General features: G+C 42.1%; 2 protein-coding genes across 2 annotated transcripts; both read right to left on the bottom strand.

The window, feature by feature from the left end:
- Positions 1-26,008: 26,008 nt before the first annotated feature.
- On the bottom strand, positions 26,009-66,749 carry LYPD6B (LY6/PLAUR domain containing 6B). Its single transcript, XM_058809742.1, is given in 8 exon segments — positions 26,009-26,185; positions 28,211-28,341; positions 30,587-30,685; positions 31,713-31,867; positions 32,905-32,999; positions 33,121-33,237; positions 33,239-33,280; positions 66,690-66,749. Coding segments are annotated over 8 exon segments (876 nt in total).
- A 3,804-nt stretch (positions 66,750-70,553) lies between these two features.
- On the bottom strand, positions 70,554-143,648 carry KIF5C (kinesin family member 5C). Its single transcript, XM_058809537.1, has 26 exons — positions 143,444-143,648; positions 122,114-122,204; positions 117,185-117,258; positions 114,539-114,643; positions 111,668-111,716; positions 110,803-110,858; positions 109,833-109,920; positions 107,615-107,739; positions 105,799-105,903; positions 104,539-104,687; positions 100,964-101,112; positions 98,110-98,285; positions 96,200-96,268; positions 92,564-92,770; positions 91,608-91,754; positions 87,927-88,115; positions 86,615-86,732; positions 85,914-85,990; positions 84,787-84,896; positions 83,901-84,002; positions 83,265-83,325; positions 82,850-82,921; positions 82,239-82,343; positions 78,643-78,859; positions 77,594-77,707; positions 70,554-74,423 (listed from the first exon to the last, which is right to left on the bottom strand). The coding sequence occupies exons 1-25, from the start codon at positions 143,567-143,569 to the stop codon at positions 77,601-77,603; spliced, it is 2,874 nt and encodes a 957-aa protein (XP_058665520.1). The 5' UTR covers positions 143,570-143,648; the 3' UTR covers positions 70,554-74,423; positions 77,594-77,600.
- Positions 143,649-144,179: the final 531 nt, after the last annotated feature.

Raw genomic sequence — 144,179 nt, 5'->3', positions numbered from 1 at the left:
GAGATGTTCCTCTCTCCTCTCCTCTCCTCTCCTCTCCTCTCCTCTCCTCTCCTCTCCTCTCCTCTCCTCTCCTCTCCTCTCCTCTCCTCTCCTCTTTTTAATTTCTCTCCACATAATCCCCAAATATCCTGAGCTGGCAGGGATCCACAAGGGTCATCCTGGCCCTGCACAGGATTCCCCAAAAATGTTGTCCAATCGTTCCTGGAGCTCTGGCAGCCCTGGGGCTTTGCTCATTCCATGAGGAGCAGTTCCAGTGCCCCACAACCCTCTGGAGGAAAATCCTTTTCCTAAAATTTGCTCTGTTGACATAAACATTGATCACTCCCTGAAAAAGCTGCAAAGTCTGACTCAAACCTGTGAGCCAGAAAATTAATTAATTAATCACAATTAAGTGCTTAATTAAGCACATTAATCACTTAATCATAAAATTAATGAATTAATCACTTCTTATTTACCTACACAGCATCTCACAGATGCCCGTGTTTTCCCCTTAGGGTTACTAAAGCATAAATATTAATTTTAAAAATTTCTTAGGGTTTTGCATGAAAATTGCTGTGGAACTGAGCAGTGAGTCAGGGTCAAGCACAGTCCTCCTCAGGCCACCATGTCCCAAAATTCAGATAGAGGCTGGAGGATAGAAAAAAATTACAGGAATGAAGAACAGGCAATGAATCAAGAGGTCTGGGAAAAGCTTTAAGGGAGTGAGGAACCAATCTCTGTGAGGGCAGGGAAGGATCCCTGTCCCTGCCCTGCTGCAGGAGCGGGGCTGGGCTGTTTTGGAGCAGGAACTGCTGGGGCAGGAGGTTTAAATGCAGATCTGGGTGTCAGGACTGAGTCAGGGCTGGGCGTGGGGGCCAGAGCTCAGTGCTGAGCAGGCGCTGGGATGGAGAGGGCAGAGCTGGGAATTCCCTCTGGGAAAGAAGGAACAGCAGCCCCAGAGACAGGGCAGTGCTTGGGCCAGGAATTCCAGAATCCACACTGGGCTGGGCTGCAAGAGACCCTAAATCCCATCCCATTCCAGCCCTGCCATGCAGGGACATTTCCACTGTCCCAGGTTATTCCAGCCTGGCCTTGGGCACTGCCAGGGATCCAGGGGCAGCCACAGCTTCTCACCTCCCTCACAGGGAAGAAATCCTTCCTAAAACCCAATTTAATCTCCCCTCTCTTAGTCAGAGGAAGCATCTCCCTGGATGTTATCAGGTGGCAGCTGTGGAAGCGGCTGAGGCACAGCAAATATCCAGCGGTTCCCTACAGAGGGAGGTGGCAGCCAAGCCATCCCAAAAATAGATGGGCAGGGAAAGGAACCTCCTTTCAGAGATCAGAAGAGTGGGACAGAGCCTGAGCATTGCTAGCAGAGGGTGGAGACCCTCCTGACTCAGCTCAAATCACCCATCAGACCAAAACCCTCACCTGACGCATGGGATTTATTAACACACCCTAATTATCTCCGTATTTATCCCCACAGATTCCATGAATAGAGCAGGACAATCTGTCTGCTGCTCTCAAAACCTGTGAATCATCTCCACAAATCAGGCAGAACAAAACAAGGAGATTTAGTGAAAAGGAGCAGTGAGACAGCATCAGGAAGATGAAAAGTTGGACAGAAATCACAAAATCCCAACCCAGAATCAGGATTAGAAGGGCTGTAAATTTTGGGAAGGGCTACAAAAGCCATGTGGTCCTGCAGGGAGATGAGGAGGTTAAAATGTCTCACTGAGAAGGTTCAGACCCAAAACCCTCACCTGATGCTCAGGATTTAATAACACACCCCAATTATCTCCATATTTGTCCCCATGAATAGAAACAGAACAACCTGCTGCTCTCAAAACCTGTGAATCATCTCCACGAATCAGGCAGAACAAAACAAGGAGATTCAGTGAAAAGGAGCAGTGAGACAGCATCAGGAAGATGAAAAGTTGGACAGAAATCACAAAATCCCAACCCAGAATCAGGATTAGAAGGGCTGTAAATTTTGGGAAGGGCTACAAAAGCCATGTGGTCCTGCAGGGAGATGAGGAGATTAAAATGTCTCACTGAGAAGGTTCAGACCCAAAACCCTCACCTGATGCTCAGGATTTAATAACACACCCTAATTATCTCCATATTTATCCCCATGAATAGAAACAGAACAACCTGTCTGCTGCTCTCACAACCTGTGAATCATCTCCACGAATCAGGCAGAACAAAACAAGGAGATTTAGTGAAAAAGAGCAGTGAGACAGCATCAGGAAGATGAAAACTTTGACAGAAATTACAAAACCCCAACCCAGAATCAGGATTAGAAGGGCTGCAAGTTTTGGGGAAGCCTTGTTGTCCTGCAGGGAGATGAGGAGGTCAGAATGTCTCATTGAGAAGGGGTTTAGGTGGATCAATTTATCCCACCAGGATCCACAGGAGTGAGCCCCTCCCTGCCCGGGTGTGCATGCACAGAGGGATTTCAAACCTTTGTGGGAAACCCCATTGTGAAAAGAACTCATAAAGTCACGTCAGTCACAGAATAAATTGTGAATCCTTTTAAGACTCCCATACAGAGGGGAGGATTAAAGGAGTAATTGATGTCAGGCAGTAGAAAAACAAAAAGCTGGGTGATTCTTTGGGAAAGAGATTTCTCTCTTCTCCTGAGGAGCAGCCAGGCCCCACGGGCTGAGTCTGAGCCCTGATTTGGGGTGTTTGGGGTGACATTTACAGAACAGCCCAGGAAGGGCTGGAACCCTGGCTCCTGCTGGGAATTTCACATTTCTGTGCTGGGAATTTCACATTTCTGTGCTGGGAATTCCAGACTTTCTGTGCTGGGAATTTCAGATTTCTGTGCTGGGAAATCCAGACTTTCTGTGCTGGCAAGCACTGACCCCCAGCAGAACACTGCACTGACCTGAGGCCGTGGAGAAGCTTCCAGAATGGAATGATGGAACTGGGATTGTGGGTGTGGGGTTTGGATAGAAGTGTGTGATAGCACAGGGTGGGAAACTCAGAGTTTAAGGGTTTAGAACAGAGTAATGTATAGAGAGCAAGGTGGAGGGTTGAGGGCAGAGGCTGGTTCTTTCTTCTTCTTCTTCTTCATCTTCATCCGCTTCTTCGTCTTCTTCTTCGTCTTCTTCGTCTCCTTCTGCTTCTTCGTCTCCTTCTTCTTCTTCGTCTCCTTCTCTCTCTTCTCCTTCTTCTTCTCCTTCTCCTTCTTCTTCCTTCTTTCTTCTTCTCCTTCTTCACCTTCTCCTTCTCGTTCTTCTCCTTCCTGTTCTCCTCCTCCTCCTTGGGTTTGGGTGGTTTTGTGTAATTGGATAAAAAGTCCCCATTGCAGGACATGAGTGATTGGTTATTGGGTTTAATTGAAAATAATTGAGGTGTCATTTCTTAATTGGACAGTTTATCCTTAAAAGGCCTTGTAGAGAGAGAGACACAGCTCCATTTTTAGTGTGTCAGAGTGAAGTGCTGCAGAACTCAGGGTTTGTGAGACTGTGACAGAGATAAGAACTGATAAACACCTGAGTCCCGACAAGAAATCCCATCTCACACATTTAATCCTGACCTTGGCAGAAAAGAAGCAGCAAAGATTCCACAAGTAAGTGCTGGGGTGAAACTGGGAAATCCCGCAGCATCAAAATCCAGTTATTAACAGCAATTATGAAACTCATTAATTTAAAAATACCACACGAAGGCATGAGTGCTCAGAGAGGGCAACCCCAGCTGTGCCGATGACAAACCCTGGCGTTGTCCTGCTGCTGAGGGACATCTGCTCCTCCAGGAACGGCTCTGGGGGCTGTGGCCCTGCCTGTGGGCACTCAGCAAAAATAGATTTTCATTTCACACCTCTGCAGACGCTCCCTAACTGGCCAGGAATGAACTTCCCCAGTGTCCCCCAGGATGTGCAGCTCAGCCCTTGGCTGCTGGGCCAGCCTTCAATGGTTTGCATTCATTTACTCATTTCTGGCTCGGGGTGGTTCATGAATGCTCAGCTCATGGCTCAGCGAGATCAAAGCTGATTATTTTAGCACAATCAGCTGCTGGAAATGATGCCTCAGATTCCCCATAAACACTGGGGAAAGAGCTAAACTGGGACTGTAATAATTTCATTCTGTGTTCGCCAGATTTAGTCTAGTCTAGCACAAAGCTGGGCTTTATCTGTGCCTCAGATTTATCTGTGTCTCAGATCAGTAATTCTGCTGCTAAGTAGAACTTTTTATTACTATTTACAGCTCTCCACTATCAGCATCAAACAGAACATCAGACTAGGTGAAATTTTGCTGCATCCCCATTTTTAAAAGCTTTCTGTCCCTTTTAATCCCATTTAAACCTCTGCTGAAGCACAGAGCACCCAGCATTTGGTGTTTCTGGAAAAACAGTTTGGTTATTTCAGGTAGTCCCTGAAGGGGGAAGATTTTCCATAAACTTTTGGATTTAGACCAAGATTTTGGAGCACAAAGCACCTTTGGGCTGGGAGAACTGGGGCTGGGTGTTGGAGCAGCCCTGAGGAGGAGGATTTGGTGGATAAGAGGATGGATATGACCCAGCCCTATGTGCTAATGGCATCCCAGAAATCCCAGAGCTGCATCCCGAGATTTTCCAAATTATGGCCCTCCAGGCTTCCCCTAATTCCTGCAAACCTCAGGAATTGAGGTGGTTTTGCGCTGACCCCAGGGAGCATCACCAAGACCCAGCAAGAAAGAGCCCAAAACCAACATCAAAATATTAAAATTTACACCCAAGAAACGCCATCAAAATACTGAGTTCGGACACTTGGAGCTCAAAATTCCCCACCAAAACTCCACCAAAGGATGTCCTTTGGGAGAAGGTCCCACCACAACGTGGAATGGAGGTGAATCCCAAGTTTCTGGTGCTTTACAGGGAAATTGCAAACGTGGGGTTGAGGCTCCTGCATGCCCGAACAGCCCTGGGTTCCACCTGGAATTAGTGACATAATTAACAACATTTCATAACTTTCCACAGATACTCACAGCCAGAAGGAGCGGTTTAAAGACTGCATTTTCCAGTCCTGCAGAAGGAATAAAAATAAAAATCCGTGGTGTTGCTGGTCTCCAGCATTTCAATGATTTCCCAGTGGTAAAACTGGGAATGTGTTATTAAATCCCAGCATTTTAGGACGAACGGGATAAACTGGGAATTCCTGTCTCCCTCATTCCACTTCCTGCTTTAAGAATCATTTGAGCAGAGGAAAAAATCTGATAATTATGGATTCTAATTCCATCCAGTTTAATACCCCAGCAAAGCACCTCAAAAATAAAAGGAATTCAGCATATCCCTTAAATTTCCATGATAATTCCCAAAACCAATTCCTCTTGGACATCCCTGTGAGAGAAGCTGGGTGATAGAACAAAACTTTAAACATCTCTAGTTCAATTAAAAAAAAAAACCCCAAAAAAACCCTCAAATAAACAAGGAAATACTCCATGGAAGAGTGAGGTAAGAAAGACGGGCAGGTGAAGGAAAGTTGGAGGGGAAAAATAGGAATATTTCAAGGGCACAGGGGCAACAAAACATGGAGAAACAATTCCAGGCTGCCCAAAGAAGGTGTGGGAATGTGGAAACGTTCAAGGATGGGAGCTGGAGGTTTTGAGGTGTGTGGTCTGTTTGAACAACACCCCACAATTTCTAAACTCCTCTCTTAACGCGCCCAAGGACAACGAGATTCCAGCCAACAACTCCCAGGGTGTTTTTCCTGCTCTGCCAGGCTTTGCTGGGCCAGGAAGAAAATTCCAGAGGCAGGGACTGAGCGGAGAAATCCAGCTGTGAGAGCTTTTCCTGGATGGAAAATGCTCCACAGAGGGAGCACTCCTGGAGCAGCAGCAGCTGGAAAAAGCATGGAATGAAGAATTTGAAAAAAAAGATAATCAATTGTGTAAAAGGGGTTAATTTTTTTCCCCACAATCTTTTTTTTTTTTTTTTTTTTTTGCCAAAAAGGAAGACAAATGACAGGAATGCAAGAGACCCTGCTTGCCTCTGATTGTCTGCCAGGAGCACCAGGGCTTCAATTCCTGGAGTGGAAACCAAGAAGGAGCCTAAGGAGAGGTGGGGGTGGAGGCTTTGTGGAATTTCTGGTGGAAAATTTTGGAATACAATGGAAATGTATTCCAGCCACTCTTCCTCTCAGATTGACAGAAAAATCCAAACACCAGAAAGTTCCTAAGTTTTGGACAACTTTTGAGGATTTTTCCTGGTTTTCCTCTTTCCATCTGGAATTGAAGTACTCCAGCAATAAAATTCAATCAGCATCACCCACAGCTGTGGATGTTCCAGCCTTGGAAGTGTCTCCAAGGCCAGGCTGGACAGGGCTTGGAGCAACCTAGGACAGTGGGAGGTGTCCCTGCTCATGCCAGGGGTAAAATGGGATCAGCTTTAACTTCCACCCCAAGCCATCCTGTGATTCTGTGGAAATAAAATAAATATATCTATTTTTCCCCTATAATTAAATTCCATCCACAATTTTTTTGAGATTAATTAAAAAAAAAGAAAATAAACAAAAGAAAGAGGAAAATCCATTGGGAAATCCTTTGCACCTCTTTAGAGTTAAGATGTTAATGGTCCAAACTGACATCCATCCATCCATCCATCCATCCATCCATCCATCCATCCATCCATCCATCCATCCTTTCCTTTCCTTTCCTTTCCTTTCCTTTCCTTTCCTTTCCTTTCCTTTCCTTTCCTTTCCTTTCCTTTCCTTTCCTTTCCTTTCCTTTCCTTTCCTTTCCTTTCCTTTCCTTTCCTTTCCTTTCCTTTCCTTTCCTTTCCTTTCCCCACGGCCAGCCAGGGAAAGCACTGGGGACACCCAGGGGAAAGGAATGGGAAATATTGGGGGAAAAATCAGAAAAAAATGGGGGAAAATTGGGAGAGACACCTGTGCTCTTCCTACATTCTCAAAAGACATAAAAAGCTTCCCTTGCTGATGATATCAGCTGGCTTTGAAAGCCCACAGCAGATTTATTATTTCCTTTGGAAAAAAAAAACCACTTTGTTCTTCCTACGAGCTCATTCCCAGCAGCTCCAGCGTGCCAAAAGGAGCTGCTTTGGGAAGGTGCCAAGAAGATGGAGATGAAGTGGGGGACCCCAAGCACAGACTATTTATGGGCTGGGGAGAAAATCTTGGTGTAATTTTGGACGTCTGCATTTGCTGTGGGTTGATGAGAAAGCTCCAGAGGTCTCATTAACAGATGCCACCCCAAGATCCCATCTTTGTTTCCTTCATTTTCCTCTAAGCTGCTCCCAAGCTGCCCGAAAAGGAATCTTTGTGAGAGAGGATGAGAGAAACTTGGGGAATTTGAAGGCAGAGATGGCCTGGGCAGATTTGATGCAGTCATTTCACCCTTGTGGTGGGAACTGACTGTGGCAGAGCTCTGAGAGCCCAGCCGTGCTTCCTTCCTGCTGTTCCAGCATCTCTTTGGGATGAGCAGAGAGATCCTGGGATACAAATTCAGTGATCCAGGAGTGCTGGAGTCCCCATCCCTGCAGGGATCTCAAAGCCACGAGCATGTGGCCCTTGGGGACACGAGTGGTGGCCTTGGCAGTGCTGGCTCAGTGACCTCAGAGGGCTTTTCCAGCCTGGGAGATTCTGTGACTGGAGTGATGCAATCCAGGCTGAGCTCCTGCCAGCAGGGTTTGATCCCAGATTCCGTGGCCATTCCCTTTTCCTCACTCACTCACTTCTGGGATCCAGGACGTGTCCAACTGCGCCTTGTTCCCAATCCCAAACACAGAGCTGTCCCCGTGGTTTAGGGATCTTTAGCAGCTCACAGTGACCCCAGATGTGTCAGAAATTCTCTTTTCCCAGCCCTGCGCTCAAAGAAGGAGTCAGAGCTCTTCAGCTCTCGCTCTCAAGGTTGTTCATTGTTCCTTAGCTATAAAATTCTTTCTCCTGTCCAGCCCAGCTCTGCTCAGCAGCACAGACAGAGGCACTCTGCCTGCCCCAGGGCGGTGTTATCTTTTTATACTAAAAACTACGTGTGCAATATTTACAATTACTGCCCAATACCCATCACCTGTGTGAGACAGCGAGCTTCTACTCCAAACCAATACAAAACTGCCACCATCACAGCAGAAGACTGTCCCAGACATGTTTTTTGGAAAATCCTTTCCTTAGGATTGTTCCTCCTGAGAAGCTGGGAGGCCTCAGGAACAAAATGCAAGCAATGGTTATCTGCTGCTGTGGGATGCAACAGGTGCATCTGGGATTGGGCTCATGGGGTTGTTTCTAATTAATGGCCAATCACAGTCAGCTGGCTCAGACTCTCTGTCCAAGACACAAGCTTTTGATTTTCATTCTTTTTCTATTCTTAGCCAGCCTTCTGATGAAATCCTTTCTTCTATTCTTTCAGTACAGTTTTAATGTAATATATATCATAAAATAATCAATCAGCCTTCTGAAACATGGAGTCAGATCCTCATCTCTTCCCTCTTCCTGGGACCCCTGTGAGCACCATCACAGAAAATGGAGGCCAAGAAGAAGAAGGAGAAAGGCTGGACATGCCCAGATTCCTCCATCTTGCCCCCTGAACCCCCATTCTAAAAACCCCAAAAATCTATTTTTTCACCCCATGATAAATTCACTATCATTCTACTTAAACTCTCGTGGCTTGCAGATCTTTATGTAAGGTTGGTAATTGTTTTTTGCAAGGGCTGAATCGAAGGCACAGGGGTCTTAAAGCCCATTCCATTCCATCCCCAGGGACACCTTCCCCATCCCAGGCTGCTCCAGCCTGGCCTTGGGCACTGCCAGGGATCCAGGGGCAGCCCCAGCTGCTCTGGCAATCCCAGCCCAGCCAGGAATTCCCAGTTCCCAGTGTCCCATCCATCCCTGCCCTTGGCACTGGGAGCCATTCCCTGGCTCCTGTCCCTCCCTCTCTTTTATATTTACAATATTATATAACACATAAACTATATTTATAACAACAAATTCACTTTTTCTTCCTCTAAATGAATAGCAACTTCCAGGGAATTTCAAATGCGAGCTGTGGCATGGCAGCTGTCCCAAGGAATCCTCTCATCTACCAGGTGAGCAGGCAATACCTGGGAGGATTTCTGACCAGGGATAAACACAATTTCTGCTCTATAAACAGAATTTCTGCTCGCTGCTCCCTCCCCAGGCCGCTCTCGTGTCCCAGGCACGGAGCCGAGCTGTCTGCTCCTCGCAGAAACCAGAGGAGCTGGAAAATTGCACCAGGGCAGAGATAAATCCTCAGCTGGGAGCAGCAGGGATCCCCGGGAGCAGGAGGAATGCGAGATGAGATCTCCCACAAACGCTCCCCGATAGTAACTGGGCAACACACGGCCTGCGCCACCCGCTGAAATCCAGCCCCTGCCCTGCAGAGCATTTGCACAAGTGCTGCTTTCCCCGTTTTTTTTTTTTTTTTTCCCCTCTGGGAATGCACAGATATCTTAAAAGAATCCTAAATGTGCTTTTGTGGTTCTTCCTGCAAAATGAAAAAAAAATTCAGATTTAATTATTTTTTTTCAAATCTTCACTACGAATCTCAAACGGTGAATATGATTTATTGCTTCCTTGGAAGTAGAAACCTGTGGGAGCCAACCCCCTTTTCTCACTTTTTCCTGCTGATAATTTTTTTTTGGCTCGTTTTCAAGCTCATTAGCTGCCACTTGAATGATCCTGTTCCTAAAATAGCACAGTGAGGAAACTCATTTTGCCCGGACTATTTTCATCCCAGAAAAACTTTCATCGCCAGGATGACTTCACTGCATGAAAAACAGAAAGGCTGAAAAAATAATTCCCTGTTCAGGGATCGTGAATGCTCAGGAAAACAGCAGGAATTGTGGCTCAGCAATGGGAGAGGCAAGGGTTTTAATCAGGATTGGGAATGAGATGAAGCTCCTCAGGTCTCATGGAAATGTCCCAGGACAGGTTGGACAGGGCTTGGAGCAACCTGGGACAATGGAAATGTCCCTGCCATGGCAAGGGTGGGATGGGATCAGCTTCCAACCCATTCCATGTTCCCAGCATGGTTTTGGACTGGGATTCAATCCAGTTCAACAGGAATGGATTCACTGGAAAGGAAGAAAAGCTCTGGTGATCCCGATCTTCCTGAATTCCTTCAGCCTCACATTCCTCCTCTGCTTTTCCCTGTTTCTCCTCACTGTCCTGCTCCCCAGAGCCTTCTGCCCTGCAGACACCCCCATCCTCCCACTCCATGGATTATTTAGGGCAGGAAAGAGGGAGAGGCAAAGCCAGCAGAGAAGGGAGAACACCAGAGGGAGGGAGGAGAAGGAGCAGAGCTCGAACCTCACAACAGCAGAGAGAGGTCCAAGGGTGGGAGCTGCTCATGGACATGGACATTTCCTGCCAGAATCAAAGCTCCCTCAAGGCTGGAAGGGTCGTCAAAGGTTGTCCCCCTTAAAGGGACAATCAACTCCACCTGGGCAGAACAGATTTCATTCTGGAAATTGCCCATTCATGGAATGGGTTGGGTTGGAAAGGACCTTGAAGCTCATCCCATTTTCTCACCTTCCACCATTCCACCTCCGAACTCCATCCAGCCCAGCCCTGGACACCCCAAAAACTCCCCAAACCAGACTTTGGGATCAACCTGACAAGGATCAGCAGTCCCAGCCCTTTTTTAGGGGTGCAGGACACCCCAAGCAGTGTTTGGGAGTTCTGACTTGTTTTTCCAACACATTAGTGAATAATTTATCTTGTTAATCTGAAAGGCTGGAAAGAGATCACTGTCTTAAAGATTGATGGCAGAAACTGGAGAGGGGGGAAGGGGAACATGAAACAAAATACCTTCAAGAGCAATTTGCTCATGCAATATGATTTATGGCTGATATTATATCAGGGGGGGAATTTATGGAGCTGTTCTTGCAAGATTTAGGAGTCAATCCTATTTTCCTGGACCACGAAGGGAGGGGTATTTTAAGAGAGGGAGAGGCTGTCCCGTAATCAAACACTGCTCACGTTTGCAGCACCTGCAAATCAAAAAATCCTTCCCTCAGCCCAAGCTGATTTATAGGTGAAGGTTTTGGTGAGTGTTGAAAACCCTTCACTCCAAAAATCCCCTGGAAACTGTCACAGAGGGGGTTTTATTCCTCCCTTTAGATTGTAAATTAGGCTCTGGCCAAACCGCATCTCTGCAAAGCCAGAGCCCGTGCTTAGCAAAGCTGGTTTTAACTGAACACAAACTTCCTGTGGGAAGGAATTCCATGGGGAAAATTCCTCCCCTTCCTGCAGGTGTGCGAGCCCCAAACCTGCAAACAGAAAGGAAATCCTCGTTCCCACGGGGTTTTGGAGCTCGTACCTTCAGGGTGCAGCGTGGATCTCGCAGGGAGAGGGAAGGCAGAGGTGGTGCCACCATCCAGAGGGAAATCAGGAGCTTGGCCTCAGTGACATCCCCAAAATCAGATCCCAAACAGGACGGGGCGCAGGGAAAATTGGCCTGGAAGCACAAAGGGTTAACACCTGTGGGAATCTGCAGGCAGCCCTGGCATGGGAAGAGATGAGAACGTTGACTCCGTGTTTCAGAAGGCTGATTCATTATTTTATCATATATATCATATTAAAAGAAAATGCTATATTAAAACTAAAATAATAGAAGAAAGGATTTCATCAGAAAGTTTGCAAGCAAAGGAAAAGAAAATGGAATGACAATAAAATCTTGTGACTGATTCTGAGTCTGAGCCAGCTGGCTGTGATTGGCCATTAATTAAAAACATCCACATGAGCCAATCCCAGACGCACCCGTTGCATTCACAGATAATCAGTGTTTTTATTTTCCTCTGAGACCTCTCAGCTTCTCAGGAGAAAAATCCTAAAAAAGGGATTTTTCAGAAAATATCATGGCTGCAAACACCAACATCTATTGGTCCAGCATATTATTAAATACTTTAAATATATTCAATACAACACATTTACATTATATGTAATATATTTATGTACCCGATTCTATAAAATATATTTAATGTGTCTGATTTTCACTTAGGAAACGGCGTAAACAGCCAGCAGTGGATCTTGCTTCCCTGCAATGAAAAATGCAATTATTTATCTTATTATATAATAATATATAAATAAAATAATATATATAATATAAAGAAAAATTATTGAACCTCTAATTAGAACTAAAAATGCAGATTACGAGTGGCTGGGCAGGAGGAATAACACAATATATAAATTATATATAAATTATATCAAGATATAAATTCAAATTAAATATTATGCGTTGCTTATATTTATATTTTTGTTTATATTTATTTATATATAATGTATATATTATTATTCAATTTATTTATTATTTATTATAATTATTTCTACTATTAGATAATAATATATATAAATAATAAATATAAATAAAATATATATAAAATAATATATAATATAAAGAAAAATTATTTAACCTCTAATTTAGAACTAAAAATATGGATTTGGAGTGGCTGGACAGGAGGAAAAATACAATATATAAGCTATATATAAATTATATCGATATTGAAAATAAAAATATTATGTATCGTTTGTATTTATATTTATTTATAATATTTATTTATTTTAATAAAATTATATAATTTATATTATAATATTTATTTATAATTATTTGTATTAGTATATAATAATATATAAATAAAATAATATATAATATGAAAAAAATTATTTAACCTCTAATTTAGAACTAAAAATGCAGATTTGGAGTGGCCAGGCAGGAAGAAAAACACAATATATAAATTATAAATATATTTATAATTATATACATTATATAAATAAAATTATAAATATATAAATAAAAGTAGAATGTGTGGTGCCCCTGGCGGCTTCCTGGAGCCCAGGCCTGCTGTCGTGCGGTTTTAAGTTTCTCAGTTTGCTCCCCCATTTTATGGATGTCCCCCCTATTGTTCTCTGTAAATGGTTCCTCCCTCCCCAGTTTTCCCGCCCCTGCTGTTACGTTACTATGGTTACCCCGGCCCCCTTCAGTTGCCAATCTCCCGGGTTATGTAACCTCCCCTCCCCTATTCCACCATCTAAGTAACGTTTTCTCCTCCCTGGGCCCAGTCAATCACCCCCCACTCCTCCCAGCCTTCCAGAACCTTCTTCTCTCTGGGGGTTGTGCTTGGCTGTGGTCCCGGGGCCCCTCCTTTACCTTGTATTCACTGGTTAGTTCTGTATGTCAGTTATGTTTAGTACCTCCTTTGTGTTCTCCTATTGGATAGCTGGGCTTCCTTCCCTTCTCCACCCCTTTCCTTTAAAGCCTTGCCTCTTCCCTCATTCCGGGACGTTTGCTGGTTGGTGCCCTCCCTGCTGTTGGTCACCACCACCTTCAATAAACCGACGTTCACCCCCAGCAAGCGGTCGCCTCTTCTCTCTCGTCTCGTCCCGCGCTAAATCCAGGTCCGCAATCCAGCCCAGCCCGAGGCCAGGACGCCAAGGGGCGCTGGCCTCTGATGCGACGGAGGCGTCGGCCTTCTCCCCTCTAAGCTAGCCGGACCTTAGGCCTTCTCCCCTCTAAGCTAGCCGGACCTTAGGCCCACTCTCCTCTAAGCTAGCGGGACCTTAGGCCTTCTCCTCTCTAAGCTAGCCGGACCTTAGGCCTACTCCCCTCTAAGTTAGCTGGACCTTAGGCCCTCTCCCCTCTAAGCTAGCCAGACCTTAGGCCTTCTCCCCTCTAAGCTAGCCGGACCTCAGGCCTTCTCCCCTCTAAGCTAGCCGGACCTTAGGCCTACTCCCCTCTAAGCTAGCCGGACCTCAGGCCTTCTCCCCTCTAAGCTAGCCAGACCTTAGGCCTTCTCCCCTCTAAGCTAGCCGGACCTCAGGCCTTCTCCCCTCTAAGCTAGCCGGACCTTAGGCCTACTCCCCTCTAAGCTAGCCGGACCTTAGGCCTACTCCCCTCTAAGCTAGCCGGACCTTAGGCCCACTCTCCTCTAAGCTAGCCAGACTTTAGGCCTACTCCCCTCTAAGCTAGCGGGACCTTAGGCCACTTACGCCCTCGCGCACAGGCAGCCATGGGGACCCTGAGGGACCAGGCAGGAACACGGAGCCATTGAGGTCCCTCCTCCCCGAGCCCGTTCCTGCTTTTCCATTTCAGCAGATACGGGAAAAGCTGAGGAAATCTGGTGTAATTGCCGCGCACTTTGCAGCTCCTGTTCCAGGCAGGTGCCTGTCCCCGGGAGCAGGGTGACATCCACCCCCTGTGCTGGAGATTTTGGCTCAGACGCGGCTTGAAGGAAAAAGGCCATGAAAATATACGGCCGATGGAAAAGTAAAAGGCTGCTGTTAGCAGCTAATTCTCACAGCCTGTTTCTGTAAACAACAAGAGTTCTCAGGCGTGTTTATGTAAACAGCAGAAGTTCTCAGGTTGTTTTTAATAACAAGTAAATATCTTGTCCTTGGATAAGGTATGGGAAAGCAAAAGTGACAAACATGAAGGCCTTGAGAACCTTTCCTACCAGGGTTCTCAGGCAGTTTTCTCATAACAGGTGAACATTCTATCTTTGGCTGTTTTGGGAAAGTAAAAGTAAGTTTTCAGAACACAAATCTTGGTATTGAAAACAAAAGGAGGGCTTGATGTGTAATCTCTGACCTATGGTGAGCTCGAATTTTGCAATATGCATGAAGTTAATTAACACTGTTATAAAAGGTGGCCGATTTGATCAATAAATGGGAGTCGATGCTGGTCAACAAAGATGGGTCGTCTCCCTTCACTTCAATACCCCTGACCTTGGATTGCAACTGAAAATATCAAAATAAAATAAAAATAATTCAAATTCACCCTCTTCTTGGTATTTTATGGGATTTTGGGTGAAGCTGGTGTTGTTGCATGGGGGCTGGGACGGTCAGGGCCGGGAGGACGGAGCCAGCCAAGCTTTTCACACGAGACAAATCGCTCTGGGTTTGCCTGGCAGGAATTCCGTGCCCCTGCCCGCTGTCCCCTTTGAACCCAGGCAGGATCAGTCATCAGCTCCAACCCCTCCAAAATCTGCTCCCAACGCACCTCTGACCGCTCCAGCAACAAAACCATTCGGATTAACAGAAATCACGATGGCTTTTATTCTCTCTGGGCAACATTTCTGATTTTCCTCCTGATTTACAGCCCATGGGCCAGCCTGGAAACGTGGATTTGGTATTTTTGGGGGGTTTTTAAGGTTGCTGTAAAATGTAAACTGCAGCAACTTCAAAATTCAACCCTGTTTGGTGTTGAAAGTGAGGAGAATTTCAGTCACCCCCTCCCTTCTCTAGTTCATAAATGGCATTTTGGTCCTTTAATGTCCCAAAATTAAAATTTTTAATGCCAGGGGTTACACAAAACTGGCTGGGATGACAAACATGTCCAGCTTAGCCCCTGGTTTAATTATCTTAATATTTGAAACATTATTTTTTCTTTTATATTTATTCATAGATTATTTCTATACTGTATTTATATATTATATGTTTTATACCTATTTTATATTATTCTCTATTTTATACCTATACTATATTATTATCTATTTTATACCTATTACAGTTATTTATGTTCTTAGATCTAAAAAATATCTTATATTTATCTGTTTAATTATGATCTATATTATTAACATTTTTACGTTATTCTTTATGAACATTTTTAAACACATATATATATGTATAAGTGTTAAAAATTTTTAACACATATATACACATGAACATTTTTTAACATTCATAACATAAAATGAGATTTGTTAATTGTTAATTAAAGCAGGCTCATTGCCTTTGAATATATCCCTTCTGACACACGAATATTACTTTAGAGAGAGCAAATATAAAGATAATTACGGCAGGAGAAAAATTAGAATTACCCAAGCATTCAAACAACTCATTTTAGGGTTTTTTCCACAAAATCTTTATGAGGACAAGCTTTTCCAGAGGTTCAATTACTGCTTAATCCTTGGGGGTATCAGGGATTTAAAAAGCTGGATCTGGACACCAGGGCAAGATAAGGTTTGATGTTTTTAGTTCTGGTGAAATCTGGTTAAATGGGCCAAAAATCCCCCAAAAAAATCCCATAAAAGAGGCACAAAATAACACCAGGACTTGTAGCAGAGAAACAAATATTTTTAAAAATATTCTATTTAATGTATCATTTTTACCTGCAGAGGCATTTCCTGGTGAAAAACCAAAGCAAACCATAAAGAGAATAAAACAAAAATAGAATTTTTCCCCCCTCCAAAGTGGTTTTCATTACAACCCTCCCAGTTTATGTTGTGAAGTTTGGGGTTTTTTTTGGCAGATGGATCCTTTTGCTTCACTTAGCGAGGGAGAAGGAAACCTGAGAGTTTTTAGCCTGAGGCCCCACATTAATTCTTCCCTTTCTGAGAGGTGTTGGCCTCCAGCTCTTGGCCAGGGAAAAAAGCAGGATAAAGGCCACGTGTCCTTGATGCATGTATGGTTTGGGATTTGGGAAACAGAGCCCAAAAAGAGCCTAAAAAGGGCCTTAAAAGGGTCTAAAAACAGCCAAAAAAGAGCCTGGAAAGAGCCTGAAAAGAGCTTGAAAAGGGCCTAAAAAGAAACTGAAAAGGGCCTGGAAAGAGCCTGAAATGAGCCCAAAAAGAGCCTGGAAAGAACCTAAAAGGAGCCTAAAAAGAGCCTGGAAAGAACCTAAAAAGACCCTAAAAGAAAAGAGCCTAAAAAGAGTCCAAAAAGAGCCTGGAAACAGCCTAAAAAGAGCCTGAAAAGGGCCCAAAAACAGCTCTAAAAGGGCCTTAAAAATGGCCTAAAAAGAGCCTAAAGACAGCCCAAAGAGAACCCAAAAAGAGCCCAAAAAGAGCCTAAAAAGGGTCTAAAAATGGTCTGAAAGAAGTCCAAAAAGAGCCTAAAAAAAGCCTGAAAAGGACCTGAAAATAACCAGAAATTAGTCTAGAAAGAGGGTGAAAAAAGCCTAAAAAAGGCATAAAAAGAGCCTGAAAAGAGCCTAAAAAGAGCTTGGAAAGAGCCTAAATTGGGCTTTAAAAACGGCCTAAAAAGGCCTGGAAAGGGCATAAAATGACCCTGAAAATACCTTGAAAAGGGCCTGAAAAGAGCTTAAAAAGAACTTGGAAGAGGTCTAAAAAGGGACTGAAAAGAGCCTAGAAATAGCCTAAAAAGTGCCTGAGAAGGTCATAAAAACAACTTGGAAAAGATCTAAAAAGGGAGTGAAAAGGGCCTGAGTAGGGCCCGAAAAGAGCTCGAAAACAGCCCCAAAAGAACCCAAAAAGAGCCAGCAAGGATTTCTGTTGGGTTTCAAAGGTGCCTTCAGCCCTACCACCACCACCACCACAACAACAACAAGATAAAAAATTGGAATAATCAATCATCACATGGGAATGAGGCGCAGAAACGAAGGGAAAGGAGACAAGGAAAGTTCTGGAGCCTCCATCACGAGGAGGATGCAGCTGCTCTGGGATGAGGCACCCACATGGACCCAGAGATGCCTGAAATGGTGATTAGGCTCCATTTCAGCAGCACTCTGCATATTTGTGGAAGCTTTTTCCTTTTTTTTAATCCATCAGATTATCCTTTTATCCTCACCACTGATACCCTTCTCCAAACAGTTACTCTTCACCTATTTTATTTTTTTTTCAACAGTAAAATAACAAAAAAGCCCCAAACCCACTGAAATCCAGGCACTTTTACTATCTCCCAATTCATCTGGACTGAGGGCAGAGAGATTTACAGGACTGATGGCAGCCAGGGCCGGGGGTCACACGGGGAACTCTGAAATTCCTCGCCCCAGGACAGCACATTCCAGAGCAGCTGCAGGAGCTGGGGGCAATGACAGCTCTGGAAGGGCTGCTGACAGATGGGGACTGTCCTGCTGCCTGTGCCAGCACCCTGCTGCCAGCAGGAATTCCCCTGCACCAGCAATTTTGGGAATTAGGGTGTCTCTGGAAGCGGCAGCAGCCGCACTCGGCTCCTCTGGGATCCCATACTGGGAGGAGCAAACACAGATCCCAAACTGGGATGTGCAAACCCAGATCCCAGTAACAGCTGGGACCTACAAACTCAGATCAGTTACAGCTGGGCCCTACAAACTCAGATCCCAAACTGGGATGTGCAAACCCAGATCCCAGTAACAGCTGGGACCTACAAACTCAGATCAGTCACAGCAGGGCCCCACAAACTCAGATCCCAAACTGGGATGTGCAAACCCAGATCCCAGTCACAACTGGGACCTACAAACTCAGATCAGTCACAGCAGGGCCCCACAAACTCAGATCCCAAACTGGGATAGGCAAGCCCAGATCCCAGACTGGGATGTCCATACTCAGATCCTAAACTGAGATGTCCAAATTAATATCCCAGTCACAACTGGGACCTACAAACCCAGACCCCAAACTGGGAGGTGCAAATCCAGATCCAAGACAGCCGGGATGTCCAAACTCAGATCCCAGCCATAACTGGGACCTATAAACCCAGATCCTAAAATGGGATGTGCAAAGCCAGATTCCAATCACAGCTGGGACCTACACCCTCAGATCCTAAACTGGGATGTGCAAACCCAGATCCTAAACTGGGATGTGCAGACTCAGATCCCAGTCACAACTGGGACCTACAAACTCAGATCAGTCACAGCTGGGACCTACAAACCTACATCCCAAACTGGGATGCCCGAATTCAGATCCCATTCACAACTTGGACCTATAAACCCAGATCCCAAACTGGGATGAGCAAACTCAGATCCCAGTCACAGCTGGGATGTGCAAATTCAGATCCCAAACTGGGATGGTGCAAACCCAGACCAGTCATATCTTGGATGTGCAAACCCAGATCCCAGTAACAGCTGGGACCTACAAACCCAGATCCCAAAGTGGGATGTGCAAACCCAGACCCCACTCAGAATTGGGATGTGCAAACCCAGATCCCAAACTGGGATGTCCAAACTCAGATCCCAGTCACAACTGGGACCATAAACTCGGATCAGTCACAGCTGGGATGTGCAAAATCAAATCCCAAACTGGGATGTGCAAAGCCAGATCCCAAACTGGGATGTGCAAACCCAGATTGCAGTTACAGCTGGGCCCTACAAACTCAGATCCCAAACTGGGATGAGCAAACTCAGATCCCAAACTGGGATGTGCAAAGCCAGATCCCAGTCACAGCTTGGATGTGCAAATTCAGATCCCAAACTGGGATGTCCAAACTCAGATCAGTCACAACTGGGATGTGCAAACCCAGATCCCAGTCACAAATGGGACCTACAAACTCAGATCCCAAACTGGGATGTGCAAACCCAAACCCCAAACTGGGATGTGCAAACCCAGATCAGTCATAACTGGGATGTACAAACCCAGATCCTGAACTGGGGTGTGCAAATCCAGATCCCAAACTGGGATGTGCAAACCCAGACCCCAGTCACAATTGGGATGTGTAAACTCAGATCCCAAACTCAGATCAGTCACAACTTGGATGTGTAAACTCAGATCCCAATCACAACTGGGATGGGCAAACTGAGATCACAAACTGGGATGTGCAAACTGAGATCCCAAACTGGGATATCCAAATTCATATCCCAGTCACAACTGGGACCTACAAAAAACCCAGATCCCAAACTGGGATGGGCAAACCCAGATTGCAGTTACAGCTGGGCCCTACAAACTCAGATCCCAAACTGGGATGGGCAAACCCAGATCCCAAACTGGGATGTGCAAACCCAGCTCCCAAACTGGGATGGGCAAACCCAGCTCCCAAACTGGGATGGGCAAACCCAGATCCCAAACTGGGATGGGCAAACCCGGATCCCAAACTGGGATGGGCAAACCCGGATCCCAAACTGGGATGGGCAAACCCGGATCCCAAACTGGGATGGGCAAACCCGGATCCCAAACTGGGATGGGCAAACCCAGATTGCAGTTACAGCTGGGCCCTACAAACTCAGATCCCAAACTGGGATGGGCAAACCCAGATCCCAAACTGGGATGGGCAAACCCAGCTCCCAGTCACAGCTGGGCCCTGCAACCTCTCCCCTTCCCAAAGCTCTTCCCTCCCTGTCCCAGCCACAGTTTCAGGTCCCACTTGAATTCGTTAAACTTTTAAACCTGGATTAACCAAACTTTTAGGCTTGGATGTGTCAAATTTTTAAACCTGGAGTAAGCCCTGATACCCTGGTGGGGTTGTGGGAATTCACAATTTCAAAAAAAAAAAAAAAAAAAAAAATTCAGTTTATTCTTTCCCTTGACTCCAGTGGAAAGCAGCAGAGCATTTCCTCAGAGATAATGAGAAAATCAAATTAAAGCTGCTCAGCCATGGTCACCAAAACTCATTAACAAAATGTGCTTTTCACCAAGATTTTGTATTTTTTAACCAAATTTGAGGAAGTGCCAAGGCAAAGACAGGAGCCAACCTTGATTCTCAAATGATCCCAAAAATCAGGCTGGGATTTGCATTATCCCAACCCAGGCAGAGATTAATTAAGGATAAATTAATTAAGGCAATGATTAATCCTGCCCCCCCAACTTTGAGAGGTGAGAAGTGACCCACAACCCTAAAGCTGGCTTTCCTGCTGTAAAACAAAACATTAATTATATCACATCTTTCATTTCTGACTTTGGAATCTTATCTAAAAATCTAAAAATCTAAAAATCCCAATTTTTTCCATATATAATTTGCTTTTTCAGAAATTATCCCCTCTTCTTCGTGTCCCAAATATATCCCAACACCATTAATAAGAAGGAAGTGAACCATGAACAGGATTTAATTGAATTTCTTTCATCTCTTTCCATTCATGTCCCACTTTCTCCATCAGTGTCAAAAATTCCTTCCATAGAAAAAACCACAGACACAAAACCCCACAAAAGGCTAAAAAAATCTTGCCAGGAACTCTCCCAAAAAACCAAACAATTAAAAAAATAAAAATAAAAATAAAAATAAAAATAAAAATAAAAATAAAAATCCATAGGTTAATACTATAATAATAACAATAAATTAGAATTAATTTAATAATCATCTGTAATTATTAATAATATTTTATATTATTAATATATTCAGATAGTAATAGTAATTATAGGAAACAAAGTATTATTATTATTATCATTATTGTTATTATTATCCTCTTTCCTCCAGAGGTTTTGTGTTTTCCATGTTATTTTTTATTTCCAAAATATTTATGGATATTGGACGTCCCCACTGCTCCTCACTGTGCTGTTAAATCAGAAAATGAGATTAAAACCAACACAAAAAGGGGGGAAAATGGGAAAGAAAAAAAGAAAAAAGAAGCAATAACTAAAATTTTAAAAGAGATAAAAAAAGGAGAAGAAAGAAAAAGAAAAAAGATTAAAAAAAGTTCAAAAGCCACCAAAAAATAACAGTAAAAAACCTGAGGTACAAAAAAATAAAGAACTTGAAAATCACCCCCAAAAAATGAAGAACTACAAAAAGTAAAAAAAAGCAACTTTAAAATTCTCCAAGATAAATATAAATTATAAAACCCCAAAATTATTACACAGTCGATAAAAAATTAAATATATATTAAAAAAAAAAAAAAAAAAAGAAAAAGATTGCAACTCCCCTCACAAAATTCAAAAATTAAAATCCCCAACAACCCACAATGAAATTGGGACAAATTACCCCAAATGAACATTCTGAGGTGACCTTTAAACCCTTAAATAATTTCCCTGCTAAAAATTCAAAAATAATTATGAATATTCAATATATTTCTTCTTTTCTGTCTTCCCCCTCTCTCCCCCCAACCTGCCGCAGCTTTTTCTGCCTCTCCTTGATGCCAACAGCAAAATAAATGAGATTTCTTTTTATTTTCATTAAAACAATAAAAAACTACAATTAAAATTATTTTAGCCATGATTCCAGCAATCAGAGTTTTAAAACAATGCAAATAAAATTAAGTTTTCTTCAAGCTTTCTAGGCTCTAAGAGGATAAATTACCCTAAAAAGGGAGGGTAAATATTCCTAAAAATAATCCTGGAATCAAAGAAAATCATCATCAAAGAAAACAATATTCAAATTATGCTGAATTAGGGCAGAATTCAATTTAAATTAAGATTTTACTGAGCAATATTTGTCACCAGAAAATTTCTCCACCAGAAAATATTTGAATATTTTTTATTAAAAGTGCCATTTCTGGAGAGGATTTAAAGCAGTTACACAGCAATAAGAAAACATCCAAACACTGAATAATGAAGAATTTATCAGGATTTAAGTTTTAAAAATAAACCTTCTATAGGCTGTCCAGTGCAAAGTAAATAAAAACCATATTTTACACACACACATATATATATATATCATAAAAAAATCATTTAACTGCACAAATGGATGGATTTGCCATTACTTCTGAATTCTTTGCAGGTTCAAAAATTTATGGATTTACAGAAATACCATTCCCAAAGTTTAGGGGTGGATTTAGGCAATGAAAAATTGAATATATTTAAATTACTACATCTGTGAACCCAAACTGAGACAAAGACATGACTGAAAATTGATTTTATCAAAAGAAAATTGGAACATATTTAAATTACAACATCTGTGAACCTAAAGTGAGATAAAGACATCACTGAAAATTGGTTTTATCAAATGAAAAGTTGAATATATTTAAATTTTAACATCTGTAATTTAAATTACAACATCTGAACCCAAACTGAGACAAAGACATCACTGAAAATTGGTTTTATCAAATCCAATAATACTTTTTAAAGTTCTTCAGACAGAGATCTGAAAATTCTGATATCTGAAAATATTTATATAAAAATTCTGCCATAAATTAAGGTCGGATTTCTGTACAGTCATTAATCCTGCTAAAAATATTGTGAATTTTAATACTCTTTTCTCAGCACATTTTCCTACAAAATCAGCATTTAGCATCAAATCCAAGCAGAGTTTTCCATAAAAAAAGATGAAGCAAAGGGAAAAACTGAAATTCCCTCTTAAATTCCATATTTCTTCTACCACGTGCCTCTTTGCATTGCATTAAGAGCATTTGCACATTCAATTCCTCATTACAAATAATCCCAAGATTTGCAGTAACGAAGGCGTTGGTGCATCCAAACAATTACAACTCATCATTAATATCCTCCACTCTTGGAATTCTAAAATTCCGATTTTAAAACGTAAAACCCGAGGTCAAATCCCCTCACATGTCCAAGCTGCATCCTTGAACCTTCAGCTGATTTACTGGGGTTTATCCCAAAAAATTTTTCCCAAAAGCAGAGGCATTTTATGAGGTTTAAAATCTCCATTTCAGAATTTCTTCACTTTCCAGAGAGGGGAAAAAAAAAATCATTCATCCAAGCAAAAAACCCCAAAGATTTTCCCTCCTGAAATGTCATTTTTTTGCTGTTGCAGCAAATTTTAGGGTCTCCCTGCCATTCCCAAAAGCTCTGGAATGGCACTTCCACTATAGAAAACCCCTCAGTGCTGAGATTATTGTAAATTATTGGCAGCGACTCCTACAAGACCACAGAGCTCTGGGAGGACTCGTTGGGATTGCAAGAGTTAATCCCAAAAATTGAATTTAGGAGCAACCTGTGCAGGAAAAATGCAATGACCCAAAATGTGGGAGCCAACTTCCACTTGGAGGAATTCCCCGTGGAGCAGAGAGAAACCTGGAATGGTTTGTCCACCAGAAAAAAAATTCTTTTCATCTGGAAAAATCCTTCATGGAGCAGAAGGAGGAAGGTAATTATGGGACCATCACGGAATCCTGGAATGGTTTGGGTTGGGAAGGACCTTAAAGCCCACCCGGATCACCCAGGGACACCTTCCCTGTGTGAAAGGGAAAATCTTTAAGGGATGCTGAGCTCTGTGCACAGAGCAGGGAGACAAAACAATTCCTGCTCCAGCTGGGCACCAAGGACAAATGACCAAATCTCAGCCCAAGAGCACAAACAGCTGTGGAAGAGGTTTTCCAGCAGCTTCTGTGAGCCACAGAGAAGTTTGACAAGAGGATCCATTTTTAGCCCTGAAAGAATTTTCTACCAAGGTCTTTGACATAGAAACCAAGAAAGAAAGAAGGATCAATAAGAGAAACCTGCAGCTGCCTATTCCAATGAGCACTTTGTTTGTTTCTCGTGACCAATGAGTAAAGTGTAAACTTGGGAGTTTTGTAAGAATGTATGAAAAGCATATTTGGAGCCTTCTGAAAATGGAGTGTGTTGCTTTGTGCTGTCTCTGTCTCAACTACAACAAACCCCGTGGGCTGCAGAGAGAAAAACAAGCAGGGTGGGACTGCAGGGGCTAAAGCTGCAATGGGACAATGAACTGCAAGGTGCAAATGGAGCAGAGCTGATCCCAGGGACAGACCCCGGCAGCGCTCGTGCATTTTGGGGCCATTTTGGTTCATCTTGGGTGCAGCCCTGGCTGGGCTCTGGTGCTGCCCAAGGTGGATCCATGGAGGAGATGCTGTGAGTGAATCCCTGCTTTATTCTGGGGCTCTGCCCAGCCTTCTCAAGCCTTGTCTGAGGCTGCATCCAACCTGACATTGAGCACTTCCAGGGATCCAGGGGCAGCCACAGCTGCTCTGGGAATTCCATCCCAGCCCCTCCCCACCTTCCCAGCCAGGAATTCCCTCTCAATATCCCACTCCAATCTCCCCTTTCCCAGTGGGAGCCATTCCCTGGCTCCTGTCCCTCCATCCCTTGTCCCCAGTCCCTCTCCAGCTCTCCTGGAGCCCCTTCAGGCCCTGGAAATTGCTGGGAGCTCTCCCTGGATCCTTCCCTTCTCCAGGAGAACATTCCCAGCTCTCCCAGCCCAGCTCCAGAGCAGAACTCCAGCCCTTCTGAATGGCACAGAATCCAGATATGGAAAGAGAGAATCCAGATCTTGAAAAATGAGAGATCCATGAGAATCCAGTCCCCGGAAAACCTTGACTCAGACATCAAGAACCATTTTCCTTCAGCAAGGAAAAAGCTTTTCCATCCAAATTTTGTAGCTGCACAATCGCCCATCCAGGAGCCACAGACTGAATTCAGACAACTTTCTGCATTCTAAGAACACTATGGAGGAAATCTCAGAATGTCAACAAGGCTGGAAATATTCCAAAATCTTTTTTACAACCAAATATAATTAGTGACACAAAGCAGCAAATAATTAAGGCAATATTGATGTAAAAGAAGCCAAATTTGTAGCTACTCGAATTTTTCAGGGAGCCGCTCCAAATCTCTTTTTTGAGTCAGTTTGAGTGACCCATCCTTCCTGAAAACATCCATCAGGACAATAAAATTCTTGGGAGAAACCTGTGCAAACCAAGAGAGAACACAGCAGAGCTCCTTCCTTATTTATCCAAGTGCTCACTTGGAATTTTTAGGATAATGAAGCAGCTTGACCGTAGCTGTGATTTCGAAATGGTGATATCCCAATATCACAAAAACAATATTTTAAAATAAAAAAAATTTAAATAAAAAATTTAAAATTAAAAAAATAATATTTTTGTGATATTCTGTGGGGACACCCAATTGCAAAGGAATAATCTCTTTGCTTTGCAAGATCAGGAATTCTGCTCTGGCTGCTCCAACAGAATTTGGGATAGGAATTCTACATTTTCCATAGCTTCAAAACACGAGGAGGATGAGGCATTTTATAGAAAGAAAAGATTTAATTTTGTATTACTGCCAGGAGAAATGAGAGCTCTGATCAAGCAGAAAAAAAACCAAGCTCGTATTTGTTCTCTATGAAACCAGAGGTGTTCTCTATGAAATCAAGATAAGCTCAGACACACCCTGATAAGAAACTCTGAGTTGTTTATGCACATTAAAGGTTTAAATCCAATTCCCACCTTTCCATGTCATCCACCCAAAGCTCCTTGCGAGAGTCTGTCCAAATTTTCCATCATCTGCCTCACGATTGTGATTTTTTTTGACTTTTGATTGTGATTGTCACAGTCCTGTCCCAAAAACCAAAAAAATGTGCATTTTCCTCAGAAAATGGGCATTTAAAACTTGAACCCTCCGCACTGGAGGGGTTTTTGTGGGGTTTATTTCCAACGCTGATGGGGAGGGATTCCCACTGAAACGCCCAAGGAGTTCAGGACGCGCCTTTCCGTAAATCTGCTGGGATGGAATCAGCGGCTTCTCCTTGGAGACCCTGCAGGTTCCTGGCCCGGGGGGTGTCCCAGCAGCTCTGTCTGGGGGTGCTGTGTCAGGACAGTGCCATTGTCACCAGCGGTGTCACCAGTGCCAGCAGTGTCCCCAGGCTGGGCAGGGCGCGGCTGCCCGCGGCCGCCCTGCGCGCCTGCAGCACGGCGAACACCGCGTTGGTGGCGTTGGTGGGGATCTCCACGTTGCAGATCATGCCCTCACAGCACGAAACACACTCCTGCCAAAAGGGACAAAAGGGTCATTAACTCGCGGTAATTAGCTCGGGGTGATTAATTCAGGGGGGTTAATTCGAGGTGATTCATTCAGGGCGGTTTTAAGGGAGAAACGCACATTTGGTGTTGCGAAGCTGAGCTGAACAGACCCATCCTGGCCAGAGCAGCAGGTGGAGCAGATATGCCAAAAACCATCTTAAAATCCAATTTATCCATGAATCAATTCTCCAAATCAGGAGTGCAGTTTTTACCTGGAGTCACTGTCCCCAGGCTGAGGTGGGATGTCACAGAGCCACACTAGCACTGCAGAAAACAGAGCTTCCCTTTCTAACACATCCACTCAAAATCTGCTTTGCAACCTTTCCGGTTTCAGCTGTTTTCAAGCTGCAAAATTCTGACTCTAAAAACTTTGTTCCCACTCAGTTTTCCCCTCTAGGCTTTACGGTGCAGAGCATGCAGAAATCCCATTGTTCCCATTGCAGACCATGCAGAAATCCCATTGTTCCCAGTGCAGAACATACAGAAATCCCATTGTTCCCAGTGCAGAACATACAGAAATCCCATTGTTCCCAGTGCAGAACATACAGAAATCCCCCTGTTCCCAGTGCAGACCATACAGAAATCCCATTGTTCCCAGTGCAGAGCATGCAGAAATCCCATTGTTCCCATTGCAGAGCATGCAGAAATCCCATTGTTCCCATTGCAGACCATGCAGAAATCCCATTGTTCCCATTGCAGAGCATGCAGAAATCCCATTGTTCCCAGTGCAGACCATGCAGAAATCCCATTGTTCCCCGTGCAGAACGTGCAGAAATCCCATTGTTCCCCGTGCAGACCATGCAGAAATCCCATTGTTCCCAGTGCAGACCATGCAGAAATCCCATTGTTCCCATTGCAGAGCATGCAGAAATCCCATTGTTCCCAGTGCAGAGCAGCTCCTGGCACATCCTCCTGGAAAAACCAGCCCTGGAATCACCACCTCCACCCCCAGGAGCAGCGAAGGAGTAGGCCAGGAGTAGGGCAGGGCAGACCAGAAGCGGGGAAGGAGCAGGAGTAGAGCGGGAGCAGGGGAGGGTAGAGCAGGAGTAGAGCAGGACAGGAGCAGGGCAGGAATAGGGTAGCGTAGAGCAGGAGCAGGGCAGGAGTGGGGCATGAGTAGAGCAGGAGTAGGGCAGGAGGAGGGTACAGGTAGAGCATGAGCAGGGCAGAGCAGAGCAGGAGCATCCATGAGCAGAACACAAGCAGGGCAGAGCAGGGCAGGGTAGAGCAAGAGCAGGGTATGGGTACAGCAGATGTAGGGTAGGAGTAGGGCAGGAGCATGTCAGGAGCAGAGTACAAGTAGAACACGAGTAGGGCAGGAGCAGAACATGAGCAGGCAGAGCAGAGCAGGAATAGAGCAGGAACAGGGCAGAGCAGAGCAGGAGTAGGGTATGAGAAGAGCAGGAATAGGGCAGGAGCAGGGTACAAGCAGGACATGAGCAGAACACGAGCAGGCAGTGCAGAGCAGGAGCAGGGCACGAGTAGAGCAGGAACAGGGTACGAATAGATCAGGAGCAGACCAGGAGTAGGGCAGGAGCAGGGTATGAAAAGAACATAAGCAGGTCAAGGCAGAGCAGGAGCAGAACACGTGCAGAACATGAGCAGGGCAGAGCAGAGCAGGAGTAGGGTATGAGTAGAATATGAGTAAAGCAGGAGTAGAGCGGGAGCAGGACACGAGCAGAACACAAGCAGGGCAAAGCAGAGCAGGAGCAGATCAGGAGTAGAACACGAGCAGAACATGAGCAGGGCAGAGCAGAGCAGGAGTAGAGTAGGAGCAGGGTACGAGTAGAGCATGAGTAAAGCAGGAGTAGAGCAGGAGTAGAACACGAGCAGGGTACAAGTGAGCATGAGCAGAGCAGGAGCAGGGTACAAATGGAACACGAGCAGGGCAAAGCAGAGCAGGAGTAGAGAAGGAATAGAGCAGGAGCAGGGTATGAGCGGAGCAGGGTACGAGCAGAGCAGGAGCAGAGCAGGAGCAGAGCAGCGCTGACCGTGTGGCCGCTGTCCCCGCGGCGGTGGCAGCCCACCAGGTGACACTCCTCGCCCGTGGCGCATCGCTTGGTGACCGAGGTGCTCTCCCCGTGCGCCGTGAACAGGTGCGCGGTCAGGCAGTACCGCGTGCCTGCAACAGGGTACACAGTCTGATCCGCAGCATTAAACGCAAATCTGGAGTTTCATTCACTCCATTAAAAACATTTCTGGAGTTTGATTGCCATCATTAAAAGGAATCTGGAGTTTGATTGCCATCATTAAAAGCAATTTTGGAGTTTGCCATCATTAAAAGGAATTCCAGAGTTTGACTTCCATCATTAAAAGGAATTCCGGAGTTTGATTCACAGCATTAAAAACAATCTGGAGTTTGACTTCCATCATTAAAAGGAATTCCAGAGTTTGATTCACAGCATTAAAAACAATCTGGAGTTTGATTCCCATCATTAAAAGGAATTCTGGAGTTTGATTGCCATCATTAAAAACATTTCTGGAGTTTGATTGCCATCATTAAAAGGAATCTGGAGTTTGATTCCCATCATTAAAAGGAATCTGGAGTCTAGCTGCCATCATTAAAAGGAATTCTGGAGTTTGATTTCCATCATTAAAAGGAATTCCAGAGTTTGATTCACAGCATTAAAAACAATCTGGAGTTTGATTCCCATCATTAAAAGAAATTCTGGAGTTTGACTGCCATAATTAAAAGGAATTCTGGAGTTTGATTCCATCATTAAAAGGAATTCTGGAGTTTGACTACCATTATTAAAAGGAATCTGAAGTTTGATTCCGATCATTAAAAGGAATTCTGGAGTTTGATTGCCATCATTAAAAACATTTCTGGAGTTTGATTCTCATCATTAAAAGGAATCTGGAGTTTGACTGCCATCATTAAAAGGAATCTGGAGTTTGTTTGCCATAATTAAAAACATTTCTGGAGTTTGATTGCCATCATTAAAAGGAATCTGGAGTTTCATTCCCGTCATTAAAAGGAATTCTGGAGTTTGATTCCCATCAGTGATACCCCAGAACAGCCTCTCACATCGACACACAGCTCAGCAAAACACCCCCAGAAAATGGCTCTGCAGAATCATCTGCAACTTGATGAAAAGAGCATTTAGCAAGAAATTAATTCCAGTGAAATCTCAGCTGACCCTTCCAACCTCCAGCAAGGCAGCTTGGATTGGAGTTGCTAATTAGCACCATCACCCACACATTTATTTTTGTTTCTCTCCCCTTTCTGGCAGCAGGTTCCTGCCAAAGAGGTTTGTCTCAAAACCAAAAGGTTTCGGGTTTGTTTCCTCATTCCTCTGCTCTGCTTCTTCCCCTTTCCCACCGTTCCCTGAACGTCAGCGGGTGAAAAATGAGGAAACATTTCCATTCTGTTGTGAGCTCCATCCTCCCCAGCACAGGTGTGAGCCCCGGTCAGGCAGGTCCTGCTGCTCACCAAGAACAGGAAATTATGGGATGGCATCCAAAGGGAAGGGAATGAAGCTACAGAGGAAATTCTTCAGGTTTTTTAAACAACATCTTTAAATTAACTCTTGGGAAGCACACAATTATGTGTATATACACATAGGTCATTAATACGGATGTATTATTAAAAAGCTGCTTGAGTATTATTTTTTTTGTTATATAAAACTGGGAGATGGAGTTAAGTAATTTTTCACTGTTGCTTTACAACCCTAAAGAAAATGAAGCTACAGAGGAAATTCTTCAGGTGTTCTAAAAAAGATTAAAATTAACTCTTGGGAGGCACATCATTATATATATACACAGGGAAATATACACAGGTAATTAATCTTGATATATTAGTCAGAAATCTGTTTGTAAATTAATATTTTATTGTTATATATTATATAAAACTGAGAGAGACGGAGATAAATAGTTTTTCGCTGTTGCTTTATAAGCCTGAAGAAAATAAAGCTACAGAGGAAATTCTTCAGGTGTTTTAAACAAGATTAAAATTAACTCTTGAGAAGCACATCATTATATATATACACAAAGAAACACATGTAGGTAATTCATATTGATGTAATATTAAAAAATCTGTATATTAATATTTTTGTTATGTATTATATAAAACAGAGAGATGGAGATAAATAATTTTTCACTGTTGCTTTGCACTCTGAAGAGAATAAATCTACACAAGAAATTCTTCAGGTTTTTTTAAAAAACATATTTAAATTAACTCTTGGGAAGCACATAATTATACATACACAGGGAAATATACACATAAGATATGGTATTATATTATATTTAAATAATATATTAATAATAGGTCATTAAAACAGATGTATTATAAAAATATGAAACCCATTTTAATAATGTTATAATAGAATATTGATATTAACTTCAATATTAATATTTTATTTACTCACTTTCAGGACACCACCTGTCCTCAGCCCATCGGTTGCAGTTGTAGTTGTCCACTGCGTTGTCACAGGTGAAGCACTTGAAACTGTTTGGGAACGGAGTGGCTTGGAAAGGGTTAAAAAAGCATTAAAATGCAGCCAGTTGGGAAGCATTGAGAGAAAAAATTAAAATATTCAAAATGATGCTTGTACACGCATGAATTTATGGAAATAAATTAGATATATTTACATCTTTTCACTGTTAGACAAATAAAACAAGTTTGGCAGAAAGATTTTTTTTTCCTCTCTAGGCTTGAGCTCAAAGTATATCCTCATGTTTTCACTCTCATAATCCAAAATTGAGGCAGTGGTGGGAAAAGCAGGCAAGAGGGAAGAGTTTATCTCCCTCCTCGTGGAGGTTTGCACAGCAAACATAAATCTACATTTTCCTTTGATGGAAAAATTGCATTTCCAGAGCTTGAACTCCCACTCGGAAGGAGAAGCTGGATCCTTTTAACAAAAGGTCTTTTAAAATCTCATTTCCATGATTTCAATGAATTATTGGAAGGTGCAGGGTTCATCAGGGGCAGGTATTATTTGCAGCTATTATATCCTGGCTGCTTTAACGATGCAGATAATGCAAATGAAGAGATGGAACACTGGTGATGCCAGATAAGAGGGAAAAAATAAATAAATAAATAAATAAATTATTCCATTAGTGCCAACTGGCCTCACAGGTCCCACGAGGCTTTTAATTACCTTCAGACTGAATTAATTGCATGCAGCAACACCTATTCCTCCCCTGACAAAACCCCCAACAAGATAAAAGACCAAAACCACCTGTTCTGGATTATTTACAAGGAAACCGCCGCACAGTTTCCTCTGCAGGGAGACAGAACAATACAAGAAAAGCCCTTAAAATGCCAAACTCCTCCTGCACTCTTTATTTGGCAAGTATTTGATTTATTTTCATTTAGTCAACTTGTCAAACGTTAAGGACAAAGTGCTGTGGGGTGAGAGGCAGAATGTTTATTTTAAAGTTTCTGTGGAGACGAACAGCTGAAACGCAAAGGGCTAGGAGGCAAATAATGACAATTTTAAGCTAGAATTCCATACAGAAAAGGCCAGAATTCCACAAAAAAAAGCTACTTACGGTCTAGTGGAGGCCTGATGTTGTGGAAGTTGATGTTCTCAGCTGCAGCCCAGTGTCCTGAGAGGATGAGGAAGGGGAGAACGGCCGCGGCCAGCGCGCGCCGCAACGCTCCGGTCTCGAGCATCACTGCACAGGGAAACCCCCAGCCCTCAGGCCTGGAACAGCAAGGAAACGCATTATTATTATTATTGTTGTTTAGTGGGAATTGTGAGGATCTGAGCCGTGGGATGGTGAATTTCCTGTAAACCCTGCTGGGAGCGCGGAGATGCAGCCCTGAATGCCGGCGAGCGGCGCAAAGCTGAGCTGGTGGTGCCTTCTGCTGGCCAGAGCCCCTCACACAGGGCTGGGACTTGCAAAATAAACCCAAATTCACGTCAATCCTTTCATCTATTTGCCCTAAAAATTCCGTAAAAGAATTCCTAAAAATCAGCAGGATTGAGGTCCTTTAGGTCCAGCAAGAAACAGCGTGGAATAAACAGCGCCAAACACAAAGAAATCACAATTTTAACACCAACAACCAATCCCTTGCCTGGGATAAATAAATTTCACTTCAGACAAGCTGCACAATCTGAATTTTAAGTGCACTTCACGCTGCCACACCATTAAAATTTTTAAGTGTGAATTCAATTTATTTCTTTTTAAGTGCATCCCAAGGGAACGCTAAGGAAGATGGCACAGATGTTTTGGACAAGGGGAGGGTGGAAGTTCACTCATCCCAAAAATCCATTTATTTGGGGCCCCCTGGGTGCTCTGCCAAGGCTTTAGAGAGAAGAACTGAGCATTTTGTATTCAGATTTCCACACCTCCAGACAAACCCAGGGAACTGTGGCAAACTCCAGCGACCCTGGAGCCCGGTTCAGATATTACAAATCACAACCTCGCTCCTCCCATGCAAATTCCCAGCAGGACAAACAAGCTGGAGTGGAGGCTCCTGCCAAACCAGAGCCAAAGGCATTCCCTCCAAACTTCCAGGCACACCCTGGCCAGGCTGGAAATGGTGCTCAGCAGAGAATTCCAGGAATTTCCCTTTTTACCCTGTGTTTTTTTTTGGATTGGTTTGGGTTTTTCCAAACAGCAGAATTTCAGGAATTGTGAATTTTATTCTGAATTTAACCACACTGCTTGAGATCTGCTTAATTAAACCTGGGCTTTATGGATATATTTCAGGAGGTATTCCAAAGTCCCAGCCTACCTCTGCTCCCTGTGCACTTCCAACTCTCTTTCCCATAGGATGGTCCAGATTTCCTCTGGCTGCAGCCCAGGATCTGAAGGATTAGGCAGAAGAATCTGTGGAGAACAAACAGCAAGAGATCATCAAAATTCTGTTTTCAAGACACAAATCAGCATTAAATTAAGATAAAAAGCAGGATTTTATACTGAAATATTTGCAGAAGCACTTGAGCTACACAATATGGCTCTCACTGAGCGCTGCAGAAATTGAAATTTCCTCCTTCCTGGGGTAGTCCAGTGCCATAAAAGACAAATAAAAGACAAAAAGTGAGGGAATGGGGCTCAGCCCACCCCTGAAGATGAGTTTCCTCCAGGATAACCACTGCTGAGGGGATGGCCTGGGTGGGACCACACCAGGGAACATTCCCATTCCACAGATTTCCCAACTTTCCCCAGGAATTCTGCCCAGAACAGCAGCAAGGGAACCTGAGGGAATGAAGACAAATGAACAAACGGTTCCCCCCAATGTGTGGAGCTGATCCAACTCCTGGAATTCCAAGTCATTCCAAGGCTGCAATCTCCAGAGCCACATTCCTGATCCCAATCCCCATCACCTCATCCTCGTGCCCCTGCACCATCAGGGATGCAGATTTCCTGACTCCAAGAAGGCTCCAAACATTGAAAATACCTGAGGGATGTTGGTAACTACATGAAAAGCGCCTCAAGTCCTCGCTCTCCTTCCTGGATCCCTTGCAAATGACTGTTTATCCTGGAATTCCAGGATGGAAGGGAATTGAAAGCTCATCCAGTTCCACCTCCCTTCTACTTCCACATCCCCAGCTTGCTCCAAGCCCTTCCAGCCTGGCCTGGGACATTTAAACCCTTGGAATATCCTGATTATACCCTTGGAATAGTTTAAGCAACCCAGTTTTGATCAAGAATTTCACAAAATTACAGCGTACTTCAAGCATTTTAAAATTATTTCTGCAGGAAGGGAGGGAACCGAATCACTCCAACATTTCCAGGGCTTCTCTCCTTGTCCCGCTGGCTTGAGGAAACTCTGCCTTTCTGGGCTGTAACTGGATCTGAAGCACCTGGGCAGAAATAAAAGGCACAATTCCACTTGTGCCAGTTTGCTGCAGACCCCCGCTGCTCCCCTGGCTCTCCCTCGTGCCAAATGGAAATTCTGAGGGAATATAAACACAAAAAAAAGCGACTCTGGCTGGGGGCAAGGCTCAGCAAAGCGACCTCCCAACCTGGTGCAGTCAAAGGTGTCCTTGTTTGCCAATAAATAATGGATGCTGTTTGCCATGGCTTGGTTACACAGCTGCACCACCAGGGCGTTCTCCAGTCAAATAAGAAAATATTGGCCCCAAAAATGGCTTTCGTATCTCACCCAGGATCTCTCAAAAGCTTATTTTCTTCCCAGAGCCTTATCTCTGTGGAGCTGGCAGATAATATTATCTAGCAGGGTGAGTAAATGTTTCATTAAGCCCAATTAGGAGCTCTCATTAACGAGGGGTGGGGGGAAAATGTCACAACATGGAAGATTAATTTATATAAACAGGAGCAAACAGGGAGCTCCAGCTTTCCTGGGGGAGGGAAAACAACCCAAAAGGGAAGGTGCTATAAAAACCCCTGTGACTAAAACCCATTTCAAGGAAACAGCCAGGAACACAATGGCTGAAATAATTAAAATATTCCAGAGGGCTGGGACCTTTTGCAGGGTGCGATGGAAAAGTGGGAAGCAGCACGCCTGCTTTCTGATTTTAATAAAACCCCAGCCTGTTTTTCCTGGCAGGCTCAGTGGAGGATCAGCAGACTGAGCATCAGATATGGAATGCAAATGAAACTTCCTGCTGTCACTCAGTAAGCAATTTTCAGGTGCTGTCAGATAATTGCAAACGCTTCTGTTGAGCTCCTTAAATTGCACTTCAGGACACGGGGAGCTCCACAGGCAGAAAGGAATTTTCTGTTTGGGGCTGGAAAGGTAAAACCCAACAGCTGACGTGGCCCTGCCACAAATCCCAAAGGGCACAGAGGAAATTCAGCTTGGCTGAAAGGGCACAAAGAGCAAGAATATGCCCCAGTCTCACGTTCTCCTCTGGACACCATTTAATTCCTGAAAAACTCAGACAGGGAACAAGTGGCACAACAAATCTTTTAAAAACCCCAAAATTTTCTTTAGGAAACAAGCAGACACGTTTAAAATGAAAAGGTGGGGGAAAGTGAGTATTCTGACTTAATTAAATAAAAATTAATAATTAAATAAAGATTAAAGCACTCCAAAAATTATTGCAGACCTGCAAATTGAAAACTCTTTACTATGGAAGTTTTATCTTTTTTTCCCTGCTGAGTTAAGTCTGTATTTTTTCACTTTTTGCCTCACAGCACGTTATTATTAGCAGAACACACCTCAGAAAAATGGGCTTCACATCACACTGACAGACATCTGCAAGGAGCAGCAGTGACAGAACGCAGGTGAACTCATCCACCGGATCTCTAACAACCACAATTTCCTTTGGCTGCACCCAGAGCCCCTCTTGGAACTGAAATTTGGCCTTAATTACCAGAAATTACCGAGTTCTTTATCTGAGATCTTGTAAAAGTGCAGCACAACACGGTTTTAGCCAGGGGCAGGATGTTGGCATGGGAGGTGTCTGACTGCACCAAACATTGAGATGATTTCAGAAAGAAAATAATCCCTGATGAACACGATAAACCTGGGGAGCATCAATGCAGGGAGGGACTTGTGAGCTGAAAACAGGGAGTGAAAAGTGAATTATTCCTTTCACAGCTCAAAATGACGCTCAGTTTATGTCAGGTAACTTCAGCTTCAAACCCAGAGCCCCCCATGGTGCAGGGATGGATTTTCCCCATGTGGAAAATAATTCATTTTGTCTAAAAATCCATTAATGAGATTAAATTTCTGCCAGTTTTCCATTTCCTCAAAGAACTGAGCTTTGCCAAAGCTCTGGATGGCCAAAAGTTGAGTTTGGAACACAAACTCACTTTCATACATCACCTGCAGCTGGTTTAAATCTCCCCCTCACCCGTGCAAGGCTGGAAATTGGAATTTAATATGGCTCTAGAGAAAAGAGATGACAGGAATAAGCAGCTTTTTTTTTTTTCTTTCCTTGAGACAAAGTTAAATGTACAGGCCACAAATAGGTTTCATCCTATAAATGAAAAGAATATATATATTTTTAAAGAGAATATATTATATTTAAAAATATTCTTTTAAATGAATATGATATGTTCATATATATATATAATATATATATATAATAAATATATTCATTACTTTTTTAAAAATAATATAATTTTGTTTAAAAATATTGTAAAATATTTTTATAAAAATAAAATATAATATAAAATATTTTTATAAAATATAAAATATAATTAAAATAATACAATATTGCTCATCCTGCTGCAGGGTTTTACAGGGAGAACTGAAGGGAGGACGTGGAGTTGGTGGGGCAATAACTGCTGTGTTCTTATGGTTATTCTGTAAATTGAATTTTTCTTCTGCATAAAAAATCCCAGTGCTTTCAGGGTTGAATTTTGTAAATTGAATTTTTTCCTTCTGCATAAAATAGCTGTTTTTTCATGGTTGAGTTTTGTAAATTCAATTTTTTTCCTTCTGCATAAATAAGCTGTGTTCTCATGGTTGAATTTTGTAAATTGAATTTTTCCTTCTGCATAAATAAGCTGTGTTCTCATAGTTGAGTTTTGTAAATTCAATTTCCCTTTTTTAGGGTTTTTCTTAAGCCTGGAGGATTTTACAGAACAGAATTACCCAGCCAGGGGAAATGTGCCCCTTCCACAATGCCAGGGAAAGACAGAGGAAGCAATAAACTTTATGACAGAAGGGAAAAAAGGTTCAACCCTTTTATATATATATATATATAAATATATAAATAAATATATATATATATATATGAATATATTATTTAAAAAAATGGAATGAATATATGTATTTTAGATATATATTAATATATTATATATATATATAATACATATATTCATTCAACCTTTTAAAATATAATAAATGAATAATAATAAAAGAATGAATATATGTATTTATATAAATATATTCATATATTATATATATTATATATATTCCTTCAACCTTTTAAAAGAATATAATAAAAGAATGAATATATGTATTTATATAAATATATTCATATATTATATATATTATATATATTCCTTCAACCTTTTAAAAGAATATAATAAAAGAATGAATATATGTATTTTTATATATATATTCATATATTATATATATAATATATATATTCCTTCAACCTTTTAAAATAATATAATAAATGAATGAATGTATGTATTTATATATATATATATATTCATATATTATATATATAATATATATATTCCTTCAACCTTTTAAAATAATATAATAAAAGAATGAATATATGTATTTATATAAATATATTCATATATTATATATAATATATATTCCTTCAACCTTTTAAAAGAATATAATAAAAGAATGAATATATGTATTTATATAAATATATTCATATGTTATATATATTATATATATTCCTTCAACCTTTTAAAAGAATATAATAAAAGAATGAATATATGTATTTATATAAATATATTCATATGTTATATATATATATATATATTCCTTCAACCTTTTAAAAGAATATAATAAAAGAATGAATATATGTATTTATATAAATATATTCATATATTATATATATAATATATATATTCCTTCAACCTTTTAAAAGAATATAATAAATGAATGAATATATGTATTTATATAAATATATTCATATATTATATATATAATATATATATTCCTTCAACCTTTTAAAAGAATATAATAAAAGAATGAATATATATTTATATCAATATATTCATATATTATATATATAATATATATATTCCTTCAACCTTTTAAAAGAATATAATAAAAGAATGAATATATGCATTTATATCAATATATTCATATATTATATATATAATATATATATTCCTTCAGCCTTTTAAAAGAATACAATAAATTCATACATATATAATTATATATATATTCATTCCATCCTTGAAAAGAATACATTAATAATAATAAATGAGTGAATATATGTGGTTTTATATACATATTCATATATTATATATATAATACATATATTCCTTCAACCTTTTAAAAGAATATAATATATTAATACATCTATAATAACATAAATAGTATATATTAATTCAATTTTTAAAATGTATATATTCATATACATTTAAATATATATAATACAGAGATTCATTACATCTTTTTAAAGAATATAACCTATTAATACATATATAATTATATATAATATTATATATATAAATTCCATCTTTTAAAAGAATATAATATAATCATATATATAAAAAATATAGATATATATTCATATAATTGAAGATATTCATTCACCCTGCCCTGTCTCCCTCATCATCCCAAAATTCTTGGCTGCTTAACGCCATTTAATGGAAGGAATTTCAGACCTGGGGATATTGGGTGTAATTAATGAAAATTAATAGAGTTAATAAAAGGAAATTGAATATATGATTAGTAATAACAAAATTTTAATATTCCCTTCAAAACCACAGCTTTTCTATGCAGAATGAAAAATTGAATTTCCAAAACTCAACCATGAGAACCCAGCAATTATTGCCCCACCAACTCCACATCCACCCTTCAGTTCTACCTGTAAAAACCTACAGCAGGATGAGCAATAAAACCTCTAGGATGAGATTTTATTATAGAAAATATAATATTATATAATTATAATATTATATATTTATACCTATTATAAATATATATTATAATATATATATATATATAATATATTAAATAATTATATTCTATATAATATAAAATCTATATAGATGAGATCTATTTGGGGGCTGGTGCTCCTCTGATGGATTGAGAACAGTCCTGAAAGCAAAAATCCCATTAAAATATTCATCAGCTTCTTCCAAAGAACTCAAATCACAAAAATAATTTATAAACAATTATGGCAGGAAGGATTTTTAAGTCAAAAACCAAACTCATTGGCCAAGAAGAGAATAAAAAATTCTACTTTTCCTCAGGAAATCCTCAGGAATTCCTCAGGAATTCTGCTTTTCCTCAGGACAAAGAATGAATTTAGAATTAAAAATTTCATGTATATTTAGCTTTTTGCAGCCATTTAAGCATAAAAATACCAATTTTTCCTGGACCAGAATGAGGAGATTTTGCTTTTTGCAGCCATTTAAGGATGCAAACACCAATTTTTTCCAGGACCAGAGTGAGGAGATGCTGGAGCAGGGAGGGAATTCCTGCAGCTCTTATCAGACACCGCAGAAACAGAGCAAAGATAAAGTTCTCCAGCTGCTGTTATCAAAAATGGGGTCAGAAAGTTAACCCGGGCAGGGGTTTATGGCTTAAGAACTTTAAATAAAGCCAAATTTGGAGAGGAAAATGGGCACGCGAGAAGTGAGGCAAAGACAAGGGATGAGATAAGGAAAGGGCTGGACCAGGAGCAGATTAATGGAAATAATCTGAATAATCAATAGCCAGGCTCAAGGAAATTAATTAACTGCTGGATGAGCCTCCAGGGAAATGATTCCAAATGAGTAATTAGCATTATTCATAATAAGGTTTAAGTGCTCTCCAAAAAGTCAAGCAAGGGAAAATGTCAATTAATTATGTTAAGACATATAATAAATAAAACCTAATAAATAAGATATATATTAAATAAAACCTAACAAATAAGACATATAATAAACGAAATCTAATAAATAAGACATATAATAAATAAAAGCTAATAAAACCTTATAAATTCACATTAAAGTATCAATTTATTAGGTTAAGACTTGGAAGAGTCAAATTTCCAACCTGCAAACCTCTCCCATGCAAGGAAACTCCCCAGCCTTCCCATTTTCCCAATATTAAGGAACACCTTAAACGTTATTTAATCCTTGACAGACTGGATATTTGCAGGCAGCCAGAAATGTTATGCTTTTACAGACAACATGGAATTTTATGATTCATAACCTCAAAAGAAGCAGATTTGTTGGGAAAAAAGGCAAACTCCAAGTACCAGGCCCCAAAATATATATATATATATATATATATATATATATATATATATAATTATATAAAATTTTATTTAATTTTTATATAAATATATATTTTAGTATAAATATATTATGAACATAATATAGAAATAAAACTATGCAATATATAAATATATAAATGTATATTTCTACATTAATATTCTAAATAGAATATACAACTAATATAGTAGAATAATAGAATATTATAATAATAAAATATAATAGTATAATAGATTATAACAATAATATAATATAGTAGAATAGAATATAGTAAAATATAATATAATATTATATACTATGCTACATACTGCAATGTAATGCAATATAACATAATAAACATATTATACTACATTATATATTATATAATATAATACAATACAATATAATACAATACAATACAATATAATACAATATAATACAATACGATACAATACAATACGATATGATATAATAAATATAATAAATATAATATAATATAATATAATATAATATAATATAAATATAATATAATATAATATAATATAATATAATATAATATAATATAATATAATATAATATAATATAATATAAACCAGCCTCTTTCTCCATCTTTACGACCATTCTGAATGAAAATCTTTAGAAAATAAATGTTATATCCACAAGCTCCCTCCACCCCAAGGAGCAGCAGTTTTGTTGTTGGGATCATCTCCTGCCCTATTTGCTAAATTCCTCTGAACTGAGAGAATTCCCTGAGCCTGGAATGGCCCCAGGACCAGAACTCTGACAGCCTCTGCAGCCTTCTGGCCTCTCTTCAAAGGCTGGGGAGAACAGGGTGGGCTGGAAAATGGAATAAAATAATCCCGATTTAATGATGAGCAGAGCTGCAGGATCCCATCCAGGTGAGATCCTCCTGCTTTGTGCCACAGGTACCCCCGGGCCTGCAAAGCTGGGACAGCAACCCTGGCACCAGGAGCACCTGGGACGCTCCTCCTCACCCTGCTGGGGGAGATTTTGGGTATTTTGCTCCATTTTTGTTATTTTTGGTTGTTTTTTTTTTTGTTGTTGTTGTTGTTATTTTGCTCGAGGTTGGAGCTTCTGGGGCTGGGACAAAACAGGAAAATGGAGGCGTGGCTGTGTTCTCCCAATGCCCCAAAATTTTCCTCATTTTCTTACTTGATTTGTGGGTTTTGGGCTCATCCATTATTTATCTTTATTTTTTATTCCTGTCGTATCTGAATGTTTTACCCCCTCCTTAAGAAACAGTGAGAGGAAGGAGCAGAAATGAGGGGTGGAAGAGAAGGAAAACCCAAGATGAGCCTTGAGAGAGCACAAATCCCAGCAGAAATGTCCTTGCACTGAATGCTTACACTGAATTCTGCTCCATTTTTTGTTATTTTTGTTATTCTGCTCCTTTTTTTTTTTTTTTTTTTTGTTATTTTTTGTTATTTTCCTCAACTTTTTGTTATTTTGCTCCAGGTTGGAGGTTCTGGGGCTGGGAGAAGGCAGGGTGATGGAGGCGTGGCTGTGCCCTCCCAGTGCCCCCCAAATTTTCTCCTTTTCTTACTTGATTTGTGGGGTTTGGGCTCATCCATTATTTCTCTTTATTCTCCTTGCTCTCCTCATTATTCCTGGGAAATCTGAATGTTTTGCCCCCTCCTTTAAGAAACAGGGACAGGAAGGAGCAGAAATGAGAGGTGGAAGAGAAGGAAAACCTAAGATGAGCCTTGAGAGAGCACAAATCCCAGCTGAAATATATTCACTCTGAACTCTTACATTGAATTCTGCTCCATTTTTGTTATTTTTTCTTATTTTGCTCCATTTTTTGTTATTTTTTGTTATTTTGCTCCAGGTTGGAGGTTCTGGGGCTGGGACAAGGCAGGGAGATGGAGGAGTGGCTGTGTTCTCCCAATGCCCAAAAAAAGATTCCTCATTTTCTTACTTGATTTGTGGGTTTTGGGCTCATCCCATTATTTACCTTTATTCTTTATTTCTGTCAGATCTGAATGTTTTACCCCCTCCTTAAGAAACAGTGAGAGGAAGGAGCAGAAATGAGGGGTGGAAGAGAAGGAAAACCCAAGATGAGCCTTGAGAGAGCACAAATCCCAGCAGAAATGTCCTTGCACTGAATGCTTACACTGAATTCTGCTCCATTTTTGTTATTTTTTGTTAGTTGTCAGACTTTCCTGTTTGGGATTTTACTTCTTAGGAATCCACTACAATCCCACAAACATCATCACACTTTTCTGTTTGGGGTTTCATGTTTTCGAAATCCTCTACACTCCCACAAATATAGTCACACTTTTTTGTTGGGGATCTTACTTTTTAGGAATCTTCTACATTCCCACAAACATCATTACACTTTTCTGTTTGGGATTTTACTCTTTAGAAATCCTCTACATGTTGTCACACTTTTCTGTTCGGGATTTTACTTTCTAAAAATCCTCTACACTCCCACAAATATAGTCACACTTTTTTCTTTGAGATTTTACTTCTTAGAAATCCCCTACATTCCCACAAATGTTGTCACACTTATCTATTTGGGATTTTACTACTTAGAAAGCCTCTACACTCCCACAAATATAGTCACACTTTTCTGTTGGGTATGTTTCTTTTCAGAAATCTTCTACAATCCCATAAATGTAGTCACACTTTTTTATTTGGGATTTATTTTAGGATTTTACTTTTAGAAACCCTCTACATGTTGTCACACTTTTCTGTTTGGGGTTTTACGTCTTGGAAATCCTCTACAATCCCACAAATATCATCACAATTCTCCCTTCTCAGAAATCCTCTACATTCCCACAAATGTCACATTTTTCTGTTTGGGATTTTAGTTCTTAGAAATCCTCTACAATCCCACAAACATCATCACAATTTTCTGTTTGGGATTTTACTTTTTGAGAAATCCTCTACATTGCCACAAAAATCATCACACTTTTCCCTTTAGGATTTTACTTTTTAACTAATGTGTCTTAATAAACACCAAATGCTTCTTGTGTTGCATTTCCTAACGAATTCCAATATAAACCCAGGGAATTATTTAATATGAGGGAGCTGCCCAGAGAGGCTGTGGCTGGCCCTGGATCCCTGGAGTGTCCCAGGCCAGGTTGGAGCACCCTGGGATAGGGGCAGGGGGCTCAAATCAGAGAATTCACAAGGTCCCTTTTAACCCAAATTGCTCCATGATTTAGGAAGAAGACAAAGAAAAACCAAATCCAAAATCTCCGTCCTTCCACCACATTTTTAACAACATTTGTACAGTGCAAGGGCAAAACCCCAAGCTTCACCCACAGCATGAATTACACACAAATTCCTAAAGATCTGCACAATGAATTCTTGCCTAAAAAGTGGCAGGATGGGGAATTATTCAGGGCAGAACTGAAGCACTGATCCAGCAACTCAGCATCCCCAAAAGCCCTGGGACAGGGCCAGGAGGAGCTGGGGTTGTGAGGAGTGGGAAGAGGCTTTGGGGAGGAGGCAGCAGCAGGGTGGCAGCCCCAGGTGACACAAATCCCATGAAACCCCACTTTTCCAGCCCCATTCCCTCACAGCTGTAGAAAAGTCCCACAAACAGAGCAGGAACTCAGGAGCAGCTCAGGCTTTGTGCTGTCACAGAGCTGAACTCCAGTTTGCCCCAATCCCAAGGCCGGCCTTTCCCTGCCACTCCCAGCCCTTCCTGGGGAGCTGCCTCGCATTCCTGACATGTTTTGGGGCTGGCTCACCTGAAATCCCAAAACCCAGCCCCTGCTGCAGGCAGAGCCTGAGGGGTTCTGGCAGCAGAGCCAGGGAAGGGCGGGGACTGTCCCAAAAAACCCCACCAGTTTTGGGAGGCACAGGCTGCTGGGTTTGACCTGAGTGTGCTGGTGGCACTCCAGGGACTGGGGACAAGGGATGGAGGGACAGGAGCCAGGGAATGGCTCCCAGTGCCAGAGGGCAGGGATGGATGGGACACTGGGAACTGGGAATTCCTGGCTGGGCTGGGATTGCCAGAGCAGCTGGGGCTGCCCCTGGATCCCTGGCAGTGCCCAAGGGCAGGATGGAGCAGCCTGGGATGAGGAAGGTGTCCCTGGGACAGTGGGAGGTGTCCCTGCCATGGCAGGGGTGGCACTGGATGGGATTTAAGGTCCTTCCCAACCCAAACCTGGCTGGGATTCCGTGATTCTCTTCAGACAAAGAAACAGCAGAAACTGGTGAGGAACAGAGCAATCAAACAGGTCAGGAACTCAGATTTGGAAAAGCAATCCACGTGGAAAGAGAAAATCCAGAGGAGAGGCTGTGCCTCAGGAGAAGGGAATTCGGGAAGAACCAGGCCTGGAGCACTGCGAGGAGTAAGGAATTCTGACAATTCTGACATTCCCACCCTGGGCGCCCACATTTACCATAATTCACTTTTTAATGTGGATTTAATCCAGGAAAAGGCCTTGGAAGGGCCCTAGGGAGGTTTGCAGTGCCCATCCCTGGAGGTGTCCCAGGAATTCCTGGAGGTGGCACTCAGGGCTCTGGCTGGGGACAGGGTGGGGATGGGCACAGTTGGGACTCCATGGGCTGGGAGGGCTTTTCCAAACCTTTTCCTGGGGTTCCATAACCTCTTTCCTTGCTTCTTTTTTTTTTTTTTTTTTTTTTTGTGGGATTAGCCAGAAGGTGAAGGCAGAGTTGCCCAGTTGGAAGCTGGAGGTGAAATTCTGCGTTTGAACATTTATGCATAAAAAAACCACACCCAAATAAACCACTCAAAGAATCCTGGCTGCACATAGATAATATATAATGTACAATATATAATAAAATAATAGACAATGCATAATATATATTAACATTATTATATATGTTATATTATAATTATATTACATATTATATACTATATATAATATAGTATACATTATATATATTATAGATAGTTCTATATTATAGATCTTTTATAGATAGATCAACATTATTGATCTTATATAACATATATAATTATATATAATGCATATATATATAATTACAATACATATATATAATGTACAATACATAATATATAGTATATAACATATAATGCACAATTATGTACTATAATTATTATATAATAATTATACACTATATAATATAGTATATATATTTATATTATAGATATATATTTTGTATTATAGATATATATTTTATATTATAGATTGTATATAACATATATAAGATATATAATGCATAGTCTATAACATATAATATATAATTATATATTATAATTATTATATAATTACATACTAGATATAATAGAATATATATTATATATTATAGATTGAATATAACATATAAGATATATATAATGTATTATACATTATATATAATATATAACATATATTACAGTAATATAATTATTATAAAATAATTATATAGTATAAGGTCACCTTATAATTATAAGGTGACCTCATAATTATATAGTATATAATATATATATATAGATAGTACATAAGATATATAAGACACATTATATGTAATGTATAATGCAATGCATAATGCACAGTGTGTCACATCTAACATATAAAATATATAACATATTTTCAGGTCTGACTCATTTGAAAACTCCATCATCCTCTCCAACTCCTTTTACCTCCTTTTGTTCTCAGTCTCTCTCTCTCTAAGTGGAAACATCACTCACATAATTTCCTCTTGCACCACCAACCATTTTGATGTGGTTTTAGTCTGACCCAAGAGCCACTCACTGGCTCCTGCTCCAGTGCCTGGAACAGACTCTGTCACCCTGAGGACTCCTGATCAGTCTTGCACCATGTGGAAAAAAAAAATTAAAGGACAATTTCCACATGACTTACTAAAAAAGTTAATTATTAAATAATCTTGTTAGGGCCGAAATGAAAATGAAGCAGAGAGGAGTTAAGAGCTAAACCCCAGAAAATCATGGAAGAGAGAAACCTGGGGAAAATTTTAAAAGCTTATTTTTGCTCTATTATAAGCACAACAGAAAGAGTTTAAAAATAAGTTAATTCCTGATCAGTGAAAGAAACAGAAAAATTTCTCATCCCCTCTCTAGGACCAGAAATGAAGTTGACAAAAAGAACTCTAGGAAAAGGAGTAATTTCTTTTGCAACCTAAATTCATTTCGATAAGTTTACTTAAATGCAGATGATTAAGTCATTCTGATCACTCCACACTTTGTGGAGTGCCATGGAAAAAATGAAAACTAAATGTTATTTTTAATGTCAGAATAAGAAAAGGATCACAGCCAGTCCCAGCATCACCTCAAGGTGCTGTTTACATCAAGGCCTTTCCCAGCCTGATATAAACTGAATTTTTTCCCAATTCCCCACTGGCTTTTTGGAGCAGGGAAAGTCAGGGAAATCCCAGAGGATTTTTTGGTCACCACCATCTGGAGGAGCTGGGAGATCCAAGAATTCCCTCAGCTAGATGAGCAAACCCCATGGCCCTGATGTTTTCTTGGCAGGAAAGGGATGTGGAGGGAAAAGGAGATGGATGGAGTGAAATAAAGGAGGAAAAAAGGGACCAGAGGGCAGGGGAATACTTCCAAAAATGCCATTTTTAAACAGGAAAATACACAGGGTTTGATTTATGTCCTGTATGCTGTCTCTCCCATCACCTCACTGAGGTCTATCACTTTCAAATCCTGGTTCCTGCTGTTAAAAGAAAAGGCAAAAAAATCAATTTCAGGGTACATTTTACTACCAGACTCGTGGCTGAGGGATTTTTTCATTGTTGGCTTTTTTGGGTTTTTTTTTCCTGTTTTTGAGCTGGATCAGTTTTCTTACCAAGTTCATCCCTGCACTGCTGGAGGCAGAGAAAGCCACAACACCTGGGAAACACAACACTGAGGGTGAGAAATCATCACCTGCCCCACACCAAATTCCACTCAATGACCCCCACACAACAATTAAAACCATTAAAAATCGAGTTTTCTCCTCCTTTGAGGGGGCTACCACAGGATGAAAGCCCAGAATTGTCAGCAGCACCCCAAAGAGAAGGGGGCTCATTAACTCCACAGCAGCTCCTGGCACAGTTTGGGGGCAAACAAAGGGGCTCTGTCTGGAATCCCCTCAGAATCAATTCCTGAGAAACCCCTGAGTGCCAAGGAGACACAAAGCTGGCATTTGCAATTTTCCCAGCCCTGATTCCATGGCCTGCAGCCAAGGGAATTACTGAGGATCCCACACCTGGAGGTCACCACTCGGCACATGGAGCCCCTCTTTTCCCATTTTTCACACAAATCCCAGCTCCTTTGAAGCCCAGTTTTTAATTGGGGATCATTCCAGACAAGTGTGTGGGGTTTATTTAGAAACAAGGAGGATATAATGAGAATTCAAGAAGAATTGTTTCCTTCTGTGCAGTGGAAGACACCACAGAGTTGTTTAATGTGGAGTAAAACTGGGTTTAATGCTCACCTCAGGGTTTAATGTGGAGTAAAACTGGGTTTAATGCTCACTTTGGGGTTTTAGGTGAAGTAAAACTGGGTTTAATGCTCACTTCAGGGTTTTTAGGTGAAGTAAAACAGGGTTTAATGCTCACTTCAGGGTTTCAGGTGAAGTAAAACAGGGTTTAATGCTCACTTCAGGGTTTTAGGTGAAGTAAAACAGGGTTTAATGCTCACTTCAGGGTTTTAGGTGAAGTAAAACAGGGTTTAATGCTCACTTCAGGGTTTCAGGTGAAGTAAAACAGGGTTTAATGCTCACTTCAGGGTTTTTAGGTGAAGTAAAACAGGGTTTAATGCTCACTTCAGGCAAACAACTGCTTGGGCCTGGCCTGGAGAAAACCCCACACATTAAAAATAAACAACTTCTCTATTTTTTGATGACAGAGACAATAAACAAGCCCATGCTCCACATCAATTCCTGCCACTTCAAGAGAGTAGAAGCTGCAGATTAAAGAATGTGAAAAGTCTTTGGAGGAGAGCTAATCCCTGGGGAAAGATTGCTTTGGGTTTCAAATGTGGAGCCATGTTTTGAAGTGAAGGAGATCAATAAAAAAGCCTTTTCTCAAAGCAGTGTTACCCAGCAAAAAGAACACGTGTTTGGGTTGGGGTTTAAAGTGATGAAAGCAGAGGGGAAAATGTGTTGAGGTTAACAAAAACCTAAAAGAAAGCATCAGCAGAATCCAGCAGGATTGTGCTGGAACTGTTCAGGTTTTTTTTTCCAGGAGCTGCCATACTTGGATTTATGACCAAAACTGTAATTCAAACATGGGCTGAAGCCTCACACTTGGTACAAGTTCATTAAAAAGAAGAAAAGGTTTAAACCTCTCATATTCTCAGATTTCTCTTCTGATTTCCCAGTCTCCATCCAGGCATTGCTGAGGCCCATTTGCCCTTGGCAGCTTCCAGGGAATTCTCCTGGTCCCTCCTTTGCTCTGAAATAAATTTCACTGCAAACACATTGGCTGGGTCTCACTCTATTAGAGAATAAAAATCTCATAGAATTTAATTTCTGGCAAAGATTTGCCAGATTTTCCAAACAACGAGAAGTTTGTGGTGTTGGTTTGGTTTGGGGTTTTTCCCTGCCCTCCAAAAAAGCAAGCAGGTGCACATTTAAAATATTTTAATTGCCCCAATTTGTTCCCCTGCCATAACAGAAATTAAGGCCTGGAATTCACATATAAAATCTCCAAATACTTCCAAAAATGCCCCTTTTTAAACAGGAAAATACATAGGGTTTGATTTATGTCTCCTGTGCTCAGGTCCATCATTTCCAAATATTGGTTCCTGCTGTTAAAAGAAAAGGTAATAAAATCAATTTCAGGGTGTATTTCATTCCCATTCCTGCTGACATGCTAAAATCTGCATCCAGTGTCACAGTTCTTGGCCTTTTCAAGTCTGTTTCCATGTCAGGAGCTTAATGAGCAGAAAGCCAAACAAGAACTCCAAAGATCAATGTCATTCAACAAAACCTTTTGCCTTTTTTTGTTGAACATTCTTGAGAAGACAACGATGACAGATTGGATGTCAAGACCTTTTACATTTTTTTTCCAACTATTTAATTTTTTTTTAACTCATAAAAATAAGCTTGGCTTCTTGGAGCTTATGCAATGTGAAAGCCAAAGCCCAGGAATAAAAAACACACTTGACCTTCATCTGAGGTTTATTTAGCAATTCTTATTTCTTATTTTATGGGTCTAAGTATATTTTACTTATAGAAACACCTTTTTTTATTAAGTTAATGTAAACATTCAGGTGTTTCATTGTGGTAATTTCTCCAAGACAGCAAGTATGGAGCTGACACAATTCAAGCTGAGTGCAGCAAGCCCTGACTTTGGAATTCCGTTCCCAGCATCACTCCTGGCTGCTCCTGTTTACTTTTGGCAAATCCCTGCCCCAGCCTGAGCCCTGCTCTCCACTGATCCATAACCCACAGATGAGCCTCCATATGCCATGGAAAATGGAATTCAATCCAAACAACCATTCTGCTGCTTTTCCAGAGAGCCAATTTCTCAGCACTGAAGTCACAGGGGGAAACAGGATCTTAAGGTTTTGAGTTGTTACAAGCCTGAGCAATTAAATCTCACACAAAAAACACATTAATGCGTGGCCTTAGAGTTGCTGAGGTGAGGAAAGATTAATAACCCTGGCATTTTACATCCTGATATAGCTACAGGCACAGGGAATTTTCTCTGCCTGCTGCACTTGGGGGATTGCACTGCACAATGAACATTCACAGCCTCAGGCTTTCCCATGAAAACAGAAAATAACAACTCCAGCTCTCTAAAGCACTGGACACTGCAGGGACAGGTCAGTCCTCTGGCAGGGAAAGGGGTTTCATGCACAACCAGGATGGCAAAATGCAGCCAGCCAAGCTAATCCTTCCCATTCCAGTCCTTGCCCACCAACAGAGGCTGAAAAATCCCCTAAACTCCAGGGGAACCACTCCTGATAAGAGTCATGAACTCCATGGCATTCCTACACATCAATGCACTACCAGAAATTACTGCTGGGATGAGACCTCGGAGTGGAGCTGATCACAGAATATCCTGAATTGGAAGGGACCCACCAGGATCATCAAGCCCAACTCTCAAGTGAGTGACCCACAATGACATGACGGGTTTTCTGGAGATATTAAACAACAATTCTTCTCAAGCACCTGATTTTATATCCACAAAAGGAATTTACGTTTTAAAAAAATAGGAAAAGAATCAGAGCAATGAATAATGCAAACGTCACATTAACGCTCTCAGCTGCTACCACCATTCCCCAGGCACCTTGAAGTTGTCCATGCTGCAATCACACGAAATTCAGATCCCAGGCACACCCAGAGCTGGCAGGTCTGAGCAGCTCCCACCCCCCTCCCAGCTCAGCCCTGCCTGTGCTCGCAGGCCCTTCCAGGGCTGCATGGAGGGGCTGATCCCGACGGCCCCGGGACAGATCCAGCCTGGAGAGAGGCCTGGGAGGCTGAACCAGAGCAGAGGCTGGGCAGAGCCCCAGAATAAAGCAGGGATTCACTCACAGCATCTCCTCCATGGATCCCCCTTGGGCAGCACCAGAGCCCAGCCAGGGCTGCACCCAAGATGAACCAAAATGGCCCCAAAATGCACGAGCGCTGCCGGGGTCTGTCCCTGGGATCAGCTCTGCTCCATTTGCACCTTGCAGTTCATTGTCCCATTGCAGCTTTAGCCCCTGCAGTCCCACCCTGCTTGTTTTTCTCTCTGCAGCCCACGGGGTTTGTGCTCCTGGGCTGAGATTTGGCTCATTTGTCCTTGGTGCCCAGCTGGAGCAGGAATTGTTTTGTCTCCCTGCTCTGTGCACAGAGCTCAGCATCCCTTAAACATTATCCCTTTTACACTAAAGCAGCTCAGAACCTGAAAAATAGAAAAGCCAAACCTGAGGCATCAGGAGGGGAGGGAGTAACTGGTGAAGGGGCTCTGCCCCTCCTGGGAACTCGACTCAAAGGGAGTTTAGAACACTCAGGGAGATGTGAGGGAATTCCTGCTGGATTTGTGTGGTTTCTCCAAGGAAGTGTTCTATCAAACACCGTGGAATAAATTCATATTTATAGGACTATAAATAAATAATATAATTATAGGAATTTATTTAGGGAAGCTGAGACAACTTGTAGGGAACAACAAAGATCCATCCTGGAGAGAGGAAGGGTCCAGAAATACAGAGAGAATCACAGAGAAAAAATAGTGCTAAAAGACACACAGAGAAAGTCACACAGAAGATACACACAACAAGACACACAGAGAAAGTCACACATACAGATGGGAATAAGGCACAGCAGAGAAGCCACCAAGGGAATGGCGCTCCAGGAAACCCAGGATAATCTTTGTGATGAGGAATAAACATTGGAATTGTTAAGGATGGAAAATCCTTCTCAGAGCATTGAGCCCACCCATCCCCAGCACTGCCAAGGCCAGCACTGATCCACACAAAGCCCCACTGAGAAAAAACACACAGAGAAAGAGAGGAAAACACACAAAGGCACTGAGACACACACAAAGAGACTCACACACAGAAAACCTCTCACTCATACACAGACAGACTCAGAGAATGACACACACACTCTCACACACAGAGAAACTCACACAGAAATCACACACAAACACAATCAGACACAAACACACACACAGAAATCACACACACAAACACAACCAGACACAAACACACACACAGAAATCACACACAAACACAGACACAAACACACACACAAACACAACCAGACACAAACACTCACACACAGAAATCACACACAAACACAACCAGACACAAACACTCACACACAGAAATCACACACAAACACAACCAGACACAAACACTCACACACAGAAATCACACACAAACACAGACACAAACACTCACACACAGAAATCACACACACAAACAGAATAAGACACAAACACACACAGAAATCACACACACAAACAGAATAAGACACAAACACTCACACACAGAAATCACACACAAACACACACACAGAAATCACACACACAAACACAATCAGACACAAACACTCACACACAGAAATCACACACAAACACAACCAGACACACACACACACAGAAATCACACACACAAACACAGACACAAACACTCACACACAGAAATCATACACACAAACAGAATAAGACACAGAGAAATCACATACAGAAACACACACAGAAATCACACAGAGAAACACACACAGAAGCACAGAGGAAGACACAAAATGACCCCATCACACAGAAAGACACCCACACAGACATACACAAGAGAAAAACTGACACAGACACACACACACACACAAACTATGAAAGATTCACACTCAAACACACACACACAGACCTCACACACCCCCCAAAAAGGCTCCACACTCACAGACTCACTCCACACTCACACACAGAGAAAGACTCTCAGAAAGACACAAAAAATCACACGCACACAGAAACAGGAAAAGGCTCCACACACCCCAAAAATATTCTACACTCACATAGACTACACACAGAAATCACACAGAGAAAAGCTCCACAAACCCCCGCAAAATATTCTACACTCACACAGACTACACACAGATCCTACTCTCATGATGACACAGAAAGACACACAAAAATCACAGCCACACAGAAAACCTCTACACACACAGAAAAACCCCACATTGACACAAAAAGACTCACACACACCCCAAAAAGCCTTCAAACTCCACAGAGAGCCCAGCATCACCTGGGAGAGGGAGGAGGACCTGCATTCCAGGCTTTGTTTCCCTTTACCAACTCTTTTATCCAGTGGCTGTGCCATATAAAACATCTGCATTCCCAGGGAGCACCAAGGCCCCTGGTAAAGCAGAATAAAGCTCCCTATTTCCAGAGAGAGGTGTTTAAAGGTGGTTTCCCTCTCCACAGCCCCAGGCAGCTTCCCACAGGTAGGAGGAGGCCCCTGGCAGCTGCTGTGAATTCCCTGCTATCACTAAAGAATCCCAAACACTGATTTTAGTGTCCCACGTGGCCTTTCCTGGATTTCACTGCTGTTTTAAGGGCTGCTTTCCAAATGTATCAGAGTTTTCATGGATTCAGAGCTGGATAATCAATGTCTATCAGAGCCAATTGTTGAAGACACACAGGGAAAATGCATTTCACCAAATGAGTTCAGGCACTTCTGACTCTGATTAACAATTAACCCTCCTCCAATCAGACTCAGAAGTTGAGTAACTACTGCATCCTTGGTGCAGAAAGGAAACGACTCAGGTAAAGAAACCCAAATAAACAAGAGTTTAAAATTCTCCCAGAAGAAAACAACCCATTTGTAGGAGCAGAGTTGTCAGAAAAATCCTGAAGGGATTTCCCCTCATCTCCTTTCCCAGGGAATAAATCCCATATTCCCCACACAAACCCATGTTTTACGTGTATCTACATCACATCTCCCTGCAGTAGTAAAATGAGTGAACCTGAAGCTTTCAAAGGAACTTTATTGCTCATTTTATGGATTTCCCTTTGATGAGCTGCCATTCCAGCAGGCAATCTCAGTTTTTGTACCTTTGGTGCTGCTCCTCTGCTCTGCCCCACCCATTTCCAGGCTAGCTGTGGGAACAGCAGGAGCTGGGAATTTTGCCAGGCATCTCCCATCAGGAATCCTCCCAGCTGGGAGCCAAACCCCACAAGGACTGGGTCCAAATCCACCACGGAGAGAGATAAAACGCGATGGGAATAAGGCACAGCAGAGTGCCTTAGTGATGTGGAATAAAAATTGGAATTGTCAAGGATGGAAAATCCCTCTCAGACTATTGAGTCCAGCCATTTCCCAGCACTGCCCCATGTCCCTCATCCACAGGGCTGTGGACTCCCTGCAGGGATGGGGACTCCACCTGAGCACCTTTTCCTGCAGGAATTGCCCCAAAATCCCCCCTGAGCTGCCCTGGGCCAGCCTGAGGCCGTTCCCTCTGCTCCTGTCCCTGTTCCCTGCGAGCAGAGCCCGACCCCCCGGCTGTGCCCTCCTGGCAGGGAATTCCAGAGAGGGAAAAGATCCCTGGGGATCCTCCTGTGCTCCAGGTGAGCCCTGCCCGGCTCCCTCAGGGATTCTGCAGCCCCTGCCCGGCTCCCTCAGGGATTCTGCAGCCCCGGCCTGGCTCCCTCAGGGATTCTGCAGCCCCTCAGGGTCCCTCAGGGATTCTGCAGCCCCTGCCCGGCTCCCTCAGGGATTCTGCAGCCCCTGCCCGGCTCCCTCAGGGATTCTGCAGCCCCGGCCCGGCTCCCTCAGGGATTCTGCAGCCCCGGCCCGGCTCCCTCAGGGATTCTGCAGCCCCGGCCCGGCTCCCTCAGGGATTCTGCAGCCCCGGCCCGGCTCCCTCAGGGATTCTGCAGCCCCTGCCCGGCTCCCTCAGGGATTCTGCAGCCCCTGCCCGGCTCCCTCAGGGATTCTGCAGCCCCGGCCCGGCTCCCTCAGGGATTCTGCAGGCCCTGCCCGGCTCCGTTCCCTTCCCTGGCCCCACTCCAGCCCCTCAGGGTCTCCCCATTGCCATGAGGGGAAAATCAAAAAGTGGGAGCAACTATGAGGGGAAAAAAAAGTGAGGGGAGTCTGAGGAAGGTTTTTGCTGCAGAGCTTTTCCCTTCTGGATCCTCTTTTTCTCCAGGCTGAGCCCCTTCCCACCTCCCTCAGGTATTGCTCAGCCCCTTCCCAGCTCCCTCAGGAATTTTCCAGTCCCCTCCCAGCTCCCACATCTGCTCCTCACAAGATTTGTGCTTTTTGGATTGCTTTATCCCATATTAATACAGAAATAAATGAATTTTGCTTCAGCCAGGAGAGCTGAGCCTCCTCCTTCAGTTTTTCCAAATAAGTCAATTTTCTGCAGGTCTGAACCTCGAGTTTCCAGTGGGGCAGCACCTTAAAAACAAAGACAATCCCAAGATTATCCCCATCCCATGGAGGGAGCATTCTCCATTCAGGGATTTTGGAACAGATCCCAGTCCAGCTGTTCCTCCTCTGTCTAGAAATCAGATGCTGAGGCTGACCAAAGAAATGTAAATCCTGAATCAAATTATCTGGCAAAGCACATGAAGAAAACATAAAAAAGCTACAAACAAGTGGAGAGAGGGATAAAAATGAAAGACACTCACCAAAATCCACACAATTCCAATTCCTGCCTTTGTTTGAGGGGATAATCAAATCCTGCAGGTGCTCAGAAGAAAATCCTTGATTTAAATGCTACTTTCAAATGGAAATACATCAGCACTTTACTCCACGGTTGCAAAGTTTATTATTTTTCAGATTTCTTCTGCAGAACAACCTGCAATGAGCTGCATTCTGGTGGAGGACAAACTCCTCATCTGCCTACCTAATCTGACTGCTGGTAATTAATTTTTAACAGATTTTATATTCAATTTCTACATGAATTTTAAACAATTTTTCAGTCAATAGACACAGACATATATTTACACTTGGAGCTGGTTTTCAGGGCTGTTCTGCCTTGGGAAAAACCTGTCCTGAGGTGTCCAAACCCCAGAAAATGTCCTTGGACACAGGAATTTATTGATGAACACCCTTTATGTGCCAGGGGAAGCACAATCAGGGACAACCCTGGGATTTTGAAGGCTGGGTGGACAACCCAGAGGTGCCCAGCAGATTATTTTTTTGGCAGCACAGAGGGAGGAGGAAGAATTTCCTCTCCTTTCCTTGGTTGGGGCAGCCCTGAGAGGAGAATTAGGGAATGAGTTCGGTGATTGCTCAGGTGTAAAACCAGCAGCACTAAAACGCAAACCCTGCTGGCAAAGCCCAAATGCTCCACCTCAAATCTCACTTTTACCTGATAAACTCCAGAGAAAACTGAAGCAGTTTGACACCAACACCTGGGCTGAAAGCAGTGCTTGAAAGACTCTTTTTTTTTCTGCTTTTCTGCATAACTAAGGAACAGTTAAAGAGTTGTGGCTGCTTTTAGCTGTGTTGACTTTAAAAGTGTCTGAAGTGCCAAGTTTCAGGTTTCACCTCCCGCATGTGCCCGGACATGTGGTTTAGCACATTATCCTCAACCACTGCAGCCTTTTTTTTTCATGGAAGCCCCTCAGAATAAAACGGGGCAGCGCAGTGGCAGGGAAGGCAAAGCATTCCCTCCCCAGCCACAGTGGATTATCTGGGGAAACACTTCATCAACTGATAACATTCCTCAGGCACAGCAAACCCCTCTCAAAGGCAGAGAAAAAAAATAAATAAATAAAGCACAAAGCGATTTAAATGTGAATTGCAGCATCAACCCCTCACCTGTTACAGCACAGGGAGACAGTCCATGATCTTATCTAGGGGTGGTTAACCACAGGCAAGGTTGTAAACATGGATTTTACCAGTTAAGACAATCCTGACAATTCAGAGAAGATCTCAGCTCCCTTTATTTTGGCAGCTAAGCACACAAGTAAAAATTCCTTTGGCAATTAAACATTCTTTTTAGAGGAGTTTGTTGTGTAATTGCTTCACTGTGCTGGTTAAACTACTAACAACGCCACATAGAGGAATATATTTTAAATGAATATGTATAATGTTTACTAATAAATAAATATTATATATATAAACAATATATAATATTGTCTATTATATAATATAAATTGCCTATTCTAATATATAATATATAATATATAATATATAATATATAATATATAATATATAATATATAATATATAATATATAATATATAATAATATATAATATATAATATATAATATGTAATATATAATATGTAATATGTAATATGTAATTTATATAGTATATATTATATATATATATATTATGCTTTTTATACTTTTATATAATTTTTCTAATTTAATAAATTTATACTCTGCACTTAGCTGGGTATTAACAGAAGAAAAGAGTTGGTTTCTATCCACACAGAATAAAGGAAACTTCCTGTGGTAAGAAAGCTACAAACTGGACTTTCTCATCCTCACACAGGCAATGCCACATTTTTGGCAATATTAAAGAAAATGGGGCTATGGGTTTAAAATCCCCAAACCCTAGAAATGACATCTAATTTGAAAAGTCACCAAGCATCCAGAGAATTCCATAATTAAAGTATCCAGGTGGAATATTACCACCATTCATAAAATCAAATAAAAAGCATATTAGCAATACTATGTACAACAAGTCTGAGTGACTACCCAAAAAAAGCCTGAAATATCCTTAATTTCTGGATTAAACACAACCTGATAACCAACTGGAACAACGCCACAGCTCATCCTTCCCAGGACCCCCAGGCCCTGAGGTCAACCTCAAACCCAATTTTGACCCTCATTCCCAAATTCACATGTCCAAGGACATTTTCTGGTGTTTGGACACCACAGGACAGTTTTTTTTTTCATGGCAGAACAACCCTGAAAACCAGCTCCAAGTGTAAATAGATGTCTGTGTCTATACATGGAAAAATTGTTCAAAATCCATGTAAAAATTGAGTGTAAAATTTGTTCCACTCTCTTGGGATACTGGGACACAGGAGAGATGATGGACTTTGGACCTGGTTAACATAAGAGATTTGAGAGACAAAGTGCCTTGGCAAGAGCAAACAGAACTTTGAGAATTAAATCAAGATTTCAAGAAGATTAAACCAGACTGGTTTACCAGAAAAATAAAATTTCATTAAACTCTGCAAGCAAGAGATGTTTAAAATGCATAAGTTTGTGAATGTGATTTTAAGCTAATCATCACAGTAACCATTGTTAGTCTCCCAAAACAGTGTATCAGTAGTCCACAATAAATTTGGATTTTGATCACCAATCAGTCTTCCCCGTCTCCATCACTGACACCAAATCCTTCAAATCCCAGCATTGTCCCTAATTTGCTTCCCCTGGCACACAGAGTGCTCATCAATAAATTCACGTTTCCAAGGACATTTTCTGGGGTTTGGACACCACAGGACAGGTTTTTCCCAATGCAGAACAACCCCAAAAAGCAGCTCCAGGTGTCCCTGGTCCTTCCTGGCTCTCTGCTCCCACTCCTGTGATGTTCCTGCACGGATTTTACAGAGCTCTGACTTCAGCTGCTGACCTGAGGTTAAAACCTGAGCCACCCCGCAGCTCCTGGGGTGTTTTTTATGGAATTCAGGCATCAGAGGAGCTGCTGTTTGCCCTGGGCTTTTTGAAAGAGAAGGGAAAACACAGCTCCTTTCAATCCCAGGGCTGTTCTGTCAGCCAGCTTTTGGGGAGGCACAGTCCCACCCTACAGCTGCAACTCCTGAAGGCTTGGAAGGCTTTTTGCAAGGAAGGGCTGAGAATTTGAGGTTTGAAAACCCAAGAGCAGCCTAAATACAAAGCAAGAGGTTTGGGTGATCAGTTATTATGGGATAATAATAATAATAACATTCCATTGCAGAATGCACTTTAAAAAAATTATTTACATTTTAAAAAGAGAAAAAGCAATTTAATAAGTGATGCAAAGGCAATCACTCATCCTCTCCCACCAGCACATCAATGCCTGACCATTCCCTGAGTCTCTGGAAAGACCAAATCCTCAGGTTTTATTGCTGAGGAAGACATGATAAGGTATGGAAATGAAGTGGAAAATGCCTTTGATCAGATCAGATCTGCTGTCCCAGCTGGCTCCAGTCGATGCACAGAACCAAATTCTGACGCAGAAAGACAAATTCTGCTCCTTTCAGATGTTACATAACCCAGCAAAAATGCATTTAAAGTATCTGATGTGACTTCAGTTACCCTGTTTGCCTTTTGGTAAAAAGAAGAAGAGGAAAGAAACTGCTCTGTATCAAAAATCCACATTTCATTATTAGCCTTTTTTACAGCTTGCCCTTGGTGGGCTCACTAAGTTCTGCCAGGGAAAAATAAATCCTGTGGCACTGAAATACGTGAACAAAGGACTTTTCCTCCTCTCCTGGGAATTTTAAGTGATATATTTTTCTCTGCCTCTGAAATGTGGCTTCAAACCACAGCAAACAATACTCTGCCAGCAGCCAACCACCATTTGTCAAAGCACCAGGGCATTTCTGAGTCAGGGCTGGTCAGGAAAGGGAGTCAAGGCTACTCCAGCCTTCCCTGGGGAATTCACAACAGCTCAGGAACTGAGGCTCCCAGTCCTGGCAGGTGGGTGGCAGGGATAAATAAATGTGAGGAGTTGGTTCAAAACAATCACTGCCACAGCCAGGAGTGGTTGCAGCGGGCAAGGAAGGGCACAAAGGGAAAAAAAATAATAAAAACAAAGGAGCTGTGGTTTGATTCTCTACAAGACAAATCCATAAATAATATAAAGTGATATGTCCTGATTTTGAAAATTTAACGTTTGGTTACAATATCCTGAGTTGGAAAGGACCCACAAGGACCATCCTGCACCTCTCCCACAGGGAAAGGCTGAGGGAGTTGGGAATGCTCAGCCTGGAGAGGAGAAGCTTTGGGGCAACCTCAGTGCAGGAATGATGGAGAGAGATCTCCATGGGATGGAAGGACAGCACACTGGGAATGGCTCCCAGTGCCAGAGGGCAGGGATGGAGGGGAGATTGGGAATTGGGAATTCCTGGCTGGGCTGGGATTGCCAGAGCAGCTGGGGCTGCCCCTGGATCCCTGGCAGTGCCCAAGGCCAGGCTGGAGAACCCTGGGACAGTGGAAGTGATGCCTTGGGAGGCATCTAGGATGCTCTAGGCTGGGCAGAGTCCCAGAATAAAGCAGGGATTCACTCACAGCATCTCCTCCATGGATCCACCTTGGGCAGCACCAGAGCCCAGCCAGGGCTGCACCCAAGATGAACCAAAATGGCCCCAAAATGCACGAGCGCTGCCGGGGTCTGTCCCTGGGATCAGCTCTGCTCCATTTGCACCTTGCAGTTCATTGTCCCATTGCAGCTTTAGCCCCTGCAGTCCCACCCTGCTTGTTTTTCTCTCTGCAGCCCACGGGGTTTGTGCTCCTGGGCTGAGATTTGGCTCATTTGTCCTTGGTGCCCAGCTGGAGCAGGAATTGTTTTGTCTCCCTGCTCTGTGCACAGAGCTCAGCATCCCTTAAACATTATCCCTTTTACACTAAAGCAGCTCAGAGCCTGAAACATAGAAAAGCCAAACCTGAGGCATCAGAAGGTGTCCCTGCCCATGGCAGGGGTGGGATGGGATCATCTTTAAGGTCCCTTCCAGCCCAGGCCTCTCCTGGGTGGTGAATGCCCCAAATTCCAGTTTGATTTAGCACAGAGTTCACAGAGCCTGGGGCACTCAGGGAGGCAATGACAGCCCTTCATCTCTGCCTCCTAAAGGACAAAAAAATGCAGATTTTAGCTAAATTAGCAGGATGCTTCAACCAAAACCTCACTGCTCTGAGTATTTCATCCAGCTGTAGTAGAGAGTGCAGGTCAAAGGACACTCACAGCCCTGCACCCCAAATCTCTCATTTCCTGTAACCAGTGAAGGAGAAATCCTACCTGGCTCCACACATCACTCTCCTGGTCTAATTGGGCTGTAATTATTAACTTCACTTATTGCTTCACAGAAAAGAGATTTTCAAGTCTGTGCACATCAGCTGTAAATCTGCAGCTCTTTGATACCTCATGAATATTATAAACACCAATTTTAAGGTTTTCTCCACTAGAGATCATTGGTGCCAGTGTCAATTTTTTAGCCATGGTTTCACAAATCTCTCCAAATGTGAGAATTATTACAGGGAAGGAAAGGAAAGATAGGAATTCCTGTTTCTTTGTTTCTTCAAATTTTTAGCCATGGTTTCACAAATCTCTCCAAATGTGAGCATTATTACAGGGAAAAAAAGATAGGAATTTCTGTTTCTTCGTTTCTTTAAATTTCTTCAATTTGAAGAAATTTCTGTTTCTTCATTGGAAGAAATGAAGCCAAATAGTAAATTCTGATGTGTTATAGAGACAGTTTATATATATGTATATGTATGTATATAGATATGTGTATGTGTATATATGTATCTATAAGTATGTATATATACACACACATATATATACAAATAAATAAAGCCTGAAATAAAGAAACAAGAAGATGAAACATAAAAGCTCACAGCACAAGTCCTTCCTGAAACAGAAAGAATTTTTCCCTTCTGTGCTGTGGATTTTCAGTGTTATCAGACTAGATTGATATCAGGCAGTGTCGCAATAATCTCAGAAAAATAAAATAATTATGAGGAACAGAAAGCAGCCCCAGGCTGGAATTAGCTCTGCACGGGGAGATTCCCCAGCCCTTACACCCACATGGTGCTCCAAAACCTGATATCCCAGAGGAGCAGCTGCAGTGCCAGCATCTCCTGGGTTTGCTTGGACATTCTGCTTCCTTGACTTCTGTTGGGTGAAATTCATGAAATTCATTTTTATATATTTATATAAACACCCTCGGATTTGACTCTACATCCACGTGAGGCAGATGAGCCGCCCTCAACCTTCCCAAAGAGGGAAGTACCACTGTAATCTTAATTTTGGGGTTTTTGATGTGTAGGTTTAGTTTTAAAGGATAGGCACAGGAGCAGACTCCAATTTTGGAGCAGCCACGTTTTCCTGGACAGCTGGGATCCAGCAGCTGCTGATGAAACACCCAAGGAGGGGATGAATTATCCCACAGAGTCCGAGGTGGGAATTACAGGAACAAGGATGAGCCTGGGAAGATGTTTATATTTCAAACACTGTGCATTTCTCCAGCCAGGCACAACAGAAGGAGAGAGTGAACTTCCAAGGGAAAAATGATGATCCCAGCCAGAGAACAGTGCTGGGACCTGAGCGTGCACCTGATGCTCTGAAAGTAAAAGCCAAGGAAAAGCCATAAAAACATAAAAACCCACAGCAAAAGCCCTCCCTGAAACACAAAGAATTTTTCCCTTCTCTGCTGTGGATTTGGAATGTTATCAGACAAACCACAGACAGAGAGACTTTGGTGTGTCCAGCCTGGGGAAAAGAGTGAGGGGAAGGAGACTCATCCCAGCCTGGAGCCTCCTCCTGGGGGGCGGCTCCCATCTGTGTGGACCAGGGAACACCTGGAGCTGGGTGGATGGATTTTAGGGCAAAATTAGGATGGATTTTAGGGCACAATTCTTCCCCCAGAGGGTGCTGGCACTGCCCAGGCTCCCCAGGGAATGGGCACACTCCCAACACCTCCAGGAATTTGGACAGCCAGGGATGCCCAGGGTGGGATTTTGGGGTGTCTGTGCAGGGACAGGGATTGGATCCATGATCCTGTGGGACCCTTCCAGCACTGGATATTCCATAAAATGGATTTCCTTAGCTGCCAGCTGAAAGAAGGAACAGCCACACTGTCCAAGCCCCCACATCTAACACATCCCAAGCACCAAAAGGCCTGAAGCCTTAAATGACATTTAAACCGAACCAGCCCCTGAAAACAAGGTTTGAGGCGCTCAGGAGGCACACGAGGCCCCTGGCTGTGCTTCTCCCAAAGCTTTTAGCTCAATTTCAGGCTCTAAGCTGAGCTCTGAATTAGTGCAATTTGCCGCAACAGGTTTCTTCACATCAGGACAAAAGCGGGGCAGCATTTTTCCCAAAAAACTAAAAAGGGATTAGATGACGCTGAGTGCTAAGTGCTCCCATCTGCGTGTTTAGACTCCTGAGCAGGTAATCACCCTCCAGGGCACATCCCCAGGGCTGGGGAGATTAGCTGGTGTCTGCCGAGCTGCTCCTGACGTGGGGAGGTGAGGAAGGGAGGGTGGAAAAGCGCCCTGGAGCACCAGGAAGGCACCAGGGCCAGAGGCAGCTCCTGGGGGAGCCAGGCTGGGATGGCAGCTCCTTCCAACCCCAAACAGCCTCGGCCTGAGTGGGTTCTTTGGGGGTTTTCTGCCAAGGTCAGGATTAAATGTGTGAGATGGGATTTCTTGTTGGGACTCAGGTGTTTATCAGTTCTTATCTCTGTCACAGTCTCACAAACCCTGAGTTCTGTAGAGCTTCACTCTGAAACTCTAAAAATGGAGCTGTGTCTCTCTCTCTCTACAAGGCCTTTTTAAGGATCAACTGTCCAATTAAGAAATGACACCTCAATTAGTTTCAATCTAACCCAAAAACCAATCGGTCATGGCCTTCAATGTGGACTTTTATATCAATTACACAAAACCACCCAAACTCATGGAGGAGAAGGAGGGGAAGAAGAAAGGAGAAGAAAGAAGGAGGTGAGGAAAGAAGGAGGAGAAGAAAGAAGGAGAAGAAGAAAGAAGGACAAGGACAAGGAGAAGAAGCAAAAGGAGGAGAAGGAGGAGAAGAAGAAGGAGAAGGACAAGGAGGACCAGCCTCCACCCTGCTCTATATACATTGCTATATTCTAAACCCTTAAACTCTGAGTTTCCCACCCTGTGCTATCACACACTTCTATCCAAACCCCACACCCACAATCCCAGTTCCATCATTCCATTCTGGAAGCTTCTCCACAGCCTCAGGTCAGTGCAGTGTTCTCCTGGGGGTCAGTGCCTGCCAGCACAGAAAGGCTGAAATTCCCAGCACAGAAAATCTGAAATTCCCAGCACAGAAATCTGAAATTCCCAGCACAGAAAGTCTGAAATTCCCAGCACAGAAAGTCTGAAATTCCCAGCACAGAAAGTCTGAAATTCTCAGCAACCAGGAATCCAACATCTCTCCCTCCTATTTGAATTATGAACACTGTTTTGACATCTTTGTTAAAAATCTGTTGGATATACTGAAGTAGACAAGGTATAAATACTATGGCAACTATAATGATAATTAACACATACGTGTATTTTAAAAAGTTTTCTCTATAATGGTTTCTCTACATCCTCAAATCAAATACAATATTCTCTTAAAAATCAATACCTATCAACACAAAAAATCTAAAATTCTCAGTAACCATAATTCCAACATCAACCCTGCACTCTGTGGCAGGAATTGAAGGGGTGAAAATTTCCATGGGGCCACCAGGGAAGGAATAGTTATGATCCCACTAAAGATGGTGTTTCACGCAGGTTTTTTGCCTGATAAATTTGAAGGAACATCCAAAATTGCAATATCTTGCACTTAAACCTAAGGCAAGGCTGCTCCTACAACTTGTTAACTCTCCATCCATATAAACCAAGGCAGGCTGAAGGATTTCAGTCTTAGCTTCCCTAACATTTGGAAATAATCCTGCAACTGGGCTACAAGGAAGAAAACCACATTTCTTTATAGGAAAACACAGACATTTTGAATAGGAAAGACAATTGTTCTCACAGACACACTAATTTATGGGCAAAACTAATTGAGAGTGTGAGAACCACTCTATTTCAACATTTTGAAGAAGCAGAATGTCCAATCTATTTATACACCTGATTTTTCACGCCATTGTTGCAAGGATCTCTTCCCACTTTGTTTTTTAACAGGTAAAAAATGCAGGATAATGAAAGAGGAAAATGAAGGATGGAGGGGCCTTCCCCTATATTGAGAGCTGGGGAGTGGAAACATTGAATTTAAGAAACCACAATTTTCCCTGCAAAGCAGTGAGGGCAGGACTGGGTTCTACCCCTGCCACCTGTACAAACCTCAGGAGAATTGCTGGGAATGGGATGAGCTTTTAGGGCCCTTCCAACCCAAACCATTCCAGGACGATTCCTTGGGGCTTTTTTAACACAATCCCTCAGGTTCTGGTCCTTTACTGCCCTGCTTCCAGACCTATAAGATGATATCAGCAATGGGGTTTGTAAGTTTATTCCAAGCAGCTTTCACACAACAGCTCAGATTTGTGTGAACATCAAAGCAAAACCCAAATAAAAACCATTTTACCCCCAGTTTGGTCCCAAGCCAAAGCCTGTAGTTCAACCCAGGCACATCAAAAAGCCCCAGGCTCCAGGCAAGAAATCCCAATCTCGTTTTGTTGGATCATAGCATGGGCACAGCAAGAAAATGAGGAATGCCAGCAGTTATCCTGAGCCTTCACTGAAAATCATGGAATCCCAGGATGGTTTGGGTTGGGAGGAACCTTAAATTAATCCCATTGCCCCCTGTGCCATGGACAGGGACACCTTCCACTGTCCCAGGCTGCTCCAAGCCCTGTCCAAGCCAGCCTTCAGCACCTGGCCCTTGGAACGACCATCCTGGTGATCCAACATCTGCAGAAATCACAGAAATCACGTGCAAAGCCCAGCTGAAACCTCCTTATTTAGGCTGATTCTCCCAGCAATTACTGGAAAAATCCCTGCCGGCATCTCATGCATCACTCAGTCCGCCTCAATCCCTCAGGAAAGCTGCCACCTGGAATTCCTTCTGAAGTTTACTGGCAGGGAACTATCAAAGGTGCCTTTTCACCACTCCTGAGCTGTTGGACATGCCCCTCATCCAGGAGGCCTTTGAGGCGCACACAACAATAACCGGAGCATTCCTTTCCTTTGAGTCCACAAGATCCAGCCAATAGGTCTGAGCAAAGGAATTAAAGTATTGAGGAACACAGACTTGGGTGGGAAAAAAAAAAAAAAGAGGGGAATTTTCAGGAGTAGCAGACTTCATGCAGCAGAATCATTATGTTTTAGAATTTTTAATCATAGAATGGGTTTGGGTTGGAAGGGAGCTTAAAGTTTGTCTTGTTGCAATCCATTGCCATGGGAAGGGAATCTTCCACAGGCAGGGAATCTTCCACGGGTTGGGAATCTTCCACTTGGTGATTTCTGAATTTGTAACTCCTGATTCTGCAGGGTTCTCCTATGTAATTACCACATCCATATAAACAGGATAAAAGGAAATACTCCCTCTTTCTTCTCCCACAGCTGAAACTTGGGAAAATGCAAAACCAGGCAGAAAGACATTGGGATAACGTGCCTCAGCCTTGAGTTAACAAGGCACAGGTGTCTCTCCTACAGAGCTCCCAAGGGCGCAGGAAAAGGAAAAAAATGGATTATTTTCCTTGCAGCACCTCGGGCTGCCAATGGCAATCACCTCCCTGACCTAGAGACCAATCTCCCCCACCTTGGCCGTGCTTTCCCTCCCTCTCCTCGTGCCAGACAAAGGGAATTCATCCCAAGAGGATCAGCAGGCGGGATCCATCCCGTGTAAGCTGATTATGGGATCTCCCTCTCCTGACAGCGAGCATCACCCAGATGTCAAACTTCAGAGAGGGCCCTGCAGAGCCACGGGCTGCAGATTATCCCTGTGGAAGGGACGTCACTGAGAGGATGGGGCTGGCAGAGCAATTATCACGCTGGGAAGCACTAATTGACTTAAAGCAAGGAAGGCACGGCGGGAAGAGGGGGAGCTCTGCTAAACGAGTTAATTGTGGGCTGACTGAAGGGTAAAATATCACCATGCAAAGGTTGATGAATCACCAAGCTGTGGAACAACCTGGACAACTCCCCTGCTCCCTGCCATAAAACATCCCTCTGCAATTACCTCTGGAATTCACCTGCGCTGCAGGTACAGGGCCTGGCTGGGCAAGGGGACACAGACACACAAAACACCGACAGAGTCAGCTCTGAATTCTCCTCCTCTGAGCTGATCTTTGAGTTCTCACACTTTATTCTCTGTCACCACAAACATTTTAATCTTTTTGTCCTTTTCTTAGAAACTCATCCAAGCAGAGGTGTGACAACGGGGAGGTTCGAAGCCACGGAGGAAGCTTGAAAACTCAGAGGGTCAAAACTGACCTGAGAAACAGATGTCTCTACACTTCATATTTTACAATTTTAAACAAAAACATGTTGATTGAGGGAGAGAAACTTGACTCATTCTCTGAGCATCTGGGATTAGCAGCACGGCATTGCTGCAGCACATGGCTGTGATCCCTGCCCCGGCGGCTCGCTGCCTTGCCCTCTGACAGATGGGAAATCACACAATCCCGTTTTCCTGACACTGCCCTCAGGAACCAACCAGCTGGGTCTTGCAAACCAGCTCTATCTGAGTGAGCCACGTGCTCTGCTCAGCCCCAGGGGTGTTTTCACTCCCTCCATCAGCAGAGCACCCAGGGCCTCGTGCGGCACCGAGCCCTCGGCGCCCACCATCCCCACAGTCCCCACACCACTGCTGGGTGCTGTTCCAAGGATTTACAGCCTGATTCTGCACAAGGATATGCACCTGGATGTGGGGAATAGGGAACAGAATCCTGTGTCCATTCTGAAGAAAAACACCATGCTAAAGGCAACGCTTTTCCAACCTGCCAGAGTCACCCTGCCCATTTGCTTCTATAGGATCACAGGATGGTTTGGGTTGGGGGGGGATCTTAAACACATCCCAGTACACCTTAAACACATCCCAGTCCACCTTCCACTATCCCAGGCTGCTTCAAGCCTCATCCAGACTGGCCTTGGACCCTTCCAGGGATCCAGGGGCAGCCACAGCTTCTCTTGGCACCCTCCTAGCCAGGAATTCCTTCCCAAAATCCCATCCAGCCCTGCCCTCTGGCAGTGAAAGCCATTCCCCCTCATCCTGCCACTCCAGGCCCTTATCCAAAATCCCCTTGCAGCCTTCAGGGTGGGCAGCTTGTATTTTTCACTCACAGTTTTTGCTGCACTAAGTACATTTTTATGGCGTTCTGTCACTTCCTACGGTGAAGCCCCACTGCTGAAGAGCCCGAGGTTGGCGTCCACACCTGCGGAACACGGAGCCCAGCTCTTTTTACAGCTCTATAATCATCAGGGGATGTGTAATAACTGCACTTTTACAAGGGACCTGTTAAACACAGGCTGTGAGCTGGGTCCCAGGCACTTGACGCTGCACACCCAGCGCTTCCCACAGCCTGGCTCCTTCCTGCCTCTGTCACGGCTGCTGGGGACACCCTGGCTTTGGTGACACCTCCTGCGTGCTGTGTGGCTGGGGACACCTTGATTTAAGTGCCACATTCTGCTCCCCAAGACTGCCAGGGTTGGAGACACCTGTTTGCAGCGCCACCTCCTTCTCCCCACAACCACCAGAGCTGCTGGCACGCTGATTTTGGTGCTCCCTCCTGTTCCCCAAAACCAGCAGGCGTGGGGACACCCTCTTTTGGTGTCACCTGCCACTCCCCTGAACAGGTGGGGCTGGAGACATCCTGATTTCGTCCTGACACCTTCCACTCCCTGGGAGCTGGGGACACCCAGATTTCAGTGCCACTTTGTGCTCCAGGTGGGGCTGGGGACACCCAGATTCCGGTGCCACTTTGTGCTCCAGTGGAGCTGGGGACACACAGATTTTGGTGCCATTTCACCCTCTGGTGGGGCTGAGGACACCCAGATTTTGGTGCTACTTCTCGCTCCCCGAGGGGGCTGGAAACACCCTGATTCCAGTGCCACCTCCCACGCCACAGGAGCTGAGGGGACACAGGTTTCAGTGCCACTTCACCCTCCCGTGGGGCTGGGGACACCCAGATTTCTGTGCCACCTCGCTGTGCCCATGGGGCTGAGGACACCCAAGTTTCAGTGCCACTTCACCCTCCGGTGGGGCTGGGGACACGCAGATTTTGGTGCCACTTCGTGCTCCAGTGGAGCTGGGGACACCCAGATTCCGGTGCCACCTCGCTGTGCCCATGGGGCTGAGGACACCCAGATTCCGATGCCGCTTCACCCTCCAGTGGAGCTGGGGACACCCAGGTTTCAGTGCCACTTCGCCCTCCGGTGGGGCTGGGGACACCCAGATTCCGGTGCCACCTCGCTGTCCCCGTGGGGAGCTGGGGACACCCAGATTCCGGTGCCACCTCGCTGTCCCCGTGGGGCTGGGGACACCCAGATGCCGGTGCCACCTCGCTGTGCCCCGGCTGGGACGCGGCTCAGCATCAGCTGGGGCGGCGGAGCGGGACCCGCAGCCCCGAGCCCGCCCCGCTCCGCGCTCCCTCCCGGGCCCCTTCCCCGCACTCACCCTGCGTGCCGGGACACCGGGACACGGGAGCAGCAGGACAGCAGGACACGGGAGCAGCAGGACAGCGGGACAGCGGGATATTCGCCGCTGGCCGTGCGGGCGGAGCCGGCGGAGGAGGCGCCGGGGCCGGGGCCGGGGCGGAGCGGGCGGCTCGGACTCGCCGTGCCCGCCCCCGGGGCGGTGGCACCTGCGGGCAGGGCGGGACCCGGACACCTGCGGGGACAGGGGGCGGCCCCCGAACCTCCCCCGGGGTCCTTGGAACTGGAACCGCCCCGATACCCCCTGCCCCGGGACCCACGCATCGGTTTTCCATCAGAAAATCAGGGATCCCATCATCAGGGATCTTGATGCCGAGCTACCGAAAATCCTCATTTTAGGATAAATCCAGCTTCCCTCGGGATCAGCTCTGCTGGAAGGTAAAGTGTTTCGGTTTAAGAAATGTTTGAATCAATAGCGGCAGCCCTGCGGTGGGTCTTTTTCTAGGGACGCGAGTCCCATTCCTTTGTTTTCCCTGCGCTCTTGCGAAAGGTGGATCTTGGAAATGGATACGGTAATTTGTGCTGTTTTTATAAGAGTTAATTAACTGCTGCAATCCCACATTCCGAAAACGAAATTGTAGGGATACAATTCCTGCAAACAGTCTGCTCTCTAATTGAGTTCATCCTCCAGGCATGAGCTTTATCGAGCAGATCTTGCAGGGTGAGTGTTTTTTTTTGACTCATGGAAAGAGCTCTGGCACCCTGCAGTGTTTGCCTTCCTCTGCAGGACTTTTGGGGAATGTTTGGACTTCCCACCTGCTGTCCTTAACATAAACCGTCTCCACTGGAAAGCCTCTTCTTCCCAGGTGGAGCCATCCTCATCCTGCAGGAGCTTCTCAGAGGGTGAGGAAATTCCTCTTATGCACTGAAACCAACTTTTATCACAAGCCAAAATTTATTAATCATTTTTAACAATCGACTCCAAATTTTAAGGGACTGATTTCTAAGCCTGCTCATGTTTTTATGGTGCAAAAACCACATAATCCTCATGAGGAGTCTACTCAGCAGCAAAAAAAGAGAGCAAGCCATTCCTACAGAAACCTTGGAGCACCCGGAATTTGCATTGCTGAGGAGAAAAGTAATGATTTAATTGTGAAATGCTCAGAGTAATAATTACTGGAAATAAGCTGTTTCTAAAGCTCCCCAGTATGACTTCAGGGAAGTGGCAAGGACACACGAGCTTTTACATAAAGTGAGTGTAACATTCCTATAAAAATGGAAATACGTGCACAAGGGAACTGGAAGAGTCTCCCTGTCATCCTCCAGGCTAATGAAAAATAGGAGAAAGAAAGAATATATCCATGGAGAGGTAGTAGGGATGATGAAATTATTTATTAAAAAGATTTAAAACTCTGCTGTGTTCATTCCCCAGTCACCCAAGTCTTTTAATGAGTGCCCCTGGATCCCTGGCAGTGCCCAAATCCAGGCTGGACAGGGCTTGGAGCAGCCTGGGACAGTGGAAGGCGTCCCTGCCCACGGCAGGGGTGGCATGGGATGAGCTTTAAGGTCCCTTCCAACCCAAACCAGGCTGGGATTTTATCATTTTGTCAATGACTTTCTAGAGGTTCAGAAGGAAAGCTGAAATCCAGAGCGTGGCCTTGGCTTTGGAGTGTGGTTCCACTGAGTGGGAATCTGGGAACACCCTGAGTGGGAAGGGACCCACAGCATCATGGATCCAACTGGTGGCCCTGCACAGACACCCCAAAATCCCACCCTGGGCATCCCTGGAGTGCTCTCCAAATCCTCCTGGAGCTGTTGGGAATGTGCCCATTCCCTGGGGAGCCTGGGCAGTGCCAGCACCCTCTGGGGAAGAGCCTTTCCCTGACATCCCACCCTGAACATGCCCAGCCATCCCCTCGGTGCTGTCCCTGTCCACGGGAGCTGTCAGTGCTGCAGGGAGCGCCCTGTCCCGTGTCACACCAGGCCCACACGGCAGAGTTCAGTTCAGTTTTATTTTCCACTGTAACGGATTTCGAATGATACATCATGCAGTCTGCCAGTGTATCCATCCATCTCCGACAGAACTTCAGCACGAAGATAAAAGACTTCTCTCCACGGGCTGGGGGGAGGAGGAGGAGGGTTCAGATCTGCTATCAAGAGTTTAATACAGTTCAGCATCATTTGATGCAATGGCAAAAAGAAAAAAAAAATTTCCCCTTGTTGCCAGCAAAACGTGTCCACCATTTATTTACCTTTTTTTTTTGTTTTGTTTTTCTCTCTTTTTTTTTTTTTTTTCTCCTAAATTGAACACTACTGTAAAGATACATAGAGCCCAGAGAATACACATCTGCAGTACACGTTACACACTTTACAAACTAGACAGGGGTAAATCTACAGCGTGCCTCAGCCCGCGGCTCCATCCCGCACAGCGGACGGCGCCGCCGCACGGCGCGGCTCCTGCGGGACACAGCCAAAGCAAGGGGAGATTCAGATTATCCTGCCCTTTTCTTCCCTCTCGTTTCCGCCCGGAGGAGTACTTCAGTCGTGGTCAGGTGAGGTATTTCTCCTCCAGCGAGGGGAGTCTGGTGAGCCCTTTGCTTTTGGACCTTCGTCGCCGTTATTTAAACTGTTCTTCGAGTAAAACTGCGTTCAAATTAAAATTCTTGATTTTGTTTAGTTTCAAGCCTTAGGGCAGGGTTAGATGGGATATTTGGAAGTGAGGGTGGGCAGGCCCTGGCACAGGGTGCACAGAGCAGCTGTGGTTGCCCCTGGATCCTTGGAAGTGCCCAAGGCCAGGTTGGACAGGGCTTGGAGCAGCCTGGGATAGTGGAAGGTGTCCCTGCCATGGCAGGGGGGTAGAATCAGCTGATCCTTAAATTCCCTTCCAACCAAACCATTCCATGATTCTATGATTTATAAAGATTTCAGACAAATGTGCATCTTAGTCCATTAGGCTTTCTAAAGTGAATTTGAAAAGCTACTCAAGGCTCTGTGGGCAGGAATGGTTGTAGCAAAATTGGTTTTGGTGACTTATTTTTAAGTTTTTCACTATCTTCAGGATAATCCAACTCTCACCCTTGTTGAGTTTAATACAAAACTTAAAAATGCATCAGCCAAGGTCTTTCCAAGCTTAAAACTTTCCTTGCTTTCCAGAAAACAAGTCGATGAAACGTGAACTCAAGGACAAACACAAGATATTTGAACATATCAATAAGAGAAGCTCAAGTGAGCCAGAAATACTTTTCAATTACTAGCAAAAAGAACAATATGCACTTTAGTTCCATCTGAAATCCGTTTTCCATTTGGGAATGGTATTTCCACCCCAATTTGTCCCATGCATGACATTTTTAGATGTGAAATTTCATTTGCGCTGTACAAACCACAACTTTAAAAATGAGCCTGGAATAAATAGAACACAACACTCAAAGAGCAAAGAAAGGAAGATGGGGTTCAGGAAACAGCAAGAGACAGGTTCTGACCTCTGCAGAGCAGATGTGTGGTTTTCCTTTCCAGATATAAAATGTGAGAAAGCCTTAGAAATGGTACAAAAGTTGAATATACAACACGCAGTACAAACTGAAGTTGCCTAATTAAAATAGGCTTCAAAAATAAAAATTGATACAAGCAGAGCATGTTCAACTGAGAATTCGTAATTTCCAACTATTAGATATGTCGGGTATTTAATTTTGAGGATTTTAGCCTAAGGCATCTTTGGGGCGTTGCTGAAAGTCCTCCTGCAGTGTTGGTGTGGAAGGGAACTTGGAGAAACTTCCATCGTTTCGCTGCTGGTGGCACTGACTGGCTGATCAGCACCAGCACGAGGAACAGATGTCCAAGTTCACTTCTCCCTCAAGCTGCAGGGAGCTGGCAGAACTGTCCCCAAAAAATTCCTGGGGATGCCTTGAGCAATCCAGACCTTTGTGTTGTCATGAATGCTGCATTTACAATGGAATTCCGTACCAAACGCTGAGAGACACAACAAAAAGTTTGCCTACAGTACAAAAATCTCCGACAGCAAATAAGCTTGGGATCTTTTCCTAGAACCAAAAACAAGAGGATTATTAATTCCTAGTAGAAAGCTCAGCTCTGACCAGCTGGTAAGATAGCACAGAGTAGTTCTGAGTTAGTGATTTTATTAAAGATTGCATATGGCAAGTTCACAGTTCATTCTTCTGGCAGTGCACATGCACGTAACGAAAGAAAATATAAAACTTTGGAAAATACAAAATAAATTAAATACATGCAAATCTGCAACTTCATTAAATATGTTTAGCAAAATGCTTCCCCAAAATAGTGCAACATTAAAAAAAAAAACAAACAAAAACCAAAAAACAGTTAAATTAAGTTCAACTTACTTTGCAACACCCTAATTTCAGTAGAAAAAAATATCTAAAGTCAACTCACAATCTTTCAAAAAGCTCTACGGAACTGAAGAGTTCTACGCCTACACATTCAGAAATTAAAAAAAAAAAATCCCAATCAATTTCAAATTAAAGAAGAGCAAACGTCTGCGAAAGAAGACCAGAGGGCTACGCTCAGCTGGAGCCTTCCTGGAATTCCAGCTTCCTGGAGCCTTCCTGGAATCCCACCTGCCCCAGGAGATGGGGAGGAGGAGGAGGAGCAGCACCTTCTGCCTGCCAGCAGAACCTTCCCAGAGCAATTCCAGTGCCCCCTTGCTGGGAAGGTGGAAATTTGCTGTCTGAGAGATCCAGGGAAGGCTTTTCCTTCCCTCTGGACCTTCCACAGGATGAGAGGATATAGTGGCTTAGAAAGACATTCCCTTCCCCTGGAAATGTGCTCCTCACATCCCAGCAAAAAAATTCCCAGATTTGTTCTGCAAAGGACAGCTGGAGTGTACAACTCTCACCTCCTTTAGGATTTTTTTTTTAAGGAAGGGTTTGGGGGATTTTATTTTCCTTTGTTCTGGTAGGGGACTGTTCCCTCCGGGATCTGAATTCCAGCGTGAACACATCAGGGCTTGTCTGGGGAAAGGGGGAGGGAGGGGGGAGATGCTTGTCAGCTTTTCCAAGGCAAGATTTCCACAGCATTCTGAAATCCTTCAAAAATTCCTAGGGAGCAACTCTTACAAACATGTGGCTAAGCCATCCCACTCCAGGAAAACCCACCACTGTAGGGAGAACTACAAGGGAATAGGAGCTTAATTTTGAAACAGGTCACACAGATAAATTCATGGCACTACCAAACTTCAAGTCCTACGTCTATACTAACAGATTTCTCTGCATCCCATTTGTTCTTTACCAGGTACTGCAATAAAGGTTATTTTATACAGTCCAAAGATTTTTTTTTTTTCTTTAAATCAGGATATTACAAATGGTTCTTTGGGGAAATTTCCTTCTGAAAATGTTAAGCAGTAAAATTAAACCACATAGCAGCACATTTTCATCCCCTAAAAATATAAAATAATATGTATATTATACAGGAAATCAGTCATGACAGAGCACAATCACCTGCCTTTGATGGCACTTGGTCATTGAATAATTAATTCCTTGGTGCCAGAAGTCGGGAATTACCGATGCCAACGGAGGACTCGGAGGAAAGAAAAAATAAAAATCATCACTGAGTGGAGAAGCCCCAACCTAAGCAGCGCCAAGGGGTCGTGGAATTCGGAGTGGCAGACTCCCTCTCATCCTTTCTGAGGTGGGGATGTTCCAGACACCGTACAAGGATCTGGAGGAGCTGAGCTGGACACTTCTGTACACGTGGAGATCCTACGAAGCTCGGAGTACCTGCAGCGGGGCGTCGCCGCGGGAAGCACAGCATGGACAGGACGTGGACCGGGTCGGAGAGGGGCAAAAAAGAAACTAATGTGACTTAATGACAGTCCTTAACATGCTAAGTGGAACTGACCTGCCAGGGAGAGAGAGAAAGGGGAGGGAAGTTAGTGGATTTGGGGGATTAGAAAGCAGAGCACCCATACGGGATGGGCAGCAAACAAAGATCTGCAGTCATGTTTAAAAAATGATGGAATTTGGGTCTCACAAAATGAGCCAACTCTCCTGATGGGATTCACTCTCTGCCACCTGCAGCCTGGAACTATGTCTCACCCAAACACTGTGGGAAATGGATTTGTAGAAAATTCCCAACAAGTATTACAGTTCACACCCTCACAATCCAAAACCCAGCTATTTCCTAATTATAATACACTAGAAACGTTTCTTAGCCTATCAACTTTTACCACACCATGCTGTAAATATCTTAAAGCAAATCATCTAAAATTACCCCTCATGAGTTCTACTACAATACATCTTCCATAGTTATATTTCTCCAAAGCATCTAATCTTTTTTTACAAAGCCATCATTTGAAACTTATTTCTAGTTCAATTTCTCTCTCAATAATACCTGTCCTATTCCAAGGTATTTCTAAGTCAACATTTCTTATCTCAAAATTTACATACAGATACACACTCAAAGTTTACATACTGATACTCACTGTGTGAGCCTTCTATCGAGTTTTAAGAGTTTTCAACAAATCCATTTCCCACAAACACCATCTAAAGGTCTAACTGGTTTTTTCTCCCTTTAGTTTTCTGTTCCTTTCATGAGATTTTTCTCTTGCCTCATTGTATGTGCTGAGGAGCTGGTGTGTGTTTATCTCATGTAATAAGGGGGGAAAGTAACAGCAGCAGAATTTGAAAATTATAAAATCAAAAGGATGAAAAAATACAAATTAAAATCAATCCTTCTGTTCTCTGTCTTCTGACAGAGATATTTTCCTGATATATATACACATATATAAAATAAGTATTTACAGAAATACCTGAAATATTTTATATGTAATATCATGATAATATTATAAGAATATACTCCATAATTTTATATATGCACATTATACAAGCACATTTTATTAAAACCCACATTTCTTTCTCTTCCATCTGCTGGGTTAATCAATCATAACCACTGACCAGTCTAACAGCACTAAGTGTCTTTGTCTTTATGGTGAATAATGAATGAACGCAAGATAAATCTCTCCTCAGCAAATATTGAAATAGGAACCTCAATTTTATATCTCCGCTGTTAAATGACTATAAAAGAGAGTTTTGTTCTGGTGCCAGCTGGGTAGATCTGCCCCATTCCAAATCACTTTCTGCAGAGCCTAGGACTGCCTCAGCAATAATCAGGAAATAATCTGGATGAAGTTCTCCCTGCACTGGCAGCACCTTTACTAACACCCTTACTCAGACCCCTGGGTTTCCATCCCAGCTCAGAATTCAGGCTACCCAGATACTCCCAATTTTGGCAGGCAAACAGCTTAAATTTGCCAATAAAATTCTTAACAAGAGGACCAAAACTGAGGAGAACTGACCTTCTCCACTCACTTCCCAGCCTTCCTGGACTACACCTTCCACACTTATTTCTGGATGTGAGCAAAAAACCAAGAACACACTGTGTAAATGGTTTCATTCCAAACTCTAGGGCTGCCATTTGGTTTTCAGATTTTTTTCCTAATTATTTTCCAGAAACCCTAAGTCTGTAACTTTATCCAGTTTCCCCTGAGATCTTCCATCTTCTTTTTCTCCAGCTTCATCTTCCCTGGTGCTCCTCTGCAACATGGCCTGAACCTGCTCATCTCCACAGCCCTCAAACCTAAACCTCAGCATCTGAAATACCCGGTGAGTATTTTATGCCTCCTGATTGCTTTTTCTTGACTTCCACAATCCTGCCTTGAGATTACAAACCCACCTAGTATGAAGTGTGGTTATTTTATTAATACCTTTTATTAATCTACAGTTGTTCACTTGACAACTGTGGCCTGTTTGAGTCTCACTCTTCATTTCACTGCAGCTGGTAAATTAAAGGTGCATTTATTTGAGGCAGGTGGCAGCTTTTTCCCCTCAGAGCAGCTGTTAGAGGAAATGTTTAGAAATCTTTGACAAGGCTCTGTACCCCACTCTTTGCCGGGTCACAGAGGTGGGAATGCAATGAAGCAGATGGACAGAGGCACCTCACTCCTGAGGTGGAAAAGCCAATTTCAGACCAGAATGGACAAAACCTCTCAGCAAGGCCTTGCCCTAATTTATCCACAGAGGAAATATTTGTTGCTGGAAGCTCACGGCAAACACAATGAGCAGGAACAATCCCCCAGCACAATAACAGCTTGAGTGTGGCGTGATGGATGCTTGGCATGCAAGCCTGACATAAAACACTCCCCAAAAAAAGCTAAAAACACCCAAGAATGCCTCAAGGAGACCACAGACCATGAAGAGAGTTGTGAGAGAGATTTAATCCTCAAGGAAGGCAAAAAGCCAGACTTGGAGGGACAAGTTTGCTGTCCCCAGGCTGCTTTTCACAGCCACTCGCTGCCATCTGGCTCTTGGCATGTCTGTGGCATAAACTGATCATCTAAAATAATGCAGATATAAAATCTCTCCAATAAGCATTGATTTATGTTATAATATATCTATTATATTTATAAAATTTCTCCCAATGAGCATTTAAAGAAAGAAATGGCAGGGTGGAATCCATGGAACAGACTCCTGGGAATATGCTGCTCATCTTTTGCTTAGGAGAAACTTTCAAGCCCTGGCAATTAAAGTAAAATATTTAAGGTTTTTTAATTTTCATGAAGAGAACTAAGAGTTCCAAGTGTGCCAAATGGTGACACTCAAATTTGGAGATGTCTCTTGCTGCCACAGAAAGCTGCCCTAACCCTATCCCAGGCTGGAATATCCCAACATAGAAACACATTCATGGCACAGAAAGCAGACGGTGATGCTGGCAGAAGGAACCTCTGAGGTATGAAACTACATGAGTTTCATACCTCTATGTGTGAATTTCAGTCCAGATTTACCAGAGCAGTTTTTAAAAAACGTAAAAGTGCTAAGTCATTAAAATAAAACCTCTCCCCAGCAGCTGGCAAAGCCTCTTAATGGGCACTCAATGAACAAGCATTGTAATTATCAGCAAACAACTACTAAAAATAGAAAAATAATTACTGTAAGTCTCCTAAAAGCAAGATGAAATATAAGGGAACCGAGTGATCAGTGGGAGAAGAGGTGAGTAAGTTTCTCTGGCCTTACCTCTCATTTATTTGGTGTTGTGGTAGTAGCTGGAGTTGGACATGCCTCCCCCTCGGATGGCGTGGACGGCCGTCGGAGAAGACGCTGGGTAGTGACCAGGGCGGATGGGCTTGGCTGCATGGTGCAAGGAGGGACCAAACAGGACATTTTAGCTTTCCCATTTTAGCTTCCCACCTCCCCTTCTCCTCCAATTGTTTCCCAACTCATTGGTTTCTGATCCAGCTGTGCAGAACACAGCACTCCCTGCCTTGGCCAACAACAAATACACCCATTTTCCTGCTGGCAGATCCTTTTCCCTGCTGGCAGACCCCTTCCATGTTCCCATTAATTGGATCTGCAAAGATTCTGGACTGTCCAACAACAGAGGGAAGTCACTTGCTGGGCAGTGAGGCACTTTTTATGTCCAATTTACACCACTCCAGAAGATGTCAAGACAAAGCTTGGATGGCTCCCAACAAGAGAAAGCATTCAGGAGGTGACACTTTGTGCTGCGTGATTCTCCCTCAGGATTTAATACCCCACTATTGTCATCTCCATCTAAACCATTATCCATTTTAATCCCAACAAATCATGCCAAGAATTGCCCCATTCCTCTGTTGTGTGCACGCACTGCATTGTGCCTTGGAGATATATCAATATCTGAAGTACAAAGGAAGATTTTTTGGAATTAAATCACATGGAAGAGTAATCAGGGAGAAAAAAGAGAAATGGACAAGGTCCAGAAAGGCAAGGAAAGAATTAAAGCAGAGAGGGAGCGTGTAGGGGGAGGAGGAGGAAGAAAGTGAGCAACTAATTTAAGGAGACAAGTTTTCAGGTCACTAGAAGGGCACACAAGACCCATTACGCCCTTTATTTACCCAGTGGAACTGCAGAGCCTCTTTAAACTCAAGGTGGGGCAAATTCCATTAAAAAAATGAGGCCTTTGAAGATTCCTGTGCAGCAGAGGAGAAGTAGCCCCTATGTTTTATGTTTTACTCCCTCTACTCCACCCCCAGCAACCGGCCCGAGCCTGAAGCACGTGGGCAGCCCCTTTAGCTCCATGTCCTCACCAATTTGGGCAGAGTGTGCTCTCCGGGCCATGTTTTTGGCTCTCACGGCCTCCTTAATGCGATCCACCTCCTGCTGGTAGCGCTTGCGGTCGCGCATGGCGTTCTCCTTGGCCTCCTTCAGTGCACTCTCCAGGGCCTTAACTCTCTCTGCCGTAGCTCGAAGGCGTTTCTCCAGCTTAGGAAGCTCGCAACGAAGATCTGCATTATCACGTACCAGCTGCGGGGAAAGCCGTGCAAAATTAATGGAGGTAAAAAGAAAGGGGCGAAAATCCCCTCAGAGAAATGGCGGGAAAAGTCACCTCACAAGGAGAGACAAAACGTCACCAGTTGCTCTCAATGTGTCATGTACTAAAATTAAACCAATTTCTTCTAGAAATCAATGTAAAAATCTTAGTTCAAAGAGAAATTTAGAATGTCCTGAGCTGGAATGGATCCACAAGGTCAAAAGAAATTGGCAAAAATCTCAGAGAAATGGTGGGAGGAGTCACCTCACGAAGAGAGGAAATGCCAATTGTTGCACTCCATGCCACATGTAGTAAAATTAAACAGATTTCTTCCAGAAATTAATGTGAAAAGCTTAGGTTAAGGAGAAATTTAGAATGTCCTGAGCTGGAATAGACCCACAAAGTCTAAAGAAAGTGGCAAAAGTCTCCTCAGAGAAATGGCAGGAAAAGTCCCCTCACGGAGAGAAAATGCCACCATGTGTCATGTACTAAAATTAAACAGATGTATTCCAAAAATTAATGTGAAAAGCTTAGGTTAAAGAGAAATTTAGAATGTCCTGAGCTGGAATGGACCTACAAGGTCAAAAGAAAGTGGCAAAAATCTCCTCAGAGAAATGGCAGGAAACGTCCCCTCACGAAGAGAGAAAATGCCACCATGCTCTCCATATGTCATGTACTAAAATTAAACAGATTTATTCCAAAACTTAATGTGAAAATCTTAGTTTAAAGAGAAATTTAGAATATCCTGAGCTGGAATGGACCCCCAAAGTGTAAAGAAAGTGGCAAAAATCTCAGAAAAATGGCAGGGAAAGTCCCCTCACAAGGAGGGAGGAAATGCCACTGGTTGCTCTACACTCCTCGTGTACTAAAATTAAACAGATTTCTGTCAGAAATTGATGTGAAAATCCTAGTTTAAAGAGAAATTTAGAATGTCATGAACTGGAATGGACCCATAAGGTCAAAAAGAAAGCGGTAAAAATGTCCTCAGAGAAATGGCAGGAAAAGTCACCCCACAAAGAGAAAATGCCACCATGTTCTCCATGTGTCATGTGCTAAAATTAAACAGATTTATTCCAAAAATTAATGTGAAAAGCTTAGGTTAAAGAGAAATTTAGAATGTCCTGAGCTGGAATGGATCCACAAGGTCAAAAGAAAGTGGCAAAAATCTCCTCAGAGAAATGGTGGGAGAAGTCCCCTCACAAGGAGAGAGGAAATGCCACTGGTTGCTCTCCATGCCAGGAGTAGTAAAATTAAACAGATTTCTTCTAGAAATTAATGTAAAAATCTTAGTTTCTCTGCATATCAAAAACTGCAGCAGAAACTCTACATTTCCTCAGCACACAGAAATCTCCAGGATTGTGCAAATTCTTGATCACCTCATTATTTTAAAATAATAACGCCTGAATATGTCTTACAGACATCACCAGGGATCACCCCAAATTCATCATTTCCAATGGTTCTGATGTGTTCACCTGTGTGTTCCCTACTCAGCCATGTGGGAAAACTGGGAACTTCATTGAGAAATCACTTTTAGGCCTGTAACTACAAATATAATGATTACATACAACTTTGAATTGGTGCACTTCCTCGGTTTAACATGAACCTGAGCGAGGTCTATCAATTATACAAATCGCATCTGACCTCCCATGCAGCAACAGCCAAGAGAGGATTGATTTTTAATAAACACAAAACTGATGCAAACGGGCAGAAAATCCAGCCCAATTTCCACTGAACAGATTACACCACTGCTGGAAGTCAACAGAAACCTGCTCCAAAGGAGTGACTCTCCCTCTTCTGGAGAGAAAAGTGGATTAACAACCACATTAATAATGCAGCAAAGCAACAGCATGTCCTGACATTCACACGTTGTTTAACAATCAGAGCATTTTACACCTGCTGGGCCAGGCTTAGTGCTGGAGAAAAACACAAATAAGCTAAAAAAACATTGTAACAATGTGCCTTTTCTGCAAGTGCTGAACCCTTGTTGTGTGAAATAGCTGTGATACAAAATCCAAGCAGGATGGTATCAAGTCCAATGTCACTTTTCCCTGCAAGTTTCCTACAAGATGTGGATTCCAAGTTGATTTGGAGTAAATACACGCTAATGAGAGCTATAAAAATCCGTATTTGAAACCCAGCAGATGCATGAAACAAGTGAAAAAAAAAGGCAAAATGGTAAAAGAAAAACCACTCTGAACATGTCCCAGTTTCCATATTTAGAAAGTAGGTCTTGAAACCATCTGTTCCCTGGGAATCTGAAAACCCCAAACCTTAGCAGACACTTGTCACAGTCCAGCACTTCCTGCTCTCTGGGCACTTCCACAGGAGTAATTAAAGCAGATCTGGGAGTGTGGGTTACTAATACAGCTCAGGAGAGTGCAGTGCACAGTGTAATGCCACTGCTCAGAAAAGAAATCAAAACAGCCTTAGTGCTTTGTGGTGCGCGCCTGAAGAGTGGCACACAGCTCCAGCATAGTGGGAGAGGAGATTTAGGGAGAAATTATTCCTGTGAAGGTGGGGAGGGCTGGCACAGGGTGCCCAGAGCAGCTGGGGCTGCCCTGGATCCCTGGAAGTGTCCAAGGCCAGGCTTGGAGCAGCCTGGGATTATGGAAGGTGTGGGACATGGCAGGGATGGGAGTGGATGGGCTTTAATTCTAAATCTGGGATTGTATGAAACTGGAATTCCATGAAGGAGGGAGGACACACAAATGGACAGGCCCAAAAATAACCAACCTCAGCACCCCAGGGAGGCACCAGCCCTTCAGCTGCACAGAAAACCCCAATTCCATTGTTTTCATTGAAAACTCTGCTGGTTGAATCCACTCCAACCACCTCCGAGGTGCCTCTGAGCAGCCTCAGGCCAGGAATCAAATTGGGTATGCACAATCCATCCAGAAAACAGCTATTTTTATGTATTTCCTAGTGCCAAACCAGATCTATTTTCACAGGAAAAAAAATGTTCTTATTTACCACATTCCTAGAAGTACAGAGAGTGGGAAGAGCAGCTCTAGCTCCTAATTCCAAGGAGTTTAGTGGCACCTTTTCCTCAGACAGCACAGGTTACCTTCCAAAATTATGCTTGTAAATATTCAAAAAGTGCAAGTTTTGATGCAGGGAGGAAAGGAAAGGAGGGAAAGGAGGGAAGAAGGGAAATGAGGAAGAAGGGCAGGAGGGATGGGAGGGAAAGGGGGCAAAGGGCAGAGGAGGGAAGGAGAGAAAGGAAGGAGGAAAGAAGGGACAAAAGAGGGGAAAAAAGAGGGAAAAAAGGAGGGAAAAAAAGGAAGGAAAAAAGGAAGGAAAAAAGGAAGGAAAAAAGGAAGGAAAAAAGGAAGGAAAAAAGGAAGGAAAAAAGGAAGGAAAAGGAGCCTTTACCTGTTTGTGAACCTTTGTAAGTTGTTCCAGGTTGTTCTCAAGAAAGGAAATTTTCTGCTTCTGCGCAGCGCTTCCACCTCCATCATCACTATCCAGTTCAACACTCTGCCCACAAAATTGCAGCACTCAGCAAAGCCAGGCACAAACTCAAGGGGAAGCTCAGCTCTTTGGGAAATTTGGGCTCCCCAAAGGTGGAAAAGTCTTACTGAGCTCCAAATTTAAAAGAAATTATTTTAACTCTTTGTTTGATTTTGAGAAATCACATTTGCCCTTACACAAAAAACCAAGCTATTTTTACTGAACAATTATGGGGGAATCCTGAATAGGAAAATCAAGTTATACTAAATAATTTTTGAAACTCATAATCTTTGAGAACTTTGTAGCTGAACTGCACTGGATAAATTCATTTCCCTCACCCACCAACATTTTCCTTATCTAATTAGGACCAAACAAAAGCTGATAAACATCAGAACAGCTTTAATCTTGTTTCTCACTGCTACTAAAAAAGACATTATCCCATTTTGTAAATGCATGCACTAAAGGCTTCCAGCAAATCACAAGAATACTTCACATAAAGGAGAAGATTTGGGTTTAAAAGAGTAGAGTTTTACTTTTTTAACACGGGTGGTAAGATCCTGGACAAACAGCTTGCGCAGATTGTGAAGAGTCTGAAGCTCCCTTGCCTGGAATAAAGATAACAAAACAATAATTTTTAGAAAAGCACAAATGACTAGGACATAGTAGATGCTCTGGTGTAAAAGTTCTCCTTGGATTTGAGTTGGTAAGAGGAGAAAAGAACTTTGGATTTTCTCTCTAGGAATCACTCTGAATGCCACAAAATAAACCCCAGCCAGCCCCAAAACCAAACTGAAGAGAACAATTTCTCCAAAATAAATTGTTAAACTGATAACCCTTTTTAAATTTTAACTTAGGTAGTTCAAAGCTATTTACTCAAAAATTAAAATATATATCACCAGGGTATACAGATATAGGGGGAAAAGCTGAATAAAGTGTAATAAGACCTACCACTGTTTCCTCCAGCCCTTTAAGGTCTTCTCTTGCTTGTTCCCTTTTATCATTAAGGAGTCTGGAAAGATCACAACATGGATCACAAATCAATCCAAATAAACTGAGGAGGATCAACAGCATCCACCTGGAGCTGCACATCTGCAGGTGGCAGCAAATTGCACATCTCTAATTATGCTTTTGATTGCCCCAAATATCCAATTTTATCACCTGGAAGGGCTGAGTCACCACTTCCATCTTTGTGTCCACACATGGGATTTTTGTCTCTCATTTTCAGGAAAGGCTTTTTACTCAAAACATCTGATTTAAACCCCCAAAAAAATCAACAAACCCCACCAAAAATTCCCAACTTCTTTCATGCTTGTTTTGCTGTGTATTAAGGAATGAGAGATTTAAGACTTGCTGGGATATTTTATAAAATCAGAGCTCTAATGAACTCATTTTGGTAGTTATCAAAGCCAGTATTGAGAAGCTTGTGATATAAAAATAGAGAGTAATTGGTAATTATTTATTCGTAGCTGCTGCTGATTTTCCTACTAAAATCATATTTCCAGTGTGAATATTCCAGCAGAAATCCCTCTCTCTAGCATATTTTTCAACATAATGAGGTTCAGGGATACCAAACTGTGCACTTACATGAGCTTTTCCAGTTTCATTTCTCTTTCCTGGTCCTCGATTTTTAATTTATCATAATCAGCACTCAGCTTCTCCTGTTCCAGCTGCAGCTTCTGGTTCATGCTGGAAATGTGAAAGGAAAAGTCAGCCCAGCTCAGGAGGGAGGGAAAATCTCCACGAACAAAATGGGATTGGGCAGAGGAAAAGTAAAGCTGTAACTCTCTACTGAAAAACTCTGGAAGAAATGAAGCATAAAGAACTTGGAGGACATTATTTTAAAATATTGTAGGGCTAAATTCAGTGGTTTGGTTTGTTTGCCTTAAAGGAGGACCCAAATTGTTGTTGGCATCTTTCTGCCTTGCTTCCTCATTTCCCTACAATTAATCTTTGGCCATACACAATAAATATGATAAAAGAATGCCTAGATTTTAGAAAAATAAGAACACAGGAGCAAAGCATAACAGAGTCACATTGGTGTGTGAGGAAAAAATATAAAAATGTGTGAAAATGGGAGCTGTTGGGGTCAGCCAGGCTCTCAGAAGGTCTGGGGCAGGACTGGCTGCTGTGAGAATCTCAAAACCTTCAGTGGTGGCTGAACTCGATGACCTCAAAGGATTTTCCAACCCAGATGATTCCATGATCCTTTAAAACCTGCTCTCCTCCAAGCTCCTCTCACCTCCTGACCTGCAGGTGCAACATCACCCTTTTTTAATAAACTCCCTGGGATTTTATGGCCTTGTTAAAGCTCCCCAATAAAGAATTAGGCACTGTAATCCACCCTGCAAAATAATTACAGCGTTGGGTGCTGCGTGTAAGGGCAGAACTTGCAAAGAAACATCAATCAAAGCCAACAAAAGCAAGCCCAAAGCATCCCAGGCCAGAGGAGGGGTGGAGAGGGTGAACTCACTCCCTGATTTCATCGATTATTTTCTGCTTCTCTTCGATCTCATCCCTCAGCCTGGACAGCTGCTTCTGGTGGGCTTCCCTGTGGCTCTCCATCTGCTGCTCCAGGGCCTTCTGCAGACACAGGGTGGGAATCAGAGCAGCCCAGGGACACACAGCTCCCCCTCACCCAGCCTCTGGATTTGAGGGGAACACCAAATCCATCCAGGAACCTGCCTGCCATTTCCTTCTGGCATCACTGAGCTCCGTCCCTGCTCATCCAACATTTTAATTCTGCTTTTAGCAACAGATGTACAACAATTTTGACTCATTTTCTTGCAAAAAGTGCCCCATGAAAATGCAGGGCTTGGCCACAAATCCACTGATTTTACACCAATCCTCTCTTATTTCCCCTCCTTACTCACCCAGAAATACTTGTACAGCTCTACCTGTGTCAGAAACAAAACCTAAACCTCTGAGAATTGTTTATCCACAGCCCAGCTATTGAAATTGTCATTTAAATTTAAATTCTAGGAGTAAATATGCCTCAAGCAAGAGGAAAAACTCAATGCCTCAAGCAACAGGAAAAACTCAATTTATGTCTTTAGACTGCTAACACAAGCTTTGCTTTTTTCCTGAGCTGTGAGGTACAAGCACTTTAATCACAGCTGCTTTAATCACTTTACAACTGCTTTCATCACTTAAAATTTTTATGATGGAGGGAAAAGTTCTGCAGCTGACAAACCTCTATCACTGTCCTTGTAAAAGTGCATTTTCCCTTGTCTGCAATGTGCAACCCCATCAGACAACTCATTATTGCAAACATTTCCTGGCATTCCAAAGGAAAAATACCAGAAAACTGGTTTATACATTTTATTATTATTTCCAGGAGATAATCAGAATTCCAGCAGAACTTTGGGGAAGCAGCCTCTTTTAAAATCAAATTTATGAGTACCTAAATGATATTAACCCCAGCAGCCTCATTCACTACTGAGCAAATTGACTTCCAGCAGAGCTCCAGCAGCAAAAAATTAGTGTAACACAGTGGTGAATCAAAGTAATTCTTGGCCATGTGAACAGGAAGACAAAATTCCACCCCAGTGAACAATCTCACCAAGAAATTCCCTCAAAATTTCCACTGTGCCAAGCTACCTTCATCTCCTCTGCATCCTGGAGTCGTGTCAGGTGCTCCTTCTCCTTGTCCTTGAAGCTGACTTCATGCATTTTTTCTGTTTAAAGATGGAAACAGTTTTAATTTTAAATTGTAAATTTTAAAATAAATTTAATTTATTCCAGGAGATGGAATAAAGATTCTGTTCTAACAATGCAGGAGATGATAATTTTTTTTTTAAAGTCTTGTCCCCACCTGCTGCTCCCTTGTGCAGAAATCCAGAATTTTTTTAAGGCTGCAAGGTTTTAAATTGATATAACCCAGGAGCTTAGCAAAGCTACAAGAGCTTCTTTTGATACCTACACATTTTCCACGTTCAGTTGGAAAGGGGAAAACCAAGCAAGCCTTAAAAATTAAGTCAGCTGGGAAAGACACAACTTGTGCACATCTGAGGGAAGCGGGGAATGAGGCAGGGATGTTGCAGAGGGACAAGTGAAATTTAGATAAATCCTTGTTTCACAGAATATTAGAATTGTTAGAATATTAAAACTCAGAAATCCAGAATTTTAGAATAGAATATTAGAATATTAAAATTCGGAAATGCAGAATTTAACAGACTATTCAGCAAGACTGATTGGTGCTGCTTGGTAAAGGCTCTGTGTGGGGGTTTTAAAGTTTTTCACATCATTAAGACACAAAAGTGAGCGTCCCAAGACGGAAACGATGAGACCCAGAGCTGTACCTTGAGCACGTAACTTGGCCAGCTCCTCGTTGAGGGAGTCCTGGGACTCCTCCAGCTGCCTCCTCTTCTGCTCCATGTTCTGCATGTAGTCTGTCAGGGATTTGATCTTGGCCTCGTGCTTCAGAGACAAAAACAGCAGTGAGAGGGGAGGAGCACAGCCCTGCCCTGGCAGTTCAGGGACAAGCGGCCCATGGAAGGGGGAGGGAACAGAGAATTTCCACATCCAGGACTGGGAGAACTCGCAGCAGAATGGCTGGGACGGAGCTAAGAGAGAGTCTATACCATGGAATATGATACGATATGATATATGATATGATATATGATATGATATATGATATGATATTATATATATGATATATGATATGATATATAATATGATATATATTATATATGATATGATATATTATATGCTATGCTATGATATGATATGATATATATGATATGATATGATATATGAGAAATTATATATGACATATGAGATGTGATATGAGATATGAGATATGTGATATGAGATTATATGGCATAGTATATATAATATATAATATATAATATATATGGAATAGTATATTATATATATAATATATAATATAGATGGTATAGTATATTATATATATAATACACTATACTGGTATGCACTATAATAATACACTATAATGTAGTGTAATGTAATGTAATATAATACAATACACTATAATATTCTATACTATACCATAATATAATATACGATAATAACATAACAAACATAACATAACAGACATCACATAACACAACACAACACTATGTAATATAATGTAGTATAATATAATACTATGTGGTATAATATAGTATAATGTAATATAATGTAAAATAATATAATACAATATATAATATCATTTCATATAATATCTCATATAATGTAGTGTAATATAATATGATGTGATATGCTATGCTATATCATATCATATCATATAGTATCATATAAAAACATAAAATAATAAATAAAATCTAGTATACTATAATAACAGTATACTATACTATAATATACCATAATATACTGTAATATAATGTAACATAGTATAACCTAGTATAACATAGTATATCATTTCATATAATATAGTGTGATATAGTGTGATACAGTGTGATACAATAATGTGATACAATAATGTGATACAATAATGTGATATGTTGTGCTATGATATCATATAATATCATAAAATAATAAATCAACCTTCTGAACCCTCCAAGTCAAATTCCCATCTCTCACCCCATCCCAACACCCTGCCACAGCCCAGCTGGAGATCCCCAAGGCTGGAGCGGGCAGGGGCAGACCCACCTGGGAGATGAGGAGCTGGCAGGCCGCCAGCTCCCTCTCGCTGGCGTTCATCTTCCTGTTGGAGTCCATCTGGGCGCTCTCCAGCTGCTTGCTCCTGTTCACCAGGGACTTCACCTCCGACTTCATCTTGCTGATGTACAGCCTGGCCATGGTGAACTCCTCCTCGATGACCCCGTTCACATCTGCCAACTGAGCACACAGGGACGGCAGCTCAGACCCAGAGCTGCTCCTGCTCTGGGAACCAGCCTGCAGCCTGGGGCTGGGGTCTGGGATGGCTTCACAGGCCAGGGGTTGTTTTAGAAAGAGAGTTTGGAGCAGGGGAGAAGAGCAGAAGTTACTTCTGAAAACTTAAAACTCAGATTTGGAGGACAAAAATATCAGAATTGGAATCTTTTCACAAAGCAATGACTGCTTATTACACTAAGGAGACATCTTCTGAGAATTTTTGGTTTGATTTGTCCTTTTATCTTGCATATTTTATTTTTATTTATCTTGGATATTTCACATTAGTGTGAAGGGATATCATATCCAGGTATTAAGATGGATATCAAGGAAAAGCACTTTCCCCAGAGGGTGCTGGGCACTGCCCAGGCTCCCCAGGGAACGGGCACATTCCCAAGAGCTCCAGGAGGGCTTGGACACTGCTCCCAAGGGTGCCCAGGGTGGGATTTTGGGGTGTCTGTGCGGGGCCAGGAGCTGGATCCATGATCCTGTGGGTCCCTTCAAACTCTGGATATTCCACTGAGGATCTGTGCAGGCTCTCCCTGAGCAGTAACCCAGCTCAACTTCATCTGCTTCCCCTTTTGTCCCAGCTCTGGGAACCAGCCTGCAGCCTGGGGCTGGGGTCTGGGATGGCTTCACAGGCCAGGGGGCATTTCAGAAAGACAGTTTGGAGCAGGGGAGAAGAGCAGAAGTTACTTCTGACAACTTAAAACTCAGATTTGGAGGACAAAAATATCAGAATTGGGATCTTTGCACAAAGCAATGACTGCTTATTACACTAAGGAGACATCTTCCTTGAGAATTTTTGGTTTGATTTGTCCTTTTATCTTGTTTATTTTAGTTTTATCTATCTTAGATATTTCACATTTGTGTGAAGGGATATCACATGCAGGGATTATGATGGATTTCAGAGAAAGGCTCTTCCCCCAGAGGTTGCTGGGCTCCCCAGGGAATGGGCACATTCCCAACAGCTCCAGGAGGGTTTGGAGAGCACTCCCAGGGGTGCCCAGGGTGGAGTTTTGGGCTGTCTGTGCAGGACCAGGAGCTGGATCCGTGATCCTGTGAATCCCTTCCAGTTCAGGATATTCCACTGAGGAGCTGTGCAGGTTCTCCCTGAGCAATAACCCAGCTCAACTTCATCTGCTTCCCTTTTTTCCCCAAGGGGAAGGGAACATGTGCTGCTTCTTGTCCCAAAAATCCCGAAAAATGACACTTCTTCCAAAATTTTCAGTCTGCTCTGAGATGAGGCACACTTGGAAAAGATGCTAATTGCCAGCAAATTTGAAATTATTCTCTAAAAGCTCCTCAGTCTGGCCTGATTTCCACTGGCAGCTGTCCCCTGAAGTGCTGACATCTCAGTTCCTACAAGAACTGGTACCAAACTGCCTCTGCCTCCATTTGCAAAGATTTCCTGTCCCAGCCTGGCTCCTGCGGCCACCAGAGGCTGCTGTGACATCTCCAAAGGCTGCAGTCCTGCCATCTGCAGCACACAGGGACAGCAGGGACTGTGTCCCCTGCAGCAGGACAGGCTGGAGCTCCTGCTGGCCTAAGAGAGCCTTGGCAGGACGTCAGCAAAAAGTGAACTGAAAGTAACAAAAATGTATTGCAAGGAGTTTTCATACACCTCAAAAATGGACTTAGCCACTCTCAACCACTGCCATTTTTCATGGGGTTTTAAATAGGCAAGGATGGCATTAACAGCACCAAGGAGATTTTTCCAGGCCATGCAAAGTTTCCATTGCTGTAATTTAGCAATGACCATACAAATATTTTCTCTGAAATCAGCATTTTGTTCTTCTACAAACGTGACAAAGCGAGCAGCCAGCTCCTCTACTGCATCCCCAAAGCACACAGAGCCACACAAAGGCAAACCTCAAAGCAGGGCTGACCAAAACATGCACCAAACTCCAGATCAAAAATTGGCCACCTCAGAAGCCAGTATTTTCATATTTTCATATTCTGGGAATTCTGAGTCATGTCAGCGAGGGAAGGAGTCAGGCTATGTGTGGATTGTTTTGGGGGAATTCAGACCCCTCATTAACCAGTTCAGGGACTCCCAGATGGGCTCTGGCCCCAAAAACTGAGCTGGAAATAACTGTGGGAGCTGTGAGCCCAGACACTGAGCCTCTCCTGATGCCTCAGGTTTGGCTTTTCTATGTTTCAGGCTCTGTGCTGCTTTAGTGAGCAGCTCTGAGCTTCACATTCAGCCTTGCTGAGCTCTGTGCACAGAGCAGGGAGACAAAACAATTCCTGCTCCAGCTGGGCACCAAGGACAAATGAGCCAAATCTCAGCCCAGGAGCACAAACCCCGTGGGCTGCAGAGAGAAAAACAAGCAGGGTGGGACTGCAGGGGCTAAAGCTGCAATGGGACAATGAACTGCAAGGTGCAAATGGAGCAGAGCTGATCCCAGGGACAGACCCCGGCAGCGCTCGTGCATTTTGGGGCCATTTTGGTTCATCTTGGGTGCAGCCCTGGCTGGGCTCTGGTGCTGCCCAAGGTGGATCCATGGAGGAGATGCTGTGAGTGAATCCCTGCTTTATTCTGGGGCTCTGCCCAGCCTCTGCTCCAGGGCAGCCTGGACAAGGCATCACCCCCATTTCTGTGGGATCACCTCTGTCACAATCCCTGCCCTGCTTTGTCACCTGTCCCCTCCCTGGTTTTCCTGCAGCCTCAACACTTTGGCTCCCCTGCAGAGAAATGGAATTTTCTCATTCCTTTATGAATTCCCAGCTCTCAAGGAGGGGATTTGTTATTCCTTTATTATTCCTATTCCTTATTCTGAAATCTTGGGGTATTTACTGAGCTGGCCTCTTGATAAATCCCTGCTTTATTCTTTAGCTCTGTTTAGTCTCTGTTCTAGGTCAGCCTTCACAAGGCATCACTCCCAGGCAGACAAAGAGCTCTGCAGTGTCCTCCTGTGTGCTCAGCCAGGATTTACACAGAGTGTCCTGGCACAAGGACTGCTGGATCCACACATCCCACACCTGTGATGCTCCCAGGGCTGCAGCCAGGCTGGGAGAGCTGGGAATGTTCCCTGGAGCAGGGAAGGCTCCAGGCAGAGCTCAGAGCCCCTGGCAGGGCCTGAAGGGGCTCCAGGAGAGCTGAGAGGGGCTGGGGACAAGGGATGGAGGGACAGGAGCCAGGGAATGGCTCCCAGTGCCAGAGGGCAGGGATGGATGGGACACTGGGAACTGGGAATTCCTGGCTGGGCTGGGATTGCCAGAGCAGCTGGGGCTGCCCCTGGATCCCTGGCAGTGCCCAAGGCCAGGCTGGAACAACCTGGGATGGTGGGAGATGTCCCCGTCCCAGGCAGAGATTTGGAACTAGAAGAGCTGTAAGTCCCACCAGGCAAGCCCCAGTGGGATTCCCTGCTTTGCTGGGGTGTTCCCCTGCAAAACCTGGAAGCTGGGAAAGCACAAAGCACAGAGCACAGAGCACAGAGCCCAGAGCCCACGCACGGTTTTGACGTCGTTGGTGCCGATGATTCCCCCGATCTCCCCCAGGTCCTTCAGCAGCAGGTTCAGGATTTCTGTGGCTCTCTTCTTCTGGTGGTTGCTGAGCTCCTGCAACTGGCCCAGCTCCCTCTGGGTGGCCGTCAGGGCGCTCTGGAAAGGTTCAAAAACAAGAGTTACCCTCCCCACTGCAGGCTGGGCACTTTTCAGGGGGTATTTTCCTCGTGCCTGCTGGCACAATGTAGTGACACATGCAGTTCCACCTTGGCATAATCCACTTTCACAACTCATTGCCACCAAAGGCTACTTTAGATCTATTAAATGTAGCAAATCCGCTAAGAATCTGATTTGCATAATACATCAAAGGAGGTTAATCGCAGGGAAATAGGTAGGGAGGGATAGAAAATTCAATTTTTTCCAATGGATTTCGTGGTAATCTGGTTTACTGGGGGAGATAACAAAGTCTTTAATGAAACAGATCTGTTAGCAACAGCTCCTTAAGTTGGTGTAATGAATTAAGGGAAAAAGGATGCTTTAAGCTACTAAACCAATCTTGATTTTCCTCAGATCCCATTTTTTGCTTAAGATTCAGGACATATCCGAGCTGAAAAAGCCGATTAATTTTGTTTTCCTGATTCCTTCCTTGAGATCCCCTGGCTCCCTGTAAAATCCCAGCTCCACAGCACAGAGTCCAGAAAAACCACAAAAACGCTGCCATTTGCACGAGGCAGATTTTCACAGCTCTCTTGGCAAAATACAGCTTTTAAATATCCAAAACACAGGATGGCCACTTCTCACATCCAGTCCCTTGCTGCAAGAGCCACAATCTGCCACCAACTTCCACAGAGCAGCTTCTGAATCCCCTTAATTTCATTGTTTAATTGAGGCAGGGAAGAGAGGGTGACACCAGCAGGTTTTTGGGGATGTTTAGGGAGCAAGGAGGATGAAGAAGTTGCTCTTACACTTTTCTGTGCCAGCTCATCTGCCAGCTGCTCGTTGGTCCTGGTTTTGTCCTCCACCTCCTGGGATTTCTGGTCATAGTTGACAGCCAGCTCCTCCAGGGCTTGGAGCACCTCCTTCACCTCATCCTTGGCCGCCTCATTCTCGATCTGCAGCCGGGTCAGCTCCTCCTGGATCTTCTCATAATCCCTCCTGGTGGAGGCCAAGAGCTGGGGAGGAATACCACAGCAGCACTGAGTGACCCAAAAACTCCTTCAAAAGGCAATATTGAAAGGGAGAAATTACAAAAGAAGGGGGGGGGGGAAAAGAGTGAGCACAAATCGTGCGTGCAGCAGGGGAGAAATCCTGAAAACAGCAGCAGTTCCAGCATAAAAGCATTTGAAGGAAGCACAAAGAAAAGCTCAGAACTTCAACGAGAAAAAAATCTTCATCAAATCCTATTATGACCCAAGGCTGAGGCAGAGAAAGTGACTCTAAGCAGTATCAGAGCTCCAAAGACATTTTCTGCCCTCAATCCAGTGCTGCAGCTCAGAGCAAAGAAAAATCCCACAAAGTAAAATGTTTCACCAGAGACTCAGGGCTCTGAGCTGAGCTGAGGGAAAAGGGCTCTCTGAGGCAGCCTCAAAGACCTCGTGGCTTCACAGAAATATTTTGATAAGCAAACCTAAGACGATTATTCTCACTTATCATCTGCAGGATGATGCTGAGGACAGATTAGCTGCTCCTGTTTGCTGAGGCAAAATATTCATCTCAGAAGAAAACACTGACTTCACACACACACACACACACTTTAGAGAGTGTTTCCAAGCTGGAAAACTTCTTAAATTGACTCTTTGCACTGAGTAAATTCCGCTGCTGAGGTTTCGGTGATGGTGGGAGTTCACTGTCCCTTGCCCTTGAAGCAACGCTCAGTGAGATGTAAAAGCTTTGAGAATTCAGCTGTGGTGTCCTCAGCACAACCCCAGCCCCACCAGCAGCCCTGCACTGCAGGGCGATGTGAAAATAAATAAAAGTGACACCCAGCATTTATTGCTAATACTGCACTTTCAAGGATGATAACAAAACCAGGGCTTGACATGGCATGACAACATCGGAGAGGGAATTACAACAGATGAGAGCAGGGCAGGAGATGTGGGAGGGCCTCATGCTCATACTAACAGCAGAGTTTGGGGCATTCATTCACAGAATTCACTCCTTCCCAAGAAATATGGAGTATGGATTGGTATGACATTGCTGACAGTGGAATAAAACCTTCCCTGCTGAAGTGTTTTGGGTGGGTTTTTCCTGATCTGCCCACCCAGCAGATGACACCTCCAAAAACAAAAAAAAATCCACTTTTCTGTCAAGCAGAGCACCCAAAAAGCAGAATGTCCCAGAAGAAATGGCTTTTTCTTTCTGGCTCAGAGTGCCTGTGGAAAACAGGAAAGCAGGCAGGCAGCTCTGGAGGCTGGCACGTGCCCAGGGAGGACTCAGATGTGAGGGAAATTTATCTCCCTGGTAATGCTGCAGCCTCACAAGTGCACTCACGTTATGGAAAAAGCCATTGCATTGTCAGAGCCAGATGGCATGTAAATATTTAAACAACAAAATAGCTTCGAATCATCTTCCTGCTAAACACAGATGGAGATATTATTTACATTTACTGCAGAAATTTTCTGTGTGGCTTCAAGGAGTGGTGGGCATCACCTGCAGCATAAACAAGGAGATTCTGGGTGATATGGTGTGGAAAAATGGAGCAAGCTTTTCAAAAACCACCAAAAAAACCATGACAAAGATGAGCTGTAAATAAGGGAAAAGGCCCATGGCTGCAGCACTCCATGGATCTGTTCCACCTGGGGATGGAATATCCCAAATCCCCCAAAACACCCACCTGAAGCAGCAGCCAGAGGTGAAAAGGCACCAAAAACCCCCCTAAAATCAGCCTCATCTGCAGCAGGTTTATAATTAACCTGCTGGCTTAATCAAGCAGAAATGAGGGCTGGTTAATTAGGGGGAGCAGAGTGAGGCAGCTGCTGGTGGATCAGTGAGCTCATCACATCTCCAGGGACAGCTGATGTGGGGAAAACAACCTTGAATAATAAAATATCACCTTTGAATAATAAAATATCACCTTTGAATATTAAAATATCACCTTTGAATATTAAAATATCACCTTCTCCTCCCAAGGTAAGAGCTGCACAAGAGCTGAGACCAGGCAGAAAAAGGCTCTGAGCAGCACCAGCTGCAGAGATTTTGGAATTTAGCAAAGCTGGACTAGGAATGTGCAAAAAAAGGGGAAAATGGGCACTGAAAAGCTGATTGATCCTCCAGAGGTGGCACTGGAACAGGGAGGGTGAGGAATAATTCAGGAGGGATGCACATCACCCCAAAACCAAGGCACAGCTGGGGGGGAAAATCAGCCTCAGGGGAGAAAAGGGATGTGAAAAAGATGGGAGAAGTGAGGTGACACAAATAAATTCATAATACACATCAGGAAATAAATTATAATAATATATTATGAGGTAATAATATATTATAATATGATAATAAAATAATATATATTATTATTTTATACCCATAACTATTATATAGTCTATATAATTTATATTTACAATATTTAAAAATATAATAATAATGTACTTCAAGTGCATTATTATTATTACACACTTTAAAATAATAATAATAATAATAATAATGATAATAATAGTGATGATGATGATAATAGTAGTGGTAGTAGTAGTAGTAGCAGTAGTAGTATTTGTAGTGTAGCCCCAGCACACGGCAATCAAATCAAGCTGAGGCAAGAGAATTAGGAGCTTCATCATAAAATAAAATTTTAAAAAATTAAAATTAAAATTTAATAAAGTTAAATTAAATTAAATTAAAAATAGAGATTCCCCCAGCCAGGACAAGTCCCCAGAGGAGGCAGGTGAACCCTGAGTGATGAATAGCAGATATGTTCATAAATTGGTTTTTTTTCCTCTAATAACACCTTGGAAACCCTTTCTGAGGGCCTGGATGCACAATAAAAGCAATTCCTGAGAAATATCACAGCAACATTTGGGGAATTTGGTGTTACTGCCTCATTTTGCATCCTCAGAACTGCTCATAGAAGGGAATGGCTTGGCTGAGTTTAGTGCTCACGTTCTCCATCCCAAACCCAACAAAAATTCATTTCAGGGACAGAAACGATGCAATCGAATGTTTGAAGTGAGCAATCCAAGATTTTACAGCAAATCTGGGGCAGCACCAATTGTCAGGTTTTTCCATCTCACAGATTGCTGTCTCTAATGGCCAAAATAATGATAATTAGTGATTTAATATCAGGAAATCTCTAACTGCCTGTGGTCCATCGTGCCTGGGTACCTGAATGGGCACAGACACATCAAAAATCACATTTGCAGTGAAAAATCCTGGCCCCACTCCTACCTTGGACCTCCAGCATCACTTCCCAGCAGGGGGAATTGTTATTTCAAGGACTTTTCTCAAGGCATAATGAGAATATTATGAAATTTCAAGTTTAAGCCTGGCTGACACCTTTTCCACTTGAATTTCAGCCAGTTAATATGAACAGCTGGGACAGAATCATTAAACAAGGGGCTCAGGAGCAAAATGTAAAGGGATTTTTTTAGGCTGGTTTATTTATTTTAGTTCCTTACCTCCTCTTGATCCAACATTTGCTGCTTTAATTTTTCAGCCAGCTGGCTCTGCTGGTTGATTTCATCATCCTGCAATGAAACAGGGGTGGAGATTTTTAATTCCTTTTCACAGCTCTCATTTGATCACTTTTTATTTCCTCTTTCTAGGAAAGAAAGGGGAATAAAACTTTGTGCATGTTTGAGTGGTATGAGGGGAGAGAAAAATAAATATACAGAAATAAATATACCAGAAATAAAATAAATAATTATACACAGAGCTCTGCTGTAAAAGCTGTTAACACTGGTATAAATGGTGATATTTTGGGTTGGAAATTCCTTTGTTTGGGATCAAATATCTTCTCATTTCCTACAGTCCTGTCTCAAATTATGCTTAAGAAAAAACTCAAACCTGCTCCAATTCCCTCTGGCATGATTTACAGGGCTTTGCTGCTTTGGATGAGGAAAGTGAAACAATGACTGAATTTTTTTCCCTTTTCCTGATCAATATGGAAAAGCTGGAGATAGCAATCAGAGAAAAACCGTCATCATTTCTTACAGAAAACTGCTCTTTTCAGTGCCACCAGACAGTGCAGGGAGACCAAAATTCAGGTTTAAACACAATTTTTCTGTGTCCACAAACAGCCAAACCTCAATATCAACAGGCAAGGACACACTGGGCTTTTTGCTGCTATTTTCCTGCTAATTACGACTGAATTTTAAAATTGACTATTGATTCATGATGAGAGCTGCCCTTTTTTTCTGCTGCTCTCATCCAGGGTGGTGAATTGGCTTTTTCTGGGCCTTTATTCTTCCCCTCCACTTTTCATCTTCCCACAAGCCAAAGCTCTTAATGGCTGGAGAAGGGAATTGCTGAGAGCTTTAAGTGCCACTGGTGTCCCTCAAGCTGTGCAAAGAAATAAACAGATAAATGAGCCCTCTGGGCTGTGTTGGCAGCTCCAACAACACAAACAAAAGGTTGTGGATGTATTTTCCTTTAAATTCTAGGATTTTTTTTTCCCCCTGGTGATTCCATGATGGCATTACAGTTTGGGGAGGGATTTTGCACAAATCACGGAAGAAAAGGGAAAGTCTGGACTTAAAACTATCAGAAAACTGGGCTCTGATTTCCTGATTTCCTGGGAAAAGGGGTGGAAAGCCTACAGGATCTGCTTTTATGCAGCATTTGGAATTTTCCAATGTTTTCCAGTTCACAATAGAAAGAGAAGCAAAAATACACAAATGGAGCAATAAATAAATAGAGCAAAATTACACAAATAGAATAAATAGAGCAAAAATACAAAAATTTTGGCAAGAATTATCCATTTCCACCTGGAATCCAACATTCCCACCTGGAATCCAACATTTCCACCTGGAATCCAACATTCCCACCTGGAATCCAACATTCCCCCCTGGAATCCAACATTCCCACCTGGAATCCAACATTCCCACACTGGAATCCAACATTCCCCCTGGAATCCAACATTTTCCCATGGAATCCAACATTCCTGCCTGGAATCCAACATTCCTACCCTGCAATCTAACATTCCTACCCTGGAATCCAACATTCCTACCCTGGAATCCAACATTTCCACCTGGAATCCAACATTCCCCCTGGAATCCAACATTCCCACCTGGAATCCAACATTCCCACCTGGAATCCAACATTCTCACCCGGTATCCAACATTCCCACCTGGAATCCAACATTGCCCCATAGGATCCAACATTCCCCCATGGAATCCAACATTCCCACACTGGAATCAAACCTTCCCACCTGGAATCGAACATTCCCACATGGAATCCAACATTCCCCCCTGGAATCCAACATTCCCCCTGGAATCCAACATTCCCACCTGGAATCCAACATTCCCCCATGGGATCCAACATTTCCACCTGGAATCCAACATTCCCACCAGGGATCCAGCATTCCCACCTTATCATCCAGCTGCCTGTAGAGGCTGGCGATCTCCTCGTCGTATTTCTGCTTCTCCTCCGTGGAGATGCTGGCAACCACGGGGGTGATGTTATCAATGATTGGGGTGTTATCACAAGGCTCCAGGTTCTTCTGGTCCTTGGCACTGATCTGCTCCTCCTCGGGCACAGCTTCTCCTGCAGGGACACAGCTCATGGAAATCCTGCAATCCCAAATCCAGCCATTCTCCAGGATGGGCGTTCCTGGTCAAGGAAGGGCTTTGTGCCACTTCCAGGGACACAAATCACAAGGAAAAGGTGTGGGGAGGTGGCCACCCTCGTGAGGGTGATGATCCCATGGAAATGCAAACTCCTTAGGTTTAGATTTTATGTTTTTCAGGCTCTGAGCTGCTTTAGTGAGCAGCTCTGAGCTTCACATCCAGCGTTGCTGAGCTCTGTGCACAGAGCAGGGAGACAAAACAATTCCTGCTCCAGCTGGGCACCAAGGACAAATGAGCCAAATCTCAGCCCAGGAGCACAAACCCCGTGGGCTGCAGAGAGAAAAACAAGCAGGGTGGGACTGCAGGGGCTAAAGCTGCAATGGGACAATGAACTGCAAGGTGCAAATGGAGCAGAGCTGATCCCAGGGACAGACCCCGGCAGCGCTCGTGCATTTTGGGGCCATTTTGGTTCATCTTGGGTGCAGCCCTGGCTGGGCTCTGGTGCTGCCCAAGGGGGATCCATGGAGGAGATGCTGTGAGTGAATCCCTGCTTTATTCTGGGACTCTGCCCAGCCCCTGCTCCAGGGCAGCCTGCACAAGGCATCACATGGACTCTGTGAGATCTTTTCCAACCTTGACGATCCCATAAAATCCAGCAGCATGTTGAACACTGAAAGCACAGAACTCCTGGCTCTCCTTTCACTCCCTTGATACTCAGGATTAGCTCCATGGATTAACAGAGGTGCAAAAAAGCAGGGAAACCCCCCAAATTCCAGCCTAAAATCTGCTGGCATTTAAATATCTCTTCCTCCAGGGTGGACCAGCACAGCCATGCTTAAAACAATATTCAACTTTCACCTTGCAAATTCCAGCACTAACACCAACTTCCAGAGGTTGCCTGTGCACAGCAGACACGTTCCCTACAAAATCCCCGTCCCCAAGGAATATTTCCTTCAGGAACAGCCCTGGGCTACAATTACAAGCTCAGAGATGAGGGATGGGTGAGCTGCTCATGGCAGAAATTAAATCCACCCTCACCAGAAGCTGGGGAAGCCCCTGGATGCTGCACACATTGCTCAGGGGGTGGGAAAGTTACAGTTTTATTCCTTTTCCAGGAAAAAACTCCAATATTTTATCTCCTGAAAGCTTTACCAGCCATTCCTCTTGCCAGTTTATCTCACTGGCAGGGGAACAGGTCAACAGGACCAATAGATCAGAGCCCAGAAAGGCTGAGTGAGGCCCCAGAGCAAAACAAAAAGGGCAAGGAAAAGCACAAGATGATTTTTTTTTTTTTCCCCAGCTGAAAGCATGGAAAAAGTGGAATTTGAAATCAAGCAGCATCACCTCCCTCAAGGTACTTGACTCCAAATGTTTCCTGCCCTATTTCTGGAAGCTTGATGGTATTTTCTATTATTAATGAGGGAAATGGGAATTGATTTTTTTGCTATTGGAGCAGGGAAGGAAAGGTGGGTTTGGTTAGAATGCAGGGCCTTGTACACAAAAAATGTTCCTCGGGCTGTGGAGAATCCACCAGGATAAACATTTTGGGATTAAACATTCCCAAAAGCAATGTGTAATTTCTCATTCATTGGATGAGAACCTCCTGCCTGTAAAACACAAAAAAAATGGGTACTTGGAAGGTGAAATGCTCAGCTCACCCATTCCCTGCCACCCTTTTAATTTGTAGAATAAATCCTTAATTCCTGAAATAAATAAACTGCTGGAATATTGTCCAAGATGGGATTGCTGGGACAGTTCCCTTTGTATAAAACCTCCATCCTTCCAGAGGATGGGAGTGCACAAGGTCAGACAAGAAATCAATAATCTTGTGAATGCACTGCTGGGTAACAGCAGCACCCAGGGAGGGGAGGAGGATATTTAAACAAAAGGATCCATCCAGGCTGTTGTAAAAAATAAGCTTTGGATTGGGGTTTTTTTATTATTGTTGATTGATTTTTAAAATGTAAAATAAACAATTCAAGCTAAGGCTGGTTTGCTAAAATTGTCTTCCAGTATTCTAGATAAAATTACATTTTTAAAATTTGATTTTCAATAAAAATTCTTTCATTTGTGTGTCTCCATATTATACCTCCTGTACCATCCTATAGCTGATGTCACAACCTACCCTGAACAGCAATTCCCCACTTTTCTAATCAGAAAATTGGCTGATCTCAACAAAAATTTTCATGTAGCAGCCACAGGAGCAGACAAATGGTGATTCTTCTAAGCAGATGCCACTCCCTGTCATTGTACTAAAGGACTAATTAGTCTAATGTGAAATTCAATTATAAAAAATCCCCAAACCCAAGGTCCAATTACCTTAAAGCACAATGATTCTCATGCCTGAGGAGCAGTGTTATTAAAAAAAACCACCCCAAATATAATGACATTTTTCCTTTTTTTTATTACTATCATTAACAATATTAACATTAGTGATTCCTCCTGTGTTCTCTGCCCTGAAATCACCAATTTTTGGCATTTTCTCCCACAAACGGCTGCTGGTTTGCCTGGTTTTTGCTTATTCACCTTCCATTATTATTATGAGTGAGTTATAATGTGAGTTTAGATGCAGCGGCCAGACACAATTAATAAAAATTATGATTTAGGGCAAGAATTCAACACAGACCCATCCAGCTCCCAGTTTTTGGCACCTACCATTCCTCCACCTGTTCAGCTCCAGCTCCAGGTGCTGGATGACGTTCTTTAAACTCTTGTTTTTGTCCTTCTCCTTCTCATACTTCTTCTTCCACTCCTCTGCTGTCAGCTCCAGGTTCACAGACACCGTGTTCTTGATGGTCTTGGCCCTGCAAGCAAATCCCAGGGCAGCTGCTTTGGGGTTTCCATCCCAGTGCAGCCGTGGGGACTGGGGGCTTTTCCATCATACAGAGGGGAATGAACGGGGAAATTGTGGATTTCCCATGCCTGGAAGTGCCCACGGTGGGGTGGGGAGGGGAGAGGAAAGGAAGAAAGGAAAGGAAAGAAGAAAAGGAAAGAGGAAAGAGGAAAAGGAAAAGGAAAAGGAAAAGGAGAAGGAGAAGGAGAAGGAGAAGGAGAAGGAGAAGGAGAAGGAGAAGGAGAAGGAAAAGGAGAAGGAAAAGGAGAAGGAGAAGGAGAAGGAGAAGGAGAAGGAGAAGGAAAAGGAAAAGGAAAAGGAAAAGGAAAAGGAAAAGGAAAAGGAAAAGGAAAAGGAAAAGGAAAAGGAAAAGGAAAAGGAAAAGGAAAAGGAAAAGGAAAAGGAAAAGGAAAAGGAAAAGGAAAAGGAAAAAAGGGGAAAAGGGGAAAAGGGGAAGAGGGGAAAAGGGGAAAAAAGGAAAAAAGGGAAAAAGGGAAAAAGGAACAAAGGAAAAAAGGGAAAAGGAAAAAAGGGAAAAGGAAATAAAGGGAAAAAGGGAAAAAGGTAAAAAGAAAAAAAGGAAAAAAGGGGAAAAGGAAAAAAAAACCAAAAAAGGAAAAGAAGGGAAAAAGGAAAAAAGGAAAAAAATGGGAAAAGGAAGAAAAGGGAAAAGGGCAAAAAAGGGGAAAGAAGGAAAGAAGAAGGAAAGAAGAAGGAAAGAAGAAGGAAAGAAGAAGGAAAGAAAGAAGGAAAGAAAGAAGGAAAGAAGAAGGAAAGAAGAAGGAAAGAAGAAGGAAAGAAGAAGGAAAGAAAGAAGGAAAGAAAGAAGGAAAGAAAGAAGGAAAGAAAGAAGGAAAGAAAGAAGAAGGAAAGAAGAAGAAACGAAAGAAGAAGGAAAGAAGCAGGAAAGAAGTTCCTGCCTCCCTAGGCAAAAATATCCCAAATTTCAAGCCTCTTTACAACCAGCACCACTTTATGATTCTGAAAGTGCTCAGCTCCAACCCAACCCAACCAATTGTGCCAGGAAATGCAAAGCAAGCAGAAAACAATGCCCAGCACCTACTCCAGCAAATCCACACTGAAAAGGGAAACCAAACCAATCACTATGAATTAAGAAAGCCTCAGATCTTTGCCCTTCACTGCTCAGACACTGAGTCCCTTCAAATGCCTCCAGTGCTGTTGAATAAAGCAGATAAGGAAAAGGATAACAGATAAACCCTCAGCAGTTTATAAAGCTCCAGAGATTTGCACTCTGTGGCAAGCAGGACTTTTATCACCTTAAAAGTATTTTTAAAATAATCTTGTGCTTTTAAAATAATTTTCTGATGGTCAGGGTTTACACTTTGCTAAAAGCACAGCTCAAGTTTCCACTCATTTAAAGGGCAAAAAATGTCCAGGCACACCAGGAAGTTTCTCCTGATGATGGATGAAGCCCTTACTGACAACCACAATTAAAAATGAGATAAAAACACGAGGAAAGATGGAGTAGAAAAAGAAAAAGCTGATTCACTACTATCAAAGGAGCACTTGTACAGTTTGATTGGTACAAGAGCTCCTCTGAAGATGGATTTCATCCCTGACATTTATTTTAATGGTGACATAACTCCTTCTTTTCCCAGGAAAAATCAGCAATCAGCCATGAGTCATGGACCTTCCCTTTAATGCCACTGAGCTCCTCAGTGGTGTCACATCAGAAAAATGAGACACAACAACCCAAGAGCCTGGGAAAAAAACCCAAACATTTCCACCATTCCCACCCAAAATCCTGCCAGAGAAAGTTGTGCATGGATAATCCATGGGCTGCTCTGCATGGAGCACCAGTCCTCCCAGGGAAACACAAATTATTTCCTTCCTGACAATTCAGAATTCCTGGAAATTCAGTTGCTGTCCATGAGGAGTGCCTCACAAATATTTCCCTGTTTCCCTGGTTCTTGCACTGCCATCCTGGCCCTCAGTGAGGATCATCCCCAAAATGTTCCTCCTCCCAGGAAACTGTTGAATATTCAGCCAGGATGTGCAGACCCAGTCAGAAAACTGCCTTGCCCCAAAAAAGGGTAAATTTTACTCATTATGGAAAGAGGAATGAAGCCAGGGGGAATGTAAACTGAAACTGAACTTGGAAGCTGGAGTTCAGAGTCGTTCATGCTCTTGGTTTCATTCCTGCATCTCAGGATGCTTGGTTTTGCTCAACACATGATCTGATCAGTACAAGTTTGGATCTTCAGTAGCTAAAAACCATGTTCAGCTCACAATGGGGGGAAAAAACCTACAAAGGACCTCTTTAACCTGATTTTGCTCATGGCCACTGCCTCTTTTTGCAGTCCAGAAGCTCCACGTGGTGGAAAACAACCCAATTTTAAACAAATACAAGCCTACTGTATCCTCAAAGTGATCAACTCTCTTTAAACACTCCTAACTTGCCAGTATTTTTCCTTTCTGCTACTACACAAATCAAACAAAACAAGTAATTTTCCAAAGGATCCCAGTTCTCCTCAATTACCACAAAAGCAGTAATTACATAATGAGCCTGACCTATTTCTGCAAACCTTCCCAATGCATTTCATATCACTCTTGTCAATAAACACACAAGGAAGAGAAATTTCCCTCTGGATCTTTCCATAATTTTTGTTCCTAAATTGTCCAGATCTTCCAAACATCAGGTCCATGGCAAGCTCTCAAAGCTGTCAATATTACAGAGCCCACTCTCTTAAATTTTCCTAATTTTCAGAGATATTTTTACAGCCATAACAATGATCCCTGAGGTGGAATTGAAGGAGAACACAACTCTTAAAAGCATCAACAGCACTGTTAGATAAAGCAAAAATGAATTTTTCCACAGAAAATTGCCCACTGCCTTTACATTTCTTAGCAGGCCAAAAGTGAGATGTGGTGGAAAAAAACCCATTTTCACAGCCAGACAAATCTATTGTGTTCTACAACTGCTAAATTTTATTTTGCACAGTCCTAACTTGCTGGTGTTTTCCTTTCTGCTACTAGACAAATAAAACCAAATTTAGATTTTCTGAAGTCTCCAATAAAGCAAGACTGAATTTTTCCACAGGAAACTGCCCAGTGATTTTTATCTTTCCCATAAAATTCCAAGGAATTAAGATAACATCTTAACTTTTCTGCAGGAAAATCAACCAGGAAGGAATTCAAGAATTTCTTATAGACATTCTTCCATGGATTGCCCAATCCTTCCCCACTTTTCAACCCCACTGTGGTGCCAAGCAGAGCAGCTGCTCCAAACATTAACCTCGGTTTTCCTGGAGGATTTTTCAGGAATCACTGGGAATAAAGAGCCAGCTCTCTGAAGCTCTCCAGATTTTTTTACCAAAAAAAAGCTCTGGATTCCAAGGGAGGATGGATGCACCCAGGCTGATCCCATGGGACTCACCTCTGGCCAAACATCAGGGTGGATTTGGTCTCGGCCTCGTTGAAGACGGAGGGGGAGCAGCAGATGACGATGGTGGTCCTGCAGTTCCCCCCCAGGGAATCCTGCAGGATCCTGGTCATTTTGCTGTCTCGGTAGGGAACGTGGGTTTTCTGATCCAAACACAAGCAAAAGACAAGAACAATTGGTTTAACCAGAGAGGAGGTGTCCCAGATTGCAAGGCAAGATGTGTTCTATTGCCATCTGTATGGCAGCTGTCTTTGTCAAGTGGGCATTTTCCTTATCTCTTCCACAATCACTCCTCCCCTGGGGAGACACCTGCTGATAAGAGTCCATTGAATGTCACTGCAGGGCTGATAAAACATCTGCTGATAACAGCCATTGAATGTCACTGCATGGCTGATAAGAACTGCAGCATCCCATTGGGAGATGTGAGCCCAGGGGGAGGAGCCAAGCATTCCTGCCTGGATATAATCTGGGGATTCTGGAACACCAGCACGGCTTCTGCACTGGATTGCCCAGAGGAACAGCAGCTGCCTCTGCCCCTGGATCTTCAGAGGGACACTGCACCTTTCTCCAGGATCCCTGCTCCAGCAGAGCCACCCCTGACCCTGCAGGAGCTCTGCAGCCACAGTTCCAGTGGGATTCTCCAGGATCCCTGCTCCAGCAGAACCACCCCTGACCCTGCAGGAGCTCTGCAGCCACAGTTCCCGTGGGGCTGCTGCCAGCACCCTGACCCACTGGGTGTCAGGTTGGGTTCTGACTCTGTCAGTGTTTCAGTTCACTGCATTGTTCATTTTATCTTTTATTTTCTTCCCTATTAAAGAACTGTTATTTCACGCTCCCATATTTGTGCCTGAGGGCCCCTTAATTTAAAATTTATAGCAATTCAGAGTGGGGGGGTTCATTTTCTCCATTTCAGGGGAGGCTCCTGCCTTCCTTAGCAGGCACCTGCCTTTCCAAACTGAGACAGGAGGTGAGTCCATGCTGGCAAGAGTCACAATTTGTTGTGATTGTGCCCAGATTTGGGAGCTGCTCCAGTGCCATCACTGAGAATTAATTCCTCATCTCGGGCAGAGCAGCCAAAGTGCCACTGGTTTGTGACAATATTTTGTTTGTTAATATTTTATTAACAGCCAGTATTTCCTCCCTTCAGAGCTGAAATGTTAACTCCTTTTACTCCTTTCCTTTTTTTTCTGTGGATGGCAGAGAAGCAGGTAAATAAACAAAATCCCCTCCTCACCCCCAGCCAGGATTACTTACAGTTCCCTCTGCCAGGGCCGAGATCACATTGCCCAGAGCAGACAAAGACTTATTGATATTTTTAGCTTCATCCAGAACTGCCCCCTCTGCTCCAGTTTTGCTGACCTGCAAAGAGAGCAGCAAAGAGTCAGGTTCTGCTGCAGCACAAAGCTCCAGCCCTGCAAAGCTGTGCCTCAAGATGCTCCTGGAGGAGCAAAACCCGGCTCAGCTCAGCGAGGGCCAGGAGAATTTTACATCAACTTTTTACATCCCATTTTTATATCAACTTTTATAACTTTTTTTGGTAGTGCAAGCCTGGAATAATTCCACTTTTCTCCCACTCCAAGAGCAAGCTGTAATTTTATTTTAATTTTATTCAGGGAGAAGTTTATTCAGGGAGAAGTCTGTGCTCACCTGAGGATGTTTGGGAAACACTCCCAAGCCCAAGCTGTCCACACCGACAGGGAGCACCACCCCAGTGGCCCCAAAATGAGCATCTTGCCTTTTTATGGACCAAAAAAATATCAAAAATCATAGATTTTCTTCATGGCCACTGCCTCCTTTTGCAGGCCAAAAACAAGATGTGGTGGAAAACAACCCAATTTCCACAGCCAGACAAATGTATTGTGTTCTACACTGCTAAATTTTGTTTTACACAGTCCTAACTTGCTGGCATTTTTCCTTTCTGCTACTACACAAATAAAACAAAATTTGGACATTCTAATGTATCCAAATACAGGATAGATCCACATTTTTTTCTCTACATTAAAATTATCTCTACTTTCACCTAAAAATGCCCCATGACATGAAGGAAAAGCAGTTGTGTCTTTTAAGAAGACAACCTACCCAAGAAATTCATATTTCAGGTTTTCTGTACCACAACAAAGCACAAAAGTTGATTTTCCAGAGGAGAGGAGTGCCTGCCCAGGCCCTCATTTTGTAAACATCATAAGGAGATTTAATTTAACAAATCTATGCAATCATAGACATTAACATAATTAATTACTCTGACAGATCACTTCTGCATTTTACCCATGGGTTATCAATTAACGTGTCCCAATGAGCAACCCAAAATCCCAATGAAGCTGATTTTAAACACTCCAAAAGAAATCACAGTGAAAATTTGGAAACATTTTTGCATTTCAGCATTGTTCTAAACCATTACTCTTTTGGAAAATAGATAAAAGTCATTTTCTGGGGTTTATTTTTCTACATTGGAAAGCAGAAATAGTCACCACAATCAAGATTCAGGGAGCTTTGAGTAGACTTGAAAACTGCATTAACTGCTGGCATTTCATTCATTTAATATGTGAAATAATTACAAAAAAAACCTGGAAACAGGACATGACAGTATAAGCAAGTTAAAATATGTCTAATTTGATAAATTATATTTAAATTTTATACATATATTTAAATATAAATATTTAATATAAATAGATAGATATATTTAACTTATATTAAAATTATTTCTATATTAAAATATAGAGATGTTATATTATAATAATATAATTATTATTACAATACAATTATAATTATTATAATTACAATAATAATTTTTATTATTATAAATTATATTAAAAATACTTTTTTTTTCAGCTACACAGATGTAAATGTGAAGGCATATAAAAATATACTGGTTCAACTCACTCCATTATGAATTCAGATTTTGGGAGAGTTGTCTTTCATGCCAATAATTCTGATCTGTTCCTTTTCTCCATCCCATATTCAAAAATAAAAATTAAAATAGCCTTCTTAATGATAACCTAAGGTGAGAGCTCTGTGAGAAACCCTCCCATGCTCAGTGTGGGGCCCCAGTGGAGGAAAAAGGAGAATTTACCTTCTCACTGCCAGCCAAGTCCACCAGGTACAGTTTCCCACTGAGCTTCTTCTCCGTTTCCACGTTCTCCTGTTTGATGTTGATGAGGAAGATGCTGTGGCTCCTCGAGCTGTGCTCGTTCATGTCTGAAATCACAGGGCACAGCTTCTGCTAAAAATGCCTTTCAGACCTGGCAGGGGATTCCATCCCACCCGAATTCCCAAATCCCAGGGGAGATGGGCAGGTCCTGGCGTAACTCACAGGATTCAGAGAATCATCACGTTGGGAGAGATCTACAAGACCATCGAGTCCAACCCAGCCCCAACAGCTCAGCTCAACCCTGGCACCCAGTGCCACATCCAGGCTTTGTTAAACACACCCAGGGATGGGCACTCCACCACCTCCCTTGGCAGAACTTTAGACCTTTATCCAGTCCAGAACTTTATCACTTTTTCCTGCTCTCCAAGCCGTATTTCCCTTGGCACAGCTCGAGGCTGTGTGCTCTGGTTTGTGTGTTTTGCCACCCCTGGAACCCAACCCAAGGCCCTGCTTTGCTGGGATAAAACAGGCAGGGTTTGAAAAGTGCCCTGCACACTCTGGCTGCTGCCCGGGCAGGGAGTTACAGCCCAGAGGAAAATGTAACTCCGGCATTTTTGCCCTTTCTAATTCCAAACTATCCCCAGTCCCAGCACCAGGCCCTGCTGGGATGGTTTATGGAGCAATTCCAGTCAATGCCAGGCCTGGAATTCCCAGTGCAGAGCTGAAAGTCACGGAGCCCCTGCACAAAGGCACACTCAATTCACTCAATTAACTGAGAGTGCCATAATTTCTGTGCTATAATTTATATATATTTCAGCAATTAAATCATCCATAAAGTCACTCCCAGGCCTTGGTGGGCAGGAGGTGTTAGAACCTGGGGTGCCATTTTCAGCCTTTCTGTGTTTTTAAGAACAGACCCTCAAAAAATCACTATTTTTGACCTAAAGCCATAGAGAAAGCTTCCAAAATTGATGAATAACACTAAAATTATAGGTGTGGAGTTTGAATAGAAGTGTGTAATACCACACAGTAGAAAACTTAAGAGTTTAGGGTTTCAGAACATAGTCATATATGCAAAACTAATTAGACAAAAAATCCACAATGCCAGGCACAAGTAATTAGCTATTAAGATAAAAATAAAAATAATTTAAGTGTCATTTCTTAATTTGATAATTTTTCCTTAGAAAACCTTGTACAGACGGATAAAAAATAATTTTTATAATTTACTGGCAAGTAATTATACAGATTTTAAAAATGTATTTATATAGTTTGACAATATACTATATTTGTTTTATTTATTTATATGCTTATTATACAGTATTTTACTTATAGTAAAATATTACACAGTATTTTACTTATTAGTAAAATACTGTAGAATTCACAGCTTGAATTTATTTTATTTATACAGTTTATTTATACAGTTTAATAATATACAATATTTTTATTTATTTATTTATATGCTTTATTATTATACAGTATTTTACTTAGTAAAATACTGTAAAACTCACAGCATGGGAAATTGCAATATAAAAATATATATGGTATATATTTTAATATAAATATATAACCATAAAATATCTATTATTGAAATATATGAATATATTTTATATATAAAGATATAAAAATATATTTTGTATATACAATATAAAAATATATTATATATAAGTTAAAATATATTTTAAATTAAGATTTAATTTTATTTGCTGTAGAACTCAGCAGCTCTCAGCTGTAGAACTCACAGCTTGGGAAACTGCAATATATATAAGTGCAATAGTATATCTATTAATATATCTATATTATATCTATAGTATGTCTATATATCTATAGTATATCTATATATATAGTATATCTATAGTATATCTATATATCTACAGTATATCTATTAGTATAAATAAATAAATATAGAACATCTATTATATAAACATGTGAATATATTTTATATACCTAAAATGTAAATATATAAATCATATAAATAAAATTAATTTGAAACAGAAATTTAATTTTATTTGGAAATAAAATACATTAAAGATAAGCGTATGAGTCTAACCACAAAACACCATCTCAAACACCTCCAATCCCAACCTGGACAGAAACAAGAACCAAGGTTCAGTGGTGAGCTCAGAGCCTCAGGGGGGACCCCAGAGCCCCCTGAAGGCCCCGGAGCCCCCGGGCAGGGCCTGCAGGGCCTGGGGACACTCACTTGTCACAGCCACGTGCCTGTTGGCCTTGCCCTCGTCGATGACATCCAGAACTTCCTCAGGGCTGGACACAAACCTCTCTGTACAGCCCTGGGGACAGCAGGGGCAGTCAGCAGTGTTCGTTTAGCACTAATGAGCACGGTAATTAGGAGAAGCATCGGCAGCCCCCCAGGATCCCACAGACCCAACCCCGCCTGGGGTGACTTCCAGGGAAATTGGGAGCCAATTTCCTCCCACAGGGTTAAGGTCTCAGTGAAATCCAGACACACGGCATGAAATTTTTCCACAGAAAACATGTTGTTCCACGTTATTCCATGAAAGTTTTCAATAACAACACATATTCCTAATTTGGGTTAGATTTCATACCCAAGTTAATTTAATTTAATCAACCCCAAGTTAATCTTTCTCCCTCAAACTACAATACAACAAAGTCCTTCTCTCTCCATGCAATATTACTGAATCAATTATTTGATCAATTCCTTTTTGCTCCTCAAGCTGAGAATAAACAGAAAAATATTTTATATATATTATTTACGCTCACATATGTTCACATCAAGCATATTGCATTCGAGTGAGGGCGCAGAAAGTCATCAAACAAATTCCTAACCCAACCAATCTGTTCTGAAATATTGAGAGATTACAGCGCCCATGCAGCAAAATATTAAAGAACAAAATTCCTCAAGTTGTTCTCTTTCATATCTGACATGAAAGGGGAATCTGAATACTTAAAATTTAACAGCATCCTAACAAAATGGCAATGTTCAAAGTCAGGAGAATGAAACAAACATGATTCAAGCCCATTAATATTTCAGGAAACTTGTTTAAAGCCAGGAACCAACACAACTTGAACATTCAAGGCTTCAAACAGGAGTTGAATTATTTCAGCAAATAACACTGGGTGCAAATGGAAATGTGCAAATAAATGCATTTGTGGGAAAGAATGAAAAGCTGGGGGTTAAATTATTCTTTTACCTTAACATAGGGGACTCTGTTTTTATCTTCATGTACAGCAAGGTTCGTCTTGGACACTGGAGAGAGACGTGGAGATCATCAGGAATATTCCAGAGGCAACAAATAAATAAATGAATAAATAAAGTGCCAGCTCCAGGCTTGACAGACACATTTTGGGGATGGGAATTTGTATTTGAGATCTGCATTCAAAAAAAACCCACAGAAATTCCCCACTCCTTACGAATCTCCAATATTTCCGACACACAGGAATCGTTTCCTGCTCTGTCAGTTTTGTACCTGCTCATTTAAATTTAACTTTGGGGCACAAAAGCTTTTATTTATTTTTTTAAATTTATTTTTTATTGATTGATTTTCTTTATTTTGTGAATTAAATAAACCCAGACTGAGCTGGGCTTTGGCAAAGCAGAGGAGACAGGGGAAAAACCTGGAATTCAGAGCATTCACAGACATTTCTACCTTCACAGAAATTTCTACCTTTACACGTTTCTCACTTTCCACATATTTCTATGTTTACAGCCATTTCTACCTATACAGCCATTTCTATACTTACACATATTTCTACCTTTACACATATTTTTGTTTACAGCCATTTCTACCTATACAGCCATTTCTATACTTACACATATTTCTACCTTTACACATATTTCTGTTTACAGCCATTTCTACCTATACAGCCATTTTTACCTTTAGAAACATTTCTATATTTCCACATATTTCCACATTTACAGCCCTTTCTGTCCCCACACTGATGAACAAACCTCACTTTTATCACCACACAACCTGCAAATAAAGTCACTGCTCCCCCCCAGGCTTTGCTGCACGGATGAAGCCAAGTTTTATTTTTCAAATAAAACTCAGAACTTACCATCAAGCAGGTCCCTGATTTTGTCCAAATATATCTCAAAGTAGGAAACCTAATTAAATAATCACAAACACCACAGATTTAAACGTTGCTGATTTAATGCCTTGCTGCCTCTGTGTTTCCATCCCTGTCAAGGCACCAAACTAAAATTAAAACCCCACCTCCCACACAGCTGGAGTTCCATCTTTGATGGGAACACATTTGTACCTTGAATGATTTACAAGCCATTGATCTTCCTCCATTTATCAATGGAAAAGTACACAAAAAAAACCTGCAGGCAAACCTTCTCTTCTTTTTTCTTTTTTTTTGTAACATAGGCAAAATTGACAAAAAAAATATCAAACCAACCCAGCTCCTGCCATATCTGTGCAGCTGCAGGATTGAGGGTTTAAAAAATTGTACATTGATTTTCACCCCCCGGAAAACAGAGAGCACCTTCACCATTCCATAAGCCTCAGCACTATAATATATTAAATTAAACTTTTAAATGAAGCACATGTGGTGCTTCTGCCTTGAATCAAATCCAAAGGAGAAGATGAAAATGAGCTTTGCTGTAACAGAGAGACAATTGTCCTCAAAAAAGGAAAAAAAAAAAGGAGAGGAGAATGATTGAATGAATGAGTTTTTTAATAAAAGGGGATTTGATTCACAGAAGGAAACAGAAATGTGTGAGGGGAGTAGGGCCTAACACTTCTCTAATTAAGGTTTGTCCAGATTATTTGGCTGGAACACCACATGGCTGCATTCTAGGTATCAATAAACCCCTGGCATTTCACAAAATGTCATTTTCTGTCATCTGAAAAATAATATCTGGGCTTCTTACACAGATGAGTTGAACTTTCCTCGTGAAACTGTGATTTAATACGAATATATTTGGAATTTTTGCCTTTACTTCCCCATTTGAAGCCCTCCTCAGGACCAGCTGATTCCCAGTTAGGCCAGACTTAATATTTCACATTGAGAACCCCCATTCCTACAGAGAGAGACCAAATTCTGAATGGATCCCCATTAGAGAGGGGGAGGGAAAAATGCCATTAATTTTCAGGGCTTCAGTTATTCAATGATTATTGGTTCAATTATCAGGAGAGTGGGACAGTTTGGTTAAACCCAGGCTGACAGAACATTTCTCTCCCTGACAGCTCAGGCAGCTTTTTTTGGGAAATCTTTGGGAAAATTGTGGGATTTCCAATGGGACAGGCCAGGGATCCCCTCCAGCTTGGGGTCTCTGTGGAATTGCAGCAGGCAGGAAAGATTTCCAGAGGAGAGGAGGGATCAGATGCAAATTCAGAGAGGTCTCTCCATATTTTACAATCCAAGGTCTCTGCAAGTATTTCATGGTTTATTTGGAATATTTTCAATTCCAATCTGGAATATTTTTTCGTTCCCAATACCCAACCAAGCCCTTCCAGATGCTGGTTCAGAGGTCCAAGACGATAATAATAATAATAATAATAATAATAATAATAATAATAATAATAATAATAATAATAATAATAATAATTATTATTATTATTATTATTATTATTATTATTATTATTATTATTATTATTATTTATAGACAGACATTTCTGTCCTCACACTGATTAACTTTTACAAATAATTGTGTCCTCATATTGATTAACTGTTACAAATAATTGTGTCCTCAGACTGATGAACTTTCACAAATAATTCTGTCATTACACTGATGAACTTTTACAAATAATTGTGTCCTCATATTGATTAACTGTTACAAATAATTGTGTTCTCACACTGACTAACTTTTACAAATAATTGTGTTCTCACACTGACTTTTACAAATAATTGTGTCCTCACACTGATGAACTTTTACAAATAATTGTGTCCTCAGACTGATGAACTTTCACAAATAATTCTGTCATTACACTGATGAACTTTTACAAATAATTGTGTTCTCACACTGACGAACTTTTACAAATAATTGTGTCCTCAGACTGATGAACTTTTACAAATAATTGTGTCCTGACACTGATTAACTTTTACAAATAATTGTGCCTTCACATTGATTAACTTTTGCCAATAACTGTGTCCTCACACTGATTAGCTTTACAAATGTTCCCTCAGGGACACTTGAAGGGATTTAGTGCAAACAGCACTAAAAAGTAAATGAACTTTTAGTTAATTCAAAGTTAGTAAATCTAACTTTTAGGTACAAAAAGCTCCACTCTCAGTGAGCAGCAGGAGAAGGGACAGTGGCTTCACACCCAGCTGGGCTCAGCTACTGCAGCTTTTAGGTCTGCCTTGGTTTTGACACAGAAAACTCCTTTTCCCTGCAATCCATGGCAATTATTTCACTGAAAATCCCATTTTCCTGGTGTCTGCTGGGACAGAAGCTCAGCCTGACCCCAGAGCTCCCCAGGACCCCACACGGGCAGGGGAAATTCAATTCTTCTCCCAAGAATTTGGGAGCTCACGTGGCTGGGATCAAGGAAAGGACACAAAAAAACCCCTGCACCAGCATCAGAAGGAATTCAAAAATTCCATGGCCTGCCCATCTCCTCACCTTCCATCCCACACCCTGGGGACAGCAGCACGTCAGGATTTTCCCAAATGTCCCTGCTGTTTATGGTCAGAACCAGCAGGGCTCAGGCTCTGGAGAAGCTGCACTAAATCAGTTTTTGGTTCCAGCAAATCTGGGCTGGACACACCCTCCAGAAAAAAAAAAAAAAAAATCCAGAAGCAACATCAGTAATAAATCTTGAAATTCGTGTTGTAAAAGAGATGGAGGAGGGAAAAAAATAAACAAAACAAAATAGAAGGTCCCAAGGCAGATTTCCCATGGGCTTGTCCCAGCCAGGCCATAAATCAGGAATTTATCATTCCATCTAAACTGCACCCAGAAATTCCACAGGAACGTACCTTGATGTGGAACTCCAGGTTCTCATCCATGGAGTAGATGTGGTCGAAGATGTCGTGGGCGATCCTGGGGATGATTCCCATCAGCTGAGGGTCGTGGAGCTTCCCCTGGGGACACAACCCCAGAAGTGACACCGGAATCCCACTGCTGCCTCGTGGTGTTGTGGGATGGCACAGAGGGGGCATACGGGAGGGCCTTACTGATTTTATAGATATATTCATCTCTATTTTAGACTGTATTTAAGGAAACCCAGGCGTAAATCCTGAAGTGTGAGGGGCCCTAAGCCACAGCTAGCACTGTTTAAAATCAGTAGAAATTTCTGTTGATTTTTATATTTAAAATATTTAAATAATATTTTAATGTTAGACTATTTAAAATAATTTTTCTGTATTTTAGACTGTATTTAAGGAAATCCAGGCGAAAATCCTGAAGTGTGAGGGGCCCTAAGCCACAGCTAGCACTGTTTAAAATCAGTAGAAATTTCTGTTGATTTTTATATTTAAAATATTTAAATAATATTTTAATGTTAGACTATTTAAAATAATTTTTCTGTATTTTAGACTGTATTTAAGGAAACCCAGGCGTAAATCCTGAAGTGTGAGGGGCCCTAAGCCACAGCTAGCACTGTTTAAAATCAGTAGAAATTTCTGTTGATTTTTATATTTAAAATATTTAAATAATATTTTAATGTTAGACTATTTAAAATAATTTTTCTGTATTTTAGACTGTATTTAAGGAAACCCAGGCGTAAATCCTGAAGTGTGAGGGGCCCTAAGCCACAGCTAGCACTGTTTAAAATCAGTAGAAATTTCTGTTGATTTTTATATTTAAAATATTTAAATAATATTTTAATGTTAGACTATTTAAAATAATTTTTCTGTATTTTAGACTGTATTTAAGGAAATCCAGGCGAAAATCCTGAAGTGTGAGGGGCCCTAAGCCACAGCTAGCACTGTTTAAAATCAGTAGAAATTTCTGTTGATTTTTATATTTAAAATATTTAATTAATATTTTAATGTTAGACTATTTAAAATAATTTTTCTGTATTTTAGACTGTATTTAAGGAAACCCAGGCGTAAATCCTGAAGTGTGAGGGGCACTAAGCCACAGCTAGCACTGTTTAAAATCAGTAGAAATTTCTGTTGATTTTTATATTTAAAATATTTAATTAATATTTTAATGTTAGACTATTTAAAATAATTTTTCTGTATTTTGGCCTTAATTTAAGGAAATCCAGGCGTAAATCCTGAAGTGTGAGGGGCACTAAGCCACAGCTAGCACTGTTTAAAATCAGTAGAAATTTCTGTTGATTTTTATATTTAAAATATTTAAATAATATTTTAATGTTAGACTATTTAAAATAATTTTTCTGGGTTATATATATATGTGTATATACATCTATATATACATATATATATATAAAAATACATATGTAGATATATATATATAAATACACATGTAGATATATATATAAAAATACATATGTACATATATATGTATATATGTGTATGTGTATATACATATGTATGTATGTATGTATATATATAAAAATCTATATTTTGGCCTTAATTTAAGGAAATCCAGGTGTAAAACCTAAAGTGTAAGGGACACACAGGCACAGCTGCCATTATTAAAATCAGCAGAAATTTCTGTGGGTTTTTATTAAAAATAATAATTGTATTATATTTTAAAATTTATTTTATTTTCTATTTTTATATATATGTATGTGTATATGTAAAAATCTATATTTTGGACTATTTTTAAGGAAATTCAGGTGTAAAAGCTGAAGTGTAAGGAACACTCAGGCACAGCTGCCACTGTTTACATCAGTAGAAATTTCAGTGGATTTTAATTATTATTATTATTGTATATTTTATATATTATGTATTATTATTGTTATTTTTATTTTAGATATATGTATGTATGTATATATTTAAAAATCAATATTTTAGACTGTATTTAAGGAAATCCAGGTGTAAATCCTGAATTGTGAGGGACACAGCCACAGCTGCCACTGTTTAAATTCAGTAGAAATTTCTTTGGAGAATTATTATTAGTATTATTAGTATTATTAGTATTATCACTAATATTAGTATTATTACTATTATTATTGTTGTCGTTATTACTATTGGTATTATTACTATTGCTATTAATTATTATAATATTTCATTATATATAATTATATAAGTTATATAATATTTAATATATTATATAATGTATAATATATATTAATTTTACATATTCTATATAAAATTATTGTTATTTTTATGATATATATTTTTAACATGTATATGTATGTATGTATTTTAAAAACTCTATATTTTAGACTATATTTAAGGAAATCCAGGGGTAAAATCTGAAGTGTGAGGGACACTCAGCCACAGGTGCCACTGTTTAAAATCAGCAGAAACTTCTGAGGAATTTTTATTTAAAATAACAATTCAGTATTAGCAGCAGTAGTATTATATTTTATTATTATATTTTGTTATGAAATATAATTATATATTGTGGTTTACTTAGATAAATTTGTGATTTATTTAGATAAATTTGTGGTTTAGATAAATTTCTGATTTATTTATACAAATTTGGGATTTATTTAGCTCCTTCCCACCCAACGGATTTAATTTAGATTTCATTTTCCCCAGTACCTCCATGGTGTGTGTTTTTCCTGATGAGGTCTGTCCATAGGCAAAGATGGTGCCATTGTAGCCCTCCAGAACATCTGCAAGAAGAAGGAAAAAAATTAAAACTCTTCAATGACACCCTCAAGCTGAATAATCTGCATTTTTCCAAGTGTTTACAGTGCTGAAGCTGAAATGGGAGGCAGTTTGTGCAATAAAAATGGGGAAAATATGAAATATTGAGCTAATTTTACGCTAAAAAATCATAATAAAATTTAAATCCGAGAATTACAGGATTATTGGAATATGTCTCCCTTACTGGAAGGACAATATCTCAGGACATCAAATATCAGCCAATATATCTGTGGAATATGGGGAACAAAAAGCTGGATTTAAAACCAGCATTTAAAACCAAAGCTGGACTGCATTTAAACCCTGGAGAAAATTCAACAAATTCAAATAAGATATTCCTTATTATAAACTCCATATTCTATTTTCCACTTCTGTACCCCAGTTCACGGCCTCATTAATTTCCAAACCCTCTGCAAAGCAAGGAGACAGGAATCTGAAAATCAGCTTCTCTCAGGGCAGAATGAATAATTTGATATTGGGTTCAGAGAGAAAAATATTGATTTTGCAGGGGTTAATGCCCAATTTCTGCAATCTCAGAGGGCTGTAAATTGTATTTTGTGGTGTTTCCCATGCTCTGGATCTCAATTAATAGAGGTTTCCAAGGAAAAACAAAAAATTATATTATATTATATTATATTATATTATATTATATTATATTATATTATATTATATTATATTATATTATATTATATTATATTATATTATATTATATTATATTATATTATATCATATCATATCATATCATATCATATCATATATTGCATAGTACATATTGCATAGTATATATTACATAATATATATTACATTATATATTATATATTATTTATTACATATTACATATTACATATTATATATTATATATTATATTACACTACATTATTATTATTTATATATCGTACTATATCATATCATATTTAGCATATATAGTATATAGTGTATATATATTATATAGTATATATTACATATGATAAATTAAATAAAATATACAATAATATGATATAATTATGTAATATACAATATATATAATTATATAATATATATTACATTCTATATACTATATGATATATAATATACATAAAATACATTACATATATATTTAACAAAAATATTAAATCATATTATACTATATATATTATACATTATATTAAATTAAAGTATATTTTATATCATATATATTATATATGAAATTAAATGGTATTAGATATTTTATTTTTATTAATTAAATTATATTGTTTACATAAATACACAAATAATCTCCTTATTTGCACCTCCATGGAGGTGCTCCAGACAGGAAGGAAGGTGAAATAAAATACATCAGAAAAATATAAAATGAATCTTGAACTTGAAGAGAATGCCAAAGTTAGAGGCCACAATTACTGCCCTTCTGGAATTAATAATTAATTTTTAATTAATTTAACATCCTCATCTGATCACAGAAACAGAGACATTGCTTATCCTTGCTTTAAGGAAACAAAGTTTAAATTTTTTGATAATAAATAATGTTTGAATAGATTAAAAAAATCCCGTTGTAGTATTCCATATGGGATTGTTACTAATATTTCATCTTTCTGCCAAATTTGGTGAAATTAAAAAAAAATAGCTTGAATTAAAAACAAAAATGGAAAAAAGTGGGGGAAAAGGGGAAGAAGAAAGGTGAGAAAAGAGAGATGGGGGGAAAGGTGGGAATAAAGGGGTGTAAAGGGGAAAAAGGGAAAAATAAGGGGAAAAATAAATAAGGGGAAAGGGGGAAAAAGCAGGGAATAAGGGGGAAATATAAGGGAAAAATAGGGGAAAAAAATAGGGAAACGAAAAATAGGGGGAAATAAAAATAAGGGGAAAATAATAATGGGGAATAATAATAATGGGGGGAAATAATAATAGGGGGGAAATAGGGGAAAAATAGGGAGGAAAGGGTGAAAAATGGGGGGAAAATACAGGAAAAAGAATTGAGGGGGAAGGGTGAAAAAGGAGGAAAAGGGGGACAAAATGGGGGGAAAAGGGGAAAAAAGGGGAAAAAAAGGGAAAAAAGGGGAAAAAAGGGGAAAAAAGGGGGAAAAAAGGGGAAAAAAGGGTTACCACGGCCAGGTGAATGCAAGGCACCAGCTGAGCTCAGGGCCAGGGGGAAATAACCTGATTAATGAACTGTTATGTAAGAAAATTGCTCACAATTTGCATCAATATTTGCATTTTGCTGGAGGAAGCAGAGATCAGCATTTTACCTTCCCAATTAGCAAAACCCACCTTATCCTCTTCAAAAAAACCCAAAAAACCAAAAAAACCCCAGCAGCCCTCTGCATCACCTGCAGTGAAAACAAGTCAGAAGTGTCAGCTTTGAGGTTATTTTTGGTGGAAGATTTTCCACCTTTAGTCATTTACAGACCATCTGTGCACTGAACTTAAAGAAAAAAACCCAGACAAAAACCTGCACAAAACTCCAGAGGGAGAGGAGGAAAAAATCAGATTAAAAAAGACACTGAAGCAAGATCAGGTGGGATTATTAACCATTTCCAGAAAAAAAAAAAATAATAAGTCCAAGTGTTTTTCTCAATTCCAACTCTCCCCTCAAGGATTTTCAGTTTTTCCCCAAAATTTTTCTCCGCTGCCTTTTTTTTTTTCCTGGGTGGGCATGGCCAGGTTGTTGTTCCTGTATTTCTCTTCTTCACCCCTCATGCCCCCAGTTCTACAACTCGGCGTTTTGAAGCTCAAATTTGCAACCAGAAAAGTCACTCAGCTCCCAGGTGAGAGCAACCAACTCGCACAGGGGATACAAAGCCCCCCACAAATCCAAATCCACCATCAGCACAGCCTGGAGGGCTGGAACAGCTCCCCAAACCCCCAGGGCTGTGTCACCAGCCTCAACTGATGATCCCCGAGTGCATAAATGCAGTTTTTATTCAAGGCTCTCCCATCTGAGGGCAGAGCTGCTGGGACCAGACCCCTCTGAGAAGAATTCTGCTCATTTCTGCTCTCCAACACCAAATAATTTCCCCTCTGCTCCTTCCCCCATCACCTGAGCCAGGGTGGGATCCTCAAGGCTGATCTGGGTGAGCCAAACAATTTCCTGCACAGGGCTTGGAGCAGGAGGCCAAAAAAGCAGAATAAAAACCAAGGGCAGGACTTTGGGACACCCCACAAGGCTCTGCTCATAACCCAGTATTGGGAGATGCAGGGGGGTCACACATCCAAACCTCAGAAAATAAAAAAACCTCCTGGTGGGGATTTTTCAGATGTCCTGTGCAGGAACAGGGAGTGGCTCTGCATGCAGATAAGCTTGAATTTCAAACTGAATGAGAGCACAGGTACCTCGTGGAAAACACCCTGGTTCTTGGAACAAAACCTTCATAAATTGTGGAAATTTCAAGGTTTTCACTTGACAATCCAATTTTTTTGGGGTGCATTTTAATCACAGGCATACTGCCCCATAATTCAAAAAATATACAATATATTATATAATAATCTAAAGAATATTTTATGTAATATTTATATAATAATATAAAAACAATAATCACCCTCACACTTGTTTCTGGTGCTGGATGATCCATCCTTGCTGATATTGATAAAACTATCAACATCAAACTATCAAAGTGAAGATGCTGAGCTGTAGGGCGTCTTCTTTTTTGCAGTTTTAAGAAAAAAAATGCAACTTTGTTGCTGGGGTGGGTTTTTTTTTTAAGTTCCACTCAATTAATTTAATATATTTATTACATACATAGGTATATATGGAAATACATAATAAATTTAAGAAATTTTTTAAAATGAGACCACAAAGTCTTTGTTGCTGGGGTGGGTTTTTTTTAAGTTCCACTCAATTAATTTAATATATTTATTACATACATAGGTATATATGGAAATACATAATAAATTTAAGAAATTTTTAAAAATGAGACCACAAAGTTGCAAAAAAATGCAACTTTGTTGCTGGGGTGGGTTTTTTTTTAAGTTCCACTCAATTAATTTAATATATTTATTACATACATATGTATATATGGAAATACATAATAAATTTAAGAAATTTTTTAAAATGAGACCACAAAGTTGCATTTTTTTTTTTCTTAAAACTGCAAAAAAAGAAGACGCCCTACAGCTCAGCATCTTCACTTTGATAGTTTGATGTTGATAGTTTTATCAATATCAGCAAGGATGGATCACCCAGCACCAAAAACAAGTGTGAGGGTGATTATTATTTTGACATTATTATATAAATATTACATAAAATATTCTTTAGATTATTATATAATATATAGTATATTTTTTGAATTATGGGGCAGTACGGCCTGTGATTAAAATGCACCCCAAAAAAATTGGATTGTCAAGTGAAAACCTTGAAATTTCCAGTTTATGAAGGTTTTGTTCCAAGAACCAGGGTGTTTTCCACGAGGTACCCGTGCTCTCATTCAGTTTGAAATCCAAACTCTCTGCATGCAGAGCCACTCCCAAACCAGGCCTTCCATGGCCCCACTCAGTTTTACATCCACTCTAATTTCACATACCCACTCTAATTTTACATACACTCGATTTACAGAAATTCCACACTCATCCTGCACTGAACTGCACCAAAACCACACTTTTTGCCCCTTATATCCCAAAAACCAGATTTGTGTGGGATAACAAGGAGAGAACACAGAACAACTGCTGCAACTCCTTTAGCTCATTCCATTGGTTGTTTTTTTTTCACCCTGACAACCCCTTAAAAAAAAGAAATACTTGGAGTCACTGATGCTAAACTCTGCAAACATTCATTATCCAGAGTTTAAACAGCTGGAGGGCACACAAACATCCTTTTCCCTGCCCCAAGGAGGGACAATAGGCAAGGACAACACCTACCTTTGACAATCTGCTTGGCACAGGCATTATAAACTTGTTCCTGGGTTGTGTTGGGAGGTAACACCCTGTCAAAGACATAGGGCTTCCCTTGCTGCAAAACAAAAAAAAAAAAAACAAAAAAAAAAGAGAAATTCCATGAGATAAAGAACATTTCTTGCACTTTTCCAGCCTGGAATGCAGGATTTCCCACTGGAAAATGGGCAGGGCACTGCACAGAGGGATATTTTGTGAACAGATGGGACATTTTGGGTGCTCCAATGCCATTTTTTTCCTGTGGCTGGTAAATAAAAGGTGGCAGATGTTCCCTGAGTGCTCACACTGGGGTCACAGCCATGGATGTGGGACACAATCAGCTGGAACTGCAGGAGCTGGGTATTTCCTTCCCCTCCTGGGAATTCAGGGGGAATAACCATGTAAATATCGGGGAATAAACCTGTAAATATCAGGGGAATAGCCATGTTAATATTGAGAAATAATCCCGTAAATATTGGGGGAATAGCCCTGTAAGTATTGGGGGAGTAAACCTGTAAATATCAGGGGAAAACCAGATAAATATTGGGGGAATAGCCATGTAAATATTGGGGAATAATCATGTAAATATTGGGAGAATAATCCTGTAAATTGGGGAAATAGCCATGTAAATTTGGGGGGAATAAACCTGTAAATATTGGGGCAATCAACCTGTAAATACTGGGGGAATAACCCTGTAAATATTGGGGGAATTAGCCATGTAAATTTTGGGGAAATAATCCTGTAAATATCAAAGGGAAAACCCTGTAAATATTGGGACTATAACCCTGTAAATACTGGGAGAATAATCCAGTAGATATTAGGGAAATTAACCTGTAAACACTGGGGAAATAGCCGTGTAAATATCAGAGGAATAATCCTGTGAATATCAGGGAAATAGCCGTGTCAATATTGAGGAAATTTTAATGTAAGTGTTGGGGGAATAACTGTGTAAATATGAGGGGAACGATCCTGTAAACATTGGGGGAATAATCCTGCAAATATTGGGGGAATAACCCTGTAAATATTGAGGCAATAACCCTGTAAATATTGGGGAAATAGCCAGGTAAATATTGAGGAAATGGTAATGTCAGTATTGGGGGAATAACAGTGTAAATATCAGGGGAATAATCCTGTGAATATTGGGGGAATAATCCTGCAGATATTGGGGGAATAGTTATGTAAATATTGAGGTAATAACCCTGTAAATACTGAGGCAATAACCCTGTAAATATTGTGGGAATAGTTATGTAATATTGGGGAAACAGGCATGTAAATATTGGGGGAATAATCCTGTAAATATAGGGAGGAATAATCTTATAAATATCAAAGGAGAAACCAAATAAGTATTGGGGCAATAACAGTGTAAATATCAGGGGAATAATCAAGGGATTAACCCAGTAAATATTGGGAGAATAATCCAGTAAATATTGGGGGACTAGCCATGCAAATATTGGGGCAATAACCCTGTAAACATTTGCAGAAGTTTTTTTGTTCACTCCTACAAACCAGTGAAAGCTGTGCTGTAAGAACAGCCCAGAGCTGGGAAAAAAATGAAATTTGCTGTCCTGAGTTCTGCTGAGCCCAAGGTGACCCAGAGCTGTCCCAGCACAGTCCCAGCACCCCACTGGTTTCATTTCCCTGCTGGAAACACAAACGTGCCACCAAAAGCACAGCTCAGGCCCAAACCAGGAGCCCAGCCCAGCCACGGCACCCTCAACTGGGATTTTATTCACAAATTGCTGATTTTATTCAGGGATTGCTGGGATTTTATTCAGGGATTGCTGGGATTTTATTCAGGGATTGCTGGGATTTTCACCCCCAGCACCAACAAATCGTTTCCCACATTGTGGGAAGGGTTCCACAATGACATTTTGGGGGGGCTGGTGTCACCCCAAGCCCCACAATGACATTTTAGGGGGCTGTTGTCACCCAAGCCCCACAGTGACATTTTGGAGGGCCTGGTGTCACCCCAAACCCTGAGCTCCCTGATTCCCAAGTGACATTCCCACACAGATACACAAGAAAACCTTGGTCCTTCCTTGCCACAGCTGTCACTGCTCACAAGGCACACACACCCCTAAAAATCAGATTTTTGTGGCACCTCAAGGGCTGATCAATCCCTCACCCCCAGCACAATATTTCAATTTAAATCACAAATTCTTTATCCCAAATGGATGTGCAGCATCCTCCTCATCTCCCATCACAGCTCCTGCTGTTCCCCCTTTGCCAAGGCACCACCAACCACAAAACCAAGACAGATTAACCCCTTCAGAGCTGAGGAGGTGGCTGGAACCCCATTCCAGCTGAGGCTCTGCTCAATTCACCATTTTTGTCACATTTTGATTCCATTTCCAGAGGTCCCACCAGGAGCTCCTGCTCCTCCAGCTTGGGGAAAAGGAGGCAGGGAGGGGTGAGCCTGTGATGTGTGGGGCCCTGTTTCAGCCTCAGGTTCGGAGTTCCAGGATGAGGAGGGGGTTTACAAGCAATTCAGGAGATAATTCCAGGTTTGGGGTCACCCTGTAGGACACAAGAGGTGACTCCTGATTCCAGAGCTGCCCCATCACCAGGAAAGTGGGGGAGCAGCCAGCACCCACCCCAAATTCTGTCTCTCCACAGCTTCCCACACTGGGATGCTCCCAGCCAGCCAAAGCTCTGCATATTCCAGAACAACTTCCCGGATTTTCATAATTTTACCTCTTTACACCCATTTTTCTCATCCCAAGCTCCAGGCCAAAAATCCCACTAACACACAACCTCAAACATCCATTTATTCTCTGTTACCAGAGCATCCCACACCTGGAATGTCAGAGAGCCTAAAAAAAAAAAGCAATTTTATCCTAATTGTGCCCCACACAGCTGGGAGAGGCACTGCCTGCAAATGGGATTTATCTGCCCAGGCTGAAAAGCTGCAAATGTTAAAAAAACAGCAGCCCATAAATGCGCTCCACAGGTCGGGTTTTTGTGAGTTTTTTTTGGAAGCAGAAAGGCTGGAAAAATCTGAAGGAAATAAAGGAATGTGAGGGATCACAGAGCATCTTCACTGCCTGCACACAATGAGAGCGGCTGGGGGGTTTGGGGAGGGGGTTTGTGCTTCAAATCCACATTAATCCCCATTTTTGTGTCCAGGAGTTCCCGGCTGGGTCTGTGATGTTGGAGAAATGTTGGGATCTCCCTGAGCCTTCCTTCTGCGCCCCCAGCTCCTCGCAGCCACATCCACCCGGCTCTGTGGGGCTGTTTGGGTTATTTTTGTCATCTCCTCCCTTCTGACAGGCTTTCCTCAAAGGGAACAAAAGCCACATCCACCCTACAAAGGCAACACCCTGCAGATCCAAGGGGTCTGCCCCAAAGCAGAAGGGAGAACGAGCAACCATGAAAATCCAATTTTCAGCCCTTTTCCTCCTATTGTCACCGTCACAAGTGACACAACTGCTTTATTTTTTTTTTTTTTTGTTTCAAATGTAACCCATCCTGCATTAAATACCAAAAATCAGGCAGCAATTCAAGCAAACAAGCAGCCAGAAAGAAAATGTTGTTTTCTGAGCCACGCCAACGATTTGATCGGCGCACCTCCATGCATTATTTCCTGAAGTTTCTCAGACATGCAGTGCATTATCTGCCACCCATAAATCACATTTCCCTTCCTTGCAGCAGCCCCCCTGCCAATCTGTTCCATTAGCTTGTGCTGCATAATGGCTGGGATGAGTGCTCTGAGCCACCCACACAACTCCTGCTGAATTGCAGCCACAGAGATGCTGCTCTGGATGCCACCAGCAACTCTGCTCAGGCATATTGACAATTATTATCCCACTTCTTTGGTCTCCTGTTGGGTTTAAAGGCATTAAAAATAATAAAACAAAGAGGATTTCACAAGCACAAAAAAGGATTTTCACTATAAACAGGAAATTTACTCTGGCAATATCTCAGAGCAGCGCTGCCACCTGAAGCTGATGCAGCCTCAATTAAAGAAATTCAAAATAAACCAAACACATCTCCTCGTTTGATCAGTAAATAAATCAACCTGAGCTCCCCAGAACTGTCCAAGGAGAGGAAATGAGGAGAGCTCAGTGCTGGGGGTGGAAGCCCTGCTGGAATTCCGGGATGAATTCCAGGATGAATTCCAGATCAATTCCAGATCAATTCCAGGATGAATTCCAGATCAATTCCAGATCAATTCCGGGATGAATTCCAGGATGAATTCCAGATCAATTCCAGGATCAATTCTAGGATCAATTCCAGGATCAATTCCAGGATCAATTCCCTGTGACTCCCAGCCTGGGAGGGGCAGAGAGGTGAAACCTCCCCTGCAGGCACCGACCCCACAAAATAAACCCTTATAAAAGCCACGGGCACGGTGGGATGGCTCACAACAGAATTCCCAGCTGCTGGAGAAGAACGGGAGCAGACAGACAACAAAAAGCTGGATTTGTCTGATTCTGGGGAGTGTGATGAGGGATTTTAGCCTGAAACCAAAATCGGGGATTCTCACAGGAGCACCAAAGGACAGAGGCAGGAGGGGACCCTGAAAAGCTTCCAGGGAAGCTGAGGCTGCCCCTGGAGCCCTGGGAAGGCAGCAGGAGGGCTCTTCACCCCCTCTCTGCATCCCCTTCAATGAGAAATAAAAACATTATTAAATTACTTTTAAATATCATTATATATTCATATATTATATTAATATGTAATTATATGTGAATATTACTATAACGTATTAATATATTATAATAGACTGTGTTATTACACTATATATTGTATATACTATATATTGTATATATTATGTTAATATTTTTATTACATACTGTATATTATATTATATCATATTATATCATATTATATTATATCATATTATATTATATTATATTATATTATATCATATTATATTATATTATATTGTTATATTACATTATGTTATATTACATTATATTACATTATATCACATTACATTATATTACATTATATTATATTACATTATATTATATTACATTATATTATATTACATTATATTACATTACATTATATCACATTATATTATATCACATTATATTATATTACATTATATTATATTACATTATATTATATTACATTATATTATATTACATTATATTATATTACATCCATACTAAAGAAAGAGAAAGGAGACATCAGAAGGCTAAAAAAGAATGAATAATAAAAACCTGTGACTGACCAGAGTCCCGACACAGCTGGCTGTGATTGATAATTAGTTAAAAACATTTCACATGGAACCAATCCAAGATGCACCTGTTGGTAAACAACCCCCAGACCACACCCCAAGCAATCAGATAATTATTGTTTACATTTCTTTTCTGAGGCTTCTCAGGTGAAAAATCCTGCTAAATGGATTTTTCAGAAAATATCACGGTGACAATGGAGGGAATTCTCTTTCCCAGAGCTCACGGGGATGCTGCAGCTCCAAGGCTGCTGCTGCTGGTAAAGCCCAAGAAATAAACAGGATCCCGTTCTCCTGAAGCCATTTATCTCTGCTGGGAATTGAAAACATGGTTGGAAACAAATGGAGAAAATAAAAGCAGGTCAGAAAAAACCAGCAAAATTAATTCAGCTGTGCTGACTCGGGAAATGCTGCTGCCATCCCAATCTCAATTCTGTGCCAGCCCGCCCCACAGAAACACTGGAACTGCAGCAAATCACCCCGGGGGTGACAAGGCAGAATCCCTGAAACTCAGAATCCCTGCAAGAGAGAGAATAAGGAAAGGAAAAAGGAAAGAAAGAACAAGGAAAGGAAAAGAACAGCAAATCTATCCAGAATAACCTGAATACGCCACCAAGTCAAACCAAAGCATCCTAAAAAAACCCCAAAAACCCCGAAATCTTGGTAATACTCCTAAACCTCATTTGGAAAATAAATGAAAGCAAGCAGCCCTGTATGAGCAGGCACTGCAGAGCATCTGGAGTCCAACCCAGCATTATTTGTGCAGAGATTGATTATTGATTCTTGATTTCCCTTCGGAATATTTCTGTGGAGCTGCTGGAGTTTGGCTCGTGGCCACTGATCCACTTTTCTTGCTGCCAGCAGAAGGAAGTTTTAACTCCTTGCAGCAAATCTCCCCCTCAGAAAGCATCATTTTATTTGGGTGTGGAACTGCAATTCAGGAAATCAAACCCTGGGAATTATTTTCAATTAAATAATTATTTTATTATTTTCACCTGGGAAAAAAAAAAAAAGACTCTTCCAGAAAGGAAGCATAAAGATCTCCCAAAATAAAACTATTAAAAGAAATCCTCTTGAGCAATATTTTTGCATCGTTCTGACACAGCAATACTCAAAGCAGCAGCTCTCTCATCATTATTGACCTGCACTGGTGCAACCAAGTCACTGCCAGACTCAAAATAATCCAAATTTTCTCCAGTTTTTACCAGGCTCCAGCATTTCAGCTGACCTAGTTCCTTACAGCAATGGGAAGAGAGAATTTGGGAATTCCTTTTATAAATTCTACACATTTCTATTTTATAAATTCTGTAAAATAGATTATAAATTTCCACACAAAGCAGATTTGGGGGAAGCCCCCAGGAGCCCAGCTGTGCCCTGGGTTAATGTTTATATTTGTTAAACCTGGCCCTGGCAGATCTCTGGGGTGATATTTATGGTTTTGACTTAATTCTTACATATTTCACCTTATAGACTCATGCCACAGTGTAATTTTTCTTAGCTAATTAAGTTATGACACACAAAGCTACAGTACTGCATTCTAATTTCTTTGTTTACCTTTGTAGTTATTTCATTTTTTTATATATATTTTAAACTCTAAAACTCTAAACTTTCTTTTACTTGGTTTCTACTTTTAACTAGAAATACACTATAGAAACTATACACACAATATAAATACACTATAGAAAATAAATATACTACAGAAATTATACATATACTAGAAATACACTATAGAAAATAAATACAATATAGAAACTATACATGCACTAGAAATACACTACAGAAAATAAATACACTATAGAAACTAGAAATACGCTATAGAAATTATACACACTATAAATATACTATAGAAAATAAATATACTACAGAAACTATACATACCCTAGAAATACACTATAGAAATCATACATATACTATAAATACACTATAAAAAATAAATGCACTAAATTAAATATACCTACACTAGAAATACACTGTAGAAAATAAATATCCTATGGAAACTATATATACACTAGAAACACACTATAGAAATTATACATACACAAGAAATACACTATAGAAACTATACATACACTAGAAATACACTATAGAAATTATACATACACTAGAAATACACTATAGAAAAGAAATAGAAATAGAAAAAATAGAAACTATAAAAAGTAAATAAATAGAAACTAATAATATTAAAACAAATAGAAATTATACACACACTAGAAATACACTATAGAAACTATAAATATACCATAGAAACTATACATTCCCTATAAATACACTACAGAAAATATACACACACTAGAAATAGACTATAGAAACTATAAATATACTATAGAAACTATAAATCCACTATAAATCCACAATAGAAAATAAATATACTGTAGAAACTATAAATCCACTATAAATACACTATAGAAATTATACATATACTATTAATACATTATAGAAAATAAATATGAATAGAATAAATAGAAACTATAATAAATAAAAACTAATAGTGTTAAAATAAATAAATAGAAATTATACACACACTAGAAATACACTATAGAAATTATAAATCTACTATAGAAACTATGCATTCCCTATAAATACAATATAGAAAATAAATACACTACAGAAACGATACACACACTAGAAATACACTATAGAAACACTCTATGTTTTTACTTTAAACTATAAATCCACATTCTCATTCTAACACCGAAGTTTATCAGCCTTTTTCAAGGTTTCAGACCAAATAATGAGTTGAATTCTAAGCTTTAGCTCACAACCCCAAATTCTGGGAGTTCCTTACATTTCAGATTCCAGCATTTGCTCTGGGGCGCATTGTCCAGGGACGAACTCAGAGCCTCATTTGTTGTGTGGCTGAGTCCCAAGGGAAGAATTCCTGACTGAGGGGCTCAGTCCTGACCCCTGAGCCCCAAAAACCTTCCCTGCTTTTGGGAGCCAGAACCCCCCAGGACACCAGGACAAGGACACAGCCCCTCCACAGAGAGCTCTGTTCTCCTCGCTCCTCTTCAATAAGTGAGAAACCTATTGAAGTATGCCCAAATACCCCATATTTGAAGTATGGGTAAGGTGGTCAAGGGTTTGTAGTGCAGGGGTGGCGTTGTGCAGAGTAAAAGACGAGAGTGCAGAAGTTATAACAGAAACAGAGCTTAGAAGTTCCAACAGAAACATTCTGGGCAAGTAAGAAGCCATTGGACGAAAGTATCCGCAGTGCAGCAAATTTCAGTAAAAGTGACAGGTCAGAAAAGCAAAATAAACCCTGTGGCAGCTGCCTGTTGGTTTACAAAGTTCTATATTGTCTTGTAATGAAGAAACCTGTGACTACTCTTGAGCTGTGGCCAACTGCTAAAATCTCCCAGCCCCTGGGACTGATGTTTATCTGAGCAATAAATTATTTTTAGCTTGCAAACTGTCCCATCCCTTGATTTCTACAATGCCAGGGCAGCACAGTGCAGGCTGGGCTCTGTCCCAGCCGGATTTGATCATTCCTGAAGCCCCAAGCAGCGCAAGAACAACTGCAGCACCCCGAAAAGCACAGCGTGCCCTTTGGGGGCCCTGTGCCACAGCAAACCCTGCCAAGAGCTCCACGGCAGAGCTGAGCTCTGCACCCCAAACCCATGGTTAAACCTGGCCCAGCACCCCAAGGAATGCAGGGACAGCCGTGGGGGTTCAGTCTGGGAGGTGCCCAGGACGAGGTGAGGGATGAGAATCTGACTGCAAGGCTGATTTATTATTATATTATTATAGAATATATATTATATTCTATATAATATATTCATATTTATACTTATAATCACAATATATTATATATTTTAACATTATATATTACATTATCATATAATTATATATATTACTAACTATATACGTATATAATATATAAATATATGTATTAGAAATAAAATAAATAATGGCTAATTTTAAGGAAAACACAAATATCCCATATTGATATTATATATTTATATTATATAATTATATATTTATAGCATATATTTTTATATTTATAGCATATTTATATATTATATTATATTATATTATATTATATTATATTATATTATATTATATTATATTATATTATATTATATTATATTACATTATATTATATTACATTATATTATATTACATTATATTATATTACATTATATCGTATTATATCATAGTATATTATATCATAGTATATCATAATGTATTATATCATAGTATATCATAGTATATTATATCATAGTATATCATAATGTATTATATCATATAATAATATATCATATCATAATATATCATATATTTTATTATGATAAGAATGCTATACTAAAACCATACTAAAGAAAGAGAAAGGATACATCAGAAAGCTTAACAAGAATGATAATGAAAAACTCATGACTGACTCCTCCACAGCTGATGGTGATTGGTCATTAATTAAAAACAATTCACATGGACCCAATCAAACCTGTTGGAAAACAGTGTCCAAGCCACATTCCGGAGCAGCAATCAGAGAATGATTGTTTCCATTTTTCTCTGAGGTTTCGGAGCTCCCCAGGAGCAGAAATCCTGGCGCAGGGATTTTCAGGGAATGTGGCAGTGGCAGGGTGGAGCCCCCAGGGACAGCAGCCACCCGCAGAGCTGCTGCTGCTGGCACAGGGATGGACACGTATATTATATATATAATAAATATACATATAATATATATATATATATATACACATATATATAATATATATATAAAATATAATAATAGAATGGCTCATTTTACAGGAAACACAAATATCCCGTATTTAGGGACTGCCTCTGATCCCTTCTGGCACAAACCCAGCCACAAACCCCCCTCATTTTGGCTTTTTCCCCCATTTTCCCCCAGCTCCTCCCAGCATTCCCACCTTCCTGCTGCACACAGGGCACAGAAATAAGGGTTTTTTTTCATGCTTTGTTTGAAATTTAGGGCTGAATTTACTCCATAATCCTCAGCAAATCTGGGCTGCACACACAGCCAGCCACACAGGGAACAAATCCTCCTTCACCAAACACAAACAAACATTTTATTTCATCCAGGAGAATGTTTCCCCACGTGCTCCTGTGTAGTGAGATTAATTCTGCTTCCCAGATCTGTTTGCAGCGCTGAACTGCTCCTGCTCTGAAGTGAAATCGTGAGAGATGCCAGGAAGGGAGAAACAATCAAACCAAATAATCAAAAATGATCAAACCAAGCGACAGCAGCTCCACACTGGGGATTTGTGGGTGGCCCAGAAAAGGGGAAAAATACAAAAAAAAAAAAAAAAAAAAGCATGGGGAGAGGTCCTGAGAGGAGAAAATCAGGTGAAATGCAAGATAAAAAGGAGAAGAAAGGAGAAGATGAAAATTAATAGAAGGAGAGAAGGTGAAAAGGAGAAAGGTGAAAAGTAAGAAAAGGAGAGAGGGGAAAAGTAAGAGAAAAGGAGAGGGGGGGGAAGTAAAAAAGGAGAGAAAGGAAAAGTAATAGAAAAGGAGAAAAGGGGGGAAAGTAAAAAAGGAGAGAGAGGAAAAGTAAGAAAAGGAGAGAGGGGAAAAGTAATAGAAAAGGAAAGAGGTGAAAAGTAATAGAAAAGGAGAGGGGAAAATAATAGAAAAAGAGAGAGGGGGAAAAGTAATAAAGAAGGAGAGAATGGGGAAAGTAATAGAAAAGGAAAGAAGGGAAAAAAACAAAAGGAGAGAGGGGAAAAGTAATAAAAAAGGAGAAAGAGGAAAAGTAATAAAAAAGGAGAGGGGAAAAGTAATAAAAAAAGAGACAAGAGAAAAATAACAGAAAAGGAGAGAGGTGAAAAGTAATAGAAAATGAGAGAAGAAAAAAGTAATAGAAAAAGAGAGAGGGGAAAATAATAGAAAAGGAGAGAGAGGGAAAAGTAATAAAGAACGAGAGAAAGGAAAAGTAATAAAGAAGGAGAGAAAGGAAAAGTAATAGAAAAGGAGAGAAAGGAAAAGTAATAGAAAAGGAGAGGGGGAAAAGTAATAGAAAAGGAGAGAGGGAGGACAGAAATACAAAATAAAAGGAGATGATGGGCTAAAAGGCCATGGGAGAGAGAAGCAGGGGATGGATGTGACTGGAGGTGCATTAACCAAATCCCAGGTGATTTTTGGGAGGGTTTTTGGCAGACCCTCCCCAGTGAAGGAGGTGAGAGCCCCCCCAGCCCTGGGAGGAGCTGCAGCATCTCCCCCATCCATCCCCCTGCTCCAAATCCAGCAGGGATTGCAGCAGTGCAGGCAGGGAAAAAAGAAAAAAAAAAATAACAAAAAAAGAGATTACAGCTGCAGAAACAGGCAACTTCTGGCTAAAAATACTCCCTAACCCAGTTCCCCCAATTCAGAGAACTCTGCTGCTCAGCCTCTCCTAAACTGGGGAATAATCCACAGCCAGGATAATTCCTGTGTGGCTTTGAAATTCAACTTTCACCCCTCAGAACCAGAGGTTTGCAGCTCGGGAGCTGCCAAAAACAGAATTTGCTGACCGGAAAATGCTGATATAGAAAAATATCTCTGGAAATTCGGGGCTGTTTCGTGCTGCAAAAAAAGGTTTCGAAGGTCCTGGGGTGATTTAATGTGGGTTTGGTATCAAATCCTCCTGGTGCAGCAGAAATGTTCTCAGCAGCTTCAGAAGCAGCCCAGTGATCCAAGGTTCACCCCATTCCCTGAGCTTTCACACCATCCTGTCCATCATCACAACCAGGCAGGGAAAAGGGAATTCTCTCAGCACAGAGAGGGAAAATGAATCACTTTCAGCAAAGAATACTATGAAATATTTAAGGTTTTGTCTCTGGGTACTCATTTCTCATGGGGGAAAAAAAAAATTCCGCATTCCTGGTGTCATGGCTCTGTCTCACAGGTGGAAAATTGACATTTTCTGGAGCTCTCCTGTCACCAATTATTGATATTTTAACAGCCATCTGATGACAACCACAAGCATTTCCCATAAAAACAGAAAAAAAATTAAGTTTTAAGATTTTTTTTAAATCCAAAAACCAAGGAGGCCACAAATAAATATATAGAAATATATAGAAATATATAGAAATGGATAAACAAAACCAGGAATCCATCAGCAATCCCACTCCTTTAAGGCTGTGAGGGATCCCATTTTGGATATTCTGAGGTAATTTTTTGCTGTTGTTTGCTTTGTTTTGCCAGGATTATTTAAGCACGCAATGTTTCCACACTGCAGAGCCCAATAAAACTGAATTAAGGCGTTTTTTCAGTTCACACACAAGCACCATTATCCCACAGGGGAGCTGGAAAAACAAACAAACCCAGAGTGTCAAACCATCCCTGGGCAGCTCCAAATCTCTTTTCTGGCCTTTAAAAGGTTGTAGCAACACCAAATCAAGCAAAATTTATAAAGAAATAAAGAAAATAAAGAGAATATCTGGGAGGTAAGTATGGGTGACTTTAAAATGAAACATGTCAAGCTCGAAGAACCCAACAAAAACAAAATCCCTGGAGGTGTTAATAAAAATAAAACAAACCACAAGTAACCCCCCTGTTCAGGAGGGATCTTCTGAGGAAAAGGTTCACTCCAAATTCCAAATAAACTCCTGCATCCAGCTAAAGCAGCCAGAATTTAACCAGGAATGCCTCAGCACCCCAAGGAAGCTGAGGGGGAAATGGGATCCTGTGGGGTTTTGGGAATATCTGGGAATACCTGGAGACACCTCAGGCAGCACAGAAAAAGAAATTTTGGAAGAAAAAAAATCCCAAGGGAGGCATTTTGAGACAGCCAGGGGTGTCAGCAGCAGAGTTAAAACCCTCAAGAAAAATCAAAATTAGATCATCTTTATTCCCAAGCCTGTTTCCTCACAGAAACTCCTACAGAAAAGAGAAAAGCAGGTCAATATTAAAGCCTCACAAATGGCATTGCACCCCTGATTTTCTCTTTTTGAACAGCTTTTATTCTCCTGGCAGAGAGAATAAAATTCCCCTCCTTTTATTCTCAATCTAAAACCCTGAGCACACACAGAGCTTCCCTGGGGCAGGGAGCCTTGGGGAGAATCCTCTCCAGGGGAGCACACAAAGCACCACAAAATAACCCCAAAGAGCCCAAATCTCACTGCGCCAGGCTCAAAAGACACTTGGCAAAACAAATCCAAGCCCCAGGGGTCGATTTGGGCATCCCAAGGGAAGGAAAAGCACTGGGACTACCCAGGAATGATGCTCAGTGTTCAAACCTGATCCCCCCCAAAAAAAAGGAGGTACCAGAGGGGAAAAAAGACAACACAGGGTGGTTTAAAATTTTATTTTCCTGTGGTTTGACAATTCAGCTTGTTGGAATCCATCACCTGTATTCTAAGTTTTGAAGGTTTAAGTAAGAATCCATATTTTTGACGGGCTGGGTTTGGAGAAGGATGCCCTGAGGGGATTGGGAACAATAAAGATAAAAAAAGCCCTGAGGAAACACAAAAGGGGAATTGCCTGGGTGAGGAATTGTGCTTTTCATTTGAGGTAAATCACCCTTCCTGCAGCTCCATCCATAAACAGGAGCCACTTTCACACCTGAGTTCTCAGCACTACTTTAGGGAGCAGAAAAGCAAACACAGGAGCAGCTCCATCCATAACACTCACATTGATCCCAGCCCAGCCCTGACAGCCAGCCTGGAAAAGCAGGAATAAAAGCAGGAATAAAGGCAGGAATAAAGGCAGGAATAAAAGCAGGAAATATCCATTCCAGCAGGAGAACAGCTGAGGAGCCAAAGGAAAATCAAACAAAACACCCCCAAACCACGCTGACCCCACAGAAATGGCTCAAACCCAGCAAGAGTGGGCCAAGATAAAAGGATTTTGGTGTTTTGGGGAGTATCCCTGCCTTGGGAACAGCTCCCAAAATTGGGTCAGTTCCTGCAGAATCCCAGGAGCTGAACTCTGTCTGAGGTTCTGGGGTTACACACAGGCACAGTGTGTAAAAAGGAGAATATTTGGAGAAATCCTTATCAGCACAGATTTATTTCCATTGACACTATGGCACATTTGCTTCAGCACTTCATGGGAGTCTCCCTGCCACTAGAAATTAATATATTTCTTAATAAAATAATAATAAAATAAGAACCAAAACCAGAACCAAACCCCTCCTCAGTTACCTCCTCAGGCCCCTGATTGTAATCTTGCACACGAAATAAATGTGGAGCTCATGAATTGCTTTAAATATCAAATTTGGGAGCAGCTCCTTGAGCAGCCACACCATCCTCCAGGAAATGGGATTGGTTTTCTGCAGGGAATTAAAAAAGTGACCCAGAGCCAGTGGGACCATCCTGGGTTTGCTCTTTCCCAAAGGATTCTGGAGGAAAAAAAAAGGTGTTTGTATCCCAAAATTCCTTCTCAGCAAACCAAACCAACCCTTCTTCCCTTCAAACCAAACCCTGCCCTGTCCTTGTGGGAAGTGGGTTTGTAAAGGACCCCCAAAACCTGGCTGAGAGCTCTCACAGCCCTGGGCAAAAAGTTTGCACAAAAATAAAAATAAAATTAAGTTTGTGTGCAAACTCTGACACAAGGTGTGCTGGCTGAGGGAGGAATGGAATAGAGATGGGTGAGACAGAGATTGAACTGGAAACAAGTTTATAAAGATGGCATTGGAAAAAAACCCAGAGATTTTGGAGAATTAGAACTGTGAAAGATGCATTGCAGCATGACCAAGTGGGGTATAATAAGAATATTAATAAATAACAATGATAAATAATAATTATATATAATAATAAAAACTATAACAGTAAATCACAATCATAATGATGATGGTGATGTAATAATAATAAATAACAATAAATTCTAATAAATATTATGAAAATAATAATATTTATTATGGTGATGGTGATGATTTGGGAGTCACAAGTCAATATAATAATAATAATAATAATAATAATAATAATAATAATAATAATAATAATAATAGTAGTAGTAGTAGTAGTAATAGTTTGTGTTAGAAGTATTAGCAGCATTTTGTGGCACAAGCTAACAGCTGAAAAACATTTCTAAGGGATTGTAACCAGGAAATAGGTGGAGAATTAGAACTGTGAAAAATGCATTGCAGCAAGACCACGTGGAGAAATAATAATAATAATAATAATAATAATAATAATAATAATAATAATAATAATAATAATAATAATAATAATAATAGCCATTTATCTATTTTCCCAAGAATTTTTTTTTAAGGTCTGTTTTACCCACAGAGTGCCAAGTGTCAAACAGCACCCAGAGATCTCTGCACAGGAGGGGTTTTAGAACGTGCATGAACTCTGCTGACTTCACTGGCATACATGGAATAAAAGATAAAGCACAGGGGATGAAAATAAGCAAGAACCTCTCCACAAGACATTCCAAAAAAAAATTACATCAGAAAGCATTAAAAAAAAAAAAAAAAAAAAAAAAAGAAACAAAACCCCAACCCTGCTCAGACAGGAATATACACGGAATAAAAAATAAAGCACAGCCAAATATTTCAGGGATGAAAATAAGCGAGAACCTCTCCGCAAGACATTCCAAAAAGTACTTAGAGCAGAAAGCATTAAAAATAAATAAATAAATAAAACAAAACCACAACCCTGCTCAGACAGGAATATACATGGAATAAAAGATAAAGCACAGCCAAATATTTCAGGGATGAAAATAAGCGAGAACCTCTCCACAAGCAGAAAGCATTTGCAGCAGAAAGCATTAAAAAATATATATATATAAATAAATAAAACCAAACCACAACCCTGCTCAGACAGGAATATACACGGAATAAAAGACAAAGCACAGCCAAATGTTTCAGGGATGAAAATAAGCGAGAACCTCTCCGCAAGACATTCCAAAAAATACCTACAGCAGGAAGCATTAAAAAATATATGTATAAATAAATAAAACAAATCCACATCCCTGCTCGGACAGGAATCAGCCACCAGTTTTTGTTTCCCTTTCTGTCCCAGGCCATTCCCAGCTGGAAGCGCCCCCAGGGCCGATCCCGGCTCAGGAATCCCCCCTGCCCTGGCCCTGAGCAGGCCCGGCCGATGCTCTGTGTGCTCTGGGCCGCACCACTGCTTTGTTTATTTATTTATTTATTTATTTATTTATTTATTTATTTATTTATTTATTTATGGGCAATATTGCGTTCTGACAGCACAGAATTCCCCCCCCGGGAGAAAGCCCAGCCCAGGGGGATCCTGACCCCGATCCCGGAGCTCTCCTGGATCTCCCAGGGCTGGGACGGGCACGGAGGGCAGGGGAGGCTCAGCCTGAGGCGGGCCCTGCTGAGCTCAGCGCTCCCGCTAAACCCGGCTTCGCAAACCCGTCCCAGAGCCACGGGCGGCCGGCAGGGACAACGGGCAGCCTTTGATCCCTCCCTGGGAACAACAACACCCCCGAGCTGCTTCGGGGTGCTCTGCTTCCCACCAGGAGGGGTTGGCATGGAAAAGCCCCCTGGAGCAGCCCCGGGCCGGATGCTGCACAGCCAGAGGGGAAAAGGAGCTGGAAACATGAAAATGTCACCCCCATCACAACTACATTCTGATTTGTTTTACATCAGAGGAAAAGGAGCTGAAAACGTGAAAATGTCATCCCCTCCTGAAGCTGAAAACATGAAAACACCGAAAACACCCCCCCCCCCCTCCACAAGTAAATTGTTATTGATTTTACAACAGAGAAAAAGGAGGTGAAAACATGAAAACATCACCCCCATCACAACTAAATTCTTATTTATTTTACACTAGAGAAAAAGGAGGAGAAAACATAAAAACAGCACCCCCTCCAGAACTAAATCATTTGTTTTACACCAGAGAAAAAAGAGCAGAAAACATGAAAACACCGAAAACATCACCCCCGTCCACAACTAAATTCTTATTTATTTTACATCAGAGAAAAAGGAGGTGAAAACATGAAATCACCACCCCCTGCACAACTAAATTCTTATTTGTTTTACAATAGAGAAAAACGAGCTGAAAACATGAAATCACCACCCCCTGCACAACTAAATTCTTATTTATTTGACACCAGACCTGGCCGGAAGGACAAACCCCAGCCCCAAGCCGAGGCAGGGATTATCGCGGGGGTGCTGAGGTCTCTGCATCCCTCCCTGCCAGGTGCAGAGGGATTAACGCACCTGAGGAGGAGCAGGGCACAGCCAGAGCTGCGGGGCTCTGCCAGCCAGCAGAGCAGCACATTTTCAGGTCTGTCAGCCAAGAGAATCCATCAGAGTCACCTTGAGGCTGCAGAGGAGCACAGGGAGCTGAGCGCGCAGAGAAGCTCTGGGTTTATCCCCTTTATCCCCTTTTCCTGCCCGGCTCTCAGCGCACGCTCACCCCAAAGGGGTTTTGGGCTTTAAACGTGGTGGCAGGATGGAAATACAGAGGTTTTGTCTGCTTGGAGCAGAGGGGAATTGAAGGGAAAAGGTTTTCACCCTCCATGATTCATACGGAGATGGACAGGAGACACCAAATCAACCCAAACCAAACAAACCCAAACCCCAAAACTTGGTTTGGGTTGGTAAATCCCAAACCAAATCAACCCCAAAACTTGGGGTCAAATCCCTAACCCAATCAACCCAAATCAACCCAAACCCCAAAACTCAGGGTGAAATCCCTAACCAAATCAACCCAAACCAAATCAACTCAAACCCCAAAACCTGGGGTCAAATCCCAAACCCCAAAACTTGGGGTCAAATCCCTAACCCAATCAACCCAAACCAAATCAACGCAAACCCCAAAACTCGGGGTCAAATCCCAACCAAATCAACCCAAATCAAATTAAATCAACCCAAACCTCAAAACTCGGGGTGAAATCCCAAACCAAATCAACCCAAACCAAATCAACCCAAACCCCAAAACTTGGGGTCAAATCCCTAACCCAATCAACCCAAACTCAAAACTTGGGGTCACATCCCTAACCCAATCAACCCAAACCAAATCAACCCAAACCCCAAAACTCAGGGTCAAGTCCCTAACCCAATCAACCCAAACCCCAAAACTTGGGGTCAAATCCTAAACCAAATCAACCCAAACCAAATCAACCCAAACCCAAAACTTGGGGTCACATCCCAAACCAAATCAACCCAAACCCCAAAACTTGGGGTCAAATCCCTAACCCAATCAACCCAAACTCAAAACTTGGGGTCACATCCCTAACCCAATCAACCCAAACCAAATCAACCCAAACCCCAAAACTTGGGGTCAAATCCCTAACCCAATCAACCCAAACCCCAAAACTTGAGGTCAAATCCTTAAAAAAATCAACCCAAACCCCAAAACTCGGGGTCAAATCTCAAACCAAACAAACCCAAACCCCAAAACCAGGGGTCCAATCCCAATCTCAGAGATTTCTGCAGCTGGGAAGGACTCGGGGCACTCCCTGGGGCAGCCCTGCCCACACAGCCCCAGCCCAGCCCAAGCAAACTCGGCCCAAGTGGTTCAACTCTCCCTCCCTGCTGCTCCTCCCCGGAACCACCAAGGCATCATCTGTAATTTTATTTTTGCCCAAGGCCCCAGGGAAGTGAAACAGGAGATGACAGTGGGAAATTCAGGGAGAAAGGCTCTTCCCTGTGTTTACTGGGAAGGAATAAATGTGTTCAGACTTACTAGTGTAAGGGAAAAAAAAAAAAAATAGATGTTTCCCCTAAATCAGTTACATTTTATTTTTTTTCTTACACAATGACATAATTCCTCTGAGGGGAAGTTGGTCGTTTTGTTTGGTTTTTAAAATTTTAACAGAACCCTTCTCTTTGCAATCCACGGATCAAAAATGAAAGCTGCATTGCAGTGTTTGCAAATGCTATAGTAAAACAAAAAAAAAATTTAAAAAAAAGAAAAAATGTGGTTGATCCTGGTTAATTTTTGAAGCTTTTGAAGACTGAAATTTTGCTTTTCCTGGGAGGAATTCTGCTCTGCTCTGCCTTTCCACAGATCAGGATTCCTTGCCCCTGCCAGGCATTATTTGCTGGAGCAAAGCAGCCGCTCCAAACCAAGGAAATGATAAAAATAATAATAATAAAAAAATCCAGCAGCACTTCCCAGTCCTGCTGCAGTGGGATCCACTGGGATCGAGTTACAGCAGAGCCCAGGGCTGCAAATAAAGAGGACAAAGAATCAGGGGAGGTTTCTGTGCTCACCTCCAGCCCAGCAGAGCACAGCTGATGGCTCCTCCTCGCAAACACAGCCTGGGTTTGAGCACACACTGCATTAGCTGAGCTGATTAAAATCCCAAATAATTACAGTTTTTGCCTTAGGAAGGGAAAGGCAAACTCCAAGCTGCTGACTAGATTTGTTCAAGATAGCAAATCACCCCCTCAACCTGAATATCCATGTAAAATACACATCTACATCAATAAATACATGCACTTTCCTTGTCTCTCTTCCATATTTTTTAACTTCCATGGTAGGAAATTACCAGTTGTTGTTATTTTATTCCTTTTTTCACCCTCACCAAAGGAATTATCTCCTTCTTGCAAGCCACAAAACCCTTTTCCAAAGCATCACAGTCACTGTTTTCCCAGCCAGCAGACACTTTATAGACAAAGACACATTATGAGTGAGGAAAGAGAATTCCAAACTCCAATTCTCTTCAGCACACAGCCCTGTAAAGGATTTACAGGAGCTGCATTTTAATCTGCTTTTAATATGTCTGAGGGTTTATTTATTTAGGGGGAGGGGAACTTGCTGACATTTGTTTCTCAAGCACCACAATGGCACAGACACATTTTCCCTCCCAATATCTGCTGGCCAAAGGCAGCCCCGTGCTGCTGCTGCTGCCCAGGATTGATCACCAATTTGATTATTCTATTGTTAACAGGCTGCTGGGGGTGCCACAGCTTTAACCTTCACAGAAACACAATTAATTTGGACAGGACAGAGGGCATTTCATATTTAAAAAAAATAACAACCACAAGCTGTTCATGCTCATAATTCACCTTTTTTTTTTTCCCCCCCCTCGAGGCTGTTCTGCAACTTTCACCAGCAAAGTTTCTGATGACCTCAAGGTTTTGGTAATGATTTTAACAAATTGGGAAGATTTTAACAAATTAGAAGGATTTTAACAAGTTGTGCTGACAATTCATTTTAGGGTCTCTTCATCACCACACGGCACGGAACATGTTATTGATGAGCAGTATATGAAATAGATGTCACAGATGACCAGCATATGAAATATTTATATATAATATCATATATTTATATTAAATAAAGCACCACAGACCAGGCTGGTTGGACACTAAACCAAAAATCTGCTAATGATTTTCAAAGAGACGCTGGGGGTTTCTGAGCGCTGCCCTCTGGGGGACCTGCTCTGGGAGAGGGAAAAGGGAAAGGGAAAAGGACAGGGAGAGGGAAAGGGAAAAGGACAGGGAGAGAGAAAGGGAAAAGGAAAGGGAGAGGGAAAAGGAGAGGGAAAGGGGAAAGGGGAAAAGGAGAGGGAGAGGGAAAGGAGAGGGAAAAGGAAAAGGGGGAAGGGAGAGGGGAAGCTGCGGGGCTGGGAAGGAGCCGCATCCCGGCCCTTTGTTCCCGTTAAACCCCGGAGCAGCCGAGCCCAGCAGAGCGCGGGGGGCGCGCAGGGCCGGCCCGGGGGGAGGCGATTTGGGTTCAATTTCACCCTTTTAAACGCGGACATCAAACCCCCAAACTCGGGCGGCATCCCGCAGCGCTGCTCAGCGCCGTGCCGGTGCCGGGGATCCCGGCTGGGCACGGCGATGCCGGGATGCGGAACCGGCCCCGGGATGCGGTGCGGGGCTCCCGGGCTGGCTCCGGTGCCGGCGCTGCCGCAGGGGCGCGGCGGAGCGCGGGCGGCCGCCCCAGCCGAGCATGCCCAGTCCCCGGCATGACATCAGCGCCGAGCCCGCGGCTCCCCCGCGCCCCCCGGCTCCCCCGGGACCCCCCGCACCCCCGGGCACCCCCGCGCCGCTCGCCCGGTGCGGCGGGGCCAGCCCGGCCGGGGGGGCGCGGGCAGCGCCGCCGCCACCATCCCGCCCCACGGCTGCGGGAACAATGGAGGGGACGGGGGGCAGCGGGGGGAATGCTCGCCCCCAGAGCAGGGATGCTCGCCCCGACAAGAGGGATGCTCGCTTCGAGAGCAGGGATGCTCGCCCCGACAAGAGGGATGCTCGCCCCGAGAGGAGGAATCCTCGCCCCCAGAGCAGGGATGCTCGCCCCGCCCGCTGCGGGCTGCGGCAGACTCACCCCGATGACCACGGTCTCGTCGCCCTTGAATTTGGGGATGAATTTGTCGCCGCGCAGGATCTCGGCCTCGTTGAGGGGCCGGAAGCGGCACATCACCTTGATGCTGCACTCGGCGGGGTCCGCCATGGCGGCGGCGGGCCCGGCGCTGCCGAGCGGGGCAGGTGCGGCAGCGGCGGCGCTGGGGCCGCCGGGCGGGCGGGGCCGGGGCCCGGGCAGCCGCTCACAGCTCGGGACACGCCCCGCTCACGGCCCCTCACAGCCCGCGACACGCCCCGCACCGGGCACGGCCGCCCGCGGCTGCGCGGGACCGCCCGCCTCCCCCGCACAGCGCCGGGGACACCCGAGCAAACACCGGTGCTGCCGCTTGGGCTGCCGAGGACACCTTGAACTGCACCTTCAACTGCCCCAGGGACACCTTCCACTGCACCTTCCACCACCCAGGGACACCTTGAACTGCCCAGGGACACCTAACACTGCCCTGGGACACCTTTCACTGCACTTTCAACTGCCCCAGGAACACCTTGAACGGCCCAGGGACACCTTTCATTGCACCTCCACTGCCCAGGGACACCTTCTATCTGTCCAGGGACTCCTAACACCACATCTTCCATCGCCCAGGGACACCTTGAAGTGTCCAGGAACACCTGGAACTGCACCTTCAACTGCCCCAGGAACACCTTGAACTGCCCAGCGACACCTAACACTGCACCTTCCATCATCCAGGGACACCTTCCAC

Source organism: Ammospiza caudacuta, chromosome 8 (genome assembly GCF_027887145.1).
Source record: "Ammospiza caudacuta isolate bAmmCau1 chromosome 8, bAmmCau1.pri, whole genome shotgun sequence".
NCBI classification, from domain to species: Eukaryota; Metazoa; Chordata; class Aves; order Passeriformes; family Passerellidae; genus Ammospiza; species Ammospiza caudacuta.
The sequence above is the reverse complement of the archived record's forward strand: the minus strand, read 5'-3'. Positions and strand labels throughout refer to the sequence as shown.

Bases quoted from the DNA above. Each gene is read 5' to 3' on its own strand.
- KIF5C (XM_058809537.1), bottom strand. From the start codon at position 143,569: ATGGCGGACCCCGCCGAGTGCAGCATCAAGGTGATGTGCCGCTTCCGG. The intron at 98,286-100,963 runs GTAGGTGCCAAA...GTGTCCCTGCAG, and splicing joins GCTGAACAGGTGGAGGAATG to GAGAAGCTGTGCCCGAGGAG. The intron at 84,897-85,913 runs GTAGCTTGGCAC...CTGTGTCTGCAG, and splicing joins AGGATGCAGAGGAGATGAAG to AAGGCCCTGGAGCAGCAGAT.